At 44.6% G+C, this 142452-nt stretch overlaps 5 protein-coding genes, 2 non-coding genes and 1 pseudogene across 10 annotated transcripts; 2 read left to right on the top strand and 6 right to left on the bottom strand.

Moving 5' to 3' along the window:
• The first annotated feature begins 27461 nt into the window (after positions 1 to 27461).
• On the top strand, positions 27462 to 29098 carry NANOS1 (nanos C2HC-type zinc finger 1). Its single transcript, XM_028121842.2, has one exon. The coding sequence runs from the start codon at positions 27462 to 27464 to the stop codon at positions 28308 to 28310; it is 849 nt and encodes a 282-aa protein (XP_027977643.1). The 3' UTR covers positions 28311 to 29098.
• Positions 29099 to 32313: 3215 nt separating this feature from the next.
• Positions 32314 to 67266, bottom strand: EIF3A (eukaryotic translation initiation factor 3 subunit A). The gene is made up of 22 exons (XM_028121737.2): positions 67092 to 67266; positions 60689 to 60879; positions 60388 to 60524; positions 59816 to 59979; positions 57899 to 58098; positions 55037 to 55245; positions 53314 to 53485; positions 51690 to 51794; positions 51223 to 51321; positions 49790 to 49906; positions 49343 to 49528; positions 48479 to 48826; positions 47945 to 48049; positions 47745 to 47858; positions 46336 to 46458; positions 45388 to 45541; positions 44248 to 44432; positions 40076 to 40164; positions 38744 to 39435; positions 35836 to 36061; positions 34998 to 35179; positions 32314 to 33535 (listed from the first exon to the last, which is right to left on the bottom strand). Exons 1-22 carry the CDS (start codon positions 67138 to 67140, stop codon positions 33306 to 33308), a joined length of 4077 nt encoding a protein of 1358 aa, XP_027977538.1. The 5' UTR covers positions 67141 to 67266; the 3' UTR covers positions 32314 to 33305.
• LOC114223105 (small nucleolar RNA SNORA19) lies at positions 50447 to 50575 on the bottom strand. Its single transcript, XR_003612069.1, has one exon. It is a non-coding gene; the product is annotated as a small nucleolar RNA SNORA19 (small nucleolar RNA).
• On the bottom strand, positions 51457 to 51586 carry LOC114223106 (small nucleolar RNA SNORA19). The gene has a single exon (XR_003612070.1). It is a non-coding gene; the product is annotated as a small nucleolar RNA SNORA19 (small nucleolar RNA).
• A 17814-nt stretch (positions 67267 to 85080) lies between the features above and the next one.
• DENND10 (DENN domain containing 10) lies at positions 85081 to 110774 on the top strand. Of its 3 annotated transcripts, none has more exons than XR_003612057.2 (11): positions 85081 to 85178; positions 87417 to 87613; positions 89661 to 89740; positions 92795 to 92943; positions 93952 to 94063; positions 95100 to 95200; positions 100160 to 100267; positions 101654 to 101748; positions 104246 to 105062; positions 106184 to 106298; positions 107970 to 110774. XR_003612057.2 is itself a non-coding variant. In XM_028121797.2 (9 exons), the coding sequence occupies exons 1-9, from the start codon at positions 85124 to 85126 to the stop codon at positions 104420 to 104422; spliced, it is 1074 nt and encodes a 357-aa protein (XP_027977598.1). In that variant the 5' UTR covers positions 85081 to 85123; the 3' UTR covers positions 104423 to 105642. The 3 variants fall into 3 exon arrangements, 1 of the variants encoding a protein (XP_027977598.1); XR_003612056.2 differs by having other exon boundaries at positions 106181 to 106298; XM_028121797.2 differs by lacking the exons at positions 106184 to 106298; positions 107970 to 110774 and having other exon boundaries at positions 104246 to 105642.
• Positions 98866 to 99389, bottom strand: LOC148162138 (ATP synthase F(0) complex subunit C2, mitochondrial pseudogene; annotated as a pseudogene).
• On the bottom strand, positions 107813 to 130774 carry SFXN4 (sideroflexin 4). 2 transcript variants are annotated; one of them, XM_028121781.1, is made up of 14 exons: positions 130638 to 130774; positions 129279 to 129344; positions 127530 to 127604; positions 126156 to 126182; positions 126015 to 126069; positions 123172 to 123197; positions 122374 to 122427; positions 122230 to 122286; positions 122037 to 122102; positions 120983 to 121055; positions 120018 to 120133; positions 115330 to 115415; positions 113547 to 113664; positions 107813 to 108225 (listed from the first exon to the last, which is right to left on the bottom strand). In XM_028121781.1, the coding sequence occupies exons 1-14, from the start codon at positions 130674 to 130676 to the stop codon at positions 108148 to 108150; spliced, it is 936 nt and encodes a 311-aa protein (XP_027977582.1). In that variant the 5' UTR covers positions 130677 to 130774; the 3' UTR covers positions 107813 to 108147. The 2 variants fall into 2 exon arrangements, 1 of the variants encoding a protein (XP_027977582.1); XR_015767121.1 differs by lacking the exons at positions 107813 to 108225; positions 113547 to 113664 and adding an exon at positions 116960 to 117153 and having other exon boundaries at positions 115329 to 115415.
• Positions 130775 to 132838: 2064 nt separating this feature from the next.
• Positions 132839 to 141092, bottom strand: PRDX3 (peroxiredoxin 3). The gene is made up of 7 exons (XM_028121818.2): positions 141019 to 141092; positions 139535 to 139670; positions 138135 to 138276; positions 137439 to 137574; positions 136298 to 136401; positions 134175 to 134340; positions 132839 to 133841 (listed from the first exon to the last, which is right to left on the bottom strand). The coding sequence occupies exons 1-7, from the start codon at positions 141052 to 141054 to the stop codon at positions 133788 to 133790; spliced, it is 774 nt and encodes a 257-aa protein (XP_027977619.1). The 5' UTR covers positions 141055 to 141092; the 3' UTR covers positions 132839 to 133787.
• Between the last annotated feature and the right edge of the window lie 1360 nt (positions 141093 to 142452).

The raw sequence follows: 142452 nt of genomic DNA, 5'->3' as shown, positions 1-142452 counted from the left end.
TTCCTCCTGGACATCTGGAGTTTTGGTACATGCTAGGGGGAGGGTACCCATGTAAATGACGCCCAGTAAAACCCTGGACTCCCAGGCTCAGACAAGCTTGCACAGTAGACAACACTCACACCCGCAATCACCACCTGATGCTGGAGTCCTGTGTGACTCCCTGGGTCAGGACTCTTGGAAACTTGGGCCTGGTTTCCTCTGGTCTTCGTCCCATGCCCCTTCTCCTTTGCTGTTTTTCTTTGTATCCTTTTGCTATAATAAATCTTAGCCATGAACATGACTATTTGCTGAGCCCCAGGAGTCCCTGTAGTGAATCATCAGACCTGAGGGTGGTCTTATAAAGCCCCCACATGCCCAACGACCCACCCCCACCCCCACCCCCATCAAAGATGGCCTTTGGACCCTCCACTCATTCAGGCCATGTTCTCCCCAAGCTATGGACCCAGACCTCCATCCCCGCACCAGGTCTCAGGGGCCTGCCTTAGACCTGCTTGGGGAGCCTACTAACCACACAGGTTCCTGGGGCTGGTCCTATTCTGCTCAGTGGGTCTGGAGCCAACATGGGAAGCTGGGTGGTTCACAAGCCTCCCAGAGGGTTCTGATGCCCAGTCAGGCTTGGGAACCCCTGGTTTAGAGGAAGAGCCCCCAGCCCAGGAGCTGGGTATCTAAGGGTCAGTACCCACTTAGCCACTGACTTGAGGGGCTCTCTCAGGAATAATTTCTCCTCGGGGCTTCGTTTTCTTCCACCACCAAGTGAGGGGTTTGGGCCCAGTTCAGGGCTCTTAGTATTTTCATGCTTACAGATCCCTTTGTGAATCTGACAAAAGCAACGAAGCCTCTCCCTAGGGCACACACGCATGCATTTACACACATACACACACACACACACACACACACACACACACACACACACAGGCACAATTCTGTCTCCAATTTAGGAGCCCTCAGAGAGTCCACATGGAGAGTCCCTGGCCGGGGTCACCTCTCCGGCCTTCCCTCTCTCACACTGGAGGATTGTACCAACAACCCAGCCTCCTGTCACCTCGGACCCCGCAGCTCAGGAACCAGTGTTTCTTGCACCGGTTCCCTAACGTCTGTAAAATCGCAAATACCGAGACTAATTTTCTCTCTGGAGTGGTACAGACAGAGATGTAGGGTTAGCACGAGCATGGTTATTAAATTTCCATATTCAGACATGCGCCACCACGGTCCTCAGGAGTCCTTAGAAACCATTCCGTTCCCCGTAATCAGATTTGCGCTGCTTCAGCCAATTCTCAGCTTCTTCCCGCAGGTGGAACGGAGGCTCAGCTCCTGTTCCCGGGTCAATCGGCTGCCTTTGAGTGCAGGCAGAAAGTAAAGAGGGATGCAGGACAGATAGACATCACCTCCTCTGAGGAGCCCTCCTGAGCCCCCAGGCATGATTTATTCCTGCCTCCACCGGGCTCTGTATTTTTGTGTGGGCTGTCACGACAGCCTTAGAGAGGGTCCAGCTGGTACTATGGTTCCTTGTGTACTTAGCTACCCGCCCCAGACTGTGAGCAACCGCACCACCACTGAGCCGCCTGCTACTTCCCTGGTATCCGGGAGGTCTTGGCAAATCCCCCCCACCTCAGCGTCAGTGGTGAGCCCCTGACCAAGCCCCAGGCAGAGCGGGCAAGTGCCTGAGCACAGTGACGGGGCCAGAGATGGGCACGTGACCTACATCAGACCAGTGAGATTCAGTCCTGGGATTTGCGCTCCAACGGCCAGAAAAGAGGCATTCCCTTCCCACAGGGGCTCTGAGCTGAGTGGGTGCAAGCCTGATCCGCAGGTGGCCGCTCCGCAACAAAGCCGGCTCTGAGGACGGCAGTGTTAAGCAACAGAGAGAAAGGTAGAGTCCTGATGATCTTGTGTGATGCTCTGAACTCGGGGCCACGTCTGAAGCCAGTGGCCTTCTTGAGCAACCCAATTTCATCAGCCAATCAATCCCCCCTTTGTTTGAGCCAGTCTGGGATGGGTTTCTGTCGCTCACAACCAAGAGTCCTGGATAAAACTCCCAGATTCCTAACTCACCTCTGGTGTACTGAGTGCCTTAGCAAAGGCCCATCCTGAGGCACAAGGCTTGCTTGAGGTCATGGAGCTGCTTGCTTGAGGTCATGGAGCTGCTTAGTGAGAGAGCAGAGACCAGAACTCAGGCTGCCTGGCTTGCAGACCATTCTCCCTGTGAGGCACTCCCTACCTCTCCTTCTCCACTCCCCAGGGGTCCAGCACTGGCCCACACCCAAAACCACCCTAAAGCCAACACATGCAGTGAGATGCTCATTCAGCAACATCCCACCCCTCTCTCAAGACCTGGCAGGGTCCAGACCACACAGAAGCAAAAGTCAAAAAGAGAGGCACTCCGAAGTGTTGGAGCAGAGGCTGCTTAGAGCCTGAAGGTGGATTTTTTCATCCAGATTTGAACCTGGAGTCAGTGGGAGCCAGGGAGAAAGGGAAAGATAAAAGTCCTGAGGTGTCATCCCCAGTTTGTCCCTTGACTCAGCTGCTGCCCCTGGGGAGTCAGCCTCAAAGACTTCACACACCAGCTACTGTACCCGCTGACTTCACTGGCAATGCGCTCTCTGTCCTCGGACCCACACGCCGGCCCACGGAGCGATGATTTACACGTCATAACAGAGGATCCCTGCCCATGGCGGTAACTATCAGCCTGGCTCCCGTGTCCGATGTCGGGATGCTGAGAGTGTGGTTGCAAATCCTCAGAATGAGCTTTCTCCTTTGTTGGCTAACTTTTCACTATTTTTGTAATTTCCTTGCATTGTGGTTTTAGAATATAGTCTCCATGTGATAGTCATTCTTTGGTATTTGTTGAGAGTAGCTTTGGGTTCACAAGTGATCAATTTTTTTAAATGTCCCACATATGCTTGAAAATACGTATTTAAATGATAAATGCAAGGTTAGGATTCTCTCTGTATTCATCCTATCAAGACTGATAAAGATGTTATTCAAAATTCCTGTATCTTTACTAATTTTTTTGTCTACAAGGGCTCTCATGCTCCAGAAAGCTGTGGAAAAATCTCTCACTAAAACTGTAAATGTTTCCATTTCTTCTCATAATTCTGTGTACTTTCTGTATATTTTGAAATAATGTTGGTAGGGGATACAAGTGCAAGTATGTCTTCCTTGTGAGTTGTTCCTTTTGCATGATCGGGGGGAGGCCCTGTTTCTCATTCATTTAGTCCATAATAACACTGCTACACTGGCTTTCTTTTGGTTAGTAATTGTTGGATGTATCTTCTTCCATAATCTTTCTACCTTTCTATCTTTCTACTGTTTTAAACGAACCACTGTTGTCTGTACAAAGTTGGATGTGAGATGTCTGCAGTGTTTTCCATTTTTTAATCTGTTCCCACAAATTTTCTTTTAGATACCCAGTGTAGCCCACTTACATGTATTGTGGTGACTGAAGTATTTAGATTTCCTCTCATACTGTTTTGTGTTTTCCATTTACTCTGCTTTTTCTTTGTTGCTTTTTTTTCTCCTTTCCTGCTTTTTACTGAATTAATCAGGGCTTTTTGTTAAGTTTTTTTTTTTTTTTTTTTTTTTTTGAGAAGAGAGGGAAACAGAGGGAGAGAGACAATCTCAAGCAGACTCCCCGCTGAACACGGAGCCCCACGTGGGGCTGGATCCCACTACCCAGAGATCATGACTGGAGCCAAAACCAAGAACCCGACCCCCAACCGACTGAGCCCGGGCACCCTGAGGGAGAGAGGGAATCCTAAGCAGGCCCCACGCCCAGCTCAGAGCCTGATGTGGAGCTGGATCTCACAACTCTGAGATCATGACCTGATCCGAAATCAAAAGTCAGACGCTTAACCGACTGGCCCACCCCGGTGCTCCGATCAAAGTTTTTTTTTTTTAAGATTCCTTTTCTACTGATTTCAAAGTCACATGCTCTATACTACTGTAGTTAGCTCCTAGCATATTTTCGTAAGAATACTTAACAAGTTAAGCAGCATCACTGTCCTCCGCATCAATAACACAAAGACCAGAACACTTTGCTTCCAATCTCACCAAGTTGTTGTGATCTAGTAGTTCAGTCTTACCTGTTTTTGAGTCCCCAAAAACTGGTTGTTATTTAATGACTGGTTTTCAAACACTCAACATTTCTTTAGACTTACCTACATAATTACCAGATTATTGTCTCAAATTACTTCTTAGGTCTTACCTTTTCCTTCTGGGCTAAACTCCATCTTAATGAAGCACACCCTTTAGTGATCCTTTCAGGAAGGGTCTGTGAGCCATAGTGTCTCAGACTTTCTTTGTCTGAACATGTCCTTTTTCTGCTCTCTCTTAGCTGGCTACAGAATTTCTGATTGACAATTATATATAGTGGCATCTTTATTATATAGTTCCGTCGCCTTCTGGACTCCGTTGTTACTAAGTCTGCTGTCGGCCTGATCACTATCCTTGTACAGGTAATCTATCAATGCCATACGGTTGCTTTTAAGATTTCTCTTCATTTTTGTTTTTCTACAATTTTACTCGTCATATATAAGTGTAGATGTACTTGTTTTTATCTTCAGAGGACTGTTTGTTTGTTATCAATATGAAGATTCATCCTTTCATTAATTTGAGAAAACTCTCAGCCACTATCTCTTTGAAAACTACTTCTCTGTTATTCTCCCCACTGCTCTTCATCCTAGAATGGTTACTAGATGCATGATGGACTTTCTCATTCGATTTCCATATCACCTAATCTCTCTCATTTTCCCTCTATCATTTATATTGTGTTTGAGATAATTTCATCACTCATATTCTCTGGCCTACATCTGACCCACGACTTAACCTATCCACTGAGTATCTTCAGTCCAGTGGCTGTCTTTTTTCCATTTCTATAAATTTAATGTGGTTCTTTTTCAAATCTGCTTTTTCTTTTATTATTGGATCCTGTTCTTTCCTTATTGCTTCTTTTCATTTTATTTCTTTAGTACATTTACATTTTCTCCGGTTCTTAATATTCCAGTTCTATATGCTGTCTCTTCCTCATGGTGATTCTTCATATCAGATGCTTTGTGATTTTGGATTGAGTTTATCTATAGCAGTGCCATGGATGTCAGTTATGAAAGAATTTCTTTTTTTTTTTTTTTTAAGATTTTATTTATCTGACAGAGAGAGACACAGCGAGAGAGGGAACACAAGCAGGGGGAGCGGGGGAGGGAGAAGCAGGCTTCCCGCGGAGCAGGGAGCCCGATGCGGGGCTCGATCCCCTGGGATCATGACCTGAGCCGAAGGCAGACGCCTAATGACTGAGCCACCCAGGCGCCCCTATGAAAGAATTTCTATTAAAAGTTTCATATTTGCTTCTGCAAGGTGTCCAGGAGGGACTACATTTTTACATCAATATCTCAGCTGGGAAGTCCTCTACCATAGATTTAAATTCAGACTCTACGTGGAAACTGTCATAGGCACAGGGCTTCCGTTTTTCATTGATTTGTTGGGTTGACTGAGTCCTAGACCCAAACATGTCTATGTTGAATGAAGCTAAAGTGCCAAAACTTGCCTGGTGCACTGTAGGGGAGGGTGTCCAAAGGCTTAAGGAGATTGGGATGCTGGAGTGGGTTTACTGTGTGAGACTTGCCCACCCACCCTACAACCATGATCCTTGGGAGGATCCAAAGGACACTCCCTGCACCAAGGCTCTGAGAACTACTTTGTTGGGGGTTGCACAACGTCCTTGACGGTCTTTATAGTGGTAGTTCTCTATAGACCAGGAATGATGGTGGCATCAAACTGGGCTTCCTGAATTCAATAGGAAAGCTGAAATCCTAGGAAGCAGAAGCCAAGGGATGGTATTCAATCACCAGAGACAAGGTTAGCATGGTTACTGTAATGAGCAACAGAACCTAGTGTTATTGGTCTGACAAGCAGAGATGTTTGGTGTTGGCTAAAGATCATGACGTCCCTAGGACTGAAAGAGATGGGCACTCTGCTACTGACTTCATTTGCATAAAGAGGAAAGCTCTAGGTCAGGTGAGCAAAGATTTCGCTTGAATGAGCACAACAGAGTCAAAGCTCCTCAACCCTTCCCAGATTTTAGCCAGTCCAGAGGCCCAGAGGCCCTGAAAATAGTGCTATATACCAAGCCAGAACTCAGTGCTTAAAACATCATTTATTCTGCTCATAAATCTGCATTTTGGTCAGGGCTCAGTGGAAATAGCTCATCTCTATTCTACTTGGCATCCACTGGGCAACGCAAAGGCTGGGGGCTGAAATCATCTGAAGTCTCATCCAGATGTCTGGCTGTTAAAGCTTAGAGGGTGTAAACATGTAAACAGCTGAGGGCTGGAACCCCTGGGCCCTCGACCACCTCTCTCTATCTTGATGTGGCCTTCACCTGTGCTCTCTCCAGAATGGCAGCCTCAGGGTAGCTGGTAGACTTCCTATATGTTGGCTCAGAATTTCCAAGGCACATGTCCCACATATATGCATGCATGTGTGTGTATATATGTGTATGTAATAAGTGTATGTGTGTGATATGTGTGTATATATACGCACGCGTGTGTGTGTGTGTGTGTAAAGAGAGAGAAAGAGAACCACATGGAAACTATATTGCTTTTTATAACCTAGCCTCATGCCAACCATCACTACGGCCATTGTAATAGTCAGGGTTCTTTCGAGAAACAATTAATAGTATATACACAGACAAAAGAGGGGATGTATTGTTGGAATTGCCTCACATGGTTATGGAGGCTGAGAAGTCCCGCAATGTGCCATCTGCAAGCTGGAGAACCAGGAAACCCAGTGGTGTCATTCGGTCTGAGCCCAAAGGCCTGAGAATGGAGGCAGGGAGGGGTGGGGGGAGCTGATGGTGTGAACCCTGCTATGAGTCGGAATGCCCAAGAACCAGGAGTGCTGGTGTCTGAGAGCAAGAAAAAAATGGACATCTCAGCTTAAGCGAGAGCGAATTTGCCCTGTCTCTGCTTTTTTGTTCTATTCAGGCCCTCAGCATTTTGGGTGTTGCCCCACCCCCCGAACTGGGGAGGACCATCTGACTTACTCAGTTCACTAATTCAGTTGCTAATCTCTCATTGACACACCCAGAAATAATGTTTTACCAGGTATCTGGCATTCCTTAGCCTGGTCACACTGGCACAGAAATTTACCCCCATCACAGCCACGTTCTGTGTTTTAGAACTCAGACGGGCCCGGGTTCAAAGGAAGAGATCATAGGCCCTACCACTGAGTGGTAAGAATCTCAACGTCATATGCTAAAGAAGACCATGTGAGGGACGCCTGGGTGGCTCAGTTGTTGAGCGTCTGCCTTCGGCTTGGGTCGTGATCCCAGGGTCCTGGGGTCGAGCCCCACATGGGGCTCCCTGCTCTGCGGGAAGCCTGCTTCTCCCTCTCCCACTCCCCCTGCTTGTGTTCCCTCTCTCGCTGTGTCTCTCTCTGTCAAATAAATAAATAAAATCTTTAAAAAAAATAAAGAAAGAAAGAAGACCATGTGAGATGAACTGCATTCCACAGAGCCATGTCTGGAAAATAGAATCTGCCACAGTCCCCTCGAGAAAGAACTCTGCTACCCTGAAACAGCCTTCCACCAGGTTATCAGGTTTTACTCTGGAGAAGAGGAAATAACTAGACTCTTAGAGATTACTGGACACTGGCTCTGAACAGACACCCAAGTGGCCGTGGTGCTTTGATGAATGGAGAATATGCACGAGCCCAACAACACCCACCTCTACTCCTTAAGGTTCACCTGGTGGCAATGTCTCCATTCCCCAAGGGGACCAGCTAGTGATCTGGTGGCAAGCTGATGACATTGGATCAGTTCCATCATGGAAAGAGTAGCAATGTTTTCTCATTGGAACGGAGTATTTAAATACAGATTTGCCTTTCCTGCTGCCCACGCCTTTGCTAAAACTACCATCCATGGACTTACTGAATACCCAAGTCACAATCGTGGTATTTATGGGAGAGCCAGTGTAAGGAGGAGATGGTGCTGTCCACAAATGAAAATAAAATATGGACAAATTGTAGAATTAATATTTAATCTTCATCTATTTCAGACTTATCAAGGGTCCTTTCTGGTAATTTGAGACCAGCAGATGTTATGTTCCAGGGAAGAATTAGTTAAAAGACTCCTGCCCCACCACATCACGGTTGAAGTTATGATGAAAGATTAGCTGAAGGAAAATAAAACACCTTCTAATTTATTATAGGAAAACATTCTTCAACTGTCCACTGAGCTTTCTACAAGTTGCAGACCTGGAAACATGTTGATCACTTGATTCCATTTTTTAAAAAATCCATCATAACTTTTATTCTCGCAGTCACACTGAAAACAGTACCTATGTCCCAGGGTTGCATCACACGAAATAAATCTGAACTCTACCCCAGGAGCTGAATCCGTGCATGGCTAAGTTTCCTGGCAGAAAGTCCGCTTTCTGTCCATCCATTTCAAATGGACTCCTGTCTGGATCCTGGCCCCAGTACCACCAGGGGACCTGCCTCTGACCTCCTGGCCAGCTCCGGGCTGCCCTCCGATGTCAGCTCTGTCCCTGAGAGGTGCCAGTGCTATGGCTTCGGGCTCTCTTGTTCCTCCTGTTCTCTCAGCCACTGGCAGGTCAGAACTGGATCATCAAGGCACTGCCCAAGCCCAGCCTCATTCCTGAAGTAGGAATGTTGGCTGGTGGGGCTAGGTCTGTTTGTTTTCTTAAAGTCTCCTTGAGAGGTAAGTTCAGACCCAGCTTGTCCTTGAAGAGAAGTGTCAGCAGCTGCAGAAAGGGCCTCAAGATGGCCATATGCACTCATCCCTTCCCTGATTCGCTCAATCGCCCTTCACTAATTTTAATGATATATGGTCTCAGAGCTGTGGGCTGAAAAAGGAGCAGGGAGGTCCTACCAAGGAGGAGGACTCTTGCCAATGGCAATAGTGCAGCACAGAAGTATGAATTCTAACTCCAAGGGGGTACATGGTAGGGGGGTCCTGCGGGTGTCAGGGAAGTTGAACTGGTCATTTGTCCTTCAGATGCAAGGAGGAGGACACCATTTCAAACCAGCTCAAACAAAAAGGAGATGTACTGGCTCACCTAATGGGGAAGTCAGGAGTATCTAGATGGTTCAGGTATAGCTGGATCCAGAGGCTGAAGCAATGATGTCATTCGGGCTCTGTCTGTATATGGTTTTCTTCTGCACAGGAGTGCTCTTTTTACACAGGCAAAATGGCCACCAGCAGCTGCCGACTCAGGGCATCACGGGTAAGCAGGGACAGCAAAAAGAATACTTCTCTCTTGCAATATTCTCCTCCCAATCTCAGGGAGGAATCTGATTGGTCCTGTTTGAGTCCCATGCCCATCACTGATCCAGTCTCTGTGGCCAAGGGGGGTCGGATCCCCTGATTGATCAGCTTGTGTCATATGCGCACCCCCCCACCCCACCCCCGGCAGGGGCAGTGCTGTGATTGACAGCCCTACCACACCACAAAGCATGAGGGAGTAGAAGGAGCCTGGGAAAGCATGCTAGGCAGATGAAACTCACTTTCCCAGTCAAGTGCTGAAGGTCTCACTGAGGAGGTGGCATGTGAGCTGGCCTTGATGGCTGGGCAGGATGTCCTGGGGGAGACGGAGGCGAGCAGAGGGAAGAGGTGTGGGACAGGAGTGACCCCAGAGAGTGGCTGAGAAGGACAGTGCCAGAGACTGAGTGTTTGTATTCTCCCTAAATTCCTAACTTGAAACCGAATCCCCAGTGTGATGGTATTAGGAGGTGGGGCCTTTGGGGGTGATTAGGTCATGAGGGTGGGGCCCTCATGAATGGGATTAGTGCCCTGACAAAAGAGACCATGTGAGGACACAGAGAGAAAATGGCCATCTATAAACCAGGAAACAGGCCCCCTCGCAAGACACCAAATCTGTTAGTGCCTTGATCTTGGACTTTCAGCCTCCAGAACATGAAATACATTTCTGTTGTTTGTAAGCCCCCCGATCTATGATGTCATGCTATCATAGCAGCCCGAGCTAAAACAAAGAGGACAGCAGAGGAGACATCACTCAGTGCCGTTTGCCTGCCCCACTCCACCCCAGCTCATCTCTCCAGGGCCATCACGAGGCTTGAATCTGGGGCTGGGGGCCGTGGGTGCAGTGGTGAGAGGTGAAGAAACATACAGGACCCAGACTTCCACTTGCAGTTTTGAAAAGGGAATCAGGCACCACAAAATCCCAGCTGAAAGCACACTCATGTGCAGCATGAGGGACCCAGTGGGAAGAAGCTGCAGAATGAGCAGGTGCAGCTCCCAAGACCTTTCTGGCAGGTGTGCGTGGTCCCTGCAGTGAGCTGGCCGCAGGCTCCGGGGACAGGAAGGGACAGTCACTGTTGGGCTTTAATAGCAGAGGCAGCAGTAGACGAACCTGGAGCACAGGGTTTGGAATCTAGCGTCCTGGATTTGGATTTTGTGTCTTTTCCAAAGTAAGTAAATATATAACTATACAAAAAAAAACCACTCATAATTCCACCACCTGGAGATGACCACTGTATACCAATTTTATGTATCTCCTTCTATACTACATATATTTTCTTACAAATATATATATATATATATATTTTTTTTTTTTAAATAAGTTCTATGCCCAATATGGGGCTTCAACTCACAAACCCAAGATCAAGAGTCATATGCTCTACTGACTGAGCCAACCAGGTGCTCCTACAAATTTCTGTATTTTTCACACAACATACATAGAGATAAATACACATACCTATTGTCTCATAGGACAAAAAAGGGGTGCGGTCCTACTGTTTCATGATCTTGTTGGACAGTACCATGTATTAACATTTTTCCATGCCATTGCCTGTCCTTCCATGTAGCAATGAAGCGTCTGAGCTCCCGCGGAGGAAACTGGCTGTTGTCACAGAGGCGGGTCGGCAAGCCCCCGGCACCAGCTCACTCAGGCCCTGTCTAGTCCGTGCTGCAGCTACTGCTGTGCGGCAAGCTCCCTTCTGAACGGGACAGCCCCGTTCAGCACGCCCCGGCCTCCCCCAGCGGATTCCAGGGCGCACGCACCCTCAAGCTCGCAGTGGCCTGCGCGGCGATCCCACGACCTCCTTGTCCCGACCTTGGGCCTTGCCTCCCCAGAGCCTCCATCTCCCGCCCTCCAGCTGGACCCAGTCCCTAGGCAGACAGATGGCCCTCGACTTTACCTCTGGCCTAGAGACAAGGTGTGGTTGGTTCAACCAAATGCCATGGGTACACCCTGAGCATGTCCAGACAGTCAGGATTCATCTTTGGGCTGTCAGGGGACACGTGGTGGTTTTTTCCTGTGACTGGACAATGAATACTCTTTGGCTCCAGGAAGGGAGCTATTCATCAGCAAAATGTCACCTCGGGGGACATCAAGGGCTCTGACACGTATCCAGCCTCCTGGGAGGCAACTCCGTCACGCTGAACCTTTCCCCGAGCGAGGGCAAGTATAGAGATTAAAGAATAGCAGGGGACACACCCAACAGGACCGCAGGCCACTGGGAGGAAGACCACAGGAGAGTTGGGGCCCACAGGTTAAGAGCCCTGGCTTCAGAGCCTATCAAACTGGGATCAAAGTGCCTTCCATCCCTTGCTGGCTGTGTGACCTTGGAATGTGTTCATCCCCTCTCTGAGCCTCACCCTCCACATCTATAAAATGGGATTTTCCATAATAACTATCTCCCAGGGGTGTTGGAGGTTAAATTAAGTAACGGCATAGAGCTCTTAGCACACTGCTGGACACATGACCAACAATCACTTGTTATTTACCTGGTGGTTTTAAGAAAGGAAAGATACCACATAAGTGAGTACAGGGGCATGATAGACATACCACACATCAGCCTATGTGTTAATCATTTTCCAAACTGTACTCTACATAGCCTGCCTTCATAAACAGATAATTCAGAATTAACAGCACCAAATAATTATATCCTGCCCCCATATGGTAATATCTATAGAGGCAACTGGATGCAAGTTATTTGTTCAAATGCTAAATGGCCCAACCCAAGGTGGATCCGTTCGAACAGTGCCCATATGAGTTTTTTACGGTTTGCTGGTCTCCTCCCTCAGTGTCAGGTTCTCAGCTTTAACATCACTCCCTCCTCCATCACCACCAGCGTATGGTCTGAGCTGAGAAACCAGACAAAAGGGCCTGTTATAAATGTATGTAAAGTACGAGTTAATAGGTTCTCAGAGAGGACCCGACTCCTCTGCACAGAAAAATACTTCCGTAGAACTCTGAGATAGTTACTTACCCGAGGCCTCTTACTCAATTCCTACTCCTCAGCCTCATCCTGGATGGCTGAGGTTTTGGGGGTCAGACCCCTGGAAAAGTGACCATTATTATGCTCATCTGACGTGACTGCTCACATGGAGAGTGCTTCAAGATGTTTTACATAATATGTATTATTATCATCGCTGAAATGATTGCCTCTTTCCTTTAGTATTTTTCTAGAACTTAGAGATTTCATCTGAGTTGGACTAAAGCCTCTGATGCGCTGGGTTTCTTGTTCCAGCTCGTAAGGACACTCTGAAGACAATGAGAAAGTTATCCCGAGGACAGCCAACCGGTGGCCTCTTCAAGAAGGCCTGTGTTTCCAAATCACGTGATCGCTCAGCTCGGTCTTCTCAAGCCACACTCACTCTGTTCCCGGGCGTGTTCCTCAGTGCCTTTATCCTGCTCTCATGGAGCTTCCCTCAGCCAGCAGACATTTGCAAAGTTCTACACTGTGTCAGGTCCTAGGATGGGGCACCAAGGTCCTTGCCTCCAGAAGCCCCCATCTGGGGAGGGGAGCAGACTGGTAGCAGAAGTCAGTAGGACTTGTGACTAAGACGTAGCAGGTACGAAGTCTCTGGGCTCTCAGAAGTGACCAACTCTTCCCCTGTAGGAAAAGGGGAAGCCTGACTGAAGAGGGGACATTTGAGCTGAGCTCTGGATGCCAAAAAGGAGGGAGGAAAGGTCCTGGCAGAGCAAAGAGCTTGAGCAAAAGGCACAGCGATGTGAACATTCACAGCTCGTCTGGAGCTGAGGGAGACTGGGCAGAGGCTGAGGCCAGAGTGTAAAGGTCCCATCAGCGTCCAACAACCATCATAGACACAGTCCGAGCTGGACCAGGAAAGGACCCAGGAATTCCCTGGGGTCCCTTACTTATTGGCTGGAGCCGATCCCAGGAAGTCCTCAGTCCTGCTTTAAGATTCAGGAACTCAAGGTTCCACATCAGTCAGGTCCACCCTGGACCCAGGCAGATCTTCCAGAGTCTGTGATCACCTGCTTGAGGCAGCACGTGCAGACAGGCTCCAGCCCTGAGTTCACGTTTCCACAGAGCAGCTGATCCTCTGGCCAAATAGGTTAAAAATAATCTCGGGTAGATTTCCAGACCAAACTCTGACGCATTCAAACCAAAAAGACTCAAAGACTTTGCACAGTTGATGAAAACTAAAATATCAACAGGCTGCTCCAGCTCCCGGAGCACTTTGCCCAATCGGTGATTCAGCAAGAGATATTTGTTCACTGAGCACCTGCCAGACACAGGAGGAGAGCAGGGAGTTTGACACCATCCCTTAAATAAACCAGGGTTCATCTGTTCAGCAGCTAAAAAGAGTGAGGTGGCTCTATATATACTGACCTGGAAAGCTCCTGAGACACATTAAATGTGAAAAAGGCAAATTGCCAAACAATAAATAGGATCTCAGATACACTAAATTTAAAAGAGTGTGTGTGTGTGTCCATATAAATGCACGGACTACCTCCCAACAACCCCGTGCCGTAGTATTATTAACCCCATTCTGCAGATGAAATTATTAAGGTGCTGTGAGCTTAGGTAATTTGACCATATGGCTAGTAAACTGTGGAACTGGACTATAATAACACCACCACCAAGATTTATAAGCAAATTTTCTACAAGAACTGAAATAATACACATAAACTCATTCCTTCATTCAACATACATGAACTGATTGTCCACTGTGTGCCTGACACTATTTTAACCTCTGGAGAAAAAATGTTGAATACTGGAGCACCTGGCTGGCTCAGGCGGTATGGCATGCAACTCTTTTTTTTTTTTTTAAGATTTTATTTCTTTATCTGAGAGAGAGACAGAGCATGAGCGGGAGGAGGAGCAGAGGGAGAAGCAGATTCCCTGCTCCCAGGACCCCAGGATCACGACCTGAGCCTAAGGCAGACGCCTAACTGACTAGGCCACCCAGGTGCCCCGAGCATGCAACTCTTGATCTCAGGGTCCTGAGTTCGAGCCGACCTTCGCATGGAGCCTACTTTAAGAAACAACGATGAAACATACAAATGAAGTCCCTACTCTCATGACACTTCTATTCAGGGGTTGCCTCTGGGACGAAAGCGATAGAGGGCAGGAGTTGGGGAGATGAAGGAAAGTATTAGCCTTGTCAGTACTATTTGAGTTTTTCAAAATAGGAATTAACTCTCTATTTGAATAACTAGACTGTATTTGTAAGATTTTCACTGCAAAGGTCCTTTTGCCTTTGGATATATTTATTCTTTAGGTCTACTGTCCAGCTGCTAAGTGCCTATTTCTGATAAATTTTGCTTATTTATTTTTTGTAAATTTAAATTCAATTTAGTTTACATACAGTGTATTATTAGCTTCATGGGTAGAATTTAATGATTCATTAGTTGCATATAACACCCAGTGCTCATTACATCAAGTGCCTTCCTTAATGCCCATCACCTTGATAAATTTTGTTTAAATTACTACAACAGTATTGTGCATTCAGAAAAGTAAACTACAGGGGCGCCTGGGTGGCTCAGTCAGCTAAACGTCTGCCTTCGGCTCAGGTCATGATCCCAGGGTCCTGCGGTCAAATCCCATATCGGGCTTCTTCCTCAGAGGGGAGCCTGCTTCTCCCTCTGCCTGCCGCTCCCCCTGAGTCTCTCTCCCTGACAAATAAATAAATAAAATCTTTTTTTTTGTTTTTTTTAAGTAAACTACAGATCTAGGGGCACCTGACTGACTCGGTCGGTAGAACCTGCAACTCTTGATCTCGAGGTTTTAAATTTGAGCCCCACGTTGGGTGTAGAGATTAAATAAAATCTTTAAAAAGAAAAAGAAAAAAAGAGAAAAGTAAACTACAGATCTATACCACCTGGGGAGACCTTGCTAGGCACCTACCACTCGGCTAAATCTTTTACACACACCATCTAGTCTGACACTCACAGCTACACTAGAAGGTAAGAATAGCCCTTGTAGGGGGCGCCTGGGTGGCTCAGTCGGTTAAGCGACTGCCTTCGGCTCAGGTCGTGATCCCGGAGTCCCGGGATCGAGTCCCGCATCGGGCTCCCCGCTCAGCGGGGAGTCTGCTTCTCCCTCTGACCCTCCCCCCTCTCGTGCTCTCTCAAATAAATAAATAAATAAAAATCTTAAAAAAAAAAAAAAAGAATAGCCATGGTATAGACCATTTCTCTCAGTGAGGAGCAATTTTGCCCACGAGGGACATATGGCAAAGTTTGGAGACATATTTGGTTGTCACATCGTGGGGAGGGGGACAGTTGCTACAGCATCCAATGGATAGAGGCCAGGGATGTTGCTAAACATCCTATCATGTGCAGGGTAGCCCTTACAATGAAGAATTATCCGTCCCAATAGGTCAATAGCACTGAGGTTAAGAAACCCCACTGGAGATGAAGAAACTGAGGTCCAAGAGAATAACTTGCTCAGGGTCACACAGCTGGTATGGCATGCAGAATAATGGCCACCCAGACCTGTGACTCTGTTACCCTTCACGGCAGAGGCTAATGAAAGCTGTTGTTATTAAGGTTGTCAAGGCTGTTAATGGAATCAAGGCTGTCAATCCGCTGATCTTAATCTAAAGAGATTAGCCTAGATTATCCCCGTGGGCCCGATGTAATCCCAAGACTCCTTATCCACGAACGGTGGAGGAGGGAACATCATCAGTATCAGAGATACTTGAATTAAGAGACTCAGTTGGCCATTGCCGGCTTTGAAGGTGGAAGGTCTGTATGACTCCAAAGCCTAGCTCTTAACACGACCCCATATATATGGACACTAAAAATCGTGACCCTGTGTTTTCATATGACAAATATATTCTGAAAAATATTTGCCATACACTTTTGTTTGAGGGAAATATTTGCCGTGAATGGTGGTTTGTTGTTGCCATTTAGCATTTGTTATTGTTACTTTTTTATGCATTTTCATGTTCTCTGGTTTGGTGCTTTTTCCTTTTCCTTTTGGGATTGCACCCATCATCTAGATGCTAAGAAAGACCCTTCCAGTTCAGAGATGGGGGAAATGTTTACACGCATTTCATTCTAAGTTGTCTGTGTGTGTCGTTTCATTTCTTAAATTTAACTCTTTGATTTATAACTTCATTATGATCAAGAGCTGCTGACCATGAGGGCAAAGTTCCCTGCAACTTTTTAAAGCTGTAAACAGAGCCAAATAACTACCCAGGAGACATTAAAGTTTGGCTAAAAGCGATCCCAAATGTGGCACACCTAAATTATAAGCATTCTTGCTGTGTCCAGCAGGGTTCCTCACACAAGCAGACCCAGGTTCAAATTTCCTTGTCTTCCAGTTCTTATCATCAGAGTAGATGCTGGTGGTTTTCCTAGACCTCCTCATCCCTGCACACCATCTTCAACCTCACTAAGAAGCAAGGGTCCAATCCTGGGACTGCCTGTGCTCCCTTTCCCTATCCACAATCTGCCACCACCAGAAGGAAGGATGGAAGCTCCTCGAAGCCACAGTAACTGCTGACTGGTGTCTGCCTTGGGGGAGAAGACCAATCATCAAAGAGGTGATGCGTGTATACACCACCAGATTGGCAGAATCAAATATTCTGTTAATGTTAAATGTTGACAAGAATGTGGTGGAACGGAAACTCTTGGGGGCGCCTGGCTGGCTCAGTCAGTAGAGCATGCCACTCTTGATCTCGGGGTTGTAGGTTCGAGCCCCACACTGGATATAGAGATTACTTCAAAATAAAATCTTTTTTTTTAAGATTTTATTTATTTATTTGACACAGAGAGACACACAGGGAGAGAGGAACACAAACAGGGGGAATGGGAGAGGGAGAAGCAGGCTTCCCGCTGAGTAGGGAGCCTGATGCGGGGCTCGATCCCAGGACCCTGGGATCATGACCTGAGCTGAAGGCAGACGCTTAACAACTGACCCACCCAGGCGCCCTCAAAATAAAACCTTTTTTTAAAAGAATGTGAACTGGAACTCTTGTACACTGCTAGAGGGGGTGAAATTGGTACTATCTATTTGGAAAATAATTTGGCAATATCTAGAAGTTGAAGCCATACAAAACCTATGATTGAGCAATGTACGTTACCCACATTATAATCTCATTTATTCTCTTGTTTATTGGCCAGTTTTCCTCTGCTATCAGTAACTTTTCACCAGTTTTTCTTTTGGATTGTATGAATCATACCAACTTTTTAGGTGTTCTTTTACATATTCTGGGTGCGAAGGCCCTTCCTTATCGACCACATGTATTGCAAATAGCTCCTCTCAGTTTGTGGCTTGTCTTTTTACTTACTATATGGTGTCTTCTGAGGAACAGGAGTGCTTAATTTTAATTAACATATATTAATGGTACAGTTAGTGGGGTTTGTGTGCATCTTGTTTAAGAAATCCTTTCCTTGGCGCCTGCGTGGCTTAGTCACTAGGCGTCCGCCTTCGGCTCAGGACATGGTCTCAGGGAGCTGGGGTCCAGCCCTGAGTCTGAGTCTGGCTCCCTGCCCAGTAGGGAGTCTGCTTCTCCCTCTCCCTTGGCCCCTCCCCCCCGTTCATGCTCTCACTTGCTGGTATTTTGTTTCAGATTTTTATATGTTCACAACTGAGCATGGCTTGTCATTTTCCCTTCTTTGACTTGTTTTATATCAGGTTGCACTAGCCTTGTAAAATGAATTAGAAAACGATTCTTTTTTTCTAAACTCTAAAATGGCTTGTGCAGAATTGAAATTATTTGCTCCTTGAAAAACAGAACTTATCTTTAAAGTCAACAGGAGAAAAAATAAAGTCAACTGGATCTGGTGTTTTGTGAGATTTTTAAACTCTGATTCAATTTACATAAATGTTGCAGAACATCAAGGTTTTTAAATTCTTCTTGGGGCACTTGGGTGGCTCAGTTAAACATCCGACTCTTGATTATGGCTCAGGTCATGGTCCTAGGGTCCTGGGATCCAGCCCCTGGGCTCCGTGCTCAGCGGGGAGTCTGGCTTCAGATTCTTTCTCTCCCTCTGCCCTTCCCCCCTCAAATACATACATACATACATACATACATACAGTCTTGAGAGAGTTCTTGTTTTCCAGCAATTTTTCCATTTCATATACATTTTCAGATTTATGAAGCATCAAGTCACAGAACTGCTCAATTGCATCGTGTCTTTTATTCTTTTTTTTTTTAAGATTTTATTTATTTATTTGACAGAGAGAGACACAGCAAGAGAGGAAACACAAGCAGGGGGAGTGGGAGAGGGAGAAGCAGGCTTCCCGCCGAGCAGGGAGCCCGATGCGGGTCTCGATCCCAGGACCCTGGGATCATGACCTGAGCCGAAGGCAGACGCTCAACGACTGAGCCACCCAGGCACCCCTTGTGTCTTTTATTCTTGATAAACCCTGCGAAATTAATTGTATTCATCTTTTATAAGAATCCACTGTTTAGCTCTGTCAGCCATCTATCATATCTCCGTTCCCCATTTCATCAATTCCTTCACTTATCTGTATTATGTTCTCTTCTAGTTATCATCTGCTGTTGATTTCTAACGAAATGGAATTGTGGCCAGAAAATCCAATGTGACACCAATCCTATCAAATTTGTTAATACTTGGTTGATGGCACAGAATCCGGTCAACTTTTATAAATGCGCTATGAGTGCTGGAAAAGAATGTAAATTCTGCGATTTTTTTTTAAGACTTTATTTATTATTTGAAGGAGAGAGAGAGCATGAGTGGGCAGAGGGAGAAGCAGGCTCTGCAATGAGCAGGGAGCCTGGTGCGGAACTTGATCCTGGGACCTGGGATCACGACCTGAGCCGAAGGCAGACACTTAACCGACTGAACTGCCCAGGCGCCCCAAATTCTGCAATTATTGAAAGCAGTGTTTACATACGATTTTATATAATGACATGTATATATGTATACAGGTACATGTAAATATATAAAGTCAAGCTTGTTAACTGTCACTCAAATCTCCTATATCCCTACTGATATTTCGTCAGGTTTTCATTCATATGCTTTGACGCTAAATTATTACATATATGCTAGTTTAGAATTGTTATATCTTCCTGGTAAATCGAGCCTTTTACATGACGTAGCCACCCTTCTATCCCTAGTAAAACTTTTGCCATAAAGCCTACTTGCCTCCTGTCAGCACAGGTATGTCAGCTTCCTTTTCAGCATCTACTGGCACGTCTTCTCTCAACATTTTATCTTTAACCTTTCTGTGTCCTTACATTTTATATGTGTTTCTGACAGGATATACAGCTGTTTCTTAAGTAGGTGTGGAGCCTAATGTGGGGCTTGAACTCACGACCCTGAGATCAAGACCTGAGCTGAGATCAAGAGTCAGACGCTTCACCGACCGAGCCACCCAGGCACCCTTATATAGCTGGGTTTTAAATCCAGTCTGAAATTTTGTATTTTAACAGAACCATTTTGTCCATTTACATTTATTATAAGGAATTTATGTTTGGATTTATTTCAACCATCTTATTGTATACTTCCAATTTGTTCTACCATTTCCATGATGATTTTCTTTCTGTCACACTTTCTTTTTTTTTTTTAAGATTTTATTTATCTGACAGAGAGAGACACACAGCGAGAGAGGGAACACAAGCAGGGGGAGCGGGAGAGGGAGAAGCAGGCTTCCCGCGGAGCAGGGAGCCCAATGTGGGGCTCGATCCCAGGACCCTGGGATCACGACCTGAACCGAAGGAAGACGCTTAACGACTGAGCCACCCAGGCGCCCCTGGATATGCTAAGGTCTTGGGACTCCATTGCTAAGGGGTCCCCCAGTCCTCTGGGAGGAGGCAGAATAATGGCCCCAAAAGATGTCCCCATCCTAATTCCCAGTCCCTGAGAATAGGTTACCTTAGACGGCCAGGGGGAATTAAGGTTCCGGGTAGAATTAAGGTTGCTAATTAGATGGCATTAACATGGGGAGATTAGCCTGGATTATCGGGGTAGGTCCACCATAATCACACAGCGCAAGAGGGAAGCAGAAGAAAAAATAGAGGCGGCCGGTCAAGAGGGACTTAACCTGCTGTTGCTGGCTTTGAAAAAGGAAGGGGGCCATGAGCCCAAGGAACGCAGGCAGCCTCTAGAAATGGCAAAGAAACAGATTGTCCCCGAGAGCCCGAGCCCTGAAGACACCTTGACTGTAGCCCAGCGAGACCCCTGTCAGACTTCTGACCTCCAGAACGGTAGGAAAGGAAGGATTTGCTGTTTCAAGCCGCTAGGCTGGTAGTGCTGATAGAGCAGCAAAAGGAAGCTAATATGCCTCCCACCGAGCATCACCACCCATTCACTCCATGGGGTCACAAGGATGTCTCATCCACCTGTCAGTCCCAGGCCTCAATGGTGAACACATAAACTTTAGAGCTAGAGAGGGCCAAGAAACCACTCAGGCCAGCCAATTATTGTAAGTGAGCGAAAACTGAAGTCCAGAGAAAGGAAATGACTTGCTCGAGGCTCCTCAATTTACACCATCCTAGGCCATCACCCTTCTTTCTGCTTCTGGAGCCAGAGACACCCCAGGAACAGATACCACTGCCAACTCATCATCATGACCAGGCACCGGCAGGGCACAAGAAATCTGTAAGGGACTGGGGAAAATAGAAGTGTAAGCCAGGTAGGTCCAAGAGATGTCTAAAATGACAGAGACAGTGATTCGCCCGGAGCTACAAGAGCAGACCTGGGCCAGACTCCCACCTGGGCAGCTCAGTTAGCGAGACGCTTCCACCTGAAGCTTTAAAAAGGCCCCTTGGGCACCTAGCGAATGGCACACTTGAGGCCTACTTTCGAGAAGCTTAGCGTTTCATGCCTCTGCCTAGAGCCAAAGTTTTGGGCTTTGGGCAAATTAGGAAAAGGTACTTCATCCACAAGACATCTTTATCCATCTGTCAGAAAAAAACTGTCATAATATACCGATTCCTTTAGAAAAAGATACTTTACTCCACATCTGCCAGAAAACTATTTGAGATTCACTCACACATATAACCACATCTATGAAGTAAAAAGCACCCCCTTGGATGGAAAGCCCTTGTGCAGTGCACAACCTGCAGAAGCATACACAGCAGCCCTGCTTGGCAGTCTGGTCCCATCCCCTTCACTGACCTTTCCTTCCCCCCTCCCCCGCCACCCCCACTCTAGCCCTCAGGCTCACTAGAGAACAACCTTGACCTTATAATGCACCATTTTATGCATCACTGGAGAACAATCTTGACCTTATAGTTTATCATTTTATGTATGACTCCTCCCCTTCTGCAGCCAGCAGGCGTTGAAGATGAGCAAGAAAAGGCCGATGGTCCCATTCAGGGAAACACGAGGCAGGATTTGTGAATTCTAACTGAACAAATGTCCAAGGGCCAGGAGACAGTCCAGGCCCACAGCACAGGCCACGGAGAAATCCCACCCACTAACTAGCTGGGAGAAGCTGAGTAGTACACTCTTTTAGCTTCCCCAAACCTCATTTTCCTTTCTGTGAAATGGGTATCACCTCAGGACTGCTGGGAAGATCTAAGAAAGAACGGTTCACGCTTAGTGCCTTGAAAAGGCTCCCCACCTGTGAGCTATTGTTATTACTATTATTCCAGGCATTGTTGACCCCAGGATATCTGCCCTCCAGGCTGTCAGCCTTCCTGGCAGTATGCAGCTTTAAACAAAACTGGGACAATCCGTATGTACTGCATGGAGCACTGGGTGTTACACGAAAACAATGAAGCGTGGACCACTAAATCAAAAACTAATAATGTATGGTGACTAACATAACATAATAAAATAAAATTAAAAAAAAAACTGGGACAATCCGGGTTTCTAAAAGGAGACCACGTGGCTGGGGTGAGTGTTTAAGAGAAAGTATTACTCACTGGACCAAAGAGCTCACTCCTGGATAAACAGAAAAATTTAACCTCTTTCAACCGGAATCGGTTTTGTTGGGGGACAATCTCTGACACACCGGTGGGACGAGCCCAGTTTTGCCTCCCGGTGGCTCCTTGCACCATCTCCTCCTGGAGGGCCTCCTCCAGCCCTTCGGCCCCAGAAGTCCTGTGGCCAGAGTATGACCAGGTACTTCCAAGTAGGGACAAGTGCAGCTTTGGGATGAGAGCGACACAGGTTCTAACCTGAGCCCTGCTGGTTGTGAGCCATGCACCCCTCCGTCTGCACCAGGAGGGCAATCACAGAACCTGCCTCACGGGGCAGCTGTGTAGCAGGTGGGGGGTCCATGAGGCCATGCTGGAAAGCACCTGGCCTGAAGGGGGTATCTTATTACTCTCAGCTGGGAGACTCTGGTGCAAGACAGGGCGGGTGACAGAGGAGACACTACGAAGCCCCTGCTCCCACTTCCCTTTGTTTCTTCCCACCCCTGTCCATATGCCCACAATTCTGACATGGCTGTCCCCTCCATCTGGCCAGAGTACTGAATCCTACCTTTCTGACAGAATTACCAAATGCATTTTTTTTTCATATTACTATGCGTTTCAGTTAGAATGAATGAATTCAGCTGTAAGTAAAATTCCTGCCCGGCAGTGGCTGAATCAATAAAGTTGGTTAATTGTCTTGTATAACAAATCACCAAGTCATCCACAAAAATGTCCCCAAGGTTTTTCTTTTTTTAATAACTTTTTCGGGGCCGCCTGGGTGGCTCAGTCGGTTAAGTGTCCGACTCTTGATCTTGGCTTAGCTCTTGATCTCACAGTCGTGAGTTCCAGCCCGTCGGGGCTACACGTGCAGCCTACTTAAAAAAATAAACAAAATAATTTTTCCGGTCAGCCGTCCCCAGTATGCCAGCTTCTGGTCCTCAAGACTTATCACCTCAGGGCTGGCTCAGCTCTGAAACCTGCCAGTGGCTGGAAGAGAGGGAAGCTCCTAGTCTTTGTTTCTTTTCATTATTTTATTTTATTTTATTTTATTTTTTTAAAGATTTTATTTATTTGAGAGAGAGAGAATGAGAGATAGAGAGCACGAGAGGAAAGAGGGTCAGAGGGAGAAGCAGACTCCCTGCTGAGCAGGGAGCCCGATGTGGGACTCGATCCCGGGACTCCAGGATCATGACCTCAGCCGAAGGCAGTCGCTTAACCAACTGAGCCACCCAGGCGCCCATCATTTTTTTATTTTTTAAAAGATTTTATTTATTTATTTGACAGAGACACAGCGAGAGAGGGAAACACAAGCAGGGGGAATGGGAGAGGGAGAAGCGGGCCTCCCGCCGAGCAGGGAGCCCAATGTGGGGCTCGATCCCAGCACCCTGGGATCATGACCTGAGCCGAAGGCAGACGCTTAACTACTGAGCCATCCAGGCGCCCCGTTCAAACAAGGGAACAAATGCCCTCCCACAGTCCTCCTAACAGACCTCCCCTTACATTTCAGGGACCAGAACTGGGTCACCAGCCCCCTCCTAAACCAATCACGCCCAGGGGAAATGAGATCTGTCTGGCTGGATTACACCTGTCACAGCTCAACCCCAGAGGCCAAGGGAGAGACTCGTCTGGAACTGGAGTAAGTCAGCAAGAAGGGTAAAGGGCCTGCCACTTGACATGATGAGCCCCTTGAGGATCAGAGGAAGGAGCTGGAGCCCAGAGTGGTTAAGTCCCTCATCCAAGGCCACATGTGACTTTGCAGAAGGGCCAGGGTGAAAACACGGCCACCGGCTCAAGGAGCATTACCCGCTTCACCACGGTGCTTCTCAACTAACTCTAGCTCACTCTAAGCCCCCAGAGGGCAGACACCCCATTCCCGGGACTCCCTGAGCTGGGCCAAAGGCATGATATGGACAGATTCAACACTGTTACAGAAGAGAGCCCCCAATGTACCCAAATGTGCCTGACGCACCTAGAAAGAGCTTGGCAGGCAAGTCAGCAGGAACGCAGAGCTTGACAAACAGCATCTCTAAAGCTGCCTGGACAGCCGCCAAGCCGCCTCACTCCCCAGGGCTGACCTCATACTTCTGAAGATCCTCAAGATGCCTGAGGTCTGTGCGTTGCCTCCCAAGCTGCAGGCTGGGAGCCATGCAGAGAGGTGGGAATGCAGAATCCAAGCAGCCCACCCCACCACCCACCCCTCCTGCCAGAGCCTCCTGCCTGTGCCGTGCAGGCCCCATTCCAGAAGAAACTGAGCAACACCCTCCATCCTCCCAGATGAGGCCTGTCCCAACCGGTCTTCCTGCCTCCACCAATCGGAGGGGATGCCTTGAAGAAATTCTCACACTCTGGCTATTCCTGTCTGTTTTTGCTTCAGACTTCTGGAAGGGGAACGAAAAGCGGGCAGACCTCATCAAGGTGCTAAGAATATCTCTGAAGTCAGTTCCACCACCTCAAAGAGAGTTGGAGAGCTCAGGGCCCGGCTGAGGCCTGCGCTTAGTGGTAACAGGAATTGTTTACTAAACCCAGAACTGGATCAGGCCTTTCCGTGGTAACTAACAGCAAGGGCTCCCAGGCCACTGAGGCCACACGTGCCGGGTGTGGGGGTGGGGGGTTAAGCCCCTTCATGCCCTCTGCCTCCACGTCCAGACATTCTTCCCAGATCAAACAACCTACTGTGCGCAAGGCCCATATCAGGTAAGGTGAGCAGCCTGGGGAAAGGGCAGGTACCAGCCCTCCGGGACACATGAGCTCCCTTCCGAAACCTCCTTACAACCCACCCGCTCAGCCTGCAGCTACAGAGCAAGGCATTTGTCCTTACCCATGTTCACTGAAAAGTTTTAATTCCCCTTGTAAACAAAACAAAACAAAACAAAAAAACCCCACAAGGGCTAAAAATCGTGTGATGTGGGAGAGGAAAGGTGTCACTTACTTGCCACGCTCTCTTTGGCCTGACCCAGGGGAAGCCGGCCCAGCGGCTCGCAGTTTTAAACTTTCCTTTCCTTCCACAAGTTTTTCTCAGAACAGTGGCTCCCACTCCTCAGAGCTGAAAAGTCTGCATACCTTGAAAGTATGCGAGCTGCAGGGCCATGCAAACAGACTGGAATTTTCCATTTATAGAATAATAATCTTCATACCACTCTAGGGGCCGGTGCTCTTGTGGTCAGAGCTCAGAGCTCAGTGTCAGCAAACCTGCTACGCTTCTGTGGGCTCTTTTATTTATTTTTGGTGGGAGAGGGGGAGAAAAAAAAAAAAAGGAATGACTTTTTAACTTGAGTGCCAACACAAACTTGAAAAAGGAACTGCGTTGGCAAGTGCAGAATATGACTGCCTGGTTTCATGACTTAAATCAACCGTTAGGGAGCAGGAGGTGAAGAAGAGGCTGAGAAACAGATCTTCAACCCTTCATGCAGACAGGTGGCTAGAAAAGGCATCATGTTACTGCCCCAAGTCCTTCCCTGTGCCTGCCACCTGGCTTCTGGACTGCTCCCCGAGGGTAGGGTCCAAGCAAAGGGCACAAGGCCCCATCTCATATCTCTTCTTCATGTCCCCTGTGTTCCACACTCGATTTCTGCTGATGCACACACAGACTTATAGTCTGAAATACCTTCGGGGTCCATGTGTAACGGGAAGGCCACCAAGCCATTTGTGAAGGGGCCTGAGTTCTAGTTCTGGCTGTGACATATTCACCGTGTGACCTTGAAGAAATCCTCTTCTCTGCGTCTCCTTTTCTTCATCTGTAAAGTAAGGTTGGATTGAATGATCCCAAAGGTCCCTTCCACTGCTGGCAGTCTGACTCCCTCGTTCATTCTAAAGTAAACCGGTGCCAGCATGAGGTTCTGGGCAGCCCCTACTGGGCCATTCTAAACCTGCCGGACACAGCCAGACCCAGAAGCATAGCCTCCTGCCTAATGAGGGCTGTCAGCACCAGCTGCCCCCGACCCCTGTTTCCATAGCCAGAGCACACAGCCAGAGTGGGGAAGCAAAGTCCTGACCTGCCCACCTTGCCTGCCAGCCCAGCCACTAGAGGAGGCATTTTCCCAGTCCCATAGAACCCTAAAGAATCCTTCGCAGTACCTAAAACCTTTCCTACTTTCCATTTTTTTAAAAGGTGTCCCTTCTCCCAGGAAGGGCACGACCACCTCCCACCCTCCTAATCAAAAATCTTCCATTTTCCATTGTTTTTACAAAAATATTTGACTCATTTTAAAGTACTAAATAGTAACGCTGAATGTGCTTTATTTTTTTCAAGCTGCACATACAGCCCATTTTTTATACAGCCCCCCCCCCCGCCGGGGGAGGGGGTGAGAGCTTCACACACACACCAATCACTGTCCCAGGGTGGAAGATTTTCTGGCCCAGCCCACATCCCTACCTAAGTCACCCGCTAATGGCCACCCAGTCTCTGAACACCTGTTGGGAGTCTGCAGCGTGCTGTAGGAAAGTCCTGATGCTTCCACTACTTACTACAAGAACCATAACCTCTCTACAACCTCAGAGATTCGTGCGAAGATTTCAGCCAGCTGAAAGCTCTCCAAAGCACCGTGCAAACGGAAGTTACTCGATTGTTGGGGCAGCTCTGTCTTGACGACTGCAATCTCAGAGCGCGCCAAATCCTGCCTCCCCACAGCTTGTCCTGCTGATGCTGGTGAGCGGGGAGAGGGGGCTTCTCGGAAGGTTGACCTGGGGCATTCAAGGCTGGGAGGAGGGTGCGCGAACCTTGGGGCGTTCCCCCATCCCCACGCCTACCCGTGCTCTCCGTGAGTCTCGCCACCCGACCGAGGGAGACCCAGGCCTGGTCACCTGCTCCAAACTCAAAGCATAGCGCTCAGGCTAAGGCCGTCCCCAGCAGCAGCCCCTCCCCTCCCTTCCCCTCGTCTCCCCCTACTTCGCCCTCCCCTCCCAGCAGCACAGGCAGGGCACGCCCCCTCCCCCAGATTTACCAATCGGCGTCCCGAGCGGCGCCCGTGGCTCAGGGGGCTCTGGTCAGCAGCCAATTAGCGCCCGGGCCCAAGGCGGCGCTTCCCCCGCCCCCTTGCAGAATGAAAGCCGCCCGCAGCTGGCGAGGCTGGCGCAGCGCGTGGGGCGCGGGAGCCGCGCGGGCCGGAGCGGAGCGCGCGCACTGCCCGCCCGCCCCCGGCGCGCCCGCCTCCGCTCCGCCTCCGTCCGAGGCGCGGGCAAGGAGGCTGGGGCGGGGTAGCGCAGGGGGCAGGGCCGCGGCGGCGAGGCCGAGCTTGGGGGGGTGGGGGGGTAGACGGGGAGGAGCGGGACCCGATAAAAGGCTGCGAGGCGGCCCCACCCCGCGGCAGGCCGGCGGGCAGGCTCGGCGCTTCCCTTCCGTCCGGCCCGCGCCGGCGGCGGGGAGGCGGCGCGCGCGGCCCGCAGCCCGCCCATGGAGGCTTTCCCCTGGGCGCCACGCTCGCCCAGCCGCGGCCGCGCTCCCCCGCCCATGGCGCTCGTGCCCAGCGCCCGCTACGTGAGCGCCCAGGGCCCGGCGCACCCTCAGCCCTTCAGCTCGTGGAACGACTACCTGGGGCTCGCCACGCTCATCACCAAGGCGGTGGACGGGGAGCCGCGCTTTGGCTGCGCCCGCGGCGGCGGCGGCGGCACCTCCCCGCCCTCCTCTTCCTCCTCGTCCTGCTGTTCCCCCCACGCAGGGACCGGGCCCGGGGCGCTGGGGCCGGCCCTGGGGCCGGCCGACTACGACGACGACGACGACGACAGCGACGAGCCAGGGTCCCGGGGCCGCTACCTGGGCGGCGCGCTGGAGCTGCGCGCGCTGGAGCTGTGCGCGGGCCCCGCCGAGGCCGGGCTGTTGGAGGAGCGCTTCGCCGAGCTGAGCCCGTTCGCCGGTCGCGCCGCCGCCGTGCTGCTGGGCTGCGCGCCCGCCGCTGCACCCACTACCGCCGCCGAGGTGGCGCCGCGCGAGGAGCGGGCCCCGGCGTGGGCGGCCGAGCCCCGGCTGCACGCCGCCTCCGGGGCGGCCGCCGCCCGACTGCTCAAGCCCGAGCTGCAGGTGTGCGTGTTCTGCCGGAACAACAAGGAGGCGGTGGCGCTCTACACCACCCACATCCTGAAGGGACCCGACGGGCGAGTGCTGTGCCCGGTGCTGCGCCGCTACACGTGTCCCCTGTGCGGCGCCAGCGGCGACAACGCGCACACGATCAAGTACTGCCCGCTCTCCAAAGTGCCGCCGCCGCGCAGCGCCAGGGACTGCCAGGCCGGGAAGAAGCTGCGCTGAGGGCCTGGGCTTCGGTCTGCTGCCACCTGACGCCACCAGGGTCACCGCCTGCCCGCGCTCTCATTTTCGGCTTACGCACCGTCTTTTCCTCGCTGTTGGAGAGGCGTGGAGGTCGGCAGTTGAAACTCAACTTGGGAAGTCGTTTTTGTTTTTTTTTCTTCCCCAAAGCAAGCCGAACGTATGGAGTACTTTTCTGTCGAAGAGCGGCTGAGACTAGACGCTAAAATCTTGATTTCTCTCTGGCTTGTAGTTTGTGCACATCCGGACGGTGAAGGCTGGGTGTGTATTCCACTACCTGAAATATGGCAACTTAATTGCGCTGTTTATTTACTGTATACGTCTATTTTAGATGCGCATCAGTATGAATTGTTTCAATCTAATCTCGGATGTTTAATTTTATGGAGGCACTTTACTAGGTCTAGAATATTTTTTTAAAAGCCTCATAACTGAAAACTGGCGATTTTATGGAATGTCGGCAAAATGACTATTTTATTGTTTGGAAACAATATTTCTTAGTTGTCCTTAATCAGTTACTCTAATTCCAGGTGAAGCACGCCCCTGGCGGCATCACCGTTTTGAAAAAGTGAAGGTTTAGTAAACTTTCCAGTATTAATCTGTGTGGGTAGTCCCTCCTTGTGGCTTGTTTGAGTCTTGGCTGGAGGTGTAAAAATGCACAATCTGTAGCAGGTAGAACACAGCTCCTTATCCTTTTATGTACCAGATCTTTTTATTACTAAACTAGCAACTAGCATTTCCACCCTGAAAAATTGTGCCAAGTTATAATCCTATTGTGTATACACTTGGAAATTGGTGCTGTTTAAAAACTTGTGTATTTATACAGTAACAGTATATGAATTCATTTATCTTGCCTATTTGCTACTTGGCCTTTTGTCCATGCACCCACCTCCCCGTTTCCATTTCTTTAAAAACATCTGTAACATTAAGATCAAAAGGGAGCAGTATTAATTCACCCTGCTCAATTTCAGAGTTCCCAAATAGTAGAAAGCTCATTCCAGCTGTTGTCTCCCAAACTGAATGGAAGATGCAATCCTTGAGCTCCGGAAGACTAATGTAATAGCCTGTGTTCAAGAAGATTCCACTATGGGCTGTGTCTGGCTTGAGGCCCAGGCAGGCCTCAAACCAGAATAAGCACTGAAGGAATTATGGAGTAGGGGTGGAAGACAAGGAACACAGCCTCCCCCGTGCTCCCTTTTTCCCTGGAAGACCCTGGTCTGTTTCTGGAATCCCACCACTTACCCACAAAGGAGACTGACCCTATCCTTAGGCCAACTTTAGCTCCCACCCTCATTTATAGCCATGCCAGATGCCACACCATGGCTTGTGGCTACCTACCATCAGGACAGATAAGAGGAAGCAAAAATGGAAGTGAATTAGGATAAGTGTACAAAATACATCACTATCTGAAAATCGCAGCAGGAGATTTAGTCGTATCTGCTTAAATCCAAGTAGAGTTCAGCTCCTTTATTAGACATTAGACTGCTTTTATATCAAACAGCTAACTTCCTCCACAGCAAAATGGCTTGAGCACTCCTTCGAAGGTATAACAGACGCTGAGGTAAATAATACTGGAAGGTTGTGAGCCTTTTTGGTCAAAGGAAGGGGGGGGTCAGAACAAGGCGGGGAGGTGGAGGCAAACAGTATGTTGGCCAAGAGAAATCCATTCCCGCTAGTCCAGCCCCAGAACACAGAACTTTAGATGTGACTAGTCTTATACTCAAGGACCTTAATAAAACCATGTGATTATTCTTTTGTTGTGCTAGAAAATACACATTTAATTTTGGTCTCAGTAGATGAATAGAATTCCTGTTACCTCTCCTACTGCCGTTCTACCTTTTCAAAGAGCACTAGTCTTTCTCCAGCGCAGAAGGACTAGGCAGGCAACTACTTTGTATTTTCAAAAGACACTATTTCTAAGTGTCAAGCACTTGGCTTTGACATGTTCAATATGAGAACCCCTCAGTGATGAGATGCGCCTCATACGAATTTGATATTGACACCATCAGTTTTAATGGCAAACATCATGTCCATTCATTTAAAACACTATCAGCCCCCCTCAAATTTGCCCCCTTTCCAGCTAACATTAAAACAAACACTGGGAAGTTAGAGCATGCACAGAGAATATTACTACAGTTAATCTTCTAGAGACCTCTTAGGAAAAGTATACTAACCACACTAAGGCACTTAAGAGGACCAAGCATAGAACTCTGAATCTAAAACTTTTAAGTACTTGCAAAATTAAATTTAGGGTGTGGGGCACCTGGCTGGCTCAGTGATAGAGCATGGCACTCTTAATCTTGGGAGTTGTAAATCTGAGCCCCACTTTGGCAAGTAGAGTTTACTTAAAAATTTAGGGTAAAAGAAACCTAATTTTTTAAAGTTTAAAGAAATACATAAAATAATAGTGTGACAAAGTTATCTTGTTTTTATAAGAATATGCCTGTATATTTGGCTAAAAACAAAACAATGCATGGAATCCTCAAAAGCGCTTTACCAGTTCTGCAGGCAGATTGCCTTACCTTGCTGGTCCTTTTCTGTAGACACATTTGCAGGGAGTGGCTTTTTATTTCTTTGGATTTTAATTTTCCTATGCGGTCCTTTTTGGAAGCTGTAGAATGAACTGTGATTACAACTTTCGGCCTAAATTTTAAGTAAGCCAAAATTATTTTAAAATTATACTACAAATATGTCTACCTCAAGGGAAAGGACAGGAAAGTTTCAGTGTTGGTCCTCACCTTCTAGTCTGTGCTTAACCACATGAGGAACATTCCTGCATTCCTTCCGGTGTCCCAATTATCTAGGTCAATTAGACTTAGTAAAATTAGAAATGAATCTACAGTCAAAATGTCTTTGGTAAAAAAAAAAAAAACAGGTAAAGCACATAAAAGCATGCCAACACACAGATTCCCACCTCTTCCTGGAAGCCGGTAAGGACAACGAGGGGGATGTAGAGTCTCTTCTGGGCCACTGTCTCCACCCTCAGATGCACACGTATGAGCGGCGTGGTGTTGTGTAAAAATGCAGAAGCCACTGGGAGCATGAAGACATTCCACACACAGGGAGGAGGTTGGATGTCCAGCTTTCCTGACACCTGTGCGTACTGGGGGTGCAGGGGAGGCTGTGAGGCCCTGAGCAGAACCGAGTAGGACCAGGAAGCAGCAGCAGACTCCTGCCCCTACCCTGTGCTTGGGATTTCAACTCCTAGGGCAAAGGACTTGGGGGCACAGTATTTATCTGGGAAAGGGTTCCGGCAGGAAGGGCGGGTTTGCAGACCAGCCCAACCATCAGACATGCATCCATAACTCATGTAAATAAATCAGCTTAAGTGAATGGTCCCCCGGCGCCAGTCAGTGCTGTCACAGGTACAGTCCTGTTCTAATGATTGGGGTTACCGCCCCAAGTTCATTAATTTGTTAAAAAGAGCACGTCCTCTCCCCAAAGACCTTTTAAAATTTCCACTTGTTTGAACTACTAGATATTAAGGAAATTAAATGTTGAAAAAAAGTCATTTCCATCACCGCTAACATCAAACAGAAAAGGCTGCATCTGATCATTTTTAAAAAAGCATCAATACTCCCTCTTCTGGCCGCCTTATAGCTGTACCAACAGGAATTCTCACCACCCACCCAATACTGGAAATAATTTGCGTGTCTGTAGCCACTATCAATTTGCTACTAATATTCTCTGAAATTATATTTTTTCTAATTTCAGGGGAATACCCAAAATAGTAAGCCACCCACCTACCCAGACCCCATGCATACAAGCTCACAGAGAGGACAGCATTATAAGGAAACTAAGGGGGGGGGGTTCCTTAATTAAGGAAGGAAACATCCTAGCCATGTTGGCTTTCTATTTGAGTTATTTTCTTTGATCCTAAACAGACATTTAATGGCAACAAAAAAAACCCTCAAAACAAACAACTAGATTTACAAACTCACCATAGTAAGTAAACCACTTTGTAACTACAAATCAACACTAAAACAAATTCTGTAAGTATTTTATTTATCATTGAAGAAAAAACACAGCAGCAAGTTCTGTGTTGGCTTCAATAAGACCAAATAGTTAATCTTTGACATTGCTACGACACTCCAAAATTGAAGTCAACACAGTCATTACTACAAATTACTTGTTGAAAGAATCTATCCTGAAGAGAAAGAAAATTAGGAAAAAGAATTTAAACAATTCCTCCAAACCACACATTTATAAATATTGTCATATTTAAAATGCTTGAAAGGCATGAATTCTCCATTAATGGAAAAGCAGTTTCCTATTGGCAACAGAAAAAACTCAGCAATAGTTTACCAAATGCTTTAAAATTTAAAAGCCGTAACTGATTTGGATTCACACTTGAGCAGTATTCTTGTCATTACAATAATGACTGCAAATTGCTTTATACTCACCTCTCAAGTAAAAGCTACAGAAAATCCCACTGTATCCAATGTTTGTAATGTTTACTGCACTTACAGTGAACCTAAAAACTTTCTAAATGTAGTTAATATAGTAAATACCTCAAAATACCTAGAGGTATGTCTCAACCGCTAATGGTGTGGAAGTCGTTTCAGCCCCTGCTTTTGAAGAGTCTTCAAATACATTTTCTCTAACAGAATCATACCTCATTCCAAATTAATATAGTATTTCAAAAACAAAAGAAAAAGATCAGTTCTATACCAAGATACAGGTGTTACTCCATACCTGACAGGTTCACATTTTCAATTTATTTTTTAGTTTTTCTTTTTTGTAAACAAACGATTGATGAAATAATGCAACACCTTAAATTCCAGAAAACGGCCTGCCTGTCCAACCTCCTGTGGACACGGTGCACAATCAATCTATTATAGAGGATTAATACAAGTTCATGCTTTTTGTTATGAGACAACATTAAAGAATCCAATTTAGACTGGTTGAAGCACAGTATAATAATCCTTGAATGTGATCAAACCTATGTGAGACATGAGTTTGAATCCATTATCTTGAGATTTAACGTCGTACTGTGGTCCATCCATCTTCATCAGTCTCGTTTTTAGTACGACGAAGAGATTCCCTATCTTTCTCAGCTCTCCATGAGGCCTTCTCTTTTTCACCTTCTCTTTCCCTGTCTCGGTCTCTTTCTCGGTCTCTTGAAAGAGCTGGGGGAGGAACACGACGAGGGGCTTCCCGCTCTTCTGCCCGCTCATCTTTCCTGTCATCAGCACGCCTCCAAGAACTTGCTAAAAAGTTTAATTAAAAGAAAAAGAGAGTAAGTCTGTACCATATTGTACTGGCTCAGACTAAACAGAACTTCAGCGAAAGGAATGCCTCTAAATACTCAGAAATCCCGTACTATAAAAGTAACAATATAGGATCCCCATTAAAAAAAAAAAAAATCAATAAAATCTAAATATATTTTAATCAATTTCTGGCAAATCCTTCAAAACAACATACAGACAAGAGATATAACTTAAGGGGCGCCTGGGTGGCTCAGTCGTTAAGCGTCTGCCTTCGGCTCAGGTCATGATCCCAGGGTCCTGGGATCGAGCCCCACATTGGGTTCCCTGCTCCGCGGGAAGCCTGCTTCTCCCTCTCCCGCTCCCCCTGCTTGTGTTCCCTCTCTCATTGTGTCTCTCTGTCAAATAAATAAAATCTTTTTTTTTTTTTTTTTAAGATTTTATTTATTTATTTGAGAGAGAGAGAATGAGAGATAGAGAGCACGAGAGGGAAGAGGGTCAGAGGGAGAAGCAGACTCCCTGCCAAGCAGGGAGCCCGATGCGGGACTCGATCCCGGGACTCCAGGATCATGACCTGAGCCGAAGGCAGTCGCTTAACCAACTGAGCCACCCAGGCGCCCAAATAAATAAAATCTTTAAAAAAAAAAAAAGATATTATTCAAATTTGCCAAGAAGAAACCATTGGCCTGGGAAGTGTCCTGATTGTCACAATAATTTTAAGACAAGGTGACAAAAATCTCAATGAAATTTTTAAAATAAAACTTCTGGCTCTTGAAGAAATCGTAACAGCAAAATGGCCATAAGCATACTTTACAGGTTAATATAAGAAAAACCCTTGCAATCCCGTTGTACAAATGAAAAACGTTCATGAGGCAACTACTTAAGTGCAATGGCCATTTTCAGCATTACAAGTTTTTTGTGTTTTATTTTTTTAACTAAAGTTTCAACTATCACAATTTCAGAGTAAGAATATTTTACTCTTTGTGCTTATCTACCAAAATCTTACTTTTAAACAACTGACAAAATGTTTCCTAGTTGCATGAACTTCTAAAGCAATATATATTACTTACCATCCAATTAGCCTACTACTATACTTTCAATTTAGGTATGAGCTACTTTAGAGTGACTACTAAGTTTATGAGAACTGTGAATTTTTTAAAAAAATTTATTATTTGAGAGGGAGAGAGCAAGCGAGCTGCAGTGGGGGAGGGAATATCAAGCAGACTCCCTGCTGAGCACAGAGCCCCATGTGAGGCTTGATCTCACAACCCCGAGATCATGACCTGAGCCAAAATCAAGTCGGATGCTTAACCGACTGAGCTACCCAAGCACCCTGAGAACTGTGAATTCTAAACTGAATATTCACTCTTATTTTTGATGTAAGAATGGATAAGGTAATAAAACCCCACATTTCCTCAAAGATTATGGTTTTCCAATAGTTCAGCAACATGCAGACCATCCATACCTTCTTCACGTTCTGATCTAAGAGGAGGTCCTCTTCGGTCTCTGTCATCTCGCCTTTCCCTTAGATCACGGCGATCATCTCTCTCCCGACGACGGTCATCTCGATCCCTATCTTCACGGCGATTTGAATCTCTCCAGCTTGAAGATTCTTCCGCTGGTCCTCTTCTCCAGCCTCCTTCATCCCTGGAACCATTCAAAATGACATGTTGAAGTTCCGTCTTTAAGATTCCAGAGAGCACATTCAAGTTGATGTTCACAGAGTTTACAAATGTAACAGGGACGACCTTTAAATTTCTGACTTGATCACAATCTGATACCTCAGGTATAGAGGTCGAATGAGAACGTCTGGACCTGTGCTGTCCAACATAGCAACCACTACTCGTATGCGGCTACTTAAATACAAATTAACTGAAACAGAATCAAGACGTTCTGTCAATAGCACTAACCACACTCCAAATGTTCAACAGCCAAATGTGCTTGCTGGCTACCATACTGGGCAATGCAGGTACAGGATGCTCTCATCCCTGCAGAAAACTGTATTAAATGGTGGGCTAGATTCATCAGCATAAAGCCACTCAGGCCAGAAGCAGCAAGTCAGAACTGTTACCGCTAATAAAAGTCAAGGGGCTTTTGATAGGGCTGTAAAATTGAGTAACTGAACCACAGGGGAAAGGCAATGGGCTGGCAAAGATACCTGTATAACTAGAGAGCCCTACCACCCAGTGTCAGCCTCAACTTTATTAAGAGGGGACATTCAATTGAGGCACGAGGCACACCATTTCTCAAAGAGAATTTAAGAGAACTCTAACTGTAACTCCACCAAGAGTTCCAAAGCAAACCTAGGCCGTCTGAAGCGGTCCTCTCGATCCCCATCTCGCTCTCTGTCCCGCTCTCGCTCTCTCTCTCGGTCTCGTTCTTTCTCTGGGTCCTTGTCGTTTTCGTCACGATCTTGGTTTTCTCTCTCTCTCTCTTTTTCCCTATCCCATTCACGTTCTTCTGATGGTCTTGATTCTCGAGGTGGACCCCAACTCTCTTCTCTGGCTTTTTCTTTCTCTCTCCATCCACCTGTTTTCATTTTTATTTAAAAAAAAAAAAGGCAAAAAAATTTTTATACTCAAGAAACAGAGATTAGTAACAATGAATAGAGATCTGAATGTTGACATTAATACCACCAATGTAAGTGCTAACTTAAGACACTCCAACCTCATTTAAAAGAAAACTGAAGTTATTTATCTTATTTTACAGAATCACCACCTCCTATTTATGACTGACTACCTATCACTGTTTTTCTAACATAAAGGGAGGAGAGAACATGTAAGATAACGGAAATTTATATAGTCTGGGTTGAGTGTTCCATATGCTGAGATTTCAGATGTAAAAATCTGTTCTGATGGTAAGGTAAACAGACAACTCATTTTAAGCAAAAAACTTAAAAGAGTCAGGGGTAGGAGCCAGATCTCTGAGAGAGAGCCCCAGTTATAATTTCATTCGTATCTTTCATTTTCAAAAACCTTTATTACCAAAAACGTTCTTTTCGTATTCTTGCCCTCCACCATTTACCATCCATGCAATCATGGAACAAAGGTAAGTCCTTCGACCAGTATCTCACACTTAGCCATGGGATGCCCAAATCAATAAATGTCATATATATGCACAAAGAGGCCAAAGGGAACAGATTTAAATGAAAAATCTATTACGGGGCGCCTGAGTGGCTCAGTCGTTGAGCGTCTGCCTTCAGCTCAGATCATGATCCCAGGGTCCTGGGATCGAGCCCCACATCAGGCTCCCTGCTCAGCAGGAAGCCTGCTTCTCCCTCTCCCACTCCCCCTGCTTGTGTTCCCCCTCTCACTGTGTTGTCTCAGTCAAATAAATAAAATCTTAAAAAAAAAAAATCTATTACAAGGTTAATTACTATTGTCGCTAATATTTGTATTATCATGTGCCACAGTCCTGTTCTAAACCTTCTGTGTATATGAACTCATTTAATCCTATCCATAGCTTTGAGCTAAATAGATCCCATACCTGCTAATTTACCTATTTGCTGAAATGTACTTGTCAATTCCTAACGTGAACACTCGGGCACTCTCACCCACAGACACATGTAGAGCGATCAAATACTTGGAGTTGCCCGCAGAGCACATTCACAGTAGAGGTTGAAAAGGGCAACGCTTTTCCTTCTTGCTGCAGCTCTCATACTTTAAAACAAGTAACCCTTTTGGTGGTCTGTTGAGTGACAGGTTTTCACATTTTTGTGCTTTGTTGGTGATTTCACTGTTTAAAATGGCCCTGAGGCACTATGCTCAAGTGCTGTCTAGTGTCCCAAGCATGAGAAGGTGATGGATGTGCCTTCCAGGAAAAACACTCATGTTAGAGAAGCTTCAATCAGAAGTTATAGCGCTACTGGCCGTTAAGTTCAATGTTAATGAACAAACAACATGAATTACATAAGGTATCTTTAAAACAGAAATGCACAAGAAAGGTCGTGTTCACTGATTGACAGAAATGCTGTGACCAGAGGCCTTACGAGGACCAAACCATGACTTAATAAGAATCTACGACACTGTTCTCCCCATTTTACACAAGAACAGGAAACACACACAGCCAGACAGTGGAATGAACTGAGACCAAAAGAGATAGAAATATGGGACAGAAACACAAAGGGCAAAGAAAAGGAGGCTACTCGCTGAAATCTTTGTGTAGAATGGATTACTCTGGTTACTGTACCAAGACCAGACCTGGGAGTGGGAGAGCCTATAGGGACCAGCAGCAGCAAGAGTTCAAGGAAGGAATGACGGTGGCTCAGAGCCAAGTACATGCAGAGAAGTGGGTGGATCTGAAGAACATTAAAAAGGTAGAACTGAACTAAACGAAATATTTAACATAAAAGGATGAAAGACGGCAAAGGAGAACTCCCAGACCCCTAGCTTATACAATCAGACGGATGGTGGTGGCCCTGAAGAGAAGCGTGTGGGTGAGAATTCAGTTTTGACAGGATGAACATGACGTGTCACAGACACTTCTAGGTAGAAATGTGCTATGTGCATCATGCAGCTTGAAACACGGGTCTGAAGGTAAGGAAAGAAGTCACCCAGAGAAGACAGCAATAGAAATCACAAACTTATATACAACTGCTCAAGAACAGTAAAATTTGAAAACATGAGCAAGCCCAAGACTGAGAGAGTAAGAAACTGAGCTCTTCCCATATAGTATAACCTCATGGTTGACAGAGAAGTGCAAGAGAAATACTGAGTAAGTGTATTGTTTCAATATTTACGTGAAAAGGCTGGTCTAGGACAGAACGAGAAGAACACCAATACTTAAGGGATGGGCATTGAGAACAAGAGTCCTCAAAGAAACAGTCACGAGGCAGAAGGAAAACAAAGTACATATCACTAAAGCAGAAAAAGGGGTAAAGTTCTTTAACTTCTTTTGGTGCGTGGGACATGGAAGTCAAGCTCCGTATATAAAAATCACTGCACAGAAGGAAAGATAAAAGACCGGTTTATATGGAAACTAATAATATAGCCTGATCGCTGTCATACATAATTAAAATTTCACTTTTTCAGCTGAAAAATAACTTTTTATTTAGATATCAAAATATAATGTCATTTAAGCCGTCCCCTATTTGAAATGACCTGATTATCACCCTCAGAATAGTGATTAGCTCATGTTAAGATTTCACTATTTGTAAAACACCTCAGATTCTATAAAGCATCTAAGCAGTTTTTCTGAATACCAGAATTTTACCTGGCTTGACAAATGGTCTCCAGGGGCCAGGTCTTGAGTCATCACCCCTTCTGGGAATCCGATCGTCATCCATGTTTCTCCAAGGCCCCCGGTCATCATCTGCACCGCGCCTAGAAATTCTGTCATCATCAGTACTCCTCCAAGGTCCTCGATCATCATCCAGCCCACGCCTGGGACCCCGGTCATCATCCATGCCCCGCCTGGGACCCCGATCATCGTCAGCATTACGCCAGGAAGGCCGCTCATCATCTGCACCTCCTCGCCGGGGCCCCCGGTCCTCGTCCATCCCACGTCTTGGTCCTCTGTCCTCCTCAGCTGTTCGCCAGCTTCCTCTGTCCTCATCCAGTCCCCGTCTAGGTGGTCTATCATCATCTGCATGACGCCAGCTCCCCCTATCTTCATCACCAATTCGTCTGGGAGGCCTGTCGTCATCCATGCCCCGCCTGGGAACCCGATCATCATCAGCATTACGCCAGGAAGGCCGGTCATCGTCTGCCCCACGGCGAGAGAACCGGTCTTCATCAAGACCACGTCTAGGACCTCTGTCATCATCCATGCCACGCCGGGGAATGCGATCATCATCTGGTCTAAGAGAAGACTCTCTCTCTTCCTCATCTCCCAAACGCCTTGGTCGATCTTCCTCTCTTCTATGAGGCCTTTCCTCATCCCGCCCCTCTCCACGTCTCCACTCCCTACAGAGCAACAAGCCAAACAACTTTAAGAGTCCATTTACTGAAAAGCACATGATCTTTTGGGGAATTATTTCACTCCCTTTTAAAAACCACTTCAGCCTAAATTCATTATTCTAATCCTGAAAGAATATGTGCTCCTAATAAAAAATAACACAATATAAAATCTTACATCAACAAATAAAGCAACTACCTTAAAAAGTATCTAATTGCACTTTATAAGAAGCATCCAATTTCTAAATCTATTACTATGACCTTTCAAAATTTAATTTCTGTATAGGACTTACGACCAACAACCTTGCCTATCATGAGCAGGCATTTTTAAAGGACGGTTCAATCTACTTAACAAATTTAAAGGAAAAGGAAAATATGTTCTAGAACTGTTCATTCTTACTGTAATCTTAATAGTATTCAATTAGGGAACAAAAAAATCTGAAGCATGTATTTGTCAAAATATTTAGAAAGTCAGTAATTACAGCACTGAAGTTAACTATGAAAAACATTTCCGTAACAGACATGCATACACAGTTCTTCACGATTCTCCTTTCCCCACCTCCACAAAATAAACCAAACTTAAAACCTGCTATAAGGTATTATGAAGGACCTATAACTAATCAGCACTATCGTCCTTGACTCTACTTACTTCTCTGGTGGGCCTCTTCTCCATTCGGAATCTACTTCAGGTCCTTTCCTCCATGTGCCTTCTGAATCTCTATCTCCCCAGCGAGAGTCCTACATTCACCAAAGTTAATGTGAGGCACTACAATGGCAACACTTATTACAACTACTGATTATTACCAAATGTTTCTGCACTTACATCAATCTAAAGTCCTTAAATATAAACAAGTTTTAAAGTTGTTTCTTTTTTAGCCTTAAATCAGAGTGACAATACAGTGAAACTGGCATTCTCATGTATTGAGTGGCTGTATAAATAAAATACCACCTGAAAGTAATCTGGCACCCCCCCCCAGGAATTACTAAAATATCTACAGATCTCCTCTGACTTCAAATTTTCCTTTTGAGATTATGTGAAAACAGCTCAGTGCCCTAAACGTACATCGCAGTGCCTACTAAACAGAGGTGGGACAAATGAAATGTCAAATGGGGAGTGGTTCAATTAACAGTTAACTTCCCTCTTCAAAATACTATGTTGTCATTAAAAATTATAGAAAGGGTGTGGGGAGATAAACACCCTTCAAGTAGAAATGTAAATGTGGTACAGCCTTTGTAGAGAGCAACGCACACAATGTTAATCACCAACACCTCTGACACAGCTTGATTGCTCGACAAACATAACCTGAGGCCACAATCAGCAATTAAGAATACTCTGGAAAATATGAAACAAGACTTAGGGCAGGGGTGGAAGGAGAAAGATAAAAATCTAACAAAGTTAACAATCCCAAGTAGATGAGTAAGAGGATCTTCATTTAAACTTTAGAAGTGTTTTGGAAACAAAACCCTCCAATAACCACTAGCGTTAAGAAGCAGTGAAGGATAACAGCCAGATGGTTAAGTCATCTGCCATCATAACCGACTCTGGACTCTTGCAGTGGACACCGTGGGAGAGAAAGAACACAAATGTCAATGAAACTTCTGGTCACTACAATGGAGGGACCAAGTTCCTCCCACCCTTCACACTCACTCTACAAATTAAACTCTGAACAAAGAACTGAAGTTATTAGAGGTTTTCATAGAACTAGCACCTCAAAAGAGATTTTTTAGGGATGGCTATGATAGCTGTTAAACAAAAAGAATTCTAAAAAGTAACATGAGGGACACATGGGTGGCTCAGTCAGTTAAGCGTCTGCTTTCAGCTCAGGTCATGATCCCAGGGTCCTGGGATGGAGCCTCACATTGGCTCTTTGCTTAGCAGAGAGCCTGCTTCTTCCCCTGCCTGCCACTCCCTCTGCTTGTGTGCTCCCCCCCCATGACAAATAAGTAAAATCTTAAAAAAAAAAAAAAAAGTAATATGATTGCCAAAAATTTTTAACTCAGTTGATAGATCAAACAGAACAGGCCCTGCTAATAAACATATAAACTGAACAGGAATCTCAAGGAACCAGTTACAAAAGGACAAAGAGATGAAAAAAGTGAAACATTAGAAGAGAAAGAATAGGACTTTTAAAGGCAAATATAGACAACAGGAGAAAAAACTTCCATCAGCTAAGAAAATTTAATCTTCTCTAAGGTAAACCGATTGCATCCTCTGACTAAAAAGGCACAAGTGGCCAAAAAGGATTAATAATAAAGACACTCAGGGGACTAGACACAGTCTCAGTAAAATCTTTACACTCCCTTTACCCCAAGGGTATTCTGCATTTCTAAGTTCCCAAGGAATAAAACAGAGTATCTATAGAAGTAACAAGACCAAGACTTGTTATCAAGATCCCCTCCCATCCCGTGTACTAGGACAGTAAGCACTGTCTCGAAACTTCCGAGGGAGGATTTTGAAGGGACCAAATCATCACACAATTTTTCAACTGTGAGAAAAAAACGAAACCTCTTTTGAGACATACACAAAGACAGCCTGGAAAAAAAAAAAAACCTGCAAGGATATACAAAACCAACAAAAATGTATCTGCAAAGGAGAAGAGGTGACACAGTATAAACATATTTGAAACTAAACAGTGTTTGCCAATATGGCTGTACAACTGTTAAGGGAGTCCTAAATAGAGAACATGTTTTAATGAGCTGGAAGCAAAAATGCTCCACTTATCCCAATGAAACAAGTAAAAGTAAAGGCATGCTCAGAATTTTTTGTTCAGAGAAGACAGAGTTCTTAAAATATACAGTCTGTGAAGTTTAGATAAATTTTAAGGAAAAAATGGATTGTAATCACTAAAAGAATACAAAAAAAATGAACTGAGAAAAGTTAAGTTTGGCTTAAAGGAAAAGGTAGCAGGGACATGGAAGTAAATAAAAAGCTCTAAACTAATGTTAAGAATAAAACCAAATACAGTCATTACCATGTTAAATGTGAATAGATAAATCTAAAGATTCTCCAACTGAAAGGGAAGGGAGGAAGAGGGAGGCACAAAACAGAAACAAAAGGCTGAAAATGAACAAAAGAATGAATATACATTTGCAAAAACTAAATTAAAAAAAAAAACAGAAACCCATAATCACAGCAAGTTTGTTACCTCCCTTTCTTCAGAATATGAAGCTCCCATAAATCAACAGAATGTAATAAATTAAAATAACACAACACTTCTGATTCCATACATACACAGAGAAATTTGTGCCCAACAGAAAAAGAATACGCATAACACCATGTTTTAGGACACCAAGGGGAGAATGTATTGAATTCCAAAAAATTAGAAATCATACAGAACAGGGGCGCTTGGTGGCTCAGTCGGTTAAGCATGTACGCTTGGTTTCAGCTCAGGTCATGATCCCAGGTTAAATCAAGCCACATGGGGCTCAGCAGGGAGTCGGCCTGTCCCTCTCCCTCCCCTTATGCCCCTTCCCCCACCAGCCAGGGTGCACACTCTCAAATAAATTTATTTTTTATTTTTTAAAACAATCATATAGGCCACATTCACTAATATTGAAGAAGTAAAAATAAAAATTAGCAACAAGAATAACAAAACCAAAAATCTATCCATATACATCTTAAAAAGAAATCAAAGAATAGCCGGTCCTCCAGTAAAGAGAACTGACACCACTGTGGCAGAAAGGAATGGAGAAAGGCAGGCAAGAAATCCTCTAGCTACTCACCTCTTAACTTAAAAAATAAGTATCTTGCTTAAGGAACATGGGCACATCCAAGGGAAAACAAAGTACATGCAGATAATGTCACAGAAACATGGTAAGGCATCAAACTAGCTTGGAAGGGATAGAGTATAGGTGACTAAGAGGAAAATGGTGACAGATGAAGTTGATGGAAAGCAACAAACTAGAAAGGCCTGGACTGCTAAGGCAGGTTTTACCTTTGGCTAGAAGTACTGAGTACCAACCAAAAGGAAGATGTGAAACACAAGAGCAGGTACAACGATCAAATATGCATTACGGGGGGGGGGGGGGGGGAATCAAGCAGACCACAATGTAGATAAGTCTAAAGCTGGAGAAAGATTATAATTAGAGAAAATAGTAAGGAGACCAGTAAATAATACAGGCAAAAGGAAATTCTGAATTAAGGCAGTAATGCAGGAACAGAAAGGAGAGGAAGGGGTAGATTCAAAACTCCATGATTAAGTGGGTTAACGAGTTGAGACACAGGATAATCAGAGACACAAGATAGAGGGGGAAACACAGGTCAATTTTGGACATGTGTGCATATTAATTAAAAATAAATATTCAGAGCAGCGTTTGAATCACTTGGGAGTATTGTTAAAATGCAGATTCTAATTCAGGTCTGACACTGGGCCTGAGATTCTGCATTTCTAACAAGCTCCCAAGAGATGGTCAATATTCACTGCTGGTCCACCAGACCCATCTTTGAGTACTAACAAGTTAGACAACTCACATCATCCTCTGAACTCACAGTAACCCCCTTTAAGGAAAATAGAACAGTCCTTCTTCCATATACTAAAGAATGTTCTTTTGTCAAATACTAAAGTCTCAGAAGACTTCATTCTTACAGAGGAGATTTCTAAAATGAAGCCTAAAATCCCAGCTCTGCTAAGGTAAGTCTAATTTCCCCCCTTAGGAACCTATCTTTGGGAAGACAAAATAGTATCAGGCTTTAAGAGAGATGAATGCAACCAATTTAAAACACCAAGCCCAGACACTGACATGTGCAGACGTGTATGGATCATGCAAGAGAACTGGGTGACAAACACATAGCAATAAAAACAGAGTAACTCCTATACTCACCTTTCTAGAAAGTGGATCATCACCAAGTCTTCTCTCTTCCTCTCTGCGCCGTTCCCTTTCTTCAATTTCCAGCTCTCTTTGGCGTTTTTTCCTTTCTACTTCTTCTAATTTCTTGACCCGCTCCTGATACTCTCGTAGCTCTTCCTCGCGTTTGGCCCGTTCGGCACGCTCTCTCTCTTCACGCTCTATATGATGAATTAGGGTTATATAGTACCTCTACCTGCATCTTTCCCCTCTTGCTAGGTCTACTTTGCTGGTATTAAACAGGCAGCATAAAGGAGAAGGAAATTTTTTTTTTATATTTTAAGTAGTCTATATAAGCTAAGGGGCAGAAGATACTCAAGTAAAACAAGTATTATGCCACTCAACATGAATAGTTTTGTAATGACAAGAAGATACCTGAATCCCTCCCCAACTCCTGAACATCTGGGATTTCCAGATAAAGAATCATTTGACAGACTTCATCCGGCACTGTTCCTCAGTAAGTATTACTATTACACAAAATACAGTGATAAAAATTAAGAAGTGTTACTATTTTTTAAGAAACACCAAAAATGCGGAAATAAGCTGGTAGAGGAAATAACATCCTCACCTATAACAAACTTCAGGCAACTAAAAACTAGGTTCTAGTTAGTTGCAGTTAAGAAGCCAATGATCCAGAACGCCTGGGTGGCTCAGTCAGTTAAGCGTCTGCCTTCAGCTCATGTCATTGCATCACTGCATCAGGCTCCCTGCTCAGCGGGGAGCCTGCTTCCCTCTCCCTCTGCTGCTCCCCCTGCTTGTGAACACGCTCTCTCTCTCACAAATGAATAAAATCTTTAAAAAAAGAAGCCAATGATCCTGGTTCCTTGTTTCTGTATTTTCTGAATATGACTGCTATATTTACTTTTTTTTTTAAAGATTCTATTTATCTGACAGAGAGTGAGCATGAGCAGGGGGAGGGGCAGAGGTAAAGGGAGAAGCAGACTCCCCAATGAGCAGGGGGCTGGATGTGAGACTTGATCCCAGGACCCTGCAATCATGACCTGAGCTGAAGTGAGATGCTTAACCGACTGAGCCACCCAGGCGCCCTGAATATGACAGCTATAAACTGAATACCAACCTTGCCTTATACTACCTCCAATCTTGGTCTATAGATACCTTTTAGCATTTGTTCTTCCGCCCTCCTCTGTTCCTCCTCTTCTTTTTCTCTGTGGTAGGTTATTCTGCGTTCTTCTTTACGTTGCCTTTTACGTTCTTCCAAGCGATTATGCCTTTCTTCTGCTAATCGCTCCTCAAACTGTTTAAGCTTTTCCTATTAACAGAATGTATAACAAGAACAAAACAAAACAAAAAAATTAAAAATTTTGAAGAGCTATTAACTAGTTAAATTTGAAGTTTACCAAAGTGCTGCAAATTTCTTGAAACCATAGAAGCAGCTTTCAAGTACAAGAACTTCCAAATGGGGGTGCCTGGTGGCTCAGTCCGTTGGGAATTTGACTCTTGGTTTCAACTCAGGTCATGATCTCAAGGTTGAGATTAAGTCGCACGTCAGGCTCTGCGCTGGGTGTGGAGCCTGCCTGAGATTCTCTCTGCCCCCCCACCTCCCTAAATAAATAAAATCTTTAAAAATTTCCAAATGACTGTGGAGTTTTTTCATATGTCAAATTTTTTAAATTTTAATTTGTTGACAGCTATTTTCTACACCTAGTGGGTTTGCTTTATATAAAACAAATCAAAGGATTAAATTAGAATTTAAGAGCAAGACACTTCGATCTACCTTTTTCCTTTCTAAATCAAAGAGTAAACAAAAGCTTGTCTCAAAAGCAAATTTTATGCAGTCCACTTTCACCTTCAGAAAAAATTTGTTTATAGCGTGGCTGACTGATTAATAGCCTATATTTCAAGTAATATTTGAGATATTACTTGAAATATTAAGTAATATTTCCATTGAATATCAGTATAAATATATCTAGTAATATATAGAAAAATATAGAAATATTACTTGAATGATTACAAAAGGTCAAGACAGAATGTACCACTGTGTTAAAGAACCTTAAGGCAAAACTAAAAAGCCCATGAATGTTTCCCTGAAACCAGTAACTTCACCTCATAAACAGACTGTCGTGCAGCCTTGAGTCGCATTACAAATAAATCTCTGTCTTCAAGCATTCGTGACATTCGATTCTTATGTTCAAGAGCCTTTTCACGTTCTAGTTGCATGGTAGTGATCTGCAAGTACATAATACGAAGTCAAATTTCAAAGGATTCATTAACTGATTAATTTACTCTTAATTCCTGACATATTCTTGAAGAATGACAAGCAGCTCCTCTGCCCCTTCCATCTTGCCATAAACATGGAAGAGTTACGATCATCTATACCCACATGTCCCTAGAAAGGCATCTGGGGACAGAAGATGGATAAAGGAATCCTGGGAGGCATCTATAAGAAACTTTTGATTTAGGCCCAAAAATACTACAAATTTTTATAGAAGAAAAACTATAATGTATACAGTAAAATAAAATACCTCAGAAGTAATAAGCACTATGGTTTAACAGTAAAATATTTTCTCCCTTAAAGAAAACTAGAGGTTAAAGTAGGGTGCACTACTGGTTTAAGGAGGCTTTTCCCTTTGCACTCCAAAGAGAAAAAGGAAGGCTTCAGGGCAAGGACTAGAGCAGATCATCTCAAGTACTTTATTTGGTCTGCATTCTTGGTTCCCTAATTTTACATATTACCACAAAAATTATAACTTCTGAAAAAATGGAAGGAACTGGCAAACGAAGCCCAGAGTGACAACACTCCAATGCAACCAAGAGGCTGCATTCCCCACACCAGTCCCCACAGATGTGCTATCTGTAGTTACTTTTTATTTTTAACCAAAGTAGAGCCACTAGTTTTTAATCACAAATTTGGCCACTACAAGAATTTGCAAACCTTGTTTTTGAATAATTAGGTAAATATAATATGTACTAACAAAACTACAGAAGAAACTGCCTAGTCACAAAGACCATTTATTATGTAGCTCTATTTATATAAAAGGTCTAAAAACTAGGCAAATCTACAAAGACAGAAAGGAGATTGCTAATTGTAGGAGGCCGAGGTGGTGGGGGAGGAAATGGGGAATGACTCCCAGTGGGTATGGAGCTTCTTTTGGGGTACATCTTAAAATTAAATGGCTGTGCAATTCTGTAAACATACTAAAAACCATGAACTATACAGTTTAAATGGGAGAACTGTATGGCATGTGAATTATATCCCCATAAAGCTGGGTTTTTGGGTTTTTTTTTTAGTGAACTTTTCAGCTGCCCTTTTGTATTTTACAAGTTTCATTTTTTAATCTCTATTGTGAAAATTTCTATCTGCCCACCAATCTGTTAGTACGCAGCCATTAAAGCACCATTCCTGGCAAAGGAACACAAAATAATCACAGTTTTGAAACCATGGCCCCGTTATTGGCAGAGGATTTAATTATAATTTACAGTCTACAAACGTTACAGTTAAACGAAAACCTTACTCTTTCTTCTTCCTGTTGTTCCCACAGATCCATGTCTTTAATCCTCTGTTCTTCATAAGCACTCTTTATCAACGGGATTTCCTCCAAGCGTTTAGCTCTTTCAAAATAGTCAATCTGAATGACATGAAAATAAATGTAGTTTAAAAAAAATTTTGTTAACCTGGCATGTTAAAAGTTTACCAACCAGTTCTTTCATCTACCTTCTTTTCTTGATTCTTCAGGCGTTCCTGAAGTTCCTTCTTTTCTTTCTCCAGTTGTTCAACCTGTTTAGCCATGATGAAATCCGGATCCAATTCTTCAAGATCCTGAAAAGTATTACAAATGCACAATCAGTAATAAGAATATAAGAGAAATGTGTGTGGAGATGTGATTTTTCTAAAATCAAAACCTAAATTACTTTCTATACAATGAGTAAATGCTCACAATTGGTAAACTTAAGGCAATGTAAAAATGCTTTACAAGAACCGTATTTCCACTTCCATGTAGGGAAAACAACATGACCTTAACATCTATTTCTCTTTCCTCTAAACTGCATGTACCCAAATCCATTTTAACAATGGTTAAAAACTGCAGAGCCATTAAAAACAAATGTTTACTTCATAGATTACAGTTAATGAATCAGCTGTACCAAAATGAGTGAAAATGACCAGACAATCCAAAGTAATCAATAAACGGTAAAGGACTATGCTTTTGAGATGTGGATTATAGTTGTTAAGAAGGAATGTGCTACATACTTCAATATCAATATCTTTGAATGCTTTGGCACCCAGTTCTGTTTTCTTGATCTGCTCCAAACGCTCACGGACAGTTTTCTTTTTGATTTGTTCATGTTCCTGTAGGATGCGCTCCTTCTCCCTCTCCTTTGCCTCCTGTCGCAGCCTCTCTTCTTCAGCCTTCCGTACTTTCTGGAGCTCAGCTTCCCTCTGCTCCAATTCTTCTTTCTCACGCTGAATATTCAGACTCTCAAGGCGCTCTTTCCTTTCCTCAATTGTCTGACGGCGAGCCAGGATACGCTGATGCTCTTTTCGTGAATTTTTAAGGTATGCAGTAACAGCCAACTGATGCTGTTCTTCTTTCTCTTGCTTCAAAGACAAATGCATTTTAAAAAATTCTTTTGTGACACACCATATTAGGCATCAAGTAATTACTAAATAATCCTGATGCATTACCCATGTGTCGGCATTCAGGAACAAGAGATGATGTTATTCGAGCTACTAGTTCCCAGCACCAAATACTATGACCTATACAGTCTTCTATTAATAGGAGTGACGTAGCTAAAGAACCTTTATTTGCTAGGTCAAGTTTTCTCTGCACCAAATCTACTTAAGTGTGCAAGCCAAGGGGAAATGCCAACAGAGCACACAAACAAGAAAAGAACTTAAGCAGAAAGGAAAAGCCCAAGCATAATACTCCCTAAAGGGGATTGGAGGGGGGGCGTCATATGTGTAATAGGTATAATACCAAAACTAGCAAATACAACTGAATAGGAAATATATAATAAGCCCACTTTATCAGACTCGTCTCAAACCTTTTCGTGCAAGACATGGCATAAGGGCCCCTCAAAAATTCTGTAGGTCATTTCCCCTAAAGATACATACCAATATATGAGCTGGCTTAATGACTTCGAGTGCCTTTGCAAGTACTGAGGACATGGCTGTCAGCTGATTTCTTATCTGTTCTGAAGGCATGCTTTGCAAATGAGGACCAATTGGAGCATCTTCTCGAGTAGCATAATTCAAATCAGATCCAAAACTAAGTGTCCGAGAAGTGTGGTCAATACGAACCTTTGAGAATTAAGTAACATCATCAATACTTACATCTATACATAAACATGAAATCATTCCAGGAATGAATGACTTTTGATTAAAAAATTTCAACTGATTATGAGGGAAAAAAATTAAGAATGTTATATACAAAAACCAGAAGATTCAGTCAGTACAACTTTAAAATGGTGCCACTAAACTAAAAGCTGAGAAACAAAGGACATAATATGTGTTTTTTAGTCCTTAAAGGCCTTCCACCTCAGTGTCCCTTCCGGTACATACCTGCAGGTCACAGTGCCTCGCTGCATCTACTATAGCCCGTTCCAGTTGGAAAGCATCAACAAAAGGAACCAGAGAAGTCAAACGAGAAAACTCAATGCTCTGATAAATTTGTGCCACCTGCATAAGAAACACAAGGTTAGTAACAACAGCTATCACTTATTCAGCATTTTTTTGTGCAGTCTTACACAAGCATGAGAAGTAGAAATTATGTCCATTTCTCAGAGAAAAGAAACTGAGGCTCAGAGTGTCAACACTACATTGCTGAAACTGGAATTCCAATTCAAGGCTATCAACCCCAAATGCTATGCTTTGAACCATCACATTATACCATTCCTCAGAAACATAAGCCTTTCAAATCCTAGTTTTATAAAACACAAAGCCCTGAATTGCCACATATTTGTAGATAAAGACCTGCTACTTACCTAACTGACCTGAACGCTTTTTTTTAATTTTTTAAATGTTTTTTAAATTTATTTGACAGAGAGAGACACAGTGAGAGAGGGGACACAAGCAGAGGGAGAGGGAGAAGCAGGCCTCCCGCCGAGCAGGGAGCCCGATGCGGGGCTCGATCCCAGAACCCTGGGATCACGACCTCAGCCAAAGGCAGACGCCTAACGACCGAGCCACCCAGGCGCCCCGAACGCTGTCAATGAACTTGTTTGTCTGAAGGAGACTGGCAGCATTACTACTTAGTTATACTGCTAATTAACCTTCAACTATTTGTATAGCACATAAGAAATAACACTGCTCACATATACAAGAGAAGCAGGCCAATGAAATGTGCACAAATACTGCAAGTCAATGTTATCAGAAAAGCCCCCTCCCAATAAAACAAATGGAAGACAAAACAGGAACACTGAAGTCATTACAAACTATAATCTTCAAACTTACAGAAGTCAGACTAAAATATGTTAAAAGACTAACAATAACTAGTGTAAGAGAAAAGGCTTTCCCAGTCACTACTGGTAGGAGGGTTCATTAACTGAATCTTGAAAAGCTATTAAAGCTTTAAATGTGTAAGCCCTGTGACTAATTTCACTTCCTAGGCGACAGAAAGCCACAGAAGTATGCAAAGGTACATGTATGGAAATGTTCACTGCTGCAACATCTTCTAATAGCAAAAAAACCCCTAGAAATACACTTCCATCAGGAGAGTCTGAATAAATGAATCACAGTACCCTTTAGACAATGTAATACCACAAAGGTTATTAAAAGAGTAAAATTGATTTGCACTGTTAATGAGGAATAATGTACAAAGATGGTGTTCAATAAGGGGAAAAAAAGCAATTACAAATTACATAAAATAATTGTTTTTCAAATCAAATAAATAGTGAGACTAATTTGGTAAAGATAGAGTTTGGTGAAGGGTTCACTCCCTAGTGATTCCAACATTTTTTTAGTGTTGTGATAAAAACAATCAAGGGGAGAAATACCTGCTGCAGAAGACGGAGTATGGTGTTGTTTTGCAGCTGTGGAACATACTGCTGCAACTCTGGTTCCTTTTCAGGTTGGTCCCGAACCCAATTCAGAACCTGCACCGTCCAGTATGTTAAAAAATAATTATACTTTCTAAGTAACATTCAAACGTTTGTGAAACTTTTCTAAATTTAAACATATAAAAACATCGCACAGTGCAGGGAAATACACAAATATGAAGCTATATTGAGGCTTGTCTGAAGGTGACTGACAGCAATGGCTAAATTAGTCATGCTGCTAATTTACCTCCAAAAGTTTATTTAGCACATCAGAAATATCTTTTTTCTTGATGTAAAGAAAAAAAGATAATGAAATGTGCACTGAATTCAAACGTATAAGACAATACTTCTCTCAATATAAATATGAGATAGCAAAAGGGCCAGTTATATGGTAGTATAACCAAAACTAAAAAACAAAGTCTTACCTTTGTGACTCTCTCACAGAGTTTTAGTGGGTTAAATTCTACTTCCAGCCAATTGTAAAGGTCTTTCACTTCAGGGACAACATACTGTAGTACGTTAAATCTAACCTACAATAAACAGAAGGTGTAATTTGCTGATGGAAATTTTCCAACTAGATTTCCAACTGAACTGAGTATAAATAAGAAAAATAGGGGATTGGAAATCTGAAAAACGTCTGAAAAATTGGCCTCAACTCTCTTTAAATTCATCAGAGGAATTCAAAGGAAAACTATGTTTGGGTCTCTAACCCCAAATTACGCATCTACCTACAGTGAAAAGTCCCCCAAGGGCTTAATAAGGATATAAAAACTCTAACTCAACATGATCAATGATATTTACAAAGACAACTCATGTATACAAGCTAATTTATTACCAGTAATAAGTAAAATACCACAGCTTACAAGTAATTATCACACAAAAATCACCACAGCAACACTACAGTACATACAAGGTTTTTTTTTAAGATTATTTATTTATTTGAGAGAGAAAGCATGAGCAGGGGGAGGGGCAGAGGGAGAAGGAGGATTCCTGCTGAGCAGGGAGCCAGATGTGGGGCTGGATCCCAGGACCCCGAGATCATGACCTGAGCCAAAGGCAGATGCTTAAAGACTGAGCCACCCAGGCGCCCCAATAAGGAGATGTTCTTATACAGAAACGATCAAAGAAAAAACAGCTACATTCAACATGTAAATAAATCTCACAAATATTATGGTAAGAAAAAGAATTTAACATATTATTGCATATATATAGAACTTAAATTTCATACAAAGTTACACAGGCAAACTAATATGCGGTGTTACAAATCAGGGCAGTGGCTCTTGGGGGGGTAACTAGAAACTACCTTATGAGAATTTACCCAATTACATTTATGATTTATATTCTTATATGGGACTAGAACTCAGCTAAGGGTGCCACTGTGTAATGTTTCTTAAAAGGAGACAAAAAAGTGGCTTACTTTCATAAACCTCAAAACTGCCCATAACTAAATCTTAACTTACCTTAGCCATAAACATTCTAGAATACATAATGCATGTGGACCTTTATCCTTCACATGTTGGGACTGCTAACCCAACAAAAGACTAACTGAAGGGACACAGCAAGACTTGCAAGCACAGGAGTGTGTTTCCATACAGACCTACTTAGTCACAAGACAGAGGCAAACAACCAAAGATCCTATCCCCACACACAAACACTCTAGTCTATCTCCAATACAAAATGGGTGCATGACTGATGTTCCACATTTCTTGAATACTTCCCCTTATAAATGCCCTTATATCCGTACTGAAATTAGCTGTGGTTTAAGCATTCAAATAAAATTCTCCCAGCTCTAATTTTATTCCTATCAAGAAATTATTCTAGATTCTCCATTTAACATCCCTTCTCCAAAGAGGAAATATGCTAAGATAGGCTCAGTCAGCTAATCTATTGACCTGACTTCAACTGGTACCCTTCTTATAAATTTCTACACCTATCTATGGGTACAATGAGGACTCAAATTAGTCCATCAGAACCACCTAGCATTAATTATAAAATCTGACCATAAAGTTTTTTATTCTGAGCTGTAAGAATGCTCAAACTTATACCAACCATATCATTAATAAGGCCAATTCGTGTTGGTGGAGCTTGAAGACCTAGCAGTGTTGCAAGGCGACGTTGTTTTTCGACTATAATGCCGTCCATATCCAGAAGTCGAGCAATATCAGTACGCTCAGGAGTAATAGGGATAGAAAGAGTGGCCAAAAGGACTCTGGTAGACATTCTGCAGAACAAAATTACAAATCTGTTAAATTCATAAATGTCACCTGATTTAAAAAAAAAACCACTTCTGTAATTGTCTGGTAAGATACGCCAGTGACAGAATATGTGCGCCATATTAGCAGATTGTATTCATATATGTTATTCATCAAAGCATGAGATGAAGGGAAATGGACTGTGCTAAAATGAATACTTGGGAGAAGCCGAACTTCACCCACCCACTTACTGTCAATATTTGCCAGCTACAGAAAAAGACTGTGGGTTTAAAACGTAGAATAGGTACATTTGTATACCTGATGCTTCCTTAGAAAAACAATTAAGGCAGCTTTAAAAATTAAGGAAAAAAATGACATGAATAAAGGGGGAAAACTTACAAGGATTGTTAAGTGAACACAACCGGGGGGTGGGGGGAGCGAAGGATTCGTGGTGGGGCTAAATCTTAGCTTCCTTAGAACACAAGAGCAAAGTCAGGTTAAATTCAGAGCACTATAGGACATTAAGGATAGTGGGCTCTGGAGCACAAGGGTCAAGAGTTAGAATCTCAGCTTCACCATTTCCAGGACTAGAACCTAAGGCAAGATACTTAATTTTCTGAGTCAGGAGGCTGTTGTAAAGATTAAGCAAATTATGTACATAGAGTTAAATAGCCTAATATTTATTATTATAATACTGTTATTACAGCATTTTCTAAAGGGATAGTACATAAATACCTTAAAGGAACCCAAGTTTGTTTTTTTAATCTCAGACATGGATTACATAAAGGACAGTGAATGACATAATGAACATGGATGGTCCTTAAGAGTTTCAAAGAAAATATACTAGGAAAATTCATTTAGTTGGTTCCCATAATTGCTGTAAAGCTAAAAGAAAAACAATTTGGTATACTAATTCTACTAGAGGCCAAAATAACATGGTCTGCCAGTAAGAGAAAAAAGTGTGGTCTGTGAGCTCCGAGTCCAACTGAAACATTAAAAAAAACTGAAACATTAAAAAAAAACAAACATGACTGAAAGAAAATACACTGCATGTATTGTTAAAAAAAATAATAAAGTGGTTTTTAGACTGCTAGGCTATAGACCCCTTCTCTATATTCGAACACACACTCAGTTATATTTTATAATCAGGGGAAAAAGTGACTTGATGGCAGCATTTATTTAATTCTCTTCTTTGTCTTAAGACTAGATTTTAAGTACCGTATATGGATAGAAACCTCATACCATAACACTGTCTCTCCTAATACTCGATTTTCTCAATCAGGTTTTTGGCAGAGTTGGTTATCAGACAAGACAGTTACCTGAAGACCAAGAATACTACCAGAGAACAACCATGTCTGGAGACACTTCTGACAGTGAGAAGTGGAAGAATTACTACCAGCATCCAGTGGGTATACTAGAGATGCTGCAAAACATCCTAAGTGCAGTCCCCCACAACAGTAAATTATCCAGCCCCAAACGTCAATGGTGCAGAGGTTCAGAAACCCTAACCTGGAACCATGCCACTTAGTAGAAGGTATTTTTTTCATAATTTCAGTATTATTTGACTGTAACATTCTTACCTTTGCATCTCTTCTTGTGTAAGATTCTTTCTCATTTCTCTGGATAAATGGTAAAGACGATGGAGTGTAGATGCATGAAAAAGAGCATTTCCAGATTTCCAAAACACAGTTGAGACTTTATTATAGTAATTTGCCATCAACTGAGGTTTAGGTGGTTTTTTAGACAAGGTGAATAGTCCATGAATATCTTCCACAGCTTTGAACGCTTCCTAAAATTAGCAGTATAAATTAGTCACTGCATTCTAAACAAACAAAAAAATCTAATCCAAATCTCTTTATGCAACCTAAAACATTTTGTTACTGAATTTAAAAAAAAAGGGAAGTAAAATTCCTTTATGTGTGGTTCCTTTTATTCATCCATAATATCTATTTCAGAAAACTGCCTTGATCACAAAAATACTAAATCCTTAAACTTCTTCAAATTAAGACAGAACACTTAAAAAAAAAATGCACTGCCCTTTCAACCACAACGTGTGACTCCACTCAGTCCAGCTCAAGATGAGCTTCAGGGCTGGTGCTCAAAAGCAGCTTTTAAAGTAGGTAAGATGTATTTGAACATGTACCAACTAATATAAATACAATAGAGGCTTTTCTTCCTTTGTCCCTTTCACAGTAGTAGCAAGGGTGAATTTTAAGAAGGTATCAAATATCTGTAAGAGTATCTATCTGCCCTATAGAGAGTTTTGTAAAATTCAATTTTATTATTTAGTCTTTCTATCAACAAGCCCCTGCCCGAAGCCTGACATAACTAGATTAGCTACAACTATCTTGACAACTTTGTCAACTGTGCTTTAATTTGCAAAGGTTATTTTTAAATCCCATTCTGACAATCCTAAAGATGTTTGAAAGTAAACTTCTAAAAATTTGGTTTTGTATGCTTATAAATTTTTCCATAACAGATCATTTTAATGATTAAATGCGATCCTTTTGACAGAAAACAAATCAATGGATTCTTAAGGATCAGGGTGGGCTTAGTTGCAGAAAGGGCATTTTGAAGAAATGTTTTACATCCTGATTATGATGGTGACTGCATTTTTCAAATTTCAGGGTGAGTTTTGCTAAATGTAAATTACACTTTAATAAACGTGACTTAAAAAAAGTTTTTTTAAGTGCATCATTATCACACTACTTGGAAGAATGTATAAGAAAAAAAATCTGGAAAGGGGCGCCTGGGTGGCTCAGTCTTTAAGCGTCTGCCTTCGGCTCAGGTCGTGATCCCAGGGTGCTGGGACCGAGCCCCACATCGGGCTCCCTGCTCTGCGGGAAGCCTGCTTCTCCCACTCCCACTCCCCCTGCTTATGTTCCTGCTCTCGCTGTGTCTCTCTCTGTCAAATAAACAAAATCTTTAAAAAAAAAAAATCTGGAAGGACATAAAAGACAATATAGAGGTTACTTCTGAGTAATAAGATAACGTGTGAATAGTTTCTTCTATTTATCCACTCGTTCTATAATGAGCATGTTTGTCTTCTATAGGACCTCTTTTTCCTCATTATTTCATCAGGTAGTGTTTTAAGGGTGTCCCTACAGAAAGGAAAATACTTTGAAGAGCAGGAAATCAGGGCGCCTGGGTGGCTCAGTTGGTTAAGCGACTGCCTTCAGCTCAGGTCATGATCCTAGAGTCCCGGGATCCAGTCCCAGGCTCCCTGCTCAGCAGGGAGTCTGCTTCTCCCTCTGACCCTCCCCCTTTTCATGTGCTCTCTCTCAAATGAATAAATAAAAATCTTAAAAAAAAAAAAAAGGGCAGGAAATCAGTTTCAATTGGTTAAAAAACTTCCAATCGTCTTCCTCTTTAATTTCAAGTAGATTTTTCTTTTGGTCAAAAATTTAAAAGTTTCAAGTCAGGACTACAAAATCATGTGAAAATATCTTTGAACTCTTTTTTTTTTATTTTTTAAGATTTTATTTATTTGAGAGAGAGAGAGAAGGAGAAGCAGACTTCCCGCTGAGCAGGGAGCCCCTTGTGGGACTCGATCCCAGCACCCTGGGATCACCTGAGCCAAAGGCAGACACTTAATGCAGACGCTTAACCAACTGAGCCACTAAGGTGCCCCCAGGGTGGAATTCTTAACATAAAAAGCCTAAGTGGTTGGGGCAAGTATCCCAACACCACCAAGATTTCCAATGTAGGCTCTTCCCCACACGTTTACTAAGCCAAAGCAACACTAAGAAATCTAGGAGACAATCTAGTGCAGCGTTTCTCCCACATCACAGTAAAGGGACAAATTATTTTTTTAAATTTCCAACCTATTGCCCATATTTTTATGAAATACAACAAAACTATTACAAAAATAAATTGAAAAACAAGCTCAGTTTTCCTAAACAGAGTAAACACACATAAAATTACCATGAAATTGCTACCAAAAACAAACCAAAACCACCAAAAACAAAAAAACCCCACCCTTAATAAATGCATATTCTCTTTAATTATTTCATCCTGGATCAGTAGACAGTTCACAGACAGGCACCGAACCACAGTTTGAGCAACAATGAGGATTAATTGTTTTATATGGAAAGCCACCTGGTCCAAAAGAGATTACCTGATTTGGCCCAGATTTCACAGCAGGCAACTAGAACCAAAATATCCTCAGACTGCCTGTCCAGAACTCTTGCTTCTCCATTAGACAATCTTAAATTCCTCAATTATCTATCAAAATTAACCAATAAATAACAAGATGAATACACTGATTCAAGAAAAAAAAAAAGTAGGCAACCTTGTCAGGACCCCTCTCACTCCTGAGAGCTTTTTCTGTATCCTTGCTTAAAAAACTTCTATCACGTTACTCACCCCCCAAAAATTAAATAAATAAAAAAGTAATATGGGTTATTATGACTACAAAAGACAGCAAATAGTTCACAACATACCTGCCATAATTCCATGCTGATAGCACTGTCCAACTGAACAAGTCTGGTTTCCAAATGCATGGACTGGCTCTCTGGATTATTAAGATTGATTGCTGTACTCTGGTTATGGTGACGTTGAATTTGTGACAAGTGCATTCTCAAATTGTCACATAGCTTACGGAATTCAGCCTTACGGGTGTACTGGAGGCAGAATTTGAAAGCTATAGGCGTAATTAATTATAAGATATATTAGGTACTTTCCACCATCACTAAGTATTTGAATTGGTTTTACTTCAAATATTAAAATCAGCTATTTTAACAAGATTTACCAAACTCATAATCAGTCTTTAGAAATGATAAGTCATTGGTCACTTCATCATGTGTCCTGACCATCTTTTGGACATAGTCCTGGCCTAGAACTAGAATTTGGTGCTGAGGTTCTAGGAGAGTTTACAAATGGGAAACTACTCAAATTAAGGTGTAGGAGGGACTCACCTTTCAAACACCTACCACTTCAAATCCTAAAAGAACAAAAAATTCTAGCCTGAAATATAGAGCCTTGCTATCTAACAAACTGTGGGCTTATGGTAACCTGATTTCAACTGTTTACATAGATGTATGCTTTAACTACTTGCTCTGTCATTAAAATAATTTTCTACTGTCATATATGCAATATAGCAATGTTTCAGAATTCCTTTGCTCTTAAAAAAGAGATTTCTATTTCAAGAGGCCCAAAACAAAGGGATGGAGCTTAACTTCAAGTTAACATTTATTATCAGTAGTTATCAAAAGCCCCAAGTGTACTTGTGTTCAATGAAAATTCACATATGCTAGCCATGTAAGCAAAACTGAACACAGGTTCTAATACTCATAGTAAAATATTCTTACAGTCACTCACAATTTGAATAAACAAATGCCAATCGTCCCGCATACTGAAAAGAATGGCAATACAAAGTTGTACTAAGGCCAAAGTAAGAGAAAGCCAAAAGCCACTCTCAAGTCACATATATTCCATTCATATATAGTTAAAAAGCTGCACTAACAGCAAGTGACAGTAAGGAAAAGATACAAGATTAAGAAAATGAACTTCATTTGGTTCAGGATTCAAAGTACAGTTAATCCTTAAACAAGGGTTTGAACTACATAGGTACACTAACGTATAGATTTTTTCGATACAGTACTGTCAATTTTCTCTTCCTTATGATGTTAACACTTTTTCTCTAGCTTACCTGTTTTAAAAATACAGTAATATAACACATATAACATACAAAATATGTGTTAATCAACTGTTTATGTTACCAGTAAGGCTTCTGGTTAACAAGATGCTATTAGTAGTTAAGGTTTTGGGTAGTCAAAGACACAGGTGGATTTTCAACTGTGCAGGAGTGGAAGCAAAGGGGTGTGTCCGTCAGCACCTCTAACAACTACCCCTCCAAGTTGTTCAAGCATCAATTGTATATACAGTGTAACAATCGGATACTTTTTATGACGATCCTGAGTCATCAAAATGACTTAGTTCTGTATTCAGTGATACTGTTTAAGAAAATAAAACTATGTATTTTTCGAGGAATCCTAGAATTCCAAAGCTTAAAAAGACCTCATAAACCCATGGCATGGTTGAGAATATGTAGTGGTGAAGTCAAAAGAACTCAAGTTTAGCAGAAAGCAAAAAGTTCCATTTGTTTTTAGTCACCTGGAAAATCCCAAAATGACTTTGTCTTTCAGATATTCGTGAAGTGGACTTCATACAGAATTACCCTAACAAGTAAAACAAATTTCTTATAGTCATTTATTTAATATTTAAACGAATGCCAATCATCTTTCAATAAGGATAAAAACTATAAAATAAGTACTGTGGAGAAAAATAGGTTAACCTTGTCCATCTTTTGCAAAATCTTTTCCTAAAAGTCAACTTTTCAAATCCAGTTTTCATCTTACCTTGTTGGGCAATATCATGGTAGAGACGCTCTACTCTGGAATTGTTTCGAAGAAGGTCCAAACACTGTCTATATGATTCCCAAAGGAATTTAACCCATGGAGTTAAAAGTAGTCTGTCAGTACGATCCTGAGTGTCTTCACCACTTACAGCACTTAGGAGAACACTAAAAAAAAAAAAAAAAAAAAAAACCATTCAAAAAGTTGAAAACAATTTTAGACATGATTTCCTACTTTGCCATATGATAAAAAAACCAAAACCAACAATGGTCAGTATAAAAAAGTGTGAATTCTTCCTATATTTATGCATGGATGCACTGGATGCACTGTAAAGCTGTCACATGTTCAAATATTTGAATCCCCAATGCATATTACAACCATTTAAATCAGTATCTGCCTCCTATCTGAAGATTTCCCACTTTTACCAATTTTGAATAGTATGGTTTTGTTACTATACATTTAAAATTCCGAAGATGAGCATTCTTTCCAATGAACATCTACACCTCAAACGAGGATGATGGAGACACATGTAAAGAAAAACTGAGGAAAATATATCCGCAATTTAACCTACATACCTCTCAGGAGTTTGAATATTATCCAGATCTTCTATGTCTAGGACCATCTGCTGAGATTCTTCTTTAGCAGCTTCAGTTTTTTCCTCTGCCAATTTCAAATATGCCCTAACAACATCCTCTAGAGATTTGATGTTCACCTAACCAAAAAGAAAGAGCACCTTACAACACTTTTCCAACAAACCATAAAATATTTTAAGAGCAAATTTTAGGATATAAAGCATATTATAACTCCGGAAAGTAAACTCATCTGAAAATTACTAAAAGCACTTTTTAAAACTATAAAACTCAGCTCTTTTCATACCTGTTGACAAATGTTCTTATACTGGTATAACCCCTCTTTAGCCAAATGGCTCTTGCGAAGATCCACGCAAAGTTCCAAGTATTTCAACATAATCGGCTCGTGTATCTTTTGCCATGTTCTGTGTTTCTTACTTTTCATAACATCATAAAGAACATCCAAAGCAGGCTGCTTTTTTCCAACCTCAAGAAATTCTGGAAAAATAATTCAGGAAAATTAAAATCCGTTATGTATACTATACAGAAATCTAAATCTTGCTTAAATTGGTTATTTTAATTTCTGAACTCACTACCATCTCTTTTTAAGATCACATTTATTTTCGACATCTAAAGCCATGCCAAAACTATCAAGAGTTAAAACAATGAAAAACTGGTACAATCTCAAAATATGGTCTACAGATAAAACTGGATTTCACTCAATTACACTGTACCAAATGTGTCCTTCTAAGTTCCAGAAATTGAGATCATGAGGGAAAAAAAAATCTCTCCCCAGCAAACACAGTAAAGTCAAGTCTAACTTCAGTCACAGTGATCTGGCTGAGCAAATTTTTACTAGTTCATGCTAAGACTCCAGGCAGAAAAATCATTAGATTGGCAATTAGACAGTCAATTGGACTGACTCTGTTCCCTTTAAGATCAATTGACTATGTGGGCCTGCTTTTAGGTTCTCTATTCTGATCACTCTCTACTGCAATATATCTAGTTTTTTGCTAATACCTCACTGTCTTGATTACTATAGACTATCTTCAAACGAAGTAGTGTGCTTCCACTTTGTTCTTCAGTATTATTTGGCTTACTAAGTCTTTTACCTTTCCGTATAAACTCAGAATTAGTTTAATATCTACAAATTAGCTCACTGGAATTTTCATTCAAATTTTACTGAATCTACAGATCAAATATGGAAGAATTGACAATTTAACAATATTTAGTCTTCCCATCTATGGACTATCTCTCCACTTATTTTTCCAGTCTAAACATGAAAAAAAAATATTAAGACAAACCCCAAATGAGGGACATTCCATAAAATACTTGACCAGTACTCCTCAAAACTTGTCCAGGTTATCAACAAGGAAAATCTAAGGAACTGTCATAACAAGGGGAGGTGTCTAAGGAGACAGGACACTTAAATGTAAGATGGTATCCTAGATGGGATCCTGGAGTTCAAAAAAGGACATGAGGGAAAGCTAGGGAAATCTGGAAAAAGTATGGACTTTCATTAACCATGTATCAGTACTGGGGGTGCCTGGATGGCTCAGTCTGTGAAGCTGCTGCCTTTGGCCCAGGTCGAGATCCCAGGGCCCTGATCGTGATCCCAGGGCCCTGATCACCTTGCTCAGCATGGAGCCTGCTTCTCCTTCTCCTCCCCACTCGTGCTCTTTCTCTCTCTCTGTCTTTCTCAAATAAATAAAATCTTAAAAAAAAAAAAAATATATCAGTATTGGTTCATTACTTGTGACAAATGTACCAAAATGATATATCAATAGGTTTGGTTTATATGGAAATACTCTGTACTATATGTGCAATAATTCTGTAAATCTTGACCTTCTAAAATTAAGTTTATTAAAAAAAGTTTAATAAAGTTTATTTTCAAAGACAAAAAAATTTAGAATGCATAGCAAAGAAAATTATACACTTACAAATTTAGTTATCACCTAAACCTGAAGGCATTCTGCATGTGGCACGATTTCAAAATCCAGCTCCAATCTCAGGTTTTATGTATGCTGCTCATTTTGAAATTCAGTCAAAAGCAGAGACTCCTCTATCACATTATTTCTGACAAAGGTTAAAATTTATCCTATTTTTTCTCATCTTTTATTTTCCTTCTGCACAAAACTTAGGTTAGATAGCTCCCCTCCCCCATTTACTAAGTCACCTGGTTATGTGCAACTTAAAATTCAATAACTGCTGAAATGCACACACAAAAAAAATCTTTCCACTGAACATCTGAAAAATAATTTGGGGAACCAAAACACTACACTATTTAAAAAAAAAAGTCTTAAAAAACTACACTCCCATTGTTAAAAATCATTATTTTCCTCCTAAAAAAAGAATCTTTAACAAAGAATTATTTTCAAGAGTTAACACCATACAACATTATAAACCATGTAACTGTGCTAGGCAAACAACAGGCAGAAACGTCCCTTATTTGGGAGTTTTACTAAATCTACAGATTTAGTAATTCTCTATATTTCTCCTCCCAACTATCACATCTTTCAGGAATGTTGCTTCTGAACATTCTTTCCTCCAGGAAAACTACAAACAATATTCCAACTCTGGTATATTAACAAGTTTGCAAGATAAATCACAAAATATACTGAAATAACTATCTTTACACAATACCCTATGTCATCCCACATTATATCAAATCATATTCTTCATATGCAAGTGAAAACAAATCTCTCTACAATAATTCAAGACAATGTCAACACTAATCCTGGCAATATGAGGGAAAGTCCATTTTCATTTGAGTCCATTTTGTTACAAAAAACAAAACAAAAAACCCTGTAAGAGGAAACAAAAATGTAATACAACTAGATACTTTGTTAAAATAATAAGCCTTTCCTGTTCTAAGGGGAGGACCTACCTATCTTATTCCTGAAGCATACATATACAAAGTTATTTTCTAAAATCCAACAGTACCTTAGGTGTTTTTAACTATTTAACAGAAAAGGCCTCAATCAGCCAAAAATCTGGAAGTAAATGTTTTTAGTTAAATTCATCATTCACATTAAATAGCACACCAGCAGCACCAAAACAACCTATTATACCCAATTCCCAGTCTTAGGTTGAGGATTTAAATCTTATACTATCCTATTTAAACACTGTCAAAATGCTTGTAACATAGAACAGGCACAGAGAGTTAAAGTTGAGAACTGGCCCCAGCATGGGGATGACAAAAAAATAAACTGTCTAAAAATAATTCACCTACCCAATCTCTTATTTTTAAATAGAGGAGTGTGATTTCTTTCTTTCTTTTTTTAAGATTTTATCCATTTATTTGACAGGGAGAGACACAGCGAGAGAAGGAACACAAGCAAGGGGGAGTGGGAGAGGGAGAAGCAGGCTTCCTGCAGAGCAGGGAGCCCAACGCAGGGCTCGATCCCAGGACCCTGGGATCATGACCTGAGCCGAAGGCAGATGCTTAACTAACTGAGCCACCCAGGCGTCCCTAAAATTAATTTTCAATTCCTAAACAGCCAATCAAGATTTATGATTCCAAATTCTACTTTCAAACTCTGAAACAAGAAGTTCAAACAAACCAAAGCAAATGCGCTAAAAAATTATTTTTTATAGGACACCTCCTCCATCACCAAGAAAAAAAGCAGACATGGGTACCAAGCAAGGATGTTTTTAAGGGAAAAAAGTGGAATGGGAACAGAAACCATGATAATCCATTAGGGTCAGTTTCTGCCTTTACCCTAATTTACATACTGGGAGAATTTACTTATTACTTATCTAATAAGGAAAAAGAAAGTTTTTGAGACTAGAAAGAAATACCACACATTAAAGGCTCTGTTGCAATGTTTTAAAAAATGCTCATTTCCAAATTGATATTCTTGAAATAAAGATTAAAATCTGGAATTATGAACTAATACTAGAAGGGTAGGCATTCTGAGCTTACCTTTCAGACACAATGACAAACTACCTCTAAAAGAAAAAGTTTAGGTCTGCCCTTTAATATTATTAGTTTTTCTGTGCAACAGACCAAGTAGACAAGCTATAATATTACACAATTTGTGGGTTTAATGACAACTTTATAAATCACTGGTAGAATATAAATTAAAAGGCTGTTACAAGATCAGGAGCAATTAATTCCATACTACTGACAACATAATCTGGAAAAGGGGCTTTTCCCAAATGATTCTGGTGTATGAATTTCTTGCCTGTAACTGCTGGGCCAAGTTTTCATCTTCCTGAGTGACTACTATAATCGTTTCCAAAAATATTGTTCTGAATTACAGGCTAAGATGGCCTGAACTACTCTGAACTTATTCACATTTTATTAAGATAATAAAACGGATTAGTTCTCAATGTGTTTGAGGTTACAAATGTTATATATACATTTACATAAAATGAGATTATCTCCATCGAATGAAATGTGCTTTTGTAATACTAGTTTTGTAAGTTTTGTAAGCAGTGCCATGTGCCATCCACAGTCTGCTCACTTTAACTCTTTCAGACAGCTCTCATTCACAAGATCAAAGGTACAGAAATTACTACTTGAAAGCTAAGGCCTATACTACAGAAACACCCAACTTACATCTTAAAAGGACTACAGCAAGGAGACAGTACAGCCTTATAAAAACCTACACAAAATTAAAGCACCCCCCAGGTGCCCCTTGCTCATCTTGCCTACTTTAATTTCAGATGCTTTCCCCAACTTTCCCTTCATGAATCAAATCTATTTCAACTTAGAAAACATGTAAAAAGATTTAAGATTTGTTACACATCAGAAAACCCTTCTAATTTAAAAAAATTACTGATATACTAAGCTCAAATGAAGATTCAGAATGGAGGAGTGATGAAACAAACAAGGCCTGAACACATCAAATGTGTAGTATTTTGGCCATCAAGATTACAGTGCTTCAGCCTATTAGCATGGAAAAAATGCCTGTCTGTAAAGCAAATTACTGTAAAACATCTACAATAGCAATTAGAACAGTAATTGAATCTCAGTCATTTTGTATACCATAATATAATTCTAAGTTTCTAAACATAAGAAAAAAATTCTAACTTTGCTACAGTTCATTTTGTAGTGATAAATTTCCATTTCAATCTATTTTCTTTCCTAGCAATTAACATCCTTGGGTACCTGGGTGGGTCAGTGGTTGGATGTCTGCCTTCAGCTCAGGTCATGATGAGAGGGGGAGTGTCCATGGGGCATGGGGGAGTCTGCTCCTCCCTCTCCTTCTGATCCTACCCCCCCCCACTCGTGGGCCCTCTCTTTCTCTTAAATAAATAAAATCTAAAAAAAAAAATTAACATCCTTAATTCTTGCCTGTTCTAACCATTAGGTCACTGGTTAAAATGAGTAGTCATCAGATCTAAGTTGCAGTTTTAAACCGATTTTTAAAACAATTCCAAAGAACGTGGAATGATCATATTCCACCCTCTTACCAACCCCCAAATTGTTACTTTTAAAACAACAACCATGTGACAAACACACTTTTGGTCCTGACAGGTTATCAGTACTATTAATTTTATGAATTGACTGAAATTGACCTTTTCACAAGAGAAATTTTCACACCAACTAACAAAATAAGCTCCATGAACTAAAATTGTAATAGACACGGTATATCCACCTACAACATGGATAAGACCCAAAACTTGTTTGGTTAGAGAAAGGGTGAAAATAAGAGCCATGGACGCCCTACACACTTAGAAAATTGTTGGGGCTTAAAAAACTCTGAACGAGAAAGTTTTTAAAAACCAGAGCAATGCATAATACATTGCACCCCAATAACAGCAACGTAATAAATGCCTCTTGAATAGACCAGGACACGCACAAGTTTTCCTGAAAGGGCCCATGGCTTAAATACACCTAGAAATAAAAATCGCAGGAAGTAGCGCTGTGGCGAAAAAACGACTAGTCGGAAAGTCTAGAGACCTTGGTTCTAGTCTCCTGGCTCAACAACTAACTCCCAGAGTGACCTTGGGTAAAAACATTCTCTCTAGGCCTCAATTTCGTTATCTTTAAGCGAGAACCTGGAAGTCCCTCTCTTACAGTATTAACTTTGTTCCAACTTCATGTGATTTGGAAAAGGCCAATAATCAATGCCAGAAAAAAACAGACAACATGTTAAATGGGTCAGAGTCTCGAAGCAGAGTTACAGTGACGGGAAAGGGGTAAGTGGACCCTGACCCCAGCAAAGCCCGGCGCTGGACTTGGGGGGCGGAGGTGTCTTCAGGAGGGCCGGAGGTGGGACTGCCCGGCTCCCGGCGCCGGCAGGAGGTGGAGTCGAGGTTCTCGCGTGCATTGTCCCCGGGAGGGAGCCATGTTTCTTCCTCCCCGGCACTCCCAGATGGCGGCTGGGGGCGCGGGGCCTAAGCAGCCGGGAGCCCGGCGGCCTGAGGCGCCGGGCGGAGGCGGACAAGGCGGGTAAGGAACTCCGGCCCCGGAAACCTGTCTCAGGGACGGCGGCCCCCAAGACGCACCAGGAGGCGGCGGGGGGGGAGGAAGGGCCCCCAGAGCGACGGTTCCCGGCTCCGCACCTCCCACCCGCCCCGGTCGCTTGGAGCAAGAAGGGAAACCATACCCACCCACGGGCCCGGACGGCGGCGGGCAGGTCGCATCGACCACCGCCCCAGCCAGGCAGCGGAGCAGCGAGAAGCAGGCCCGGGCCCCTCGACCTCAGAGGCCTCGGGCCGACCCAGCCCGGCGCGCCCCGATCCCCTACCCTACTCACCGTTGGCGCGCTTGAGGGCATTTTCCGGCCTCTGGAAATAAGCCGGCATCTTGGCGGCAGGCTCAGCTCACCCGGCGTCAGCGAACTCCTTGGTGGCCCGGGCCGGGAGAGGAGACGAAGGGGAACCAGCGCGAGGTTCCACGCGCCTCGCCTGCAGTCGCCCGCGCCCAGCCGGCCAGAGACGGAAAGGAAGGAGGCACGTGACCCCCGCACGGCGCCGCCGCCGCCGCCCAAGCCCCGGATGTAGGGGGGCGGTCCTGCGCGCGCAGGCGCGCTGCCGTCGCGCGCGCCGGCTGACGTGGCGGCGGTACGGCGTGTCTCCTCCGACCCCATCGGGGAAACGTATGGGGGAAGGTTCTCAGGCCCCTCTCTCCTTGAGCGAGAATCGGGGTGGGAAAAGTGATACTTGGGTCAGAGTCTCTGCCTGGAGAGAAAGAAGGCGTCTGCACAGATTTTGGACCTGCCTTGTGCGGAGTCATGCGAAGTTACAGTCAGGTCCCATCCGCCTAGGGGATGATGTCTCCGCTGAATGAAAATGCCGTATATATCCGTTTTTCGGAAATGCATTGAGCAGCTATCGCTAGACCAGCGCTGCTCACCACTGGTTAATAGTAGTGACCTGTCCCTTGACGGACTAGCAAGGGGAGGTGGGACGCAATAAATAAATTAGCAAGCTTATTTCATATCGGTAAAATTAAAAAGTTGCTGACACAAAGATTGGGTAATGAGAGCCCTCAGAGAAGGTGAGTTTTGAGGACAGACTGGAGACAGTAATCTGACAAGAGGGCAGGAAGTTCTGCAGCAAAACAGACTTTGCATGATGTTCGAAGATACATGGGAGTGTTGTAGCCTTAACATTCAGCACACATCACAAAGAAACAAGAAAAATGAGTGTTGGGGGGGAATCAATTTCTCAGGCCCCTTGCTACAGTCTTTTATTATTGATCTACAATTTTAGTGTTCGATCACTAACGTACACCTAGAACTTGAAAGCCATTTAAACTGAATCTAATTACTCAAATCCTAGGAATGAAATTAAGATGAGTTCAGAAGAAAAATTCAGAAAGCAACAGTGGAATAAATTGTTGCAAATTTATTACACATTTTGTAATAATGGATGGGATATTCGAATGAATGACAGTACTGTATCCTGGAACAAGGAAGCCACAGTACATACACTCGAAGAGCATTTTCCCCTCATTCTTTCTGCCTCAGCAAAGAGGTTTTTCTATTTAATTAAATTTATCACTATAAAGAAAGAAAACGTGGGAAACGCAGACAAGATAAAAGATACATCACAGAGTCTAGAAAAAGTTATTTAAAAATTAACTTCAGAGAGTTCTTCCTTCAAAATGCTTGGGCCACTCTAAATGTCTAAACTCACTCCCTCAAAATTAAGAGCCAGACAGAGTTGAGCAACAAGTACTAAGAAGCTATAGGAACTGTTTTATGAGGCAGGATCAAGAGACTCATTTCTGTATATAATAATTAAGTCAAAATTAAAGAGCTAAACATAAGAGCAAATATAGCCTTTAAATGCTGTAGATAGAAAACTATTAGTAGGCCATAGAGAAATGTAACAGAATAAAATAAAAGGAAACGACCTAAGTATCAGAAAAAGCTTTCCAACATTCTTACCTTTTCGTTATCATATCTCGAAGAAGATGGTAAAATAATCTCATTGATTATTACTCATTATGTGGTAGACCTAAAACAAAACAAACACTAGAAAATTTGGAGCAAAAAATGAAATTCAGTATTTCTGCATCTTCATTCTTTTCTCTCAAGTTAAAGTAGATGAAGCATTTGGTAATATAATAGCCAATGATCATTTAAGTGCATTACATACAATTAGTGTCTAGTACTGTATTTGTGAATAGTCTTAACTTCCAGAATAAATTTTATTAAATTCAGCCAATAGGATGGGATGCCTGGGTGGCTCAGTTGGTTAAGCGTCTGCCTTTGGCTCAGGTCATGATCCCAGGGTCCTGGGACGGAGTCCCTGCTCAGTGGGGAGGCTGCTTCTCCCTCTGCCTGCCACTCCCCCTGCTTGTGCTCTCTCTCTCTCTCTCTCTCTCTCACACAAATAAATAAATAAAATCTTTTAAAAAATAAATTTTAAAAAATTCAGCCAATAGGTATTAAGTACCAGCTAATAGCCATAATGCTGGGGGTAAAAATGCAAGTTGCCTGTTTTCAAGGAGTTGGTGTTTCTCTGGTGAAGGTCGATGAGTACACAATGAGGAGCAAGATAGGATCTATTCTGAACCAGGAGAAAAGCATAATTACTTGCTGTTGATTAATGCTCACTTCGTAGAAAACAAGCAACCTGAATATGCTAGAAGCCACTTTAGGAAATGTTAAAAGGAAGTGATCAGGCTGGTGAAGGTTTTTTCCCTAATCAAGCTACTTTTATACTATATATAACTGGATAATTTCTCTAATACAATGTTTGGAGGTTTTGAATAGAGCTAATAAGATTCTCAAAAAAAAAAAAAAGCAGGTCTTAGGGGCACAAAAGAAGTACTACATTATACATATTTGCAACATAATATAGCTTTAAATCAAGTATCATGTTTTATAGCTTTCACATTCATCATTTCGTTTACAAGAATGCTGGAATGAAGGTATTTACACTGAAACTAACAGTTTCAGAGAGTTAGACTACAGTTCACAATTACACATTCCTTCAACAAACCATTGTTGAGTACCTACCACGTGCCAGGTATGAGAAGTAAGCGCCTGAAAGGTAGGTGCAAGGCAGTGAACAGGACAGACTTGGTTCCTGCCTTCTTGGACTTGGCAGCCTAGAGAGAAAAAAGACTTCAAACACTTGCCAGAAGCTTCTTGAAGATGAAGACACCACTCCGGTCCAGGCCCCCATCATCTTTCCGGGTCCATCTCTCACCACACTATATATCTTTCAGTGCCTTAAACAGCCCTTTCTCCCACCTCCAACCCAATAAGTGCCATCACCTCCCTTGGGACATTTACCACCACCACCCATTCCTTGTTCTAACAACAACCTATTTCTCCACATTAATTGTCACTTCCTTCCGGAATTCTTCCCTAGCCCCCAGACTAGTTTAGATGTCAAGGCATGGAGCACCAATATCATCCCGTCTTAGCACTGATCATACGTCAATGTAATTACTTGCAGACTATAAGCTCAGAGAGTGGAAGCTTTTGTGTTATTCACACTACATCCCCAATGCCTGGCAGATGAGATACTCTCAAAAAATGCTGGAGAGATGAATGAATGAATCTCCACATAAAGATTTATATAGAGAGAACAGTTTTTACTATACCTGTGGGGAAGTAACAAGTGTGAAAGTTCAATGTGTCTTCTTTCATTTGTAGAGCATCTACCTATCTACATGGGGCTCTCAATCTACTTAAGCCCCAGCATGCAAATACTGAAGAAGAAATAATACTCTTCATTCAAAGCTCCTAATTGCACTGATTTTGAATGTCCAGCTGTATCGAAGTTCATTTGTGACTTTCTGAGGTCAGTGTTCAAATAAATCATGTTTTCCTAAACCTGTATATCCCTTCTTTTCTTCCTATCCCACCCATTATTACCTGACCAACCCCTACTAAGACTTTAAGCCTCAGCTCGAAGGCTTCCTCTGCAGAGCCTTTCAGCCAGTGGGGGACTGACTTACCTGTCCCTTCTCCTGTGCTCTTTGCTCAGGCCACCATTAACTCGGGCACCCAGGCCATCTCTGGGCACTCTGCTGCCCCTGCAGCTGTGTCATGGGGTGGCTGTAGTCCTCCTTCAAACCACTGGTGCCTGAAGGTGGATCAGTGACAGACTAGCTCTTCCCCCTAGCTACTTCTAGAGCATTCTCTCTCCTCCCTTGAACTGTAAGTATTGAACTTCATGCTATCAGACTAGACCACATGTGATTCCTCTAGGTGACAGTCCTTTATAGGTATCTGCAGAACCCAGGTCACAACCCCTCATTCCTTGACTCTTACTTCTAACTCTCTGTCACTCTCCAACACTACTGTCAGAATTATTAGTGGTTTCTATACCCGTGTGGATGATCCTGCCAATATCCTGGCCACCTGGCCTTCACAATTGTGCCCTCTACCTTACCTCACTTGCTCACACACATGGTGATACACTAGAGTCTAGACTAAGAGTCAGCAAACTTCTTCTGTAAAGGACTCGATGGTAAATATTATAGGCTTTGCAGGCCAGGAGGCCATATCTTCAACTCTTGGGGCAACTGTTCTTGCTGAAAGAGTAATTGTCCTTGTAAGTATGTGTGTATATTACATTTAAAAATGTAAAAACTAGGGCACCTGGGTGACTCAGTCAGTTAAATGTCTGCCTTCGGTTCAGGTCATGATCTCAGGGTCCTGAGATCAAGCCCTGCATCGGGCTCCTTGCTCGGCAGAGAGTCTGCTGCTCCCTCTCCCTCTGCCTGCCCCCCACCCCACCCCACCCCACTTGTGGTCTCTCTCTCAAATGAATAAATGAAATCTTTTCTAAAAATGTAGAAACTATCTTGATGAGCACTGAGCAATATACTGAATTGGTGAATCACTCTATTGTACACCTGAAACTAATGTAATACTATATGTTAACGATACTGGAATTAAAAATAATTTTTTAAATATAAAGATTAAAAAAGAGTAAAGATTGTTCTTAGCTCAAGATTGTAAACACAGGCAGTGGGCCAACTTTGGCCCCTCGGTCCTGTTTGCTGACCCCTACGCTGCACCTTGTCATACCAGCTCTCTCAGTTTCCAGATCTTGATTTCAAGTATCTCACATTCTCATTCCTTCCTGTGCACCACAACTCCCAACAATCCTGCTGCCTGACGAACCTGCAACCCAGTCATCAATCCCACTTCCTTCTCACACCGCTCCCCATCCCTCATGTCCTCTGTTTCCGCGGCACCCAGCTTAGATTCCATCATTTAGTTCTTTCCTTGCTCAGCTTTCCCTTTATTTGACCCCAACCCTGGCCAATCCAAGAATCCTTCTGCTCCTTGCCTGCAGCCCAGTGTGACTGGGGAAAAATATACAACCATGTCGACAAGTCCCACTTTAAATCCATGACCACGAGCCTCAACAAGCACCGTGCTGCTGTTCAGCCATCCTGTGACACTTCTCTAGGCTATGTCCCCCTTCTCCCAGATGACTGTGTCATACTTTTTCCTCTCTCCAATCCTCTTCTCTCAGCTGATGGCCTCATTTTCTGTAGCAGTGCAAATAGTGGAACAGTCAGAAGAGAACCTGGCTCTGCACTCTGCCATCTACCCACCCACCTGCTCCTGTCCTTGACACTCTGCCTCCCTCCTGTCACCCTTTGGCGCTTCTGTCTAAAGCCAGCCTTTTGTACTAGTGCTCTGGATTCCCTCTCCTCTCACGCAGCAGGCTGTTCACTCCAGCCTCCCTGAAACACTTTCTTCACTCGGCTTCCGAATTCCCCTTTTCCTGATTTTCCTCCTGCCTCTCTGACGGCTCCTCATCTCTCTGACCTCTAAGGTTGAAAAGCCCCAGGGCTCAGCCCCTGGACTTCTCCCCTCCTCTAACTGCATCCATCTCTTGGTTCTAGCTCATCGCTTTAGACATCATCTCTGTGCTTAGAAGTTATAAAATTACATCACCAGGGCTCTACCTCTCTCCTGAAAGCCAGGCTCACACCCCCATGCCTAACTGACACATCCATCAAGTGTTTGACATACAACATACACCCAACCTGCCCCAAACCAGACTCCTGGTCTCTCTGGCCTCCCACCTGCTCCTCCCATATCTTCCCCATGTGAATAATGGCAACCCCCTTCTTACAGTTGCTCAAACCAGAAATATTGGAGACATCCTTGACTCTACTTTTTCTGCCACAGCCCTGCTTCCAATCAACCCACCAGCCAATCCTATTTCTACCACCTCCACACCTATCACTCTGGTCTAAGACACCATCGTGTCTCACCCAGAATATGTAATAACCTGTTCACTTGTCCTTCTATTTCTCCTTGGCCCCCTTCTTCTTACTCCCCACCGTAGCAAGCAGGGGGATCTTTTAAAAACAAAAGGGAGATGATCATATCAGTCCCCGGATCAAGATCCTTTTATGGCTGCCCAGCTCATCAGTCAAAGTCAAAGTCCTTACAATGGCCCACAAGATTCTACGCTACTCCTTCCCCTCTGCCTCCCTCCTACGCCATGCCGTGTCATCTTTTCAGGGCTGTCTTCCCTTACCTCTTTAAAGTAATAATAACCTCCCTTCCTCCCATACGTCCAAGGACCCTTTTCTTTATTTCCCTCCACAGCATTTATTTTGTTATCACCATCTCATTGGTATATTTCATGATCTACCCCTCTAGAATATAAGACTGATGAAGGCAAGGATTGATGTCAGTTTTGTTCAACTGCTGTATGTCTAGCATCTATAACAGTGCCTGGCGCAGAGTAAGCACTCAATAAATATTTGGGTTTTTTTTTTAAAGATTTTATTTATTTATTTATTTATTTATTTGACAGAGAGAGAGAGAGAGACAGCAAGAGAGGGAACACAAGCAGGGGGAGTCAGAGAGGGAGAAGCAGACTCCCAGCTGAGCAGGGAGCCCAATGTGGGGCTGGATCCCAGGACCCTGAGATCATGACCTGAGCCAAAGGCTGTCTGCGACTGGGCCACTCAGGCACCCCTAGGTTGTGCAAATTTAAAGCAGGGAATTGGAATGCAGATTCAGTGGAGTATATTTTTAGCAGGAATGTGTCCTGGCAACGTTTGTCATTTATTGGGAGAAATGCATCTTACATGCAGGAGTCTTCACCCATTAATAGTCTGCCAGACTCCAGGAGAGGTCTGAGGGGAAGAAGAGAAGCATGTTTGTGGGAATTGGCGTACATAGTCACACATACCATTGTCATGCCACACAGCCTAGCTCCTGCTTGGGAATTTAGGAGACCCTGCTCAAAGCTACACAAATCATCTAGGGCCAAGAGTAGAATGAGTAAGACACCGTGCAGAGTGGTTTAGGGTGTGGTTTGAAAATAAGCTTCTCTGTTAAATGTGTGAAACATGATTAGAAGGAACCCTGGAACCACAGGGTGTGGGCTTTCATCTTGGGCTTTTGGATATTAGACCATCACATGGACCTTTTCATTGTATTATCTTCTCATGAAGCAACTAAAAATGGCACCTCCTTGGAGAGCCCCTTCCTGACCATGCAATCTAAAGCTTGAGACTACCCTATTTTAATTCTCAGCAGAACATTTATCACTAATGGATAGTTTTCATTGTTTCCTTGGTTTCCCCCCTGTCTCACCATGCTAGATGGTAAGCTTTAAGGGACCAAGTTTGTCGTGTTCACCACTGTAGCTCCAACTCCTGGAACTATGCTGGGCATGGGTCAAGTGCTCTGTAAATATGTGATGTGTGAATAAATAAAGGAATAGAGACTGTGGTCAGCAGAATTCGAAAATGTCCACAAGATTTCCACTCCCTGATGTACATGCCCTGTATAATACCTGAGACTATAAATATGATGCGGTGTTACTTCTGTGATTAGGTTATATTATGTATCATAGTTGACTTCAAGAAGAGATTTCATCTGGGTGGGTCTAACCAATCACATGAGCCCTACAAATCCGGGTCTAGAAGTCTGAGGCAGAGGAAGTAAGAGATTCAGAGCATGAAAGGATAAATGGAAGGAGATGCACAGCAAGGAACTGTAGGCAACCTCTAGTAGCTGAGGGCAGCCCCGGGCCAAAACCCAGCTAGTGCACAGAGGCATCAGTCCACAACTGCAAGGAGCTGAATTCCATCAACAACTTGGATGATTTTAGAGGGAAATTCTTCTGCAGAGCCTCCAGGAAGGAACGCAGCCTTGCCATCACCCAGACTTTAGCCTGGCAACAGCCTGAACAGAGACCCAGTCACGCCATGCTTGGACTTCTGGTCTATAGAGCTGTGAGCTGATAAATGGGTGTTGTTTTAAGCCACTAAGTTTGTAGTAATTTGTTACACAGTAATGGAAAACTAATACAGAGACAGGTTTCCCCATATTAATTTCTAGAGAAAGAAGAATGAAACACGAACGGAGTCTAAAATTCTAAAGTGACTTTGCATGGAAGAGAACAAAGGTACGGCTCAGTAGAAGGAAAGGGCAAGACTGTATAAGGTTTAACTGTACAAATCAAGACTGTTAAGCAAAAGCCCTTATAGAAGGAATCTGAGACTACAAACACGTGTTATGGTACTCCACACTAGTGTTTTTAGAACTAGGGGGTAAGTTTCATTTCCTAGGGAATTTAGGATTATAAATGCATCTCAGTTCAGCCCATAAGCGTGTCACATTTGGAGCCAGATGGCTCCAAACCCCAGCTTTGCCATTTATTAGCACTAGGGTATTGGGCAAGTAATCTCACCGAGTCTCCATTTTCTCATCTGTGAAATAGGCATGATGAGTTGTTTGTGGTTTGAAGGAGATACTACCTGTAGTGCTCCTCACACAGTCCCCGATACAAGCTCTCTAGAAATCATTTTCACATATGTGCATATAAGAGAGACCAAGTAATCAGTTCATGAAATATTCACAGCCTCTTCCTGTCCCCTCAACTACTATAGTAGTCCACTGACTAGTGGGCATTTGCCCCTTGCTCTCTCCCTTTGCTCCACCTATTCTTTCTTAGGTACATAAGGTAATCAGTTGGGAGGACAGCTGAACTCGGGTAGGAGATTCGAGTAGGGGAGGGCTGAGATGAGAGAGAGAGAATAGAGGGGTGGGGAAGCTCATGGGGAAGAAAAGGAAAGCCAGAAGATGACAACAGGAAGAGCTATTTGTGAGAGGAGCAGGGAGAGATTTCAGAACCTATGCCGTTGAATGGGAGCAATGGTTCACAAAAACATGGAGGGAGTCCACGCCGATATGCACAATTGAATAAGGAAATAAATGGGAGAGAATAGACAAATTTCCCATAGAGAAGAATTCAAATAGTTTACATAGATGCTTTGCCTTGGAGGAGGTGGAGCTTAACGCCCCACTCCTTAAGTGTGGGCTGGGTGTAGTGACTTCTCTCCAAAGCGGACAGCATAGAAAGGGGGGAAGAGGGGCGCCTGGATGGCTCAGTCATTTGAGTGTGTGCCTTCGGCTCAGGTCATGATCCCAGGGTCCTAGGATCGAGCCCCATGTCGGACTACCTTCTCAGCGGAGAGCCTGCTTCTCCCTCTCCCACTGCCTGCCACTCTGCCTACTTGTGTTCTGTCTCTCTGTCAAATAAATAAATAAAATGTTAAAAAAAAAAAAGAAAGGGGGAAAGAGGGGTGCCTGGGTGTCTCGGTTAAGCATCTGCATTCTGCTCAGGTCATGATCTCAGGGTCCTGGGATCGAGTCCCATGTTGGGTTCTGTGCTCAGCGGGGAGTCTGCTTGTCCCTCTGCACCTCCCCCCACCCCCACTCGTGTTCTCTCTCTCCCTCAAATAAATAAAATCTTAAAAAAAAAAAAAGAAAAAGAGGGCACCTGGATGGCTCAGTGGTTAAGTGACTGCCTTTGGCTCAGGTCATGATCCCAGGGTCCTGGGATCGAGCCCCACGTCGGGCTCCCTGCTCAGTGGGGAGCCTGCTTCTCCCTCTCCCTCTGCCTGCCATTCTCCCTGCTTGTGCCCTCTCTCTGTCAAATAAATAAATAAAATCTTTAAAAAATAAAATAAAGAAAAAAAGAAAAAGAAAGGGGGGAAAGAGTAACTTTACAGGAGAGAAACCCGACAAACACTGCCTCAGCCAGGTGATCAAGGTTAACACCTCAAGGTACCCTTGATCCGATGTGACGACAGGGGCACTTCTATGGTCTTCCTCCCCAAAACACAGGACCCATTGGAAAAACATCAGACAAATCAAGTCCTGGCCGGCACTCTTCAAAACTGTCAAGGTCATCAAAAACAAGGAAAGTCTGAGAAACCGTCACAGCCAAGAGGAGCCTAAGGAAACATTTTGACTAAATATAATGTTATCCTAAATAGGAGCCTGGAACAGAACAAGGACATTAGGTAAAAACTAAGGAAAAAACATGGACTTTAGTTACTAGAGTATCAGTATAGGTTCATTAGTTGTGACAAATGTACCATATTGGTGTAAGATGTTACTAAAAGAAGAAACTGATTGGGGGTATGTGGTAACTCTCTGTTCTCTCTCTGCAACTTTTCTGTAAATCTAAAACTATTCTAAAATAAAATATTTTTCCCAGATTTTGGCATCCAAAGATTTGAAAAATTAAAAATGATAAAAGAAAAATAAAATGTCTATTTATAAAATATGAGGGGAAAGGGATTTTAAGACATACCACTGTAAGTAATGAATTCTATCATCTTTCATATTCTTTGAAAAATGCCAGTACAGATCAGAATTTATCTCAATTACATTATCTTACTGATCTGTTTCTTTTAATACCACACAGCTTGAAAGCCGGGCTTCTTGGGGCTTGGGGTCTACTCAGGTTCCAATATTAGCACCCTCATGCTGTGGAGAACACAGGAAGGATGACTTTCCCTTGGGAATGTTCTGGAACGCTCACACAGACAGGAAGCCAGTTAACCATCAAGACAGAGTGGCAAGGCATTTGACTAAAGCCCCTTTCAGATGGAACTTCTTGGGCCCCAGGCAAGCCTGGAATCTTTTAAAAGAGCTGACATCCCAATGCTCTTTTGGCTGACAGTGCCTAATCTTTGATTAAATACGATTAAGGAAAAATGATGAAAAGAAGAACCAGGACTCACAGGGACCCTGGGAATTAGAACATCTGTAGAAGATGTTGAGGTCTCTTATCCACATGCCCAGTTTTCCAAATCCATATCAGTGCCAATATTTGCTTACTGTTTTCCTGGGGAGCAAAGAACAAGCAGGCTGTGCAAATAAGACGTAGCAGGCCCTGGCCAGCTATCATTAGAAGAGCCTACTGATAAGGTAGGTCCTTGGCTGTTATTTGTGAACTTGGATTTCAGGAGTACTCCCACCATTCTTGAAGTTGAGCAGAGCGACTATCTAGACTACTTGCACAAACAATGGGGTTCATGCTGAATACCTGTTTCCTTCTGAGAGACTGGAGTTTGTGTACGTGCTAGGCAGAAGGTAGCACATGACTGCCCACAATAAAAACCTGCCTCTAACGAGCTTCCTTTGTCCATAATATTTCACTTGCGTTGTCACAACTTGTTGCTGGAGGAATGAAACGTGTCCTGTATGACTCTGCAGAGAGGACTCTTGGAAGTTTGGCCTTACTTTCCTTTGGATATCACCCCGTGTGCCTTTTCCCTTTACTGACAAAGCCTAGCCATGAGCACAGCTATGTACTGAATCCTGTGGGTCCCTCTAAGAAATAATTGAATCTGGGAGTGGTCTTGTGGAGCCCTTTATCTATAATATTAACATAAAGATTCTTCTTGAGGGGTGCACGGCTGGCTCAGTCAGTAGAGCGTGCCACTCGTGATTTCAGGGTTGTGAGTTTGAGTCCCACATTGGGTGTAGAGATTACTTTAAAAAATATAAAATAATAAGAAAGATTTTTTTTAAGATTTTATTTATTTATTTGTCAGAGAGAAAGAGAGAGCACAAGCAGAGGGAGAGGCAAGCAGAGGGAGAAGCAGGCTCCCTGCTGAGCAAGGAGCCCAACGCGGGACTCTGGGATCATGGCCTGAGCCGAAGGCAGATGCTTAACCGACTGAGCTACCAAGGCGTCCCAAAAAGATTTTTCTTGATTCAAACTTTCATTGGGAGAGGTACAGAAGAAAGTAGGATTAGTGCATTTGGTCACTGAGGAAACAAGCACACAGAAGGTGGACAACATGAGTGAGGGTTTGCAGCCAAGATGGGCAGAGCTGAGCTTTGAACTCAGGCTCATCTGTTTCCGCACCCCAACTCCTTCCATCTATGACAGTGCAGCTTTATTGCTAAATGTTAAGAATGCCTCCCCTTCTCCACCCTCTCTACTCCTTTTCCCTTAACTTTGTGAACCTGTCTGGCAGGTCTGACAGCACCCAGGAGTGAAATCGAAGGGAGGGAGGTGTCAATTCCTTTCTTCTCCCACCTGCCCATCTTCTCCACCCCTGCCTGGTATCCTGAGCCTGGCCACAGCCTTCATTATCCCTCCCTCCCTACACCCACCACCATCTAACTCAAATCCTTTATTTTAGTATCTGTCCATCATCATCTTCATCCTCATTTATTTTCTGCATGCTGCCTATTTGCCAGAGACAAAGGCGGCACCTGTGGGCCTTGGCCACACGGGGGCCGCTCCCTAACTCATTCACGGAGAAGAGAGAGTGCCTGGCATGCATCAGGGACCGCAGGAGACACAGCAGGAGCTCCCCAACCTGGAGCAAGGAGAGGCAATACACTTAAGATGCTTTCCTGCTCTTCCGCCTCTGAGATTTTCTCCTTTTTCTCTTTCCTCAAGTTTGGATCTTTAAGTCTGAAATCCCAGAAGCAACAGATCTGGTCATGCCTTTCCTCTTCCTTTTCTCTTTTCTCACCTGAAGGTAAGGTGGTCAGAGGCAAGAATTCTGCTGTGGTTATCTCGTGTATCCATCTCCCCAGCCTTTGGCCCATGGCACAGTACGCTTTGCAAATGTTTGCACTCTGTGTAAGGGAAGTCGAGTTTTCCTGATCCTATATTCCTGCCAATTTAATGGAAAATGATTCCCTAAGCCCAAATACCACAGAAAATTATGTATTTTGAGCTAAATATGTCTCTGTAAGATTCAGCAAATGACCTTGATGAAGTGGAAAGGACAGGAGATCTGGGGCCTATGGATTTAACATGTTTTCTCATTTTTTCTGTTTACCGTTGTTCGTAAAACCTAGAAATGCCATCAGTGACTAAGCCTGTCATTCTATATACCATTAAGAAGGAAAAAAAAAAACACTTTCAGCTGTAGGAGGCATCCGCATTTTCAGGGATTTTTTTTTTAATTTGAACTACTGCAAGCAATAAATACAGTATTTTTTAAATTGTGAAATGGAGTTAAAAGGAGGAGGAAAAATAGCTGGTCTTACCCACCTAAAGAAAACCATTTTTTTAAAGATTTTATTTATTTATTTGACAGAGAGATAGAGAGAGAGCACAAGTAGGCAGAGAGGCAGGGAGAGGGAGAGGGAGAAGCAGGCTCTCCCCTGAGCACGGAGCCTGATGCGGGACTCGATCCCAGGACCCTGGGATCATGACCTGAGCCGAAGGCTGCCGTTTAACTGACTGAGCCACCAGGTGCCCAAGAAAACCGTTGTTATTAGCACTGGAATATTTTTCAGTATTGTTCTATGACATTTTTACAGTTATGGACCTTATACTAGTACATTTAATACAGTTATGTATTAAATATATACATTTATACATATTTATAAATATATATTTATACATTTCCAAATATGTATATTTACATTTTTATGATACAGTTCATACCTTCCTTTACCTCATATCCCTAAAGTAAATTGCTGAGTATGCACTTCTCCATTTTGATAGATACTGCCAAACTGCCTTCCCAGAAAGGCTTCAGTTCATTAACACATCTTCTTTAAATACATAAAACCCATATTGAACAAAACAGGGTATTTCCTAGGTGAAGTCAGTATGAACTTTCACAAACTCAATAAGCGGTTATGCTCATATTGCTTTTAGCCTTCATAATAAATTCTAGAGCATCCACCTGCCTTATTACCAGTGAATTTAGTATTTCCTTTTTTTAAAGATTGTATTTATTTTAGAGAGAGAGAGAGAGAGAAACAGAGTGCCAGTGAGGGGGGAGGGGCAAAAGGAGGAGAGAGAGACTCTCAAGCAGGCTCCATGCATGGAGCCTGATCTCGCCACCCTGAGATCACGTGAGCTAAAATCAAGAGTCAGATGCTTAAACGAATGAGCCACCCAGGCACCCTGTGAATTTAGTATTTCTTAAGGTTTTTTTTCCAGTTGTCCCACACTGCAGGGGCTTACTCTTGGGCGGCCAGCAAACAAATCCAGGGAGATGTGAGGTCGTTCTGGGCACTCTGCTTCTGGTTGTGGCTCTCATGGTCTCCCAGATCATTCTGGCAGACTGAGCCTGCATCATCTGGCCACCATACAGTGACCTGTGATGTTCCTTGGGGCACAGATCCTAGTACTGCTTTTGAGGGGAGGAGGAATAGCTCTCCCCAATTCACTGATGAACTCTTACTCTGGCTCCAGCAGGCTAGGGCTTGTTCCACAGTCCACCACTCCAAGCACACAGACCCTTTGTTGCTTTCTCTCCCTGGAGCTATGGGGATCCCCTCGGGAGTCCTCCACATCTTAAACATCCCAGCCACAAAAGGACGTGACTCTATATCCTAATCCCAGACAAAGGAGCAATTGCCCATCCCAGGAAGACTGCTGGTGAACTCAAGGGGCCCACACCTTTACTGCAGAGAGAAGAGGCGGTTCCCCTTAGTGATTCAAAGGCAATTTTTTCAAGTTTCTCTTTTACCTGAGAAGAGGGGGGAAACCCCACAGAAATATAATCTCCAGTAGGGAGCTTCAAATACATCCAATACAAGTGGCCAAAGAGTAGCTATATTGGTTTCCTATGGCCACCACCACAAATACCAGAGACTGGGTGGCTTAAACAACAGAAATTTATTTTCTCACAGTTCAAAAGGTTGAAAGTCCAGGATCAAGGTGTTGGCAGGTTTAATGTCTTCTGAGACCTCTCTCCTTGGCTTGCAGATGCCTTTCCTCTGTGCAGGCACACCCCTAGGATCTCTTTGTGTGTCCAAATTTCCTCTTCCTTTTTTTTTTTTTAAGATTTTATTTATTTATTTGAGAGAGAGAGAAAGCACATGAGATGGGGGGAGGGTCAGAGGGAGAAGCAGACTCCCTTCTGTGCAGGGAGCCCGATACGGGACTCGATCCAGGGACTCCAGGATCATGACCTGAGCCGAAGGCAGTCGCTTAACCAACTGAGCCACCCAGGCGCCCCCAAATTTCCTCTTCTTATAAGGACACAGGTCAGATTGGATTGGGGCCGATGCTTACAGCCTCATTTTAACTAACTTACCTCTTTAAAGGCCCTGTCTCCACAGATGATCACGTTCTGAGGCAGTGGGTTTAGTGCTATGCTCTGTAATTATGGAGTCATTCCAGCCCATAACAGTAGCTGAAATATGGTAGGATTTTGTATACTTATCCTAGCTGATTGGATGACAGTGACCTTCACCAAAAGCAGATATTTGAGGTGCAGATTGAAGAAGATTGTTGTATTGTTGATGTTAAAGGAATCCACGAGGGGATCTATTTTCCCTGCAAACACTTCATCCATAGAACCTTGCAAGAGATTGCAGAGGCCAGTGAAACATGAGTGCAAGTGTCTACCTGGCTTCCAAACTGACTCTGAATCTGCATCCCACTCCTTAGCCCCTAATACGTTTGTATTTTCTGTGAGAACTAGCAACATTAGCAACTATGTAATACAATAGTAAGCACAGGGAATCGATCCAAGGGGCATAATTCAGGATGCTGCCCTCCGGAAGTTCCGGTCTAATGAGAGAACAGAAGAACCATATATACTCCAATCCTAGTTCAATGGCCAAATGCTATTAGACCTTGGAAGAGGGAGAAATTAATTTTGCCTGAGTTTAGGGAAGAAATGGTATTTGAACCTTGAAGATATAGAATTTTTCCCAACGGAAAGAACAGGTTAGAACAGGGAGACTTGTTCAAAATACAGTAGCACTGTGATCATAAAGTAAAAAGCAGGAAACATATTGTCATTAGCAGCTGATGGAACTAATCGTATTTCCATACTCAGAGTATTATTCAGTTAAAATTACTGAAGCATAATTATAAGTATTAACTTGGATAAATATTTTATTATTATTTTTAAAAAGATTTTATTTATTTATTTGACAGAGAGAGAGAGACAGAGAGGGAACACAAGCAGGGGGAGTGGGAGAGGGAGAAGCAAGCCTCCTGCCAAGCAGGGAGCCGGATGCGGGGCTCGATCCCAGAACCCCGGGACCATGACCTGAGCCGAAGGCAGACGCTTAACGACTGAGCCACCCAGGCGCCCCTTAACTTGGATAAATATTTTAAAAAACAAGATTGAGCAAAAAGGCAACTTACAAATGAATACAAATAGCATACAACAGAATAGCGGGCTTTGTACACAAGTGATCTCTTGTGTAGCTGGAGTCCCCTTGCTTGGGTCCACATCCTGCTACCACCACTTGCAAGCTATGTGATCCTGGGCAAATTGTGTCACTTTTCAGTTTTCTCACCTGTAAATTGGGGCTCATAATAGGATTTATACACAGGGGTATTGTGAGGATTTAGGGAAGTTAATACAAGTAAAATACCTAGAACAGTGCCTGCCATTCAGTAAATGTTAGCTACTGTTGTACTGGTGTAAAGTTTTAAAATAAAGAGTACAATATTTTGCTGAGTGAAACATACAAATAAACCAAAACTTAAAAACGTATAGGAAAATGACAATGACCACATTTAGTAGAGTGGTTACCTCTGTGGGACAGAGAGGGGAAGGAGATTAGAGAAGGGAAGGGCTTCAACTACATTTGTAATGCTTTATTTCTTAAACTGGGTGATAACCGCATGTTTTTCTTCAATTGGTATATATTTATGAAATAGATCATATTAAATATTTTAAAACATATCAAATGAGATGGGGGTGGGTTTGTATTCCTGTAGACACCAAAGACCCTCCCTAATTAATTAGTTTTGTGAGATTTGGGGTTAGAGGCACAGAGGCTCCACAAGGAGGGACGCAACCAAACTGCCTGGCTCCTTTTCCTCATTCAGATCTGGGTTTAAATAACCCTTCCTCAGAGAAGCCTTCCTCCAAACCTGTTTTAAAGCAGCACACCCCCTTCACCTTGTTCCCTGCGTTCCATTGTCCTTTGAAATAATAGTCTATCGAGATTTTTACAAACACCTAAACATTCTGTTCCTCTAGTGTAGAAGAACATTGCTTGCGTTTAGCAAAACTGTCTATATTTTCAGTGTCTCAAAGGAGTGCATTTATCTGGGAATGGCTTCCTGTATTTATGTCTGGTGTGATTTTAAAAACTGCTTCAAAACAAAAACTAATTATTTCAGGCATCTTAGTCCTACTTGAAGGTACTTCTGATTGAGGTTGGGTTAAATTCTGACTTTATCTGGTAACAGCAAAGACGAAGATGATGACTTATCACTTTCAATTCAGCAGGTTTTGTATTTTTCATGTGGACACGGATTTAAAAGGGATTTGCTTCAAAATAATGGTGGGGGAGGGGCGCCTGGGTGGCTCAGTTGGTTAAGCGACTGCCTTCCGCTCAGGTCATGATCCTGGAGTCCCGGAATCGAGTCCCACATCGGGCTCCCTGCTCGGCAGGGAGTCTGCTTCTCCCTCTGACCCTACCCCCCTCATATGGTTGCTCCCTCTCTCAATAAAATTTTAGGATTATTTTACTCCGCAGTTGCCTGTCTCCCTCCACTAGAATGTTCTGTCTTGCTCAATACTGTATTCCCAAAGTCTTTTTAAGTCTTCAGGTTTTTGTTTTTTGTTTTTTGTTTTGTGATGGCTGGCTGGCAGACTGACTGAATGAATGAATGAATGTCCTTCCTCCATACTCAGGACGCCTCTTTTTAGCCGGTCTGGAGAGCTGAGGGAGAATGAGAAAAGCCTGAGGAGGGGAGGGAAGATTGGAGTTGGTTGAGGAGAGGGCTTAAGAAGATCTGGATTAGAGGAAGTGAGGGAAAATGCCGAGGCTGAGGTTGTTTTCTGAGGGTAAAGAGTCACCGGCTGAAGGTGAGTTGGAGAGCCGGAAGTCGAGGCGTCGGGGGCGGGGCCTCCAGGGCGGAGGCGGGGCCCGGGAGGCGGGCCCTTGTAGGAGGGTGGGGCCGGAGGGTGAGTGTTGCCCCGGAGCAGGGGCGGGCCTGCGAGCGGGCTGCTGGGAGCGGTGAGCTGCTGCGGCGGCGGCGGCGGCGGCGGCGGCGGCGGCGGCGGCGGCGGCGGCGGCGGCGGCGGCGGCGGCGGCGGCGGCGGCGGCGGCGGCGGCGGCGGCGGCGGCGCTGAAAAATGGCTGCGGCTGAGGCGGTGGACACTCAGCTGATGCTCGGAGTCGGCCTGATCGGTGAGGACGAAGGCGCCCTGCCCCGCAGGCCCGCGCCCCAGTTCCGCCTCCGCCTCCGCCTGGGCTGGGGTGGTCTCTGCTCCCGCGGCCTCCCGCGCCGCCCGCGGTGCGGAGGTCGCGGTCCCCTCTGTTGGGCCTGGGCCGGGGGCTGCGGGGCCCGGCCTTCTCGGCGCGGGGACTCGGTCAGTCGCCCTGGGCCCATCCGCCTGCGGTCTCGCGTGGGACCCGCCCGGGCCGGGCAGCGGGGCGGAGGGACCCCGGGCCTCCTCCCGGACGCCCCGTGCTGCAAACGAGCCCGGACATCGAGGGTGACCGAGCTCCGGCGGCTGCAAGGGGGCCGCCGCACAGGCGGGGCGGGGGCTGGGCGGAGAGCGGGTCCAGGGCCGCGCAGCTGGGAGGCTGCGGGGCCGACCTCGGAGCTTGGGAGAGCCACGCGTGACTGCCTGCCCTACCCCGGGCTGGCCCAGATTATGTGGTTGATCGGCTCGATTCTCGGTGGCTAACTGTGCCAGCCCGAGTACTGAGCATTATGCACGAATTACCTCCCGTTAAACTTCTGCCACGGCTCCGGGGGGTGTAGGTAATGTTTGATGGCCACATTTTGGAGAAGCAGATGGAAGCCCAGGTTGTCATTTGTGCCGGACGCACGCTAGGAAGTGGTGGAGCCAGGTTTGGGACCCTTGCTAGTCTAGCCGCGGAGCCCTAACTCCTACCAGTGGAGGAATCCTGCATCGTAAGATAAAGCTCATGCATGTAGCCGGAGTGTCCACATAATCTCATACGGTGGGGTCCCGGTTAGTTTTGAGGAAATAGTGGTTGAGGAAGTACGTTGGGATCTTTGGGTGTGCCTGAGCCGTGTGCAGTGTTTCAGGGTTGGGTGTTTCAAGGAACCATTTATCCCATAGGCGGCAGCGAGCACCGGGTGGCTTGAACGACTGTCTGTCGGTTCCCTCCGTGCCATTGTCCTTTGAAATAAGTCTATTGAGATTTTTACAAACACCTAAACATTCTGTTCCTCTAGTGTAGAAGAACATTGCTTGCGTTTAGCAAAACTGTCTATATTTGCAGTGTCTCAAAGGAGTGCATTTATCTGGGAATGGCTTCCTGTATTTATGTCTGGTGTGATTTTAAAAACTGCTTCAAAACAAAAACTAATTATTTCAGGCATCTTAGTCCTACTTGAAGGTACTTCTGATTGAGGTTGGGTTAAATTCTGACTTTATCTGGTAACAGCAAAGACGAAGATGACTTATCACTTTCAATTCAGCAGGTTTTGTATTTTTCATGTGGACACGGATTTGAAAGGGATTTGCTTCAAAATAATGGTGGGGGAGGGGCGCCTGGGTGGCTCAGTTGGTTAAGCGACTGCCTTCGGCTGGGGTCATGATCCTGGAGTCCTGGGATCGAGTCCCGGGATCGACTCCCACTGAGCCTGCTTCTCCCTCTGACCCTACCCCCCCTCATATGGTCGCTCCCTCTCTCAATAAAATCTTTAAAAAAGAAATAATAATGGCGGGGGAGAGCTCTCTCTCCCCCTTATGAAACGAGGAGGAGCCAGGTGTGTGTAGTTGCTGGCGCTGAATGATGGAGATGGGGGAATTCGTTTTTTAAAATTCTCTTTTCTAAATGCTTGGTATTTTTCATAATATTGTTTTTTAAAATCTATAGAATAGATCAAAATTTGCATCTTTACTGCTATATGTGCAATAACTGTTTTTCTAAAGTTTGGCTCCATTATTGAGGTGTTCACTTTGATGATGAAACTACATACATGACGGCATAACCATTATTAGTATTACTGTTACTATTTTAAATACAGAATTTGCACAAGCAGTAACGTTTCACCATTTTCTTCATCCCCAGTTTTGTTTTTAACAAACCCTTACTATGTATTTATTAAAGATCTTTCTCAATAGATAAAAATAAAATGATGAGTTTATGAGAATTTGTGTGGGAGGGGAAGGGTAAAGGGGAAGACCTCTACCAAAGCTGTAAGGCTAAATATTCGTTCATGATTTGTTATAAAAGCTTTTTAATCAGGTGGCCTAAAACTCAAGATCAGGAGAGCTAGATAATTTGACCAGTAGAGGTAGGTGGGAATTTGGGGTCACACGTGCTCAGGGATGCTTTGTAAAATGGGATGTTAAAACTGATTCCACTAAGTGCTTCTGAGTAACCAATCAATTCACTTCCTTGCTGCTGTTTGACATTCTCACAGTGACCATCTTTCCACCGTAGAAAAGGACACAAATGGAGAAGTTCTGTGGGTGTGGTGTTATCCTTCCACGACAGCTACTTTAAAGAATTTACTGCTGAGAAAATGCTGCCTTACAGATGAGAGCAAACTTCTCCATCCCTTCATCTTTGGTCAGTACAGAAGAACATGGTTTTATATCACAACAATCGAAGTTCCAGATTCTTCAGTTTTGATAAAGGTATGACTGCATAAAGGTCAAACAACCAAAAATAATTAACGTGATGTCACATTATTCCAGTCGCTCTTAGCTTTTGACATTATCATTCACATACACTTTTGAAAAATACTAAATATGATTTTCACTGGGATTGTTCCCTTTCAGGTTTCACTCATTTATTCTGTAAACATTTGTTGGTGTATATTTTATGACTGACCCTGTGGCTGGTATAGTGAAGCCCTTTCCAGGTTATACTCTTTTGGAGTAGAAATGTAGAAGAACTTTCAAAGTCATGACTCTGATTAATAAAAATGGAAAGAATCATTTTTCTATAATTAAAAACTATTTTAAAGGATAAAATTGTCCTTGGCATAATTAAGAAAACTTGTTTCATTTGTGGATGGTAAGGATATATTAAGAATAGAAAGGAGAATTAAGGAAACTCATGTAGTCAGTAAGCTTTTTGTGTGTGTCATTTGATACGAACAGTATCAATGTGACATGTTGAAAACCAGTATGTGGTCATTGTGGGCTTTCCTAATCCCAAGCAGCCAGCATGTTTTTTTCAAAGAAAAGAAATATTAGAAAGTGGCTAAACTCCTGGTGTGTTTCTGGGTGGGAACTTCCTTTACCTTCCAGGGCAACTTTTATAACCAATAACCAGACTATATGAAGCATGTCCAAGATACCAGTTTAAATGTAAGGAATTACATTTAAAATAACAGGAAGACAACTATTTAAAACTGCTAGAGGTTTGGGGCGCCTGGGTGGCTCAGTCAGTTAAGTGTCTGACTCTTGATTTTGGCTCAGGTCATGATCTCAGAGTCCTGAGATTGAGCCCAAAGGCAGGCTCCCTGCTCAGCAGGGAGTCTGCTTCTCTCCCTCTGCCACATCGCCCCCCCCACATGCGCATTCTCTCTCTCTCAAAATAAATAAATAAAATCTTTACAAAAATAATAAAACTTCTAGAGGTTTAAGATGAAACAGATTCATAGCTAGAAAATGTAAATTTGCAAAAAAGATAGTTCTCATTGTGTTATAAAAGCTTTGGTTTATGTTCGTTAAGTTCTTGCTGAGAGGTCTTAATGTAGCCTCAAGTAGATTTATCTCTGTTTTGCCTATAGTCTGCCAAACAATAGCAACATTGATTTCAAATCTGTTTTTCAGATTTGAAAAATAGCAAAATGTAGAGATAGTTCTTACACTTCAAAATATGATTTCTAAAAATCATACTACTCATAATGAATAATTTTCTTAAATTCATAAATTTCTTAAATGCTTTACTTTTTATGATTTCTGAATTTTGTCTCATTAATTGAAATAATAGGTATGTGATTAGCAGAAATTTATATTTATAATAATAGAGGCATATAGATAAATGAAGCTTGTAATAGTCCTTTACACTATATGGCATTCTACAGAGAATTGACTATTTCAGGAACTGTGTGATTTTTTTTCTTTAAGATTTTATTTCTTTGAGAGGAGAGAGAGAGCACGAGAAGGGGGAGGGGCAGAGGCAGAGGGAGAAACAGGCTCCTGCTGAGCAAGGAGCCTAATGCAGGACTCAATCCTAGGACCCTGGGATCATGACTTGAGCCAAAGGCAGACACTTAACCAACTAAGCCACCCAGGCACCCCAAGGAACTGTGTGATTTTTACTGTATGTATTTTTGTTTTCTATCCTTCTGTTTCATTAATTAATAGCTGATAAATTGGTAGGTCTAATAGCATTTCTAATTCTGCTTTGATGAGGTTAGGGGACTTTAAATGAAAACTCACATTTTTGATACTTGAAATATATTTGCGTTTTTGAAAAAATTTTAACTCTGAAAGTATTACATTCTTATCTAGGAAGTTAAATATTTATGTATATATAAGTATATGTCATTTATATGCATGTGTATATAAGCATAAAAGTATAAAGAAGCAAGTGAAAACTTGGTTACATTTTAATCTTTTCCTTTTAATGCCGGTCTGTCTTGTACAGAGGTTTGCTAGAATATAGTAATAAAAATTAAATCTGTGAAAGTGTCTTTAAAAAGTATACTTTTTTGTTTCTTTTGGACAGGTGACTCATTTTTCTATTGTTCTGACCGCCAAAGATTTTAACCCAGAGAAATATGCCGCCTTCACTAGGATATTGTGTAGGTCTGTATGAAAATTGTATTAAATGCTATCATACAAAAATGAAGATCTTACTCAATAGTTACATAGCAGATTTCTACACCAAGGAAGCAAATTTCAGCCCTCTGCCTCCCCACCTTAATCTTTACTTGCCCTCCAGAAACTGTTTTGTAAAGAGGAACTTTCTCTTCTGCTTTGATGACACTGCTCCTCTTATTTGGGAAAATGGTGGAAGGGAGGAGAAAAAGCAGTTTACACAACTATTGCAGTTCCTGGGGATTTTGAGTCACTTGCCGCTTTTGGTCTGCTGCTTCTACCCAATTCCAATTTAGAACTTCCCTTAGCAGGATGGATAAGTTAAAAGTGCTGGTGAAGTGATAAGCTGGTTCATATGTGTCAAAGTCTGTGTGTGGGAGTCATTTTGGGGAAAATTAACAGGCATTTTGAATTATGCTAAAGTACAGGAAAATATTTCTTAGCTAGAATGCTGAGAAGCTGAGAATCTGATTAATTGGTTAATTGTGATTCGGGTAAACTTTAGTTTCATTCCAGCTATTGAAAAAAATTATGTAAAATATACCAACCTGCTTTGTTGCCTTGGTAAGTATATGCAGTAGAGTTAATGAAATCTTTCTTATATGTTAGGGACATTGGTTTTTCCTTAATCAGGGCTTTGAGAGGTTCTGTTTTTTTTTAATATTGTTGTCACTAGATAGACTTGTAATTCTAATGTGACATATTACAACATCAGCCCTCAGGCTTATGCCCAATAAGTAGTTTTGGGGTGGGGGTAAAGGGGGTTGTTTTTGTTTTTCTCACTATAAGCCTGATAAATGGTTGCTTTTTTTTTTTTTTTGCCATTTTTGTGTATGAACATTCATGTATACATATCTATAATGGAAGTCTACTTTCTCATTACTTAAGGGTTTCAGGTAGGTTATATTTTGACAAAATGAAGTTTTACTGGTTTTGCAGCCAGCTATGATAAGAGAGGCTTCTTGCTCTCATAAGTTCCAGGTATATAGTTCACTGTGGAATATAAACAGTTGTCTTCTACTGTGGCACTGACACAAAAGGAGATTATCATTAAGAAGAGACACCGTCTAGAAGCCATGAGCTAAAAACACTGCAAAGTTGTTTTTGAACAAACACTGGACTCTCATTTCGTTGGATTGGGTCAAGGTTAGGTTACCCAGTGAATTCACTGGGAAATATCCTGGGGCCCAGACTGTAAGGTTGCTTTAGACCCCGCTTCCTGCCCAAGAGGAAGCCGGAAGGGTTCCTCACCTTCTGTAGCGCCATGACGTTGCATTCTGGACGCTTCTCCTGTCACAGTTTAGGAGAAATGAGGACTCAAAGCTATTGGCAGCCACCTCCTCTGCCCCCTACCCGTTACTGCACTTGCCCTCGCATGTGTTCATACCCACACACTCCTGCACGCACACATGCACACACACGTACACACACATGCAAACACACTTAACTCTCCTCACTAACGTGTCTGTGTGCACAGGCACATAGACCAACACTTTTCAGTGATGCTGAGGTTACCGTGGAGGGGCTCTCTTCCATCTCTGGGGAGAGGGGCGGGCAGGCACGCCTTCTACAGATTGCTGCTCACAGTGGCAGTGGGAAGCCCACATTAAGAGGTTCATTCCCTGTGTGGGGTCCAGGTCATTTGCCATGACCCCCTTCATCTTCTCATCCCTCCAGCTAGTGGCCGTGGCAGAGAACCTGGGTTGCCTGCACACTTGGAGTCAGTTGTCCATGCCCCGTGTGACAGCCTGTGGCCATCCCATCTGAATAGGTTCCCCTTAGTTGCACTTTGTGGTCTTCCTACAGAATGATTTTAGGGGAATTCCTCCCTCTGTTCAGTATTTCATGGCCCAGGTTGTCATGGAAAAAGTAGTCTTACCCTATTTATTACTCTTCCTATGTTTCTCTTCTCCATTACTGCATATTGTTATCTATTTTACAGTTTTAATGGTGTGTTGTTTGTTTGTTTGGTGGTTGTAATGTAAGCACATAGTAGAAAATTACAAACAATACAGAAAGTTATACAATGAAAACTAAGTCCCTTCTTTCCCCTATTCCCAACCTCCAAATGGAGATGTTTTCTCCATATAGAAATGTGTGTGTGAGTTCATGGGTTTGATTATCTTATATATATATATGGTAGCTTACCATATTCATTGTTCTCTACCTTTTTTTTCTCAATTTCTCAAAAAACACGATGATTGACAAAATTTGGTTAGTAGTTAAAACACTTGCTTTTCTTCACTTAATGTACAATAAATATGATTTTCAGTTTGATCTGTTTTAAACCATGATTTTATTTTCTTTCCAGTTTTCTACCCTTTTAGCTACTAAAAGACCCAAGTAGGCCCAGTCCTGCTTCTCAGGCACAATTTAGATTTAGTTATTCACAGGAAGAGATTTTAGGGGAACTGATTTTAGGACTGATTTCACATATGAGCTATAAATGCAGCCAGTTTCCTGTCAGCATTTTCTGGAACTTGATGATGAATATATCTAGAGTGCATTTATCACCAGAAACGTAAAGGAGTTTGGTTTCTTAATTATCTAAATATAGCCACCTCTGGTAACTCTAATAATAAATACAGGTTCTATAATTAGTGCTTTCTCTATGAACAATGCAAAACTCCTTCCTTGTCAAAGGAAGTCCCAGCAATAAGATAGAGTTGTTTGGACTAGAAACTATTTGTGAACGTTAAGACATACAGAGAGATAAGTATGCCATATTTTTAAGAATAATGGGGCCTCAGAAAGTCCACAGCTCATTCTCCTGACTGAGTGGACGATAGCAGACTTCCCCAGATGGAAGGAGAAAGCCACCTTCCGGGAATTGTTGAAAGTCTCTCGAGTGGTTATTTTTTTGATACATTTTCAAATTAAATTCTAGAAGTAGTCATATCCTGAAAAGATTCAGGCATTCAGAAGTATATTAGCAAGTTGACTTAGATTTTGTAGTAAGGACCCATAAGTAGCCTTGGTTTGCATTGCTCCATGTGGTTCATGCTGAATAAAAGCATGGTTGCTTTTTGTCTTTTCTTACAGAATGTACCTGAAACATGGGAGCCCAGTTAAAATGATGGAGAGTTACATTGCAGTTCTCACAAAGGGGATATGCCAGAGTGAAGAAAATGGCTCTTTCCTTAGCAAGGATTTTGATGCCCGAAAGGCATATCTTGCAGGCTCCATCAAAGGTAAAAAAAAAAAAAAAAAAAAAAAGGCACAGAACAAAAACCCATCCCAGATAGTTCCATCCCAGCAACAGTAATATCCCCAAGCCCAGGGCAATCCTCATTAGACTGATATTCCATCTTCCTATATACTTTCATCTATGTAATATTTATTTGTTAAACAGGAGGGTAATTCAACTTCTACATTTGCCTTATTTGATTAGAATTCCGTTTAGGAGAGCACATTTTTTTGGTGGTCCTCCCCATGGGATTCTGACATTTCATATAGAAATGTTCTCTCACAAGTAAGCTGAATCTCACGGCTTGAGTCTCCACTGACTTCCATAGTTTTTCTTTCCTTCCATTTTAGCAGTTACTTCTTCCACGTGGAGAGCTCCAGCCCCTGACCCAGCGTTTCTTCTTAATTCCCCACCTTTCTCTCCTAGCTGGAACACCCCAAATGGCAGTGCGGGGCCGAGCCACAGACTGCAAGGTCCTTAAAAGGGAGGAGAGGGGAGCTTGGAGGGTCATGCTAGCTGTCATTCTTGTCCTCCCGCAGCGCCGTGTTTGCCCTTGCTCCTCCTGTTCTGTACCGTTTCAAAGCATCCCTGTTGGCGTGTTAGGTTTGTCCAGCTATCTCAGAAGGACCTAAGTCATGACGTGTGTATGTGTGTGGGGGAGGGGGAGGGTGTTGGTGAACTTTTTTTTAAAACGTAAGGATTTCTCATGACAGAAAGAAGCTGGTTCCCTTCCTATCATTTCTTCTGCTTTCTTGTGGCTCTGGCTTCATCTCTGCATCCAGCACAGAGTCCTTTGGGGGGCAGGTTGAGGCTGCTATAGCATCCACCCTAGGGAGCAGATAGGGATTTCTATGCCCATCAAGGGCATAAGGTACTTCTTTTCTTTGTTCTCTGTATTGAAAATATTTCTGTATTCTGTATATAGAAAAGAATCTCTGTAAATACAAAGAATCCTTTCCAATAGCAATGTTATTATTTAATGCAGTAATATTTTAATTTCTTGTGTTTTAAGATATTGTATCTCAGTTTGGAATGGAAACTGTTATCTTACACACAGCGCTGATGCTAAAGAAAAGAATTGTCGTCTATCACCCCAAAATAGAAGCTGTCCAGGAGTTCACCAGGTATTGTTTCTGGTCATTAAAAAGTGGAGGCTTTGGGCACCTGGGTGGCTCAGTTGGTTAAGCCACTGCCTTCAGCTCAGGTCATGATCCTGGAGTCCCGGGATTGAGTCCCACATCGGGCTCCCTGCTCAGCAGGGAGTCTGCTTCTCCCTCTGACCCTCTTCCCTCTCATGCTCTCTCTCTCTCATTCTCTCTCTCTCTCAAATAAATAAATAAAATTTTAAAATAAAATAAAATAAAAATATCTTAAAAAAAAAAAAGTGGAGGCTTTGTTGGCAGCCAGTATGGGGCAGTCTGTGTTCCTGTGTGCTCTGTTCTGTTGCACATTTGGTATAAATAGAATGTGTTAGGCTGTGGGTAAAATGCCATTTTGGTCTAATGTGTCAGGTAAGATTTAGTAGTTCGAGGCCACTGAATTTAGGCAGATTCTTCTTTAAATTTAGAAGTATGAATACTTTAGAGCAAGGAGTTTAACTGTTTCCTTGCCAGACAGTAAATATTTTAGGCTTGTAGGCCATAGGGTCTCTGTCCCAACCACCCAACTGCATATGTAAATGAATGAACACGCCTGTGTTCTGGTTACACTTTATGTGTAAACACAAACAGCCAATCCATGGTAACAGTTTCCTGACCCCTGTTTTAAGTAATTCATTTTTTCACTTTTACCACAGACTCTTTCTTCTTTTTCTTTAAGATTTTACTTATGTATTTGAGAGAAAGAGAGCACAGATGTGGGGATGGGAGATAGAGGGACAAGCAGACTTCACACTGAGCGTGGAGCCCACTACGGGGCTCGATCCCAGGACCCTGGGATCATGACCTGAGCTGAAGGCAGACGCTTAACTGACTGAGCCACCCGGGCGCCCCTAAAACATTTCATTACTTTAACTTGAAGCCTGGAGGTTTTGGCACGTTTAGCTTTCGTTCTCCTCTCTGTTTCTGATAGCCAGTTTCCTCCTGGGGAAGAAGAGGAAGGAGGGTGGGCTGAGTCAGGTGTGGGCCGGCAGCCATTTGAGTTCTTGCCTTAATTCCCTAGGACTCTGCCTGCCCTGGTGTGGCATCGACAGGACTGGACCATACTTCATTCCTACGTGCACCTGGATGCCGATGAGCTGGAAGCCCTGCGGATGTGCCCAGGTAGACGACAGCATCTCAGGGGATGAGAGCCTTGGCTTTATCCAGGCTTGTTGTTGGTTTGGGGGAGTATTTTTGCATTCCTAAAGGGAATAATGATGATTAGTTATTCCTTTGGTAAATGCACCCAATTCTTTTTCCTTAAAAAAATTATTTTTAATTTTTAAAAATATTGCAGTAAAATATCCATAATACAAAATTTACCATCATAATCATCTTTAAGTATATAATTCAGAGGCACTAAGTACATTTCACTTTGTTGTACAACCATCACCAAAATACGATTTATTTTTAACTTGCAAAATTCTAATTTTATAAAAGTTTCCCTATCAGTGATTTGACTTAGACTTTATTTTGAGCCTTTGCATGTTTTTTCTCAAAGGAAAAATAAAATTATTTTTAATGACGTTATTATACCTGTATAAAAATTTTTATTTTTTATTTTTTTTTAAAGATTTTATTTATTTATTTGAGAGAGAGAGAGAATGAGAGACAGAGAGCATGAGAGGCAAGAGGTTCAGAGGGAGAAGCAGACTCCCTGCCGAGCAGGGAGCCCGATGTGGGACTCGATCCCGGGACTCCGGGATCATGACCTGAGCCGAAGGCAGTCGCTTAACCAACTGAGCCACCCAGGCGCCCCTGTATAAAAATTTTTAATTGTAAGATTCTGAGAATAATTTAATAACAGTATTATTTATATCTGTAGGAATTCTAATATTGTGGTGACATAGTCTTTTGTTTTTCTTTAAATTTAAGGTGATCGCGCCCTTTATACTTTTATGGTCTTAAAAGATTCTTTCATAGGGGCGCCTGGGTGGCTCAGTCGTTAAGCGTCTGCCTTCAGCTCAGGTCATGATCCCGGGGTCCTGGGATCGAGCCCCGCATCGGGCTCCCTGCTCAGCGGGAAGCCTGCTTCTCCCTCTCCCACTCCCCCTGCTTGTGTTCCCTCTCTCACTGTCTCTCTCTCTCTGTCTGTCAATTAAATAAATAAAAATCTTGAAAAAAAAAAGATTCTTTCATAAAGTGATAATGATAATGATAGATGGTAGGGGCTTTTGTTGTTGCTTTTTGCAAACCAAAATGCAATATTTATGCAAGTTATAAAAAAATTAAAAGAACACTCACAGACTCACCAGAGATGAAAAAGTAGAATCCTATCTGTACTTTGAAGCATCTCACGTGCCTTCCCATCTCATTCCTCACTCCCTTCCTCTAGCCCCATACATAGAAACACATAGCTCTAAATAATATATTGTTTAGTTTTACTAAACTAACTTTATATATGTGGATTCACGATATATGAATTCTTCTGTGGCCTGTGTTTTGGTTTTTGTTTTATTTTTGCTTAACAGTATTTTTGTAGGATTTTGTATTTTCATGTGGATATTTGTAGTCTCATTCATTTTCACTGCTATATAGGATCCCACTAAGTGATATACCATAGTTTATTCACTCAGACTTTTCTCCTTATTTATTTATAAGATTTATTTATCTACTTCAGAGAGAGGGAGAGAGAGAGAGAGAGAGAGAGAGAAAGAGAAAGGGGCAGGTGGAGAGGGGCAGAGGGAAAGAATCTCAAGCAGACTCCCCACTGAGTGTGGAGCCTGATGCAGGGCTCAATCCCAGGACCCTGAGATTATGACCTGAGCCTAAATCAAGAGCCAGTCACTCAGTGGACTGAGCCACCCAGGCATCCCTCTCATTTTTCACTTTTAAAAACAGTGCTGCTACAGGCATTCTTTTTTTTTTTTTTTTTTTTAAGATTTTATTTATTTGAGAGAGACACAGAGAGAGAGGAAGCACAAGCAGGGGGAGTGGGAGAGGGAGAAGCAGGCTCCCCGCTGAGCAGGGAGCCCGATGCGGGGCTCGATCCCAGGACCCCGGGATCATGACCTGAGCCGAAGGCAGATGCTTAATGACTGAGCCACCCAGGCGCCCATGCTACAGGCATTCTTATTATGGGTCTCTTGATGCACACATGTAAGGCTAACTCTAGGTTATACGTCAGGAAGTAGAATTTCTGGGTTATAAGGCAAGCAGATCCTCAAGCTGCAGGGTAATGCCAAATGTTTTCCTCAAAAATTGTACCAATTTACCCTCTTACCAGTGTAGGAGAGGTCCCATTGCTTCATGTATCAACAACAATTGGTTACTGTCAAACTTTAAAATGTTTGCCAACTGGGGCGCCTGGGTGGCTCAGTCGTTAGGCGTCTGCCTTCGGCTCAGGTCATGGTCCCAGGGTCCTGGGATCAAGCCCCGCATCGGGCTCCCTGCTCGGCGGGAAGCCTGCTTCTCCCTCTCCCACTCCCCCTGCTTGTGTTCCCTCTCTCGCTGTGTCTCTCTGTCAAATAAACAAAGTCTTTAAAATAAATAAATAAATAAATAAAATGTTTGCCAACTTGGTGGCTGTACAGTGATATTTCATGTGCTTTAATTTGTATTCTCTTGATTCCTAACGAGGTTAAACATATTTCTGTTTTTGCCATTTGTGTTTCCTCTTCTACAAAATAACTATGTTTTACATATTTTTACATTGGGTTGTTTTTCTTACTGATTCATAGAAATTCCTTATATATTCAGGATATGAATCCATTGTCGGTTATCTATACTTCAAAAAAAAAATCTCTGAGTTTGTGGATTTTTTATTTATTCTCATGATATAACAAATAGAAATTTATTTTTTTAGACTTTTTATTAAGTATAATGTGCTTCATATGCTTGTCACCCAACTTCAACATTTGTGAACATTTTATAATCTTGTTTTACCTTGTGTCCCTCATGTTTTTTTTCCCCTGGGTTTTTGTTATTAATTGATGTATTGTTGACATGTGCTATGAGTTTCAGGTATACAAAGTAGTAATTCGACAATTATATCCATTATGAAACATTCACCATAATAAATTTACTCACCATCTGTCACCCTATTAAGTTATTACAATATTATTGACTATATTCCCTGTGCTGTACTTTTCATCCCTGTGACTTATTTATTTTATAACTGGAATTTTGTACCTCTTCATCTCCTTCACCCATTTTGCCCATCCCCTCACTCTAGAAGTCCTAATTTTAATGTGCTGGAATTTATTAAACTTTTCTTTTATGACTTTAGTTTTTATATTTTGTGTAAGAAAATCTTTATACCAAGGGTAGCAGCATATTTCGTAGACATTTAGAAAGTGTTTTTTCTTCCCCATTTAAGCCTTCAATGTACCTAGAACTTTTTTTGTAGTGAGTTTGGGATTTTTTTTCCCAGTTGGAAAGCCACTTGGCCCAGGACTACTTAGTGAATGGAGTCCTCTTTTCTCCAGTAATCTGTCCATTTCTGTCAAATATCATATTTTCTCATGTGAGTGAGTCTGTGGCTGGCTGGCCTGCAGTTAGTTTTTTGTTTTTGTTGCTGTTATTTTTTAAATGTTTTCTTTTGGTAAAGCAAAACTTTAGCATTGATAAATTGGTCCTCAAAAAAATTTTTTTTTTGTTTTTAATTGTACTGCTGATTGAAATCTGAAAAGTCTGGTAGCTGTTGTTTTAGCCTCAGTTCCAAAGGTCTGCTAATTCTTGAGTTGCCCTGATTCCTTGAGCATTTATTGTTTCTTCTTCCTTTTTTCTAATTTCTTAAAATAATTTTTTTTTTTTTATTAATACAGTATTTATTTGTCTTTCCTCTGTCACACCCTGAGCCAACCACTTTCCCCAGGCTGCCTGGAGAGGTATAGGAAAAGGAATATACAGGGCAGACGAGACTCGGGAGAAAGACCTCTGGGAGGTGGTGAAGAGGATGAGAAAGGCTGCCATCACGAGAGCACAAGAGCCCCATGGCCTCTGGGAGGGCAAAACCCAGAATGGCATAGGAGACGAGATGTTGCTTCAGAGAGGGATTCCTGTCATAACCAGTGATGAGGCCCCCAAACACAGTCCCATTTCCAGCCCCAGAGCCAGCCACCCCTACCATGGCAGCCCCAGCCCCAATGAACTTGGCTGCTAGGTCGACGTCTGTTGCAATGGCGCTGGTTTGGAAGCTGCGGCTAGGAATAAGTGAGGTCCCGGGACGTGGGGCTGCCACGCTGCTGAAGCTTTCATCTGTCGGTGTCTCCGGTGGTTTTAGCACCGCTGCAGACAGTGATGGGCTCAACAGCTGAGAGGTGCCCCTGACCAAGAAGGGGGTGGAGATGAACTTGGCACAGGCGGACATTTTCAGGGCATGAGGGGCTGTGGCAGGAGAACTGCTCCCAGTGCAGAGAAGACAGAGAGAGTCCTTGAGCATTAATTGTATCACATCTGAAACCGGTGAAGGATGATGCTGCTCCCAGCATGCTGTCCCTGAGAAAGCCAGGTGTTTGGCTGTGGTTTCTTAGAGACAAAGACCTAAACGGGGACCAGTCGTCCAGAGAACCCTTGCTGCCTCTGCCTCGGCATCATTCTTGACCTGAATAGCAATGACTGAAAAGTAAATGCCTTCTTCCTTGACACCAAAATCTAGTTTGGGGTCATTTAGAGTTGTATGAGCTTCTTCAGGCAACTGCCGATAGTGAAGTCTTAAGAAATGCCGGGTGGCTCAGTTGGTTAAACAACTTAAACAATCTTAAACAAATTAAGAAAAAAATTTAGAGGGGCGCCTGGGTGGCTCAGTCGTTAAGTGTCTGCCTTCGGCTCAGGTCATGATCCCAGGGTCCTGGGATCGGGCCCCGCATCGGGCTCCCTGCTCAGTGGGGAGCCTGCTTCTCCCTCTCCCACTCCCCCTGCTTGTGTTCCCTCTCACGCTCTCTCTCTCTCTCTGTGTCAATTAAATAAATAAATAAAATCTTAAAAAAAAAAAAAAGATGCCACAGGGTACAGCTGATGTACCCTGAATAAAGCAGTGAAGAAAAGCACCTGATGAGCTTTTAGATTCAGTTTTCTTTTGATACATTCACAATAGGATTTGTTCCTACTCCAGTAATGTTGGTCATCTTTGTAATGCAGGTTACATCGCCGGATTTGTGGACTTGGAGGTGAGCAATAGATCAGACCTCTATGACGTGTTTGTGAATCTGGCAGATAGTGAGATTACCATTGCTCCACTTGCAAAAGGTTCGTTCTCTGTTCTGTTGTTGATACAAAATGTCATCAAGCAGTTGTACTTTTTTAAAATTAATTAATTTTGAAACATTTTAATTCCAGTGTAGTTACCATACAGCGTCATGTTAGTTTCAGCTCTACAATATAGTGACTCAGCAGTTCGATATGTTACTGCTCATCAAGATAAGTGCACTCTTAATCTCCTTCACCTATTTCCCCCATCCCCCCTGCCTACCTTAAGCAGTTCTATTTTTAAGGCTGATTCTCTAAAACTGGTATTCGAGGGCCTGCTTAGCATGCTGTGCTGAAACTGTAAGGATTTTTCTGTGTCTAGAACATGACGTTTATTCTTACGGGTCTCGCCATGGCAGTAATACATTCGGGGTGCTTAGGCCGTACAGTATATGTTAATAAGATAGCCTCTCTATCTTGTTTCTCCAGGTCTCTGTTTATACAAGCTGTATTAGGGATCTCTTGCTGCATAACAAATCACTTCTAAATTTAGTGATTTAAAATAGCAAATATTGGTTATCTCAGTTTCAGGACTGACTTAGCTGAGAGGTTCTGGCTCGGGGTCTCTCCTGGGGATTCAGTCAAGATAACTGCCGGTGCTGCAGCCCTCCGGAGGCGCGACTTCTGAGTTAACTCACCTGGCTTTAGCAGGAGGCCTCACCATATGGGCCTCTCCATAGAGCAGCTCGAGTGTTCTCATGACACGACAGCTGGCTTCCCCAAGAGCGAATGATCCGAGAGACAGACCACGGTGCCTTCTATGACTCGCTCTCAGAAGTCATACGCCAGTTCCTCCATGTTCTGTTTGTTAGAAGGAAGTCATTAAGTCCAGGCCACACTTAAGAGAGGGGAAGTATGCTCCCCGCCTCGAAGGACAGAGGATCAAAACAGGTGTAGAAGTTGAGCAGTACACAAGGGCTGAACGTGACTCCTGTGTGGAAAATCTTTTTGAAAGATGTGTCAGTAAGCACAGGGGAATGGAGGTCATGGCCTTTTGTAAAGCCAAAGTGATAGGAAACTAGTGGTGGCCCGGGCCACTTAAACTGATGAAGCATTAGGACCAGAAGGGGTGGCCATCTCCCTGCTGCCTGTGGTTTCTCTGAGTCTATAAAGTGGGCCCATCTCAGCCAGCATTATGCGAATGGAGTTTGGTCCTTGGAGTGACAAACAAATGTTTTTATTTTGGAACATGAGGTATAAATCGTGATTATGCCCCACCTCCTAGCACATCGTCCTACGTGGGCTCAGTAATAAGATGGAAGTGCGGGAGTTGGCGGTTGTTTTGAAAGTTCCTTCTGTGTGGTTGTTTACCTTTTCAAGTAGACAGCATGGTTTTTATTATGTAAACTTGTAAATATTCACATAACATGTGCTTGATCTCACCAGAGGCCATGACAATGGGCAAACTGCACAAAGAAATTGGCCAGCTCATTGTTCAGTCTGCAGAAGATCCGGAGAAATCAGACAGCCAAGTTATACAGGTAAGTCGTCAGTCCTCGGACTTCCTGAGAGTCCTGAGGTAGTGCTGCTGGGTGGGGTGCGGCAGAGCTCACGCAGTGCGCGCCACGCTGAGCGGCCTGGGCGAGGGGTGCAGATGCTCAGAGGAGGCTCTGTGGGATGGCCCTGGTGAAGATGAGCAGGTGGGGGGCACCATAGCCAAAGAGTTATCAGGCTCCGGGGACAGACATATACAGGGGGCTGGTGCTGAAGGCCCGTGTTTGTAGTGAGAAGTGTAACCCCCCAGTGGTCTGGAATGCTTTTCTGCGCCGCCAGTGCATTCTGTGCTCCTAGCAGAATTTCTGTGGAGGAACGCATTGTAAAGAGAAGGTTGCTGCTGAGCCGGGGAATTTAGAGAGAGTGTCTTAATCTAGCTTTGATGTATTGTGTTCAGAACATCAGCAAGCATATAATCAGATCCCTGCCAAAGTGAGCAGACTCTGGGATCACACCCCGCAGGGCTGGCTGCCTGTGGGGTCCACCTGTCTATGGGGTTTACCTGTCCAGCTGACCATGGCGTCCATACGGACCCACCCCTCTCCCCTTGCCAGATTGGGATAGTTGAAGAGTTTAAGGCTCTCCGTGTGGTTGATAAAGCCCCTCCTCTGCGCTGCGGCCTGCCCAGTCTCCTCTCTGCTGTCTTTTTGCATTGCGCCCGTTCCCAGCTCTTTGCTCCTCTCCTGGGATACACTTCCAGCCTGGCCTCTCCTGGGCCCTGGCTCATCTAGACCTTTGTGTTATCCCATGGGGGCCAGCAGCCTGGCCAGAGGCCATTGTCTGCACTTGTGCCACCTGGGGGGGCCCCCTCTGATAAGCATGCCCTACTCCCCTGTTTGGACCTGACTCTTTTCTCCATTTTTTCATTCATTTACCTGGAAGATATTTATTGAACACTCTTTGTTAGGCATTGGGCAAGGGATACTGTGGGGAGCAAGTCCCCTGCCTTCATGTCTTGTATTTAGTGGAGTAGATGAATAGAAAACAGTGTAAAAGCCAGATCACTGTGAGCCATGATAAATGCTGTGATAGAACAAGAAGTCAAGGTAGAGAATGTTAGAGAAGGGGTCAGACAGCTCTCTGAGGAGGCAGCCTGTGAGAGCAGCCACGGCTTTGACGGGAACCCACCAGCAGCACTGTTCTTTCTGTTCAGTGCTGGTGGCCCATCCAGCCCTGGCCAGGAAGAGTGGGCGGGTCTTGTCCTAAGGACCTGAACACTGAGACTCTCCTTTCCTTCCATGTGGATCGCATTGCCCATCCATCCCTCTGTCAACATTTGGGTAAAAAATTGACTTTTTTTTTTTAAGATTTGTTTGGGGGAGAGAGTGCGAGTGAGTGGGGGGAGGGGCAGACTCCCCTCTGATCGGAGAGCCTGACGTGGAGCTTGATCTCAGGACCCATGAGATCATGACCTGAGCCGAAACTAAGAGTCGGGCCCTTAACCAGCCACCCTGGTGCCGCAAAACATTGACTCTTTACCATGTTGGTTAGCTATGTAAATATGAGTTTTGAATTACTGTGTTTTTCATGGACTGAAAGTGATACATAGGTGACTCAGTATAATGTATGAGGAAAGTGCCTGGCATATTTTAGGGGTTTGAAAATATTTGAATGAATGAATGATGTCAGCAAACCAAGAAAAAGACATGATTTAGTGCCAGCTCTGGTGACTCCTCAGCCAGGCAGAGTGCTGTCAGTCAGTGGGGGTACAGCCCATGTGACGGGTGCTGGGTCACTCGCCCCAGGTGGAAAAGGGCTTTGGGAGGAGATCTGTTCTAAAAATAGCAGGGTTCCTCAAAAAATTAAACACAGGGTTACCATAGATCCAGCAATTCTCCTGGATGTGTAGGAGAAAGAACTGGAAATAGGGACGCAAAGAAGTATTTGCACCCGTGTTCATAGCAGCACTATTCACAATAGCCAAAAGGTAAAAAATAACCCAAACACCCATCAGTGGATGAATGGGTAAACACAATGTGCATAGAGTAGGGTATCATTCAGCCTTAACAGGAAGGAAGTTCTAAGTTGTGCCACAACACGGACGAACCTTGAAAACATTATGCTGAGTGAGAGAAGCCAGACGCAAAAGGACAAACATTCTGTGATTTCACTTATACGAGGTACCTAGAATAAGCAAATTCATCAAGGCAAAAAGTAGAATGGTGGTTACCAGGGGTTGGAGATGGGGATGGGGAGTTACTGTTTATAATTGGTACAAAATTTCAGTTTAGGAGGATGAAAAAGTTCTGGAAATGGATAGTAGTCATAAAACTCTATGAATGTACTTAATGTTGCTGAATCATACACTTAAAAATGGCTAAAATGGCAAAAACAGGACACTGGTTTTTCTAAGTTGTTTTAAGTTTCAGTTTTCCTAATTTATAGTCTGATAGACTTAAAAAATAGCAGGAAGAATTCTCTTCGAATGCAACGATTCATATTTTTTGATGCTAACAAATGGCATATTTTCCTGTTCCATTAAAGGATATTTCCCTAAAAACAAGAGAGATCTTCACCAACCTGGAACCATTTTCAGAAGTTTCTGATGATGGAGAAAAGCTAGTTCTCAATTTTGAGGCCCTAAAGCAAAGACGATTTCCACCAGCGACAGAAAACTTCCTTTACCATCTAGCGGCAGCTGAGCAGATGCTGAAAATCTGACTGTGACGATGTATCACTGATGAATGATAGAAAGCTCTCTCACCACGATTATCCACTAACTATGTAAAATACTGAAAATAACAAAGAAAATGTTATATTTTTAACGATTTAAAGTATTGCGATTTGACCTGAAAAAGCCCTGAAACACATATGAAAACCCTTCCTATTTTCTCCTGATTGGTTTCCTGCCTGCAGTCAGTGTTGGACAAAGTGCTGTAACCACCATAAATAACATTAGCAATGGCGTGGCGTCCCGGAGTAAGAGAGAAAAAGCTCTGCCAAGTTCTTGTGCAAATCACAGCAAACCCAGAAGCCTTCATTATTATAAGTTCCAGTTGTCTCACTGCGTAATCACCAACTAACAGTTTATTTTCAGAAAGCTGCCTGAAATTTTGCTTTATATTCTTCTAGGAAGAACTTTTGTTCCTCATGAGGAACTCTACTTTCTGAGCCAGACTAAGTTTTCTGCAGAACAGTCTAGAAGATCATTCAGAAAAGATCCTGCAGTTGCACTTTCTTGTAAAAGAAAAGATTTTTTTTTCTTGGCCTTTGAACATTTTTGCCTATATTATGAGGATTTTGCATAAATTTTGTACTTGAGTAGACAACTTTAATAATCCATATTTATACTGTTGCAGAGGTAAGCATCTGGCAAACTTAAGCCACTAGTACTCTTTAATTAACCCTGTTGCTAGCAGTGTTCTTTTGAAAAAGATGCCAGTCCTTACATGGTAGAGTAAAATAAGAAGCCCACTTTGGATGTAAATGTATGAGTGCGACAGCAACTCTCTGTAATTGCCTAGGCCAAGACCAGAGAGAGTCTTCAGACTTCAGTAAGAGTAATTTGGCCACATAAGAAGGTAACTGTTCTTGTTCAGGTTATGTATCTTTTTCATAGTTGGAGACCTAAAAGTCACAAAATAAGCATGGAGGTCTAAATTATGTATTTGTTATTTTATTCTGTGTATTCAAATTAGTTATGAAAGGTTATTTTACACTCACTACTGTTGTCCTTAGAAATCTTACCTACCCGGAAAAATGTTTGTAAAAAAATCTTTATTAGATCTTTCTTTTATTCTTTGTGTTAGACATTTGTTGAGTAAAAATAAAAAATAGCCTTTTTCCCTCCCTCCTTGGGTGGGGGCACGGGAGGATGTGGAATGAAGTGATGTTTCTAAGGCAAACAATTGAAAATTAAATCTGCACTTTATGAAAATGAATATGAACATCTTTATCTCCCTCATTTTTTGTATTACTATATCAGCTAATGATGAACGTTGTTAAAGTTACAGATTATGATGCAGAAATAAAATGGAAATATTTTGATATTCTGTAACAGTTTTAGGCAGCTGAAGAATTGTGCCCTCTTTCTGTAATTCTCCCCACTTCGAACAAAAGATAAAACCCTTTTGTCAATGCAGATGTACTGGGGAGTTCTTACAAGACCTGTTTGAAAGTCAAGGGGTTCAGGCTTCCTCCTTCCACCCCTGGCTTGCCCCCTGCTCTCCCTGCCCTGGCCCTTCTCCCCCCACCCCCCACTTCCTAGGGCCCTCGCCCTTCTCCCTCCCCGACTTCCTAGGGCTGGCACTTCAGTGTCTTCTTTGAAAAGATGCTCTTGCATTTCTATTCTGTCACCTGTTAGTGGCTAAGCCTCCACCTGGGGCCTTTGTGTAAGTTTTGTTCTTTTTGTTTAGTGTACGCCTGTGGCTGTACTGAGCCATCTGGTGCAATTTTTTTTTTTTTTTTTTTTTTTTTAAGTAGGCTCCATACCCAGCGTGGAGCTCAACGCGGGGCTTGAACTCACCGCCCTGAGATCAAGACCTGAGCTGAGATCAAGAGTCAGACGCTTGACCGACTGAGCCACCCAGGCGCCCTGGTAGAACTTTTTTTTTTTTTTTTTTAACTTTTTGTTCTTGTAGGCTGTTGTGAAACCCTTTTAACCAAATTTGAAGATAACCTATGGGACCCTGAAAGCCACAGATAGATTCCTTGATGATTTGGGGCAGGGTATGTTGGAAACATTCCTCCAGTATGCCAATGTTTGGGTGCCTACTGTGCCGTGCACGGTGTTGTATCCTGGGGCTTCCCTGATGCACCAGACACACTTCCTGCTCTCGAGGCACACAGTTTACGGGGGCGCAGGGACAACAAGCAGGCTCTTCTGCTGCGGTGCGGCAAGTGCTAGACACGGTATGAGTGCTATGGGAGCACGTAGAAGGGGCACCTAATTCAGTACTGTGAATCCTGGAAGGCTTCCTGGAGGGAGTGATGTCTAAGTCAGACCTGATGCATAAGCAAGAGTTAGCCTGGCAGGGGACAGCTGATATGAAGGTCCAGGAAGGAAAGACCATAGTCCATATGAGGAACGGGGTATTGGTCCAGAGTGAGGAAAAGGAGTGGCAAGAGATGAGGGAGGTTAAGGCTTTTGCCTGGCAGGGAATCTGGACTTGAACTAATGCACTGGGAGGCCAGCTAAGGCTTTTACGCAGGTGTCTGTCAGAGCAGGCCGGGGCACGGATTGGAGGAGCCGGAGGAGATGAGAGAGGAATACCAACAGGGGATGCTGTTGGACTGGGCAGGCTTGGGAAAGGGGCTTAGAGACCTGACACCTTGGGGCTCAGCTATGAAAGGCCTCAGGAGGGGAGGAGTAAGGGTGACACCAGTGCTCTTGGGTGATGTTACGTGGCGGTGAGGAGGAAAAGATGGCCTCAAGTGGCTATGTGGATGGCGGAGCGCCCGGTGCAGCAGGACAGGGGCCTGTGGCTCAGGGCGGCAAGCCCAGTGCTGGGTCTGAGCACCCAGCAGAGTGGCGGTCGAGCGTCTGGGTGGGGCCCGGAGGAAAGCAGTTTTAGCAGAGTGGAAGGCGGGGTGGAAAGGGTGAGGGGAGACAGTCTTTGACCAAATTTGGCTCTCGAAGGTTGTTTGCTTGTTTAATAAGGCTGGTGACTCACGGACTACAAAGGAGGGAGGCGGCCAGGAGGCCGGGCAACTGCAGAGCCAGGCCCGGAGGGGATCCGGCTGGAGGGGCCCAGAGCCGAGGGCACAGCTGGCCTTGCAAGGAGGCGGGAAGGCTGGGGGCCGGGAGGGGGGCGGTGTCAAGAGGCCTGCAGATTTGGTGCCAGGAGGCTCTGTTGCTGGCCAGTCGTTTTGGTTTTCACCGCGAAGGAGGCAGGGTCACAGACCGGTGGGGGCAGAGGAGGAGATGGGTGGCTGAGGGCAGAGATGTGAAGCAGTCCAAAACGGGAGGAAGCTGAGGAGGGAGACAGGGTGGCTTTGGGGCTCGGAGGCCTTTAGTGCTCACCAGAGGTTCCTGTTTACCTTGAGATGGGCCACCAGTGGAATGCCCGGGCCCTGGGCATGGTGGACCCTTCTTGATTTTTTCGAACACTCAACTTTTGGTAAGTTTATTAGTCATTTCACAGTGTCCTTCAGAGGCTGATGAACACAGAAAATAAAAATGGACTCTTCTATCAGCCGTTCTTTCGGCAGCCCATGGGGGTGGGTCAGACAGGACGGCCTCTCCTTTCTCTTCCCTTCTTCCATCCAGGCTCGAAAGCCCAGGCACCAGCCTTGAAACGGCCGTGGCCTGTGTAATTCTAAGGCAACCTGTGGGCGCAGACACCTCGGGTTCCAGACCTCCCGCAGAGTTCTCCAATCGGACACCTCGAGCAGAGAGGAAGGTGTTCAAGCAGGAACCAACCAAATTCACCGAAAACAACACATTCCTACACCCCTCTGTTATAGAAGAGTTCTGTTTCTTCTGTTGCGGACTGAATTTCCTTTTCAAGTTCACTGCACTGTATCTGAAAAACAAAGTCAAACTCTTCATTTTTTTTTTTTAAGACTTTCCTTGCCTTTAAAGTTTAAAAAAAAAATTCAGAAAGCATCTGTTTCCCAGTCCCACATTTTTCAGTGATGTCCAATCTATTGCACAACACATGACTTCCGAAACACTTTGTTATGGAGAATTTTAAATATGAACAAATGCAGAAAGAATATAATGAACCCTCATATACTCATCACTCCAGTTTATTAACAATCTGCCAGTCTTCTTTCATCCAGCATACCCAGCTTGGGGGTATTTTCTGGAGTATCTGAAGGCAACTCTCAGATCTGCCATTTTACCTACAAATACTTCAGTGGGAAATTCCAAAAGATAAAGACTTTGTTATGTAACTGCTCTGCTGTCATCACACCTAACAAAATCAACAACAGTCCCCTAATACCCAGCCACATTTCTAGCCTAGCAAGGGGGCAGAAGTACTAGCTGAGAGTGGCAGGCAGGGGCAGCTTATCCGAAAAGGAGTTTTGCAGGGGGACAAGCTTTCCTGTTAAGGTCCTTGAATTTCCAGACCAGAAGGTCGCTGCAGCCTGTGGTATGTCTGAGAAGAATATCCTGGTCTCGGGATTTCTCGACAAGCAGAGCTGGCCACCCTAGGCCAGACAAGGAGGCAGGACCCCCACTGGCTCAGGACCACCATTCAGGCACCTCTGGGTCCACCTTGGATCAACAAGGTATTTTCAAGGTCCAGCAAATGCTAAGACTTAACTTGGCTGTTGGTGGGGAGAGGCTCGAGAGGCGAGATGGACTCCATTTCCTGCCTCTACTCTGGCCCCCGAGAGCCCCTTCAAGCCTTACAGGACCCACCTGCTGCCTTCAGAGTACAGCCTGCTTCCTCAGGCTGGCTGTGCGCATCCTGTCATCTGGCCCCAAGCATCTTGCCAGTCACACTCAGCCACATGTGCCCAGCTACAGTGGATCCCTCAGCTCTCCTATACGCCCCACTTGGAATGCCCTCTTCCCTCCCCGATCTCTGCCTGTTCAAATCCATCCATGTCCAAAGCTTCCCTCTTCCATGCAGCCTTCCTGGATCAGCTGGCAATTCTCTTCTTTCCCTAATTTCCCCATGGCCTTTCAGTCATGTTTACTTTCTAGCAAGTAAGCATTATTTCCATATGTGACACATTACCCTTTCTGCAAAAACCTGTAGCATCTGCCCCACCTGCTCTCTTCTACGGCAGCAGAATTTTAAGTAGGTCCAGAATAAGACCTCATTCCCCAGCTTCCCTTGCACTAAGGCTTTGGCCACATGACTAAGTTCTGGCCAATGCGCCAGAAGTGGAAGTGCCACCTGGTCAAGTGGAATGAGGAAGGTGCCATCTTGCACCCTGAAGATGGGGCCCAACCATAGGGATGGTGGCCTGCTGAGCTGGAAGGAATTAGCCCCCTGGGGACTCTATGACACATAGCTTCCTTACTGGGCTGGCTACCTCACTGTAGAGAGCAAAATGGAGTCTCTCATGTCAAATGGGAGCCTGTGAGGCAATGATGCAAGCAATTAAAGGTACGAGGCTAAACATACCAGCTACGAGGTATTGCGGGGACCAGCATCAGCTGACACCCCAGAACTGGTAACAAGCAGAAGCAGAGGAGGTCTACAGGGGCCCAGGACCGAATGAATCCATCCATCCATCCATTCATTTATTTGAGAAAGACAGCACGTGAGCGGGAGGTGGGGGGCAGAGGGAAAGAATCTTGAGCAGGCTCCATGCCCAGTGCTGGGTTTGCTCTCACAAGTCAGAAGCTTAACCGACTGAGCCACCCAGGTGCTTCCCAATTAAATCCCTTTTAAAAGGGGAGAATTTTGGGGGCGCCTGGGTGGCTCAGTTAAGCGACTGCCTTCGGCTCAGGTCATGATCCTGGAGTCCCAGGATCGAGTCCCACATCGGGCTCCCTGCTCAGCAGGGAGTCTGCTTCTCTGACCCTCTTCCCTCTTGTGCTCTCTATCTCTCATTCTCTCTCTCTCAAATAAATAAAATCTTTAAAAAAAATAAATAAAAAATAAAAAAATAAAAGGGGAGAATTTTTGCAGCAAGCTGTTAGACTCTTCAAACGTGACCCCTCTATGTCTGACCACTTAAAAAAGGCATCTGCTGCCGAAGGCTCTGCCAGATCTCTGAACAGAACTGAGATCCTTCCCTGCTTGAACATCAGAAGCAGCAAGTGCCGAGGAGCTGACCCGGACCCGACCGGGGCCTCGTGTCAACTGCGCATCCACAGACTGCCTTGGCGTTTGGTTCGTTAACTTCTTACACCCTTCTGTTATCTTGTCTGTTGTGTGGCTTGTCTTATGTTCTGCTCGGTGCGCTGTGTAAGGAGCCAAGTTTTATCACCTGGTGAAATGTCAATGAGTTTGGAATCCTGAACCTGCTTTATCATTGTGATTAACTCTGCTTTATGACTGAATCAAGCTGACGTTGTGCAAAGGCACACCTCGTGTGTGCACCTGCGTAGCGTGCTTATGACACCCACACCTTTATGTGAAGGAGAAATAAACCTTCACCTTGTTAAGGTCACTGTTATTCTGATCTCAGTTCCAACCAAATGTAATCCTAGTTAATATAGAGCCCTTTCTTTCCTCCCCCCTGGCTACTGGCATTAAAGCTAAACCACACATATGGGTGCCCCCCGCCCCGGTCCCTTTCTCTTCACTTCCCCCCATCTGAATGCTCACAGGTTCTAACTTGTCCAATTCAACTGTCTCTCTAACCGACTACCATGGACTTACTCCAAATCCCCCATCACCTCCAGCCAGAAAACTTCTACAGCCCCTCAACTGTCCTCCCAGCCTCCAGGACTGGCCCCACCGACAGCCTGGCATCCAAAGGGTGATATTTCTGAAACACAACCTGACTAAGCCACTCCCCCCTTGAAACCTCTCCTCCATCGTCTATCACCGTGGGGGGCCTGTGAGGTCCTTCACCAGCTGGCCTCGCCACTCCACAGCCGCACGACCCACAGGGGAATCTCATCTTCTCCCGTGCCCCAGGCTCCTCATCTGTAAAGTGGGAAAATGAACGTTGTCTTCAAATGAAGACGAGAGACTGCTTGGCAGAGTCCCCAGGACACAGAAGGTGCTGGATAAACAGAAGTTACACTTGTTAGCCTCCCCTGCCACTGCCCCCAGCCCCCGACTGTCAACGCTGCCTCTGTCGTGCCCACACTGCCCCGGTGCTTGTCTGTGTCCCCCGCAATCCCACTGTGTCTGCGGCTACCCGTGTGCGGGGGTCTCTCCCTCACTGGCCCGATGACCCAAACACATGCATTCAGCCCTGTCACTTTAAGTCTAGTGGCCACCTGACTCAGGGAGGCCGGCGAGAGTGGCGGCGGTGAAGCGGAGAGGGTTGCTCTGGCCACTGGCAGGCTGTCCTGGATCTTGCCTTTCCATAAGAAGGGTGACCTCGTGCCAGAGAAAGCAGCCACGAGCCAAGGACCAAAATGCTATCACAGAGTAAGGAACCGAGTTACTCCTAACATCGCAAAAGTGAATCCCACGACCCATGATGACACATACAAGACAAACTAGAAAGATACCCAATTACCTAACCACAAACTCGTTGATTCTAGATTATGACTCCCCCATGCCAGCAAAGGGAGCTCTGCAAAAGATTCTTCCCTTGGACTTCTTAAAGCACACCACCCCCACCCCCAGCCAGGTCAGGATTCCTGGGCTCTGTGGTTCCACCTCCCCCTAGGTCCCCACACCAAAGCCCGTGGTGGCCACATGCCATTGCTTTCTCAGAGCTACTCAAGGGCAAGACCCCGTTTACTCAGGGCTGACCCCAGCACCTTACTTCCAGTCCGCCAGGGGAGGCCCTCTGTAAGTGTGTGTGGACTGAATCCAAGAGCCCAGGGGGAAGCGAGATCAAGGAAGCAGGGCAGCAGGAATTCCCCCAGGATTTAAAGACTTCTGTCAGTGACCTAACCTGCAGATCAGCCACCTGCTTCACTCTGAGTACCAGTGCAATCCAAGATAAGTATTCGCAAAAGGGTTCACTGTTACTGTAATCTTACTGCGACAAACCATGTTCTAATAGGTGGGCCTGGGAAGGTTAAAAATATTTTCTAACAGTTTATTTTAATGAGAAGCTGCCCACCCCATTCTGTCCCTCAGCACCCTCAGAGTTCAGCAACCTAAGATAACTTCAAGTTTCTCTTATGTGCTAGCAGAGTTGGCCGAGTTAATGATTCTGTGAACCTAAAATTACATAAGTTCGGTTTGGAACAAGTTCATTCCAGAAATTTAAATACTTTTATAGACATCACTGATTTTTAACTTCAGTGGCAGAAACAAGCATTTAAAATTTCCAGCTAAGAAATGCCAGAAATCAGTAATCTCTATTACATCAGCAATGTCCTCAATAGCAGCAACAACCCTTTGCAGAGATACTACTATCGTCAATTCTCTTTAACAGATATGGAAACTGAATCTCAGAGAATTTAAGCAGATTGACCAAGGTCATGGAGGAGGTGGGAATCTGAATCTAGGTCGTCTGACTCATCATAAATTAGAATATATCCCAGTTGATACAACTGCACTAACACAGTAATCATTAGCTTCATGTGGGTACACAACTTAAAGTAAAAATTCAGTTCCTCAGTCATGTCAGCCACATGGCAGGTGCTCAACAGCCATTCGTGGCTAGTGGCTGCCATGTGAGCACACAGCTAAAACATGTCCATCACTGCAGAAAGTTCCATTGCATGGGGCATCACTATGGAATATTAGGAAGTATTTAAAATATCTCAAAGGTTTTCTCTTCCTTCTCGTGCTCTCATTCTCTCTCTCTCAAATAAATAAATAAAATCTTTAAAAAAAAAAAAAAAAGGGGCGCCTGGGTGGCTCAGTTGGTTAAGCAACTGCCTTCGGCTCAGGTCATGATCCTGGAGTCCCGGGATCGAGTCCCACATCGGGCTCCCTGCTCGGCAGGAAGTCTGCTTCTCCCTCTGACCCTCTTCCTTCTCGTGCTCTCTGTCTCTCATTCTCTCTCTCTCAAATAAATAAAATCTTTAAAAAAATAAAATAAAATAAAATAAAATAAAATATCTCAAAGGTTTTTAAATGTCCCAGAAAAATGCTTCTGATATACCACTAAGAAAAACAGAATCCAAAACTGTGGAAGTGATCTGAGGGGTGGGATTAAATAAAGTTATTTTTATAACTTTTGAAAACTTTGCAGATTTTTTAGAAGTATTTATCTTACTCTTACAACAAGGAGAAGAAAAAGGGTTTTGAGTTTTTGTTTTTTGTTTTTTTGAGAGATTTGAAGAGGGGGCACTTACCCGTTCAATTTGTGGGAACATACTAAAAGAAACCGGCACCATCAGTCCCATTACTAAGACGGTACAAGACAGCTTGAAGGTCCATAATGACCATGGGTATTGCCGGAAAAACCGGGTCCTGTAAGAGACAAGGTTACCAGGCATTTCTAGAGGCTGGCCCTCGGCTCGGACAGTCTGGTGTGCAGCTGCTGGCCCACGCCCTGGTTCCCCTCACCCACAAACATGTGATACCAGCAGCCTCACTGTGCGTCAGGCCCGCGGTTAAGAACTTCATGGGCACTGCCCTTTTGATCCCCCACAACCCTTTTGAGGTCCGTGCTATCATCACCCCCTTCACACAAACGAGGACACAGCCACTGCCTGGTTAAGTCCAAAATCCTACGGCTCAAGAGTGACAGGCCAGATTCTAGATGCTGGGCTCTGCTGACACGGATGGGACATTCTGCCCCTGACCTCTGAGGGTGTGAGAGACAGCGAGGGAAGATGCAAAGAAGCCCAGCCTGGGAGTCAGAGACCCAGGGTCCCGGGTCTGGCTGGGGTCTGCACCGATAGACCAGGTGTCTTGGGCGAGTCACTTCCCCGTTCTGAGCCTTGGGTTTCTTCACAAGCAGGATGCAAGGGCTGAGTCAGAAGAGCCACCGAGGTCACTCCGGCATGGATACTGTTGTGGCTGTGGGGGCCACTGGGAAATGAGCGCCATCTCTCCCCCCAGGTAGCCGGTGCCTCAATGTGGGCTCTAAGGGACAGACTGGAGGACCCCAGCTTCCAAAGGCGCCCCAGCTCTGACCCAGCCAGAGTGGTCCAGGAAGAGCCTGGGCCAGCAGAAGTCTCCACCCCCATCCAACCGGTGGACCACGGGAAGTAACACTTGGCTCTAAGCAGCATGCTGCTATTTCTTGAAAATGCGATCCTTACGGGTTCCTAACAAAGGCTTCCTAGCTCGCCACACTGGACAGAGGGGATTGGTTCAGGTGACCCCATCTGGGCCAACGGAATCCCTCCCTGGGAGTCTGGGAACTGAGTGGAAGACATTCTCTGCCTTCGCTGGGGTTTGCTGTGTTTTTCATCCCTCATCAGGACACTTGGAGGATATGAGCTGGGAGGTGTTGGCAGTCATGTCCCTCAGCAACACGAAGAAGCCAGTGTGTGGCAGGATAGAGGAAGCTGACACCATGAAGATGAGGAGGAGAAGAGCTTCTGCTCGGCGACCACAGGCTACATGAGCCCCCCGCCCGCAGCCAGGATCTAAACCAACACATCTGCCTTCTGGCCTAAGCCACTGCATGTTGGGTTTCTCACACCAGCTGGTCCCTAGGCCTTCCTCCTAATTAGGCCACTTCTTGCTTCTCAGAAGGGATGATGGTCCACTAAATCTGGGCCATTTAGGCTAACTTAACACATGCTTGCCATGAAGGAGGAAGACAGGCTAGAGCAATCCTCACAGCACATCGGAGCTGGGAGAACCTGCAAATCACCTCAGCTCGGTGTTCAAGACCCGAGGGGCCATGCCTCAGCAGGTGCTGGGACATGCCCGGGAACACAAAGCCAACTGAAGACAGGGCCTGGGCGAGAGACCAGGGTTGAGGAACGTGCACATCTGGATTTCCACGCCTGCCCCCAAATCAATCCTACTGTCTAAGCTGTGACAAAGAGAGTTTAGTGGGAAGACAACTGAACAAACTTCTTCCTATCCCTCCCATCAGGTTCAGCGTTTGACAAGGTTTGTAAGGATTTTGAGTGGCGAATGTTTATTCCTACCTAGGGAGATGAGCATGCATCTTACCTTACAAAAAAGTGCGAGAAGACTTCAGGGATGAAAGCTGAGGTCCCAAACAGCACTACTCTGGATGTTGCTGTATCTTTAACGGCCTAGCAGAAATGGAAAGGAAGCATCTTAGCACATGGAGTTAGACCATTTCCAGGGATCCTGCCACTCAAGACAGAGATGAGCAAACAGCAGCTCTCCTCTCTCACTTAGAAAAATACTGCGCATAGAGAGGTGGAGGCAGCCCCTCCATGCAGAGCTGGAGGACGGCTGGGCTTGGTGCTGGGACTTACCTCCCGCTGACTCCACCGTGGTCTCCCCATCGGTCTGCCAACCACCCCATCACTGAGTACAAGCAAAGGCAGCTTATAGAAAAATCGTTCCCTCAGTGGGAACGCTGGATTTGCCACTGAGGACTGCTGCTTGTTTTCCTTTCAATCCAGGAATCTGACACTGGCCTCCTGATCCTGAGCAGCTCCCCAGTTACCCCTTCGAGTGGAGGAACCCTCCAGAAGTCCAGCTCAGAGCGCACTGGTGTGGCATCACACCCACATGGACCATGAACCTATATGCACCCACCTTTTGCTTGTCATTAAGTGTGCTATAAAATCTTACTTTGCACAAACATGCATAGCTTATAACGTTTTGTCATCTGTCCTGTAACACACACTACTCTACATATTGAGCATTTAGACATGTCATTGACCGTATGGGTTATATGCACAAAGCCACACGTACTCAAGGGCAATGTAAGAGAGACTCTCAAGGGAAATCCTGACCATAGATGACACTCACATGTTAACTTCAGAAGCCAAGCCCTGGGTAAGTTACAACTCTCCATACAGCACTGCTGTGCACGAGATGAATAGGCACACACTCCACCAGCCCCTTCCAACCCTCTCTTCCACTTTTGGCTTCCTAGGACAGGGCTACAGCCTGCCTTCGGGGCTCCTCTCCCCTGCTCGGCAGCCCTGCTCTCTGCTTCTTACACTGACTCAGCTCATCCGATTCCTCTGCAGGAACGCCTTTCCCCATGGGGACAGAGGGGCCAAGGAGGGTAGCTCTTAAAAAATACACTTTAGGGGGCACCTGGGGGGCTCCGTGGGTGACGTGTCTGCCTTTGACTCAGGTCGTGATCTCCGGGTCCTGGGATCGAGCCCCGCGACGGGCTCCCTGCTCAGCCGGAAGCCTGCTTCTCCCTCTCCCTCTGCCCCTCCCCCCACCTCGTGTGGCTCTCACGCGTGCGCTCTCAAATAAAATGAATAAAATCTTTAAAATAAATAAACTTTCAGGAATATAAAATAAAACCGCTCCACTTAAGTAAGAGAAAAGTGGCTGCTGAGGGTGGTGTGATTCAGTGGGGCTGTCCGGCTGTGTTCGAACCGGACACCCGTCCTGAGGGGCACCGGGCCCAGCCAAGGGAAAACAGTACGTTTTGGCCCCTGAAATCTGATCAAAGGTGCCCTATTACAATCAGATACTGCTGGTTGCGTACTTTCTGAAATTTTAGCCAAAGACAATAGACTGTTTGGTGACGGAAATGATGAAAGAATGCTTATGCTTACGCACAGTTGCAGACTCTGTTCTTCAAAGATAAACTTAAAACAGGAAAGGAAAAAAAAAGCAGAGCATCAAATCTTTCTTTTACCCTAACTCGGCCTTCATGCAGAAAATGGAAGTTTCGGGGCGCCTGGGTGGCTCAGTCGTTAGGCGTCTGCCTTCGGCTCAGGTCCCGATCCCAGCGTCCTAGGATCGAGCCCCGCATCGGGCTCCCCGCTCCGCGGGAGGCCTGCTTCTCCCTCTCCCACTCCCCCTGCTTGTGTTCCCTCTCCCGCTGTGTCTCTGTCAAATAAAGAAATAAAATCTTTAAAAAAAAAAAAAAAAAGAAAAGAAAATGGATGTTTCTCCCGGAGAGACGGACTAGATAACCAGACAGCCCGCGGGGGCCCGAGGCCGCAGCCTCTTCTGAGAGGCTGCGCACTCGGGCCTCCCAGAGAGAAGCGAGCCTGCGGCTGAGGGCGTGGCCGAGCAGCTGAGGGCGTGGCCGTGGCCAAGCTGAGCCTAGCCCAGCACCTGGTCAGGCGCCTCGTGCGGCGGGGCTACTCACCAATTAAACACCTGCTCTCACTCTTCTTTTCAGCTGTGTGCACAGTTCACAGCAGCCCTAACACCCTGCAGGTAAAGGGAGCTGAGGAGAAACGCAAACTGACGTCCACATGAAGACCTGTGCACGTCCAGAGCAGCATTATGCAGAACAGCCCCAGACTGGACACAGTCCAGATACCCCCGGCCCGGGGAAGGGATACGCAGATGTGGTCGGTACATCCATACATGCAACGCTGCTCGGCAGTAAAAAGCAACAGACTGTTGGTAGGTACACGGTACAGGTGGGTGAACCTCAGAAGTGAAAGGAGTGAGACATAAAAAACACTTGTACGAGTCACTTACATGAAATTTCTGAAAAGTCAAAACTATGAATACATAAAGCAAATCAGTGTTTCTCTGGGGCCGGGGGGGTGGGCGAAGGGAGTGACTCAGTGGGCACGAGGGAAATTTTTAGGATGAATACGTTCTAAATTTGGACCGTGGTGACAGCTGCATAACTGCTTACATTTACTAAAACTCATCAAACTATACTCTCACAAAGGGCTAATTTTATAGTACATAAATTATCTCTCAATAAAAATGTCTCATTAGGGTGGCTCTTAGGCACAAAACCTTTATTTCAAAAGCGAGCTATTTTATTTTTGGCAGCTACTTCTCCCCTTATCTGTAATCACTGTGTCTCTACTATAATTCATTTAGGAAGGTGGCCACTATTTTCAGACATGCCACTGAATAAATGGTCTGGCAGGAATCCGGTGGCACACATGTGATGGTTTATAATCCAGCTTTGTGACTCGCAGATAGGGTTTAGTGGAATATGCTTTGTGAGCGGAACAATGATGTATTTACTGACTGAACGAGCAGCCATCTTTTCTAACCTCCTGCCAACACATGGGGCAGGAGATGTCCCGAAGGCAGGCCCCTCGGAGGCAGACACTGTGAAAAGCGGTTCTGTGCTGTTCCTCATGTCATTTGCATACAACTGCCTCACATTCCATTCTTTAGCTAACGTCACTTCACAGAAACCAAAAAAAATATCTCACCTGCTGAAAAAGTATCATTAAAAAAGTCCACACCCAAAACAAGACCACCCTAGGTTGTTCCAGTTTTGTTAAGCTGACTGTTAACAGAAGCCATTGTACTGAACTGATCAAAATAATAAACTATTTAATAATAAACCTTATTAAAAATTCAGGCCTGTTAGAGGCATTCTGCTCAGAGCACTGGATTTCCTCAGGCCATTTTTTTAAGATTTTATTTTCCTTACTCATAAGTTTAAGGCATTTTTAAGATTTTATTTATTGGGGCGCCTGGGTGGCTCAGTTAAGCGGCTGCCTTCAGCTCAGGTCATCCCAGGGTCCTGGGATCGAGCCCCCCATCAGGCTCCCTGCTCAGCGAGAAGCCTGCTTCTCCCTCTGCCTGCCACTTCTCTGCTTGTGCTCTCTCTCTCTCTGTCAAATAAATAAATATTTAAAAAAAAAATTTTATTTATTTGAGAGAGAACTCACGTGCAAGCACAAGCAGGGGGAGAGGCAGAGGGAGAGAGAAGGGGAGAAGCAGGCTCCCCGCTGAGCAGGGAGTCAGACGGGGCTGGATCCCAAGACCCCGGGATCATGGCCTGAGCTGAAGGCAGACACTTAAACCACTGAGCCACCCAGGCGCCCCTGGCCATTCTTGATAGCAAACTGGTCCTTAAAGATGAAGACTGTAAGAAAATCTGCTGTGAGGTGGAAAAGGAACGTTTCTCTTAAACCCAGAGAGGGACTCCACTGACTTCCACAAACACAGAGCAGCCTGTGGGGCGGATGCTGAGCTGGAAGAACAGGATCTCACCCTCAGAGAGCGGCCTCGCATTTGGCGGAGGCCCATCGGTGGTGGTCGGTCATACGTGTCAATCTGGTTAGGCTAGAGCACCCAGAAATTTGATCAAACACAAACTGCTGTGCTGCCATGTAGATGTGGCTAACATCTACAATCAGTTGACTTTAAATAAGATTACCTTCCATAGTGTGAATGGGCCTCATTTAATCAGTTGGAAAACCCTGAGAGCAAAATCTAGAAGGTTTTCCCAAAGAAGAAATTCTGCCTGAAGACCACAGCATGGGCTCCTGAGTTTCTAGCCTGCAGATGGGGCCAACACTTGACTAGCCTACGAGCCCTACAGTTGCATGAGCCAATTACAATCAATCAATCAATCAATCTCCTATTGGTTCTGTTTCTCTGGAGAACCCAGACTAATGCACCATCTTTTTTTTTTTTTTTAAAGATTTTATTTATTTATTTGACAGAGAGAGAGACAGCGAGAGAGGGAGCACAAGCAGGGGGAGCGGGAGAGGAAGCAGCAGGCTTCCCACCGAGCAGGGAGCCCGATGCGGGGCTTGATCCCAGGACCCTGGGATGCCTAACAACTGAGCCACCCACGTGCCCCTAGTGCACCATCTTTTAAACATCGTGGTGCAAAATGTAAAACTGCCCCCTCTGCATAGTGAGGGAACACAGGGTAGGGAAAGGTCTAAGGGAGACAGGACTTTGTTCCCAGCTCTCAGACAACTCCATGCTCTCCCCAAAAGGCAAGCCTGCTTTCCATAGCGTCCCCTTACCTTTGTCCCGGCTTTTCTGGAATAGCCCATGACATTGCCTTCCTTATCCATGACTTCAATGCCTCGAATGGGCTCCAGACTTCGGGCTGCGACAACATTCATTGCACTGATGTGGGCTGTGTATGTGAAGAAGAAAATGCACAACAGAAGGCGAGTTTGGTCCAGTGAAGGAACATCCTTACTGGTGTCAAGCATCTTTCTCCGATGGCTAGGCTGCCCCGACCCTCAAGTGGTCAGCCGGCATGTGCTGGCCAATCTCGCTCCGTCCGGGGGCTGCAGAGCTGGGTCAGAACCGCTGGCCTCCTAGTCCTGGGTCCGGCCAGGCTCCAGCCCCCCCGACGGGATTCTAGGACAAATCCCTGGGTCCTTGAAATACAGCCCCCTTCTTTGCTTTAGCTGGTCTGACCAGGCTTCTATAACGTTCTCCCCGATTTTACCACTGAGATCATTCTGCCAACTCTTCAAACTGTTACGATTTCCAAACTCAAATGTGGAGTGTGAACTACTGAACTTGCAGGCTGGCAAACTTCAAACAGTTGGCTAGTATCTCTGTCACTTCCACCGGAGTTGGCCCACCAGATTGGAGCCCCCCAGGCTGCCGCCTCCTCCGTGGGTGACCCTAGGACAGTTCCTTCAAGTGCCCCTGCCTCAGCCTCCCTATCTGGAAATGGAATAATGACATTGCTACCCACACGTTTTTGGCAAGACGAAGTGAAATTAAACATGCAGGGGGCTGGCACCGTCTTTAGAGCGAGTTTGTGTTCCCAGGCTCGTGTTCACCCTTTGACAATGGAAAGCAGAGCGACAGAGCAAGGACCAAGGACCAAGGACCTAACGTGGACCTGGAGGCCCCGGGAAGCTGCAAACAGCAGCTGTCAACAGTCACCATGTGGCCAAGGGACTGGACTGTCCCTGAAGACGTAGGGAGACTCAAGGACCACAAAGATCACATGCTTCCTGCTTACTGAGAATGACGACAGGAAGGGCTTTTTTCAACAGAACGTGATTCAGCCGCATCTGGAGCAAACGAGGGAATAACTAGAAGAAGAGAGAAAACTCGTCACTGCAAAGGAAGCAAAGTCAACTGAACACACTCAGTAGCACAGAGCTGGCGTCAACCTAGTTCCTATCCCAGGTCAGGCCACCGCAAGAGCTCCGTGTGTTATTTTTTAATTCTTGCAACACTGAGGTGTTTGCCCGATCATCAGAGGCACACACGGAGGCTTAGGGAGGTAACTTGCCCGGAGTCTCAGAGCTGCTAAGAATTTGAGCCAGGAGGCCAACCCGGCTTATCTGACTCTAATGTCTATATTTTTAACCATCAGTGTCCTGACATCCCAGGCAATACACAACTTGTATAACATGTTCATGTAGCCTAAGTAAAATTTTTAAAAAGGTAAGAATACTAAGTATATGCCTAGAAACTTGGGGTACTCGTATGCTTCCTTAGGGGGTGATGGGATTACAGGTGACCATTGCCCTTATCTCTTAGCCATACTTTCTTTCTTTCTTTAAAGATTTTATTTATTTATTTGACACAGAGAGAAGGAGAGCCCAAGCAGGGGGAGCAGCAGAGGGGGAGGGAGAAGCAGGCTTCCCGCTGAGCAGGGAGCCCAATGCGGGGCTCGATCCCAGGACCCTGGGATCATGACCTGAGCCAAAGGCAGACGCTTAACCAACTGAGCTACCTAGGCACCCCTTAGCCATACTTTCTAAATTGTTTAACTTGAAACAAATTTGTAATTCAGAATAGTTTCTTTTGTTCTGAGGAATAAAAAAGATTTGATAGATTTTTATTTTTTTATTTTTATTTTTTTTAAGATTTTATTTATTTATTTGAGAGAGAATGAGTGATAGAGAGCATGAGAGGGAAGAGGGTCAGAGGGAGAAGCAGACTCCCCGCCGAGCAGGGCAGTCTCGATCCCAGGACTCCGGGACCACGACCCGAGCTGAAGGCAGCCGCTTAACCATCTGAGCCACCCAGGCGCCCCGATTTGATAGATTCTTAAAAATACCCACTCCAAAAAAGGAGGAAGAGGCAATCACTCCTGTCCCTAGTAACACACTCTCATGTAGGCGACGATTCTAAGGAAGAAACAAAAGTATGTATTCAGCAAACACCACGGTTTTACCCAGGAAGGATTATTAAAACAAACAAACTCCAAAAGAAGTAACACAGAATTGCATATCCCCTGAGCCTCATAATACTCACATAACTTGCGTTTCCATTGACAATGTTGAACGCTGTAGTGTAGGTATAGAAGGAAATCTGCAGAAAGACAGGCACGTAGATCACACACTATGGTCATTCGAGCACAACAGAACTCAGGAATCATGAAATAGAAATAGTTTTTACCTGAGGTAAAATCAGGGACTTCAGACTTTTTACTGACAGCATCGAGAAAAATATCTTTTAAGAAAATAAAGCAGAGTTTTAAGTTTTGGAGGGGAGGGAGAACTTGCTGGAGGGTGGGGGCAAAGAACCTCCCAGGGGAGACACTGCGCTGAGCACCCCACTCTCCCCAGGCGCTGGGACAAGGAGGCTACCGGGCGGTGTGAGCAATGCTCAGCAAACACCCACAGGACCTTGAGGACACCCGGAGGGGGCGGGGGGTGTCTCACAGTGGTCCCTGCTTCCAAGATGTGCGATGCGGCAGGGCAGGGCAGCTGAGGAGTACACACTCACGAGTGGACACAGACACAGGGCAGGTGTGGAGGAAGTGACGGAGGAAGGCTGTCCCTTTGTTGAGAGCACCTCGTGAGAGTCAAGGTGGGACCGCCTCGCTGGGGGGCAGTTCCAGGTCCCAGGTGAGGGCGTGTATGGGGGAGGAGGCTTAAGGGAGAGAAGGTAATGGACTATTCTGTGTGCTTGAGGCAGGGAGCCTGTCGTCCACCTCCTCGGAAGTGCTCTGCACACCCGAGGCATCCCAAGAAAGGAAAACCTTGTGACACAGGGACCTTCAAGAGGCGCCTGACTGGGTAAGTGTGCGGGCGGGGTGAAGGCATGCGAGTAGCAGACAAGGGTCAGAGGTGGGGAGTCCACAGCCGTCTCCCAGGCCGTGGCGGGACAGGGGTCCAGAGTTGGAGGTCACAAACCACTGAGGTTAGGAGACGAGCGACATCTTCCTACACCAGGGGTCTCAAGCCGACTCACCATGGGCGCCGTGAAAGGTAGGAGAGCTGGCAAAGAAGAGAAGCGGATCAGTGACCGCCGCTGCCCAGGCGGAGGGAAGAAGCCAGAAAGGGGAGTCGCCCACCCAAGAACCTTCCCTCTGGCACCCTGAAGGCACGGATGCCAAAGGACAGTCTTTACTCATTCTTTTATTTCTCCTAATAATAACTATGTGCATACAGCTAGCATTTCAGTCAGCACTGTCCAGAAAGACCTAAAGAGGCACCCTCCGGCCTTCCCAGTCCCTCTCACTGGAGGCAAGTGGTGTTAACCTGTTCAGCCTTCCCCAGGAACTTAGCACATTCATGATACTGTCATTTATAAAAAGAAACCTGGATTTGCTCTTCATCCCTGTTCTTAGCACAGAGATCCTAAAACCCTTGGAGTTTCCTGAGAACAGCAATAAAAAGGTGAAATGGGTGTCTTTTTTACCCTAGCAAGCCCCTTTCCACCTCGCCTGAGTTGATATTGTTTTGTTTTTTTTTAAAGGTAGATTTATTTATTTATTTATTTGACAGAGAGAGACAGACATTGAGAGAGGGAACACAAGCAGGGGGAGTGGGAGACAGAGAAGCAGGCTCCCCCTGAGCAGGGAGCCCCATGTGGGGCTCATTCCCAGGACCCTGGGATCATGACCTGAGCCGATGCTTAACCACTGAGCCACCCAGGCGCCCCGAGTTGATGTTAATAAGGGGACTTTTGGGGGCGCCTGGGTAGCTCAGTCATTAAGCGTCTGCCTTTGGCTCAGGTCATGATCCCAGGGTCCTGGGATCGAGCCCCGCATCGGGCTCCCTGCTCAGCGGGAAGCCTGCTTCTCCCTCTCCCACTCCCCCTGCTTGTGTTCCCTCTCTCGCTGTGTCTCTCTCTGTCAAATAAATACATAAAATCTTAAAATAAAATAAAATAAGGGGACTTTTGGAAAGCCTCCGAGCAGGGGAATGGTTGCCAGGGGAACCAGCGGGGGGATGAGGAGGTTGGACATTCCAGCCCCACCCGCTGCCTCCACCTCCTGGGCGGGGAAAGGGGCTGGAGGCAGGGCTAGTCACAGTGGCCAAGGATTTAGTCAACCATACGAATAGAGCCTCCACTCTCACAGCGTTTCTGGCTTGCTGAGCATGTGCGGTGCCGGAGAGGGTGTGGAAACTTCGTCCTCCCCAGCACCCCTTGCCCTGTGCATCTCTTCCATCTGTTCCCTTTAATAATAAACCAGGAACCTAGTAAGTAAACTGTCTCCCCGAGCTCTGTGAGCCATTCTAGCAATTTCAAACCCAAGGAGGGAGGTGTGAGAACCTCCAATTTATAGCAGGTTGGTCAGAAGTACAGGAGAGAATCTGGACTTTCAACTGGCATTGGAAGTGGGGGTGGTCTTGCAGGACTGAGCCCTTCACCTGGGGGGTCTGCTGCCGCCTCCAGGTTGAAATGTCAGAACTGCCATTAAAACTGTAGGACACACTGCTGGGGTCACAGAATTGAAGGGGGTGGGAAAAGCCTGCACATCTGGTATCAGAAGTGAAACCTCAGGGGCACCTGGCTGGCTCGGTCAGTAGAGCACACAACTCTTGATCTCGTGGGTTGTGAGTTTGAGCCTCACATTGGGTGTAGAGATTACTAAAAATAATAAAGTTAAAAAATGGCAACTCACATGGATAGGCTTAAAAAAAAAAAGTGAAGCATCGAGAGGAGAAACAAGTGTTTTTCCTTCATGACATCTATCAGGATAGATGCAAACTCCCACACTCTCTTGTGCTCACGATACTTATTCACACAAAGAGGATCACTATATGCTGTTTTACACTTTGCCTTTTTTCTCCTTAATACTAGTTCCTGGAGATCCATTCTTCTAATTGGCACACAGGATGTACGTCAATCTTTTTAATAAATTATTTAACTATAGTCTGAATTGTTGGATATTCATGTTGTTTCCAGTTTCTTGTTTATAACAGAGAGAATTTCATAGTTAAAAGGGCCCTGTACAATCATAGGTTTTATTCCCCTCATCACATTTTTTTTTTTTAAGATTTTTAGTTATTTATTTGACAGAGAGAGAGAGAGAGAGAGAGAGAGAACACAAGCAGGGGGAGCAGCGGAGAGAGGGAGAAGCAAGCTCCCACTGAGCGGGGAGCCCAACGTGGGGCTAGATCCTAGGACCCCAGGATCATGACCTGAGCCGAAGGCAGACGCTTAACCAACTGAGCCACCCAGGCACCCCTCCCCTCATCATAGTTGAGAGAGAGAGAATACTACGTGGAATCCAAAACACTTATGAGTTACAAGTTCTGGAACCATCAGCGAAATGATTGTGTATTTCTTGGGAGATGACAGAACAAAGCAGGTTTCAGACCCAGGCCTGTGCCCTCACCCCCAACTCCCCAGATCTTTCCACAGGACTGGACGCAGCTCTGGGTCTCAAACCTGCTCTTTTCCACTATCAAACCCAGATTCTGATGCAAACATCCTTTTAAAGCTGTGGTTTCCAGGGCGCCTGGGTGGCTCAGTTGGTTAAGCGACTGCCTTTAGCTCAGGTCATGATCCTGGAGTCCCGAGATCGAGTCCCGCATCGGGCTCCCTGCTCGGCGGGGAGTCTGCTTCTCCCTCTGACCCTCCCCCATCTCATGTGCTCTCTCTCTCATTCTCTCTCTCTCTTTCAAATAAATAAATAAATTAAAATCTTAATAAAGAAATAAATAAATAAAGCAAGCTGTGGTTTCCAGACTCACAATCAGAAATTCTTCCAGGGGGGAAAAAAAAAGGCAGGCAGACTTTCTGAACTGTTACAAACAAACCATGTTTTCCCAACCCATTTCTGAAAATTAGAATCAGCTCACCTGCAGGTCGAAAAGGAACAGGGATCAGTTTGCTGTTGTCAGGATGAACTGTTGACTTTGCAAAGGTAAACACAAAGGTTAGTCTGATGTTTGGCTTTGTTTTTGTAGGAGCCTAAAAATTAGGAAAGGACTGAAACTTACGAGACTTCTCTTCCAAGCGTCTTTTACCTGAAAAGAGAAAAAAACAAGTAACAGCTTTTAAAGGTAAATTGGCAGCAAACGAGAAAAAAAACCCATCTCTTCTCCAATCTCACTTCTGGTGCCATCTTCACTCTGCCTTTTCAAGAGTGAAGAGCAGGGGCACCTGGGTGGCTCAGTCGTTAAGCGTCTGCCTTCTGCTCAGGTCGTGATCCCAGGGTCCTGGGATTAAGCCCCACATCGGGCTCCCCGCTCGGCAGAGAGCCTGCTTCTCCCTCTTCCATTCCCCTGCCTGTGTTCTCTCTCTCACTGTGTCTCTGTCAAATAAATAAAATCTTAAAAAAAAAAAAAAAGAGTGAAGACCAGAACTGTTCAATGCCATGCGGATAGAAAAGTCAAAATAAATGAATCAAATGAATCAAACAAATGAACTGACAATAAGCAATGAGATGACCCACAGAAAGAAAATGACCAGAACATTAAAAAGTCCTCAGTCTTTTTTTAAAAAGATTTTATTTATTTATTTATCAGAGAGAGAAAGCACAAGCAGGGGGAGTGGCAGGCAGAGGGAGAAGGAGAAGCAGACCCCCCGAGGAGCAGGGAGCCTGATGCGGGGCTCAATCCCAGGACCCTGGGACCTTGACCCGAGCTGAAGGCAGACGCTTAACCAACTGAACCACCCAGGTGCCCCAAAAAGTCCTCAGTCTCTTACCTTGGAGAGGGTTCAAGGCCAACACCTAACAGCCCTCAGGTGAGTCCCTAAATCCAGCCTGCCCCTGGCTCAGAGAAGAGCAGGTTGTTTGCAGGTGATACACCACGCCATTAGCCAAGGCACCTGCCTCAGAGCCAGGCTGTGAGCCCAGAGGCCCCATAAAGTTCTTAAAAAAAAAACATCAAACCAACATAAATATGTGCACTTTCCACAGGCTGCTTCACGGAGCTGATACTTGTGGGCTCTGGAAAGCCCCATACACAGCAAGATAGATAACAAATACTTGGTTTAAGTCTTGGGGCAGGAATATAACCCTGACCTGGAACACTGCCTCTAATGGGAAACAGATTCTGACTTCAGAGGCCTGCCTGAATTCTGGAGTTTGCCATGGGCTGCAGGGATCAGCCACAGAGAATCCCCACTAATATCTGAGCATAGGAAGAACCCTAGGATCTTTTTTCCTCCTCAATACTAGTTCCTCTTACTAGTAATCTGGTTTATGAGAACGAATTCTAATTACATCTAAAAAAACTAACCCAGTTTTGAAAAGCAGATCCCCTGGGCAGTGTTTACGATGACCAAACCCCACCTGATTTCAGACCATGCAAGCAGAAATCTCCTGAAGGCAACCACATCCAACCTTGAACCCAGCACACGAGACATACCCTTTGGTCCTCCAAGTCACGTATGGATGCATCTTCATTTGTTAACAATAGCTGCCTTGATTTTTCTATTTTTTCCTATAATCAGATAGAAAGAAATCAAGCAATGATCTCAACCTGATTTAGGTTTGTCCAAATGATTTAGGAATCACATGTTCATTCACACCTGGTTTCAGTGCAACTCGTGGCCAAGGTTCTCCTTGAGAGTTTCCATGAGGATAGTGCTTGTGTGTCACTCAGATTTAGAGCTCCAGCAGCTTGACCCACGGGTGGCTGCCACCTCCCCCTCCCCCCAGACAGCTGATGTCAGTTGTCTCTGTGAGTGCTCCCACCATCTGCCTGGCTCTGTAAGTTAGAAACCTAGAAGTCCCTCCTCTCTCTCACTCCCACATCTGATCCATTCGGGCTTACTTCCTCTCTTCTTTTTTTTTTTAATATTTTATTTATTTATTTGACAGAGAGACAGACAGCGAGAGAGGGAACACAAGCAGGGGGAGTGGGAGAGGGAGAAGCAGGCTTCCTGCGGAGCAGGGAGCCCAATGTGGGACTCGATCCCAGGACCCTGGGATCATGACCTGAGCCAAAGGCAGACGCTTAACGACTGAGCCACCCAGGTGCCCCTCTTCATTCTTTTCTTAATTTGAGAGAAAAGAATACAGAAAAGGCAACAAAATGAGTACATACTCATAATCCCCTCATCCAGAATTAACAACAGTAAACATTCAGTCATATTTGCTTCCAATTTTTTTCCCCAAAAGCCATCACCCCCAGTTTCGTGTCTCCCCATTCTATCAGAAATAACCACTATTATGAGTTCAAGGTACTAACTTCCAGTCCACTTTTTTATACTTATATATACACGAATATATGTATCTATAAACAAAGATGTAGTATTGGGTCTTTATATTGTAATTTGCATAAATGTACTTTATGCATCCTTTTTCCATTAAACACTGTAGACATGTTTTCCATTTAGCATTATATACTGTTTCCACTTAATATTATACATTGATAACTAGATCATCACTTTTATTAGTATTCCACTGTATGAATATACCATGTTATGTTTCTCTATTTCCCTACTGATGGGGATTCAGATTGTTTTGTAAAAAACAAGGCAGCACGGAACATCTTGAGCACAAGGATGGGAGTGTCCCTGTGGGTCCAGCCCTGAAGGATTATGGCTGCTGATACAGTATCTCCTCCTCTTGAATCCTCGGCCACACTGGTTCGAACCCTCATTACTCGCCACCTGGTGACCAAAGAGACCCTCTGGAACACAAACCTCACCACCTCGCCCTGTAGGCCAAATGCAAACCCCTCCCATCTGAAGGACACACAAGGCCCTTGAGGACCTGCCTGCTTCCCTGAATTAAAAGCCCCCACTGACTGGACGACCTGCTCTCTCACCTGGGCTTTGCTTACAGTCCCCTCTGTCTGGCCTTGCCTCAACACTCTCCCCCAGTTTCCTGCCGCACCCCTCCTTCAGCACCCTAGGTCTAGGCCGGTGACCACCTTTGTCCGTCTGTCCTGTTACCAGGGACTTATTTTGATCCCTTCTGAAGCGGCAGTACCAACCCTGGTGTTATCTGTCTGCTTTTGTTTCTAAACCTTCCAGTCTAACAAGCTCATTCAGAAGGAATAAAAACAATATATATGGATTCTGTTTCAACTGCTTTCAAAGGGACGCAGTCTTCACATTTCAGAATAAAATGTAAAATGTCTTATTTCTGAAAACAAGGAAATACTTACAATTGAAACGACCAAATTTGTAGGATCCAACAATTCTGTCCACTGAAGAAATCTCCGAATAAAAGACTTAAGAGGGAAAAGAGCACCAGAGAGGTTAATGGTGGCAGGAACAACAACAAAAAAGATATGATAATAGCAGTTAGCATTATTTTTGAGACCCTAGCAGGGCCTTCTAACCGAAGCAGCTCCCAGAATCTGCAGGACGTCCTCGGGACCTTACAGGTGAGGAAACAGGCATAGAAAAGCTCATGAACGTACCCATGGAAACCCAGCCAGGAAAGGACTCAGTAGCATGTGCTCTTAACCACTTCCATATCAAATTACTCTTGAAGGTTAAAAGCCCAGACTCTGGGGTCGAATGGGCCTAGTCCAACATCCCACAAATGACCTTGAACCAACTACCTAGAAGGGTCTCAGAATTTGTTTCTTTACCTTCATCCTTGTTATAAGGCTTAACTTGAGTCATAAAGAACCGGACACCCCCAGCAAGGCCTCAGTAAAGGCTGCTCAGTTCACATGTGGAGGGGGCATGAGCTCCCTGTCCCTTTCAACTTCCCCACCTGAGAAAGCCCCGTCAGGCTGAAAGAGAACACCCTAGAATTATACTGTCCAGTTAGCTCCATGTGCCTATGGAGCCCTTGAAATGTGGCCAAGCCAAACTGAAGTATGCTATATGTGTAAAACAGACACCAGACTTCAAAGACTTTCTAGAAAAAAAAGCATGTAAATATCCCACTAATAATTTTATATCGATTATGTGTTGAAATGTTAGTATTTTATATTTGTCGGGCTAAATACATTAAAATTAATTTCAGCTATTTCTTTTTACCCGTCTGAATGTGGTTACTAGAAAATTTTAAATGACCTATATGGCTCCCATCACATTGCCATTGGGCAGAGCCGTCCAGCCCCGCCTGGAGGCGGGGCCGGAGCGACTGCCTGTCCTCGTCGGCTGCCCGCAGCCCCCGCGTCATTTGAGTGGCTGAGCCTACCGAGCTTGGGAGGCTGGGGGCTCCTGGGAGCACCTGTTCCTTTCCAACCTGATGTTCAGCAACAGCTCAGGCAGCAGAGGGCAGACACCTGCGGGGGGCGGGGGGGGGGGCTGACTCCCCAGAGCAGGGCGACCTTGTGGGCGATCCTCGCTAGCCAGGCCCGGGGCAGAGGTGATACGCGGTAACCGCCGTGGCTGTCGGCATCCCGCACCCTTGGGTTGGGTTTCCCCTTCGTCCCCTCCCGGGGTCTGAGGTGGGAAGGCGGGTGGTGCGACCACGTGGCCTGCCCAAGGTCACCCGGGCCAGCCGGCGACTCCACGGGGCCCAGGGCCACCCCGCCCCCAGCCGCGCCGGGCCCAGGCCGTACTTGACGTTCGGTGATCCAGAAGCGCACGTTGGGCTCCATGCGGGAGCCGTGCCGCTGCACCCAGGGAGCCGCCGGGCCCCCGCGCTTCCTCCTCCTCCCGCGCTGCTTCCTGGGACCTGTGCGGTGGCTGGGGAGGCGGCGGCCGCAGGGCCAGGCGCGGAGGAGGAGCCGGGCAGCGTGCCCCGCCCCGGGCGCGCGCGCGTCTCCTGTTCCCGCCGCCGCGTTCCTGGCGCGCACGCGGCTTGGTGTCGCCGTGTGCCAGCGCCCCGGCCTCGGCCGCCTCGTGTTCCCGCTGCCCGGTCTCCGAACTCCCGCTGCGCGCTGTCACCACGCGCCAGCGCCCCAGATCCCACGCCTCCACCCCCGCTCCGGTCCCCGTGAGCCTGCCCACCCTCCCACCGACCAAGTCTTCCCAGCCTTTTCTACCCCTTAGGGTAGCCGGGCCGCTTCCAGCCTGGGGGCGGGGGTCGGTCACCTACGGGAATCCTCGTATCCTAGCACCTACTGAGAAGGACCTGCATCTTACCCACGTGACAAGTGCACCAACTTTTTGGACATTATGGTGGAGAATCTTCAGTTGCCCTTTAAGTCCAGTGTAGAGGGCACGGGATAGTCCGGGCTGGCTACTTAATTTTCACGGTGAAATTTGAAAATGTGGTGCCCCTTATTTAAAAAAGATTGAGAATTTAAGGGCACCTGGGTTGTGCAGTGGGTTAAGCCTCCAACTCTTGGTTTCGCTCAGGTCCTGATCTCCGGGTGGAGCGACCAAGCCCTGCCCCTGGCTAACGCCCAGTGTGGAGTCCGCTTAGATTGTCTCCCTTTCCCTCTGCCCCTCCCGGTTGTGCTCTCTAAATGAATAAATTAAAAAAAAAAAAGGTAATTTAAAAAAAGTCGGTATCAGAGAATTAAACCAGGCCCAGGTCCCCTTCCAAGTGTGGGGCCCTGCCTTGGCCTGTGATGGGGTCACCACACACAGTGCAAACTGCACTGCGGCAGGTCCAGTTCCTCTGAATACCAGATCAAGTAGGTGCTGGTTGTAGAGAAAAAATGCACCTGCCTTCCTCCTGCTGCTGCCTCCCCTAGCCCGATGGCCCTGCACTACGGTGGGTGGGGGTTATGGGTGTTGAATGTATCTTCCTGGATGTTTAAGGAGTTCAGGGATCCTCTTGAGTCTTGGGTTGAGGACCCAGCACCACCGATTACTTATTTGGATGGTCCTGGTCAAGTCAATATAAGTGCGTCTATTTACTCATTTGTAAAATGAGGACAATAATTATACCTATTTTAAGGTTTTGTTGAGAATCAAATGAGTTAAAACATGTGAAAGTCCTAATATGACACTGGGTCCATTGGAAATCCTGTTTGGGCCTTTAATAGCCCACTGGCCTATTCCATCCCTTGCCTTGCCTTGCTTTGCCTTCCCCTCCAGGGACATGAAACCAGCTCATGTTTTCTTCAGGCCAATGTAACTTGACAGCTTCTTTTACTCAGTTCACCTGGCTCACTCTTCTATAGCCTCAAGAGTTCATCTCCTTTTCCAGGAAGTTCTTTCCCACACCCATAGCTGGGTAAGGTGCCCCTCCTCAGTGTTCCCCTTATGCCCCAGGGATGCATCCATTGTGCCATAGTATTTAGCACACTGATATTATCCTGATGGCTCTACCCTCAAGTATGTCACAAATCCAGCTCAGCTTCTCTTCTCAGGACCCTTACGGTCTAGTCTTAACAAAGGAGCCACAGTGATCCTCCTAGAACAAGTTGACGTGACTCTTGTCAAAACCTTATGTTTTCCATCTTAGAAGAGAATCCAAAGTCCTTAGCTTGTTCAATTCTCTGCTCTAGCCCTTGCTGCAGTTTATTTTCCTTCCAAACATTCTATGTATTTTTATCGTATTTATTGGTTTTCCCCCTCTAGAATGTAATTGCATGAAGGAAGGGGGTTGTCTTTTTTTGATTCACCCTTGGGCCTGCAAAACAGCACCTGGCATGTGGTAGGCACTCAGGATTTGCCACAATAACGAATAAATGCTTCATCTCTCTCTTGCCTGAACCTGAGTTCTTTGGGTGTAGAGCCAGCATCTTACTCATTTTTGTGGGCCCTGAGCTAAATGCTCCACAAATGTTGGTTGATATAATAAGAAGGAAAACTACAGCCCCATAATATAAGCTGAACCAACAATTAATGGTATTAAACATGCAAATATTTTTAAAATATGTTTATTATGTACTTTACACATTGAGCATTTCAGAAAAAATAATTACAATGATTTCAAAATGCAATTCCTAGACTCGATAAATATCCTTTATAATTACACCCAATCAATATCTGGAATTGTATGTAGACCCTATGTCAGCTAACAAGTAAAATAACTATATTAATCTCAGGGACGAGAAATATGCGCGATCACCTAAGTCACTCTGCCACTGTGCCTTTTTTAAGACTATTTATTTATTTGACACAGACACAGCAAGAGAAGGAACGCAAGCAGGGGGAGTGGGAGAGGGAGAAGCAGGCTTCCAGCTGAGCAGGGAGCCCGATGCAGGGCTCGATCCCAGGACCCTGGGATCACGACCTGAGCAGAAGGCAGATGCTTAACGACTGAGCCACTCAGGCGCCCCACCACCGTGTTTTTTAAAAACATGATTCTCATTTGTTTCAAGTACATATCCATTCATTGCAAGAGTTAAATTAGACCACTGATGTTAACACCTTAAAACTATGTATGATCTTTGTTACCTTAAAAGAAAATTCAGTTTTGTACAAAGAAATTCAAGAAGAAACTTTTCAGGACCCTTGATCAGAAGCTTCAGTGAGTGTTGTACTATTCCGGTGTACACGAAGGTTCAAGTAAGGCCAACAAAGAATGTTTCCTCTTTCCATTAAAGATAATCCAAGCAACAGGTAAACTAGCATTCTATAAACTAGCCAGCCATCAAGAGGTTACCAATAAAGGATGCTTTAAGTGTGTGAGGACATTTAAAAGCCTCAGCCAATGTTACAAAGTCACTAAAACATTTAGAGTATTATTTATGAATACAAGCATAATTGGTGTTTTGTCTTCTATAAATAATCATCTTTGAAATGCTCAAAGTGAGTTCCAACTGCAGCTCTTTCCTGATGTGAGAAGAGGTGGGTACACATGGGATGATCTACTGATTTACCTTCTCAAAGTATTCTTTGGAAGCAGTTGGATGTGGCTTTATCTGAAAATACAAAAACATTTAATTAGGCAGCTGACTTCAAGGTAAGTCTCAAAAGTGAGTTGAAAGCTCTCAGTTTTTAACCCAAAGTTTTTTTAACTTTTTAAAGCGTGGTCTGTTTCCTTTAAAATACACGGATGGAGGTTACATCAACAGCCTGCCTAATCCCTGGCCCCGCCCCAAACCCTGCCCCTCGGCAGCTTCACCCATCTGCACACCATCTGCACACTTGGTCTAAGGGTGGGCTCCTTTTGTAGGTACTCTAGGCCAGGAGCCCTGGAGGCAGCGAGGACCTGGGACCCTATGCTGGGGTCTCACTGCCTTTGGAAAACCTACTGTAGGAGAATCCGGGGTCCAGTTTGCTGGGCAGACTTCTCCATGGGTTTCCACAAACTGGAACGCCTTCACCAAGCGGAGGGTCTCTTCCACACTTCGGCCCACAGGGAGATCGTTGACACTCAAATGCTTGATGACTCCATTGGGGTCAATGATGAAGAGACCTCTGCATCAGGATTTATCCCCATCAGTACCTCAGCGGAACCACAAGAACAAAGTCTAACTTCTACCCGCTTCTGTCTTTAATTCTCCTCAATAAAGCATTAAACTCCATCGTATGCTTAAACGTGGGGCTTTCACTGTTACACACACAGTTGATCATTTCTCACTGATGACGTGCCACACACAGGTGTGACTAGACCAGGCCAATGTGGAAAACAGGCAGTATTTCCCACAGAGAAAAGTTATAGAGTCTAAAAGTCAGAGAGAGCAGACTTCTTTAACTTATTAGTGATTTAGGTGTTCTTTGGGTGGCTGTATCAAATCATGAGAAGAAACCAGAGGTAGATGAGGAGAGACAGAGATGTATTTTATCTATATTCAGTAAATACTGATGAAATGAGTGAATTCTTGGGTAAATGGGGGGGGAATCCCCTGGGGAAATCTTTGCAGAAAGAATTTACTGGCCTTAAGTCTAGGCTGAGCAGAAATCTAAAGGAAAAACCAAGACTGTTACTCTTTATCACTTGGCAGCAGCATAATGAAATGACCTACCCTGTGGTCTGTGATCATCTTCTGTGCAAGTGTTGGGGTTACTATGACATATGCAGATACAGGTCAACCACAGGTTTTAACAGTCTGTCTTAAAAGGGTGTGGCATTCCAAGTGTTAATCATGCAGTGAAAAAACAAGTAAAAGAAAAAGGCAAGGTGAAAGGTGCTTCTTCCTCCCTGGACCCGGCTCTTGGGGGTCTAGGCTTTGAGGCTCAAGGGGGTCCTGCTGTAAGCTCCTTGACCAAGAGCGGAGCCAAGCTGGAGTCCATGGTGCAGATGCAGGGCCCCCAGACTCCGGAAAGCAAGCCTTATCTTCCAAACCAGACTTGGCTACCCTCCCTTGTCAATTCTAACAGTGAAACCAGTAGGGAAGTAATGGCAAAATGAGCAAGACCTCACAGGGAAGGGGGTCCTGGGAGGACAAAGCCGGGCTTTTGTGTATTAAAGGAAGACAGAATCTCCCGGAGTAAAAGAGGCCCAAGCTCCAAGGTGGCTCCCAGAACTACAACTCCAGGTGTCACCCAAGAGGAAAGCAGGCCAGAGCAGAGTGAGGCAACAAGAGCAGGTGAGCAGGTTCAAGCCAGGCCCCAGCAAAACTGTGAGGCATATCAGAGTGGGGTCCTTGCCTGCTCCCTGGGGATCAAGTTCTAACCAACCCCCCCTTCACTCAGTGACCATCAAGATGCCACTGTAAGGCTTCAGGTCTAATCCCCCCACCCCCAGGAAGGTTGTGTTTGCATATGGGACTGTTAAAGACAGAAAGCTTTCACACTCAAAGGAATAAAGATCTAGCCACTGAATGAATGAGGACAGAAGTGACATTCTGGGACAGGAGTCATGACGCTACCAGAACCTGTGCTAAAAACTTTGGCCGCCTCACCTTATTTAGTCCCCACAACCAACCTGGGAGGTCCATTCTCATTTTAGTTATGGGAAAACTGGGACTCAAAGAGGTTCAATAACTTGCCCAAAGTCATACAGCTGTTAAATAATAGGTGAGATTAAAAAAAAAAAATCAAACTCTGGTCTGATTCCAGGGCTTGAACAAGATCTCACCCACCCCAGCTCACTGACTCCTACAGTCTGCTAGTCTCCCTTTCTCCGGACATGTCAGGAGTGTGCCTCCCACGACAGCAGCTCCCAGGTGGTGAGGGCAAGCGCAGCAGTGTGACCAAGACACACTAGTCCTCAGAAAGAGACACAGGCTGCTGCAGGCGGCAGACACATCTCAGCCATCCCGAGACGGCCGACACTCGCAGAAGGCACTCATCAGTGCTTACGAAAGGCTACAGTGAATGGAAGCTTTTTGGTTTTCAAAATGCTTTACTGAGGGCTCTGTAAGTCCTCTAAGAAGTGGGATGATGCTAAATGTGAAAAACAAGTTTAAGTTCCTAAGAAACATGATCTTACCTTAGAGCAACACCGGGGCCTTCCAAGAGCACGCCATAGTCTCGGGAAATCTGTTTAGTCAAATCTGACAGGAGTGCGATGTTCATGTGGCCCAAGCCGCCATTCTAACAAAAATGCGGACATGACTGGCTGTTACACCGTATGCTCTCCCCATTCTCAGCCATGCAAACTGATGTCTGAGGCTAACAAGAATGGCGACAGGTGGCAGCAACTGAGAACTGACAGTGGACCGAGCACTGCTCTTAGCTCTTTCTGTTCACTCACTTCCTCCCAGTACTGTCCTGGAGCAGATACTACTATCATTGTCTTTTTACACACGAGGAAACTGAGGCACACAAAAGTTAAGTTACTTGTTCCCGGTCATGGCTAGAAAGGGACAGAGGCAGGATTTAAACCCAGCTAATACTGGAGACCTTTCTTTTTCTAATTCTCGATGTATTCTTTTACTTGAAGATTAATTTCTGTAGCATAAAAATGGAAGCGTAATAAAGACTGAATAATTTGGTTTTGATAGTCCAGCAACACGGCTAGAAATTTTGATTCTCCCAATCGTTTTTCAGCAGCAATAGTGATCATGCAGAAGAGTGAAATCAGAGAACTTAACCACCATCCCACAAGCCATGCAGGGTATGTGGGATCTACAAGGTACCCGCGAGAGAGGAGGCATCGGATCCCAACTGTCCTTGCCCCCACCCTGCTGGGCCTGTTCTCCGTTACTGTTTGTACCCTGGAAAACACATGTGTAGTGGGCAGTAAATCCAGGCAATGTCGAAGGAGATAAGGACAGAGTTTAACAGAATTTGCCAGGAGCTTAGGACCTAGAAATAGCCCATTTCAGACTAGTCATGCTTTTACAATTTCTAGGTTAGTCTTTTTTTTTTTTTTTTAATATTTATTTATTTGACAGAGACATAGCGAGAGCAGGAACACCAGTAGGGGGAGTGGGAGAGGGAGAAGCAGGCTTCCCTCCGAGCAGGGAGCCCGATGCAGGGCTCGATCCCAGGACCCTGGGATCATGACTGAGCCAAAGGCAGACGCCCAATGACCGAGCCACCCAGGTGCCCCTCTAGGTTAGTATTTTATGGGATCTTTTCAGTTTTTAGGCTCCTAAGTGCAAAGGCAGGGCCACTGAGGTTTATACCTTCCTTGGTGTGTTGATCCAGGCGAGATGCGTGAAGTGAGAATCCACTGAAACAGCAACAACTTCACAGTTCACGTCGTGAAATTCATTGGCTTTGTCGCTAAAAGCAACAATTTCTGTAGGACACACAAAGGTGCTAGAAAAAAAGGGCAGAAATTCCCAACAGAGAATTTAAAAACAAGGATTTAAAATTTAAACAGGTAGCCTAAAAACTAGTTCAACTGCTTAAAGGTGAAGAAGGCAAAAACAGTTAACCATTCTCACCAGACTCACCTCTTTATTTAAGAATCATACCAAAAAATGGGGGTGGGCAGGGGAAAAGAGGCATATTCTAAGAATAAAGAAACAAATAAAGTAGCTTTATGAGAAAAGTCATTTTATTATCTTTACTTTTCTCCTTTTCCTCCAGGCCAGTGACAACTTCCTTACAGACTGGCTTATGGGAACCACAGCTCCGGAGCACATAAAACGGAGCCATGTTGAAACCCTACCCCACTAAAAAGAATGCCATCCCCTCCTCTAAATTTATTTATTGTATTTACTGTACAGATGCAAGCTGTCCTCAGCAAGGCCACCAGTGATAAAAGGATCTGAAAGAACCCTTCCCTTGACCAGAAGAGCAACCAGAGATAGGAAATGTCAGGGTGGAAGCAGGGACCTTAAATGACATTAAAGCATCACAGAAATTACACTTACAAGTCCAAAGGATAGAAGAAAAGCACCAAATATTTCCCCTTAAAGTCATCAAGGCTTAGGTCTTTGAACTCTCCGTTGACAACGGCAGTGCCCTTAAAATAGGGCGCGTGCTGGGTGACGGCAGGAGCGTGGTATGAGGAACCTGAAGGAAGCCCACACGCACATGTAGTTCATCATCTGCTAAATCACACACCTATCTGACTTCATTCAAATCTCTCATAGTAATTAATTAGTAGTATAAATTAATTAAAAGGTTCAGTTCAACCCTACGTCTAGGTAATACCCCCCCTTCCGTAGTTCTAGATGGTACACAATTCAATTCAAAGTACTATGGCGACTGAAAAGACTAAAAAGATGATGCCAGAAGATGGTAGGGACGAAATTGAGATAGAATTGAGGAGGAAAGGAGCCTAGGCATGGATTCTAAATACGGCTCAGATTTTGCCATGTCCAGGCAGGACAGGGAAGAGGGAACAGGGGAGGTGTGGGGAACAGCCCGTGGCAGTTTGAATAGAACAGAGAGGTGTGTGTGGAAGGAAGCATAAGAGACGAAGCATGAACAGCGGAAGGCCACACTCTGAGGGCCCTTAAATATCAGGCTAGAATCTGTTCTTTTTTGAAGATTTTATTTATTTGAGAGAGAGAGAACATGAGTGGGGGGAGGGGCAGAGGAAGAGGCAGAAGCAGACTCCCCACTGAGCAGGGAGCCAGACACGGGGTGGGGGAGGGGAGGAGTTCGGGGCTCGATCCCAGGACCCTGGGATCATGACCTGAGTGGAAGACAGACGCTTATCCGACTGAGCCACCCAGGTGCCCCCATAGAATTTGTTCTTAAAAGAAGGGATAGAGTGATCACTGGAGATTTTCAAGTAGGAGATGGAGGATGTGCTGGTGTTGGTGACCAACAAGGAAATGCGACACAAGGGCAGTCTGCCTCAGTAATTTTCAGTCCTGACTGGACATTAGAATCATTTGGTGAGCTTTTAAAATACACTGATAAGGGGATTAAAAGGTATGAACTTCCAGTTACAAAAAGGGGAGTGCAATGTACAGCATAGTGAATACAGTTAATAATACCATAACGGCTTTGTATGGTGACAGATGGTACCTAGATTTATCATGGTGGTCACCACCTAATGTATATAAATCTTGAATCACTATGTTGTACATCTAAAACTAATAATACCGTTATGCTAACATTTAGATTAAAAAACAATACGAAACAAAATGATGTCCCAGTCTCACCTCAGATATTGACTTAATTTGTCTGCGGTGGGACTGGGGTAGTGGTATACTTTCAAAAGCTCCCCAAGTGAGTCTAATGGATAGCCTGGGTTCAGAGCCCATGTCCTGAGATGATGATTCATATTACCGGGGTCAAACCAAGGCATAACACTTACTGGTGCTAAAAGCGAATTTTGCTTGACCAGAACCAGACCACAATACATTTGTCAGGCATGTTCTTCGGGAAGCAGCAGGTCTAAGGGCTGCAGGGACAGAGATGCCCCAAGGAATAGCACTCACATGTCGGGCAATCTGGAAAGAGAAACACTTTATATTAGGAAGTAGCCCGAAGGCTGACCCTGCTGAAAGGCATTAGATCATTGGTCGCCTCCGCTCTCCTTGCTCCTGTGAACCAAATACCAAACCCCAAACTCTAAGAGTACAGAGTGAACCTCCATGTTCTTAACATTCCTTTCTGCTTCCTTCTGCTTCAAGACTGCAAGAGGGGAACAGGGAGATGTTGGTCAAAGCGTACAAAGCTGCAGTTATGTAGGATGAATAAATCTAGAGATCTAATGTGGGGGTACAATGACTATACTTAATAATACCATACTTAACCCTGGGAATTTGCTGAGAGAGTAGATTTCAGGGACTCTTGTCACACACAAAAAAGGTAATCATGTGAAGAGATGTTAGTTTGAAGTAATCATTTCATTATGTATATGTACATCAAATCATCACGTTGTACAGCTTAAGTATATACTTTTATTTTAAAAATATATAAATAATTTTTTAAAACCCTGCAAGGCAGAGGGAAATTATAAAGCCATAAAGATTCCATGCTCTTAAGAACAACACAGAGGGTTCAAAAACCAAGGGGACTTGGCCAGGCCCCGTGTATTTACGCCCTTTACCAGCATGATCCACTAAGTATGTTCTATCATGTCAAGGTTTTCCCAGAAAAGACAAGGCCCCGCAGACAAGCAAACAAGTAGAGCAAAGTTCACCCTCTGGGAAAATTCGTACAGGGCTCAAGGGAATTGTTTGCTCAACCACAGTGTCTAGCATGACTCAGGAAGAAGAAAGAGCCTTGCGTTCAACCCCGCCAGGAGAAAGGGAAGAGAGGGTACCAAGAGGGTGCTCGGCTTTGCCAGGGGGAGAGCGCGGGTACAGACCTGGGGGATGGGAGGAGGGCATTGCCTTTTGCACTTTAGCACTTTGTACTTTACCACTTTGGTTTCCATCCACCATTTAGTGGCTGCTTATTACTGCAAAGCCTTACTGAAGGCATCATTCTATCTTTGGGCGAGGACAGTAAACTGAGGTTCGAAAAGATGAAGTCACGTGTCCAAGGTCACAGAGTAGCTACGGAACGGGGAAGTGCCAGGGACCCTGCCTCCAGGACGGGGTGCTCAGGTGGAGAGAGGACTGAGGACCCCCGCTCGGAGAGAGGAGGGATTGGAAGAGAGGACAGTGGGAGGGGGCGGTTCTGCGCAGGCGCATTCCCTAGAAGCGAGGCCTCTGGGTCCGTTACCCGCTGGTGCCCGCCAAGAACGGCGAAAGGGCCCTCAGACCACAGGGAGCAGGATCCTGTCTGGGAAGCACGTCGTCGGAACCACTACTGTGTCTCTGCTCTTGTCCCCTGCCGGCAGCCACTCACCGAAGCCCGGAGAAATCGTCCCACTGCGGCCGCCATCTTCAGTGCGCTCGGGGTTCGCGGGACTGCCGGGGAAGGGGAGGAGGCGGGGCGTGCGGGGGCGGCCCCGGGGCGGAGCCTCGGCGGCGGGGCGGGGCCTGCGCCGGAGCCGGGGCGAGGAAGATGACTTCCCCGTCTTTTGCTGGGACCTTCCTCGCGTCGACTTATTTGTCAGGTGTCTCAGCCCCAGTTCCGAGGGGGAAATGCCCGCTGTGGCTTCTAAGTAACGAAATGCTTGGGAAAACAACACTTTGTTTCTAACCGCCGCCCCAACCTGAAAAGGACTAATCCAGCTGGGGAGTTTGTGATTTTTATGGTTAACCCGTGTGGATGACTGTTCTACCCGTTCTGCAAAAGATTCTTCTTCCTGTTTAGGCGTCAGGTAGAGCCTTCTGGATTCTGCAGGAGATGGAATTAATTTTAAAGACCTTTTTTTCCATTATTAAGCCAAGTGGGTCAGACACGTCGAGTTTTTGGTGTTCTGAAAACCTTTGGGATGGTGTGTGGACTTCCATTTTGGCCTCTCTTCCCCAAATTGGGTGAATTGGGACAAATTTAAATTCTGCTTTCTGTTGATTAGTAAAGCCAAGTGCTCAGTGGTGAGCATGGTATTTTGAAGCAAGCTCATCACACACAGATAAAAATCACAGGGTGGCCTTACGGTAGATGCAGACTCTAAGTAGGTGTTTTCCAGACACCAGTCATTCCACTACCAACATAGTTTCTTGAATCTGTATATATTATTTACTATTTTCTTTAAGTTGACTCACTTTTGAAAAACGTAAATGAATTTATTTGAAAGAAAATGTTAAATAACTTCAATGGTAAAACCTTGTAACTTGCTATTAATAGACAATAATTAAAATAAATACATTAGGGGGGCGCCTGGGTGGCTCAGATGGTTAAGCCTCTGCCTTCGGCTCAGGTCATGATCCCGGGGTCCTGGGATGGAGCGCCACATTGGGCTCCTGGCTCAGCGGGGAGTCTGCTTCTCCCTCTCCCTCTCCCTCTGCCACTCCCCCTGCTCATGCTCTCTATCTGTGTCTCAAATGAATAAATAAAATCTTTTAAAAAATGAAAAATAAAAAAATAAATACATTAGGGATTCCTGGATGGCTCAGTTGGTTAATCGTGTGCCTTTGGCGCAGGCCATGATCCCCGGGCCCTGAGACTGGGGCCCTGGGATTGAGCCCCAGCTCGGGCTCCTTGCTCAGCGGGGAGCCTTCTTCTCCCTCTGCCTGCCATTCCCCCTGCTTGTGCTCCCGCTCTCTCTGTGACAAATAAATAAAATATTTAAAAAATAAATACATTAAAACAAAATGTTATTAAGTAGCAACTTTTTATTAAGTAGCAGGTTAAGTAGCAGGTACAGTTGCCTGCTGAAAATCTGAGACTTTG

Source organism: Eumetopias jubatus, unplaced genomic scaffold (genome assembly GCF_037043125.1).
Source record: "Eumetopias jubatus isolate StellerSeaLion01/CBP00866 unplaced genomic scaffold, mEumJub1_p1.0 scaffold_17, whole genome shotgun sequence".
Classification (NCBI taxonomy): Eukaryota; Metazoa; Chordata; class Mammalia; order Carnivora; family Otariidae; genus Eumetopias; species Eumetopias jubatus.
The sequence above is the reverse complement of the archived record's forward strand: the minus strand, read 5'-3'. Positions and strand labels throughout refer to the sequence as shown.

Coding starts and splice junctions, on each gene's coding strand:
- NANOS1 (XM_028121842.2), top strand. CDS start 27,462: ATGGAGGCTTTCCCCTGGGCGCCACGCTCGCCCAGCCGCGGCCGCGCT.
- EIF3A (XM_028121737.2), bottom strand. CDS start 67,140: ATGCCGGCTTATTTCCAGAGGCCGGAAAATGCCCTCAAGCGCGCCAAC. Junction 60,525..60,688: donor ATAAGAACATTTGTCAACAG/GTATGAAAAGAG, acceptor CTTTTTGGTTAG/GTGAACATCAAATCTCTAGA. Junction 51,795..53,313: donor TTGGCCTTATTAATGATATG/GTTGGTATAAGT, acceptor TGTTTATTGTAG/GTTAGATTTAACGTACTACA.
- DENND10 (XM_028121797.2), top strand. CDS start 85,124: ATGGCTGCGGCTGAGGCGGTGGACACTCAGCTGATGCTCGGAGTCGGC. Junction 95,201..100,159: donor AGCCCTGCGGATGTGCCCAG/GTAGACGACAGC, acceptor TTTGTAATGCAG/GTTACATCGCCGGATTTGTG. Junction 101,749..104,245: donor CAGACAGCCAAGTTATACAG/GTAAGTCGTCAG, acceptor GTTCCATTAAAG/GATATTTCCCTAAAAACAAG.
- SFXN4 (XM_028121781.1), bottom strand. CDS start 130,676: ATGGAGCCCAACGTGCGCTTCTGGATCACCGAACGTCAA. Junction 122,428..123,171: donor TACCTTTCACGGCGCCCATG/GTGAGTCGGCTT, acceptor TTTTCTTAAAAG/ATATTTTTCTCGATGCTGTC. Junction 115,416..120,017: donor CCAGAAAAGCCGGGACAAAG/GTAAGGGGACGC, acceptor CATTTCTGCTAG/GCCGTTAAAGATACAGCAAC.
- PRDX3 (XM_028121818.2), bottom strand. CDS start 141,054: ATGGCGGCCGCAGTGGGACGATTTCTCCGGGCTTCG. Junction 137,575..138,134: donor TTCTTCTATCCTTTGGACTT/GTAAGTGTAATT, acceptor CTTTTTTTCTAG/CACCTTTGTGTGTCCTACAG. Junction 134,341..136,297: donor GGCCCCGGTGTTGCTCTAAG/GTAAGATCATGT, acceptor ATCCTGATGCAG/AGGTCTCTTCATCATTGACC.